Below are 144,179 nucleotides of genomic sequence, written 5' to 3'. Positions count from 1 at the left end.
TGATGCAACCCCCAGCCTGAAGTGGATCTGGTATGATTTGGAAGGTAAGGGAGACTTCCTGGGTCAGAGTACAGGGCTGTAGACCCCGTTATGCAGACCATGCCCCTCCCCCACTCCCCTCCCACCCAGTACAGGGAGCTCTTAAACCAAAGCAATGCTCTTAAACCAAGTCACAATTTTGAAAAACTGTGAGCTCTTAAACCAAGTTACTCTTAAACCAAGGTACCACTATATATATATATATATATATATATATATATATATATATAAAATGGTATCAATAAAAGCTATACATATAGCTGCAAAAAATAAGCCCACACCCAGCTCCATTACAAAAAAAGAAAGCTATGGATCTTGGAATGTGGCTACAGTTTTTTCTGTGTTTTTTTTTTCTCAGAAAAACAATTTCTATTGTGCCAAAGTAGGAAAACTATAAATTTCGTATCACTGTAATCATAATGACCCAGAGAATATATTTATTATGTTCTTTTTACAGTAGTGAAATAGCTTAAATTTAATAAAAACAAATTACATTTTTTTCATTATCCTCCTAAAAGGGTTAATAAAAATGTATCAATAAGTTAAAAGGCATCATTTAAAAATAAATTTGTCCCACAAAAAACAAGCCCTCATTTGACTACGTCAGCAAAAATTTAGTTATAGCTCCTGGAAGGCAACAATGTAATTAGTAAGAAAATTGCTTGGTCACTAAACTAGGCAGGTAACTAAGGTGAATCAGTGGGATTTTACAGAGGCAGTCTGTCCCAGGATGGCAGATGTGAAATGAGGAGTCTAAGTCATCTGCATATTAATACGTGTTTCCCCAAAAATAAGACAGTGTATTATATTAATTTTGGCTCCTAAAGATGTGCTAGGTCTTATTTTCAGTGGTTGTTTAAATTTTCCATGAAGAAGAATTCACATCACATCCACAGCAGAGACAGACGGCACGGTATGGTGACAGAACGGCAGATTGTGAGCAGCTCTACATCTGGTGGTAAGGAACAAATGGGATGGTAGCAGACGATGGTCCTCTGGATACCTTATAGATTATACCTTTATAGATTGTAAGTAGGGATGAGCGAACTTTTGAAAAGTTTGGTTCGGTTCGATCCCCCGAACTTTCCTAAAGTTCGGGTTCTGACGAACCAAATCGAAAACGAACCTTGCAATAACAGCTGAATAATTGCAGCTACAATAGTGGGAGTGTGATAGGGTATAGTTTCGTGTAGTTGCAGTTGCTATTACAATGAAAAAAGTGGAAAAATCATAAGTGCAAAAATAGTAAAAAAAAAAATAGCCGGCAAATCGGCAATAATGCCGAGCCGTCTCCCCTAATGGTTAATATATTTAATTAATAGAACATATTTTCGTTGTAATAAAGTCACTTTCGTTGTTCAATAATTTAATTAAAAGGATTCCATTATTGTGCAATTAAATATACTGTTAAAATAAATATATATGTATAAATAAATGTATATTTATATATATATTTATTTTTTTACAGTATATTTAATTGTAGAAGTATGGATTCGTTTAAATTAAATTATTGAACAATGAAATTAATTTTATTACAACGAAAATGTGTTTTATTAATTAAATATTAATTATTACAGGAAGCTCTATTAAGCCGTTAATTCATATACCCGGTAATAGAGCAAACTTTAATAATTAATACTTTACTTTAATTAAAACATCAAATGTTTTTTCTAATTATGCTATCACAAGGAACATTTTGAATCATATATGTGCTCAGCTGATCGGCTGAGCGCACATATAATTAGCGGGTCCGCAGCATAGTGACTTCATTGTGCTGTGGACCAGCGAAGATGACACATGGGGGTGAGTATACAGCTCTCCCCACCCCCTCCCCAGCACTGCACCCATCCCAGCAAGGAAGGGGGGTCACTTAACCCCTTCCTTGCTGGGATGGGTGCAGTCTGACATCAGTCTGGCCCCCAAGGGGTAAAGGGGGATGCAATGCATCCTCCCTTAACCCCTTGGGGGCCAGAATGTAAGCAGCGATCTGTAAAGATGATGCATACTGTAAGGAGCACAACACCGCTCACAATGATGGGTGTTGTGCTCCTGTTTGTGTGTTTTTTGTGTGTTTCTCCCTTTTTGTTTTTCAGATATCGGTATCCAGTGGCTTACGTCGGATTCGGTGGACTACGACGATGACCAGCGGTTGTTTTGATTTTTTTTCAAAATTAAAATGGTTAATGAGGGGTGTGGGGGTGTTTTTATTTGAATAAAAAAACAAATTTTCACTTGTGTCTTGTCTTTATTTCTTTACTTTATAGACTTAGTAGTGGAAGCCGTCTAATAGACGGAATCCATTACTAAGTCGGGGCCTAGTGTTAGCCGGTATAAAATGGCTAACACTAACCCCCCCATTATTACCCCAGTACCCAATGTCACCAGGGGTACTGGGAAGAGCCGGGTGCCAGTGGTCCCGGAGCATCAAAATTGGCACTCCTAGACTGGGGCGGCAGCAGGCTGGTAATATTTAGGCTGGGGAGGGCCTAAACCAATGGCTCTTCCCACCCTGGTGTTACCAGGCTGCTGTCGCTTGGTTTTTAACCCGGCTGGTTATGAAAATAGGGGAAACCCTACGCGGTTTTTTTTTTTCCATTATTTATTTATTTAAAAAAAAAACGAGTAGGGTTCCCCCTATTTTCATAACCAGCCGGGTTAAAAACTAAGCCACAGCAGCCTGGTTACACCAGGGTGGGAAGAGCCATTGGTTTAGGCCCTCCACAGCCTAAATATTACCAGCCTGCTGCCGCCCCAGTCCAGGAGCGCCAATTTTGACGCTCCGGGACCACTGGCACCCGGCTCTTCCCAGTACCCCTGGTGGCATTGGGTACTGGGGTATTAATGGGGGGGGTTAGTGTTAGCCATTTTATACCGGCTAACACTAGGCCCCGACTTAGTAATGGATTCCGTCTATTACACAGCTTCCACTACTAAGTCTATAAAGTAAAGAAATAAAGACAAGACACAAGTGAAAAAATGTTTTTATTCAAATAAAAACACCCCCACACCCCTCATTGACCATTTTATTTAAAAAAAAAAAAAATCAAAACAACCGCTGGTCATCATCGTAGTCCACCGAATCCGACGTAAGCCACTGGATACCGATATCTGAAAAACAAAAAGGGAGAAACACACAAAAACCACACAAACAGGAGCACAACACCCATCATTGTGAGCGGTGTTGTGCTCCTTACAGTATGCATCATCTTTACAGATCGCTGCTTACATTCTGGCCCCAAGGGGTTAAGGGAGGATGCATTGCATCCCCCTTAACCCCTTGGGGGCCAGACTGATGTCAAACTGCACCCATCCCAGCAAGGAAAGGGTTAAGTGACCCCCCTTCCTTGCTGGGATGGGTGCAGTGCAGGGGAGGGGGTGGGGAGAGCTGTATACACACCCCCATATGTCCTCTTCGCTGGTCTGCAGCACAATGAAGTCACTGTGCTGCGGACCCGCTAATTATATGTGCGCTCAGCCGATCAGCTGATCAGCTGAGCGCACATATGATTCAAAATGTTTCTTCTAATAATGCTATTGTGATAGCATAATTAGAAGAAACATTTGATGTTTTAATTAAAGTAAAGTATTAATTATTACAGTGAGCTCTTTTTACCGGGAATATTAATTAACGGCTTAATAGAGCTTCCTGTAATAATTTATATTTAATTAATAAAACACATTTTCGTTGTAATAAAATTAATTTCGTTGTTCAATAATTTAATTTAAACTAATCCATACTTGTGCAATTAAATATACTGTTAAAAAAATAAATATATATATATAAATATACATTTATTTATATATATATATATATATATATATATATATATTTATTTTAACAGTATATTTAATTGCACAATGATGGAATCGTTTTAATTAAATTATTGAACAACTAAAGTGACTTTATTACAACAAAAATATGTTCTATTAATTAAATATATTAACCATTATAGGAGTCGGCATTACTGCAGAGGATCGCTAACCCCGTAATGCCGATTCCTCTAATACTGTTTCCCTGCTTCCCAAATGCATTCCAGAGGTGTTTGCATCACTTTTTAACCCCTTAACGACCGCGGGCGTAAGTGTACGCCCCCAAAACCTGTGCCTTAACGCAAACGGGCGTACATTTACGCCCGCGGTTTCCATGATCGCTGCGTGTACACACGCAGCGATCGGGGAAGATGGCCTGCTATAACGTATAGCAGGCCATCCCTGCTTGTCGGCACGGGGGGTGATTAACCCCTCCCGTGCTGACGATCGCCGATATTGGCTGATCAATTCAGATCAGCCAATGGCGGCAATCTGCAGCTTTCCGGGTCATCGGTGACCCGATGGCCCGGAAAGCAATGGCGGTCGGTGCTGTCCGAGAACGACACCGACCGCCATTACTGTTAAAAGTAATGGTGGCCACGGTGCCACGTCCCGATCGCGGCGATATAAGTACCCCATGAAAGCGTTAAATACCTGCTTTGGACACCTCAGCTAGGTAGCTGAGAAGTCCAGAGCAGGTATTGACCCATACTCACCGGATCCAGCGTCCCGATCGCGTCTTCCGGGTTCCGATCGCGTCCTCGTCTTCGTCGGCGTCTTCGTCTTTTTCTGGCGCTCCCAATCGGCAATCATCGGCTCCAGCGTCGTCAAACTTCGGCTTTTTCCGGAATTTGCGTTCTACTGCCCCCTAGCGGCTGATAAGTGTATATAATACACATATCAGTAGCTATAGGGTTGAAGAAAGGTTTTCGCCATTATGGAGTTTTTTTTTTTTTTTCGCACCCTATCACCGCTGAGTGCTGATCAGCATCGCACTTAAGTGCGCCGCTGATCAGCAACTCCTCCTTTTTGGAGTAGGGTGTTTTTTTCCTATATCCTACAGCCACGGTCTGCTGATAAGTGCCGCACATAAGTGCGGCATTTATCGGCAACTCCTTTCTTGGCGTAGTTTTTTTTTATACTTAATGTTAAAAAAACATGTAAAAAACACCATTACACTACACGGAATAAAGTTTTAAACTACACCACTACACATTTACATACCCCATATACCAATCCCCGTATAAAGATTTCCCCCAGGGTGTTTTCCGTGTCGGACGCATACGTTATTATTGCCTCCGACACCGAAACAGCCAGTGAGGATGAATGGGGGGATCCTTCTTTCCTCCATTCATCCTCATCATCCAGCGACATGTCTGGGGGTAGCGTAGCATACGCTGCCCCCCAGACACGTCTTTTCCGCCAGTCCGGTCCCAATAAGAGATGACGGTATGGCGTGAAATTCTCCAAACTCTGTGAGAGTACCTCAGGGTACACTTACAGATTTAGGGTAGGTGCACACTGCGGAATGGCGAAGGATAACCCTTTGTGCATTCCGCAGCTGGCACACGCCGGCGGACTGATGCAGGTCATAGACTCCATTCTATGCACGGGCGGATTCCGTCGTCCGTCCAAAGAATGAACACATTGGACGGAGAGCGGAATCCGCTCGTGCATAGAATGGAGTGTGACACGAGAGGAGACGCGCGCCTCCATCAGTCCGCCGGTGGGTGCCAGCTGCGGAATGCACAAAGGGTTATCCTTCGCCATTCCACAGTGTGCACGTACTCTTAGAGTGTATGAAGGAAGGGACACCCGAATCCAGCCCCCAGATGCCCCCCCCCCCATCCTCCGAGTTAGTGGGAAGATCGTTCGGGAACTGATCTTCCCACTGCTGGATAAAGGTCACCACCGGTAGGGGGATAACTTTTATACCAGCACCCCCTCTTCTGGTCCCTCGCTGCCCGAGCTACTGTAGCTTGCGGCACGATCCGAAAATATCAGAAGCAGTAATAGAGCCCTAATATTTAGCAGCCATGGAGCGGACCCAGCGCTTCTGGATATGTGGGACCCCGTATCGCACCAGGGCAACATTTTCCAGGTGACGTCCCCCACACTGGAAAAAAGGAGACCCCAGAAGAAGTGCAGAGTGTGGCATAACAGGGGGATCAGGAAGGACACCATTTTCCAGTGTGACGCCTGTCCTGATCACCCCGTCCTCTGCATACTGGATCGCTTCAAGGCGTACCACACGTCATCGGAGTTGTCTAAATTCTGTCCCTTATTCCTATTTCAGGGGTCACGTTGATCCAGGGATTATTCTGATCGCCATTATGGAGTCGGGAAGGAATTTTTCCCCTGTGATGAAGCTACGGTCGTCTGCCTCACGAGGGTTTTTTGCCTTCCTCTGGATCAACACAGGTTGAATTTGATGGACACCTGTAATTTTCAACCTTATAAACTAATAATTGGCCTAATACCCCCCAAATAAATTAGAATTGTCCCTTTTCCCCAGCTAAATAGGTATGGCCGCCATTCCCATTAGAGGATGCCATGATGCAATTACAAAGCCTCTGTGCAGCCAGGACAGTAGAAACCCCCACAAGTGACCCCATTCTGGAAACTACACCCCATAAGCAATCTAACAAGGGGGGCAGCTGGGATATGGCCCCCTGGTGACGGCCACATTTTGGACGTGAAAATGAAAAAAATTTATTTTTTATTTTCACGGCACATGTTCTACATATGTCCAGGGGCGGGCTGGGCCGGGGGGCAGGGGGGCATGTGCCCCCCGGGCCGGTCTTCCCCACCACATCACAGGGCCGCAATGTGGCCACTGGTTAAATGCATCCGGGCCGCGCAGGGGGAGCTTACCGAGCATCAGACCGGAGGAGGATGATTTCTGCCTCTGCTGCCGACCCCTGCTGTGACTGCTATATTAGCAGCAGGAGCCCAGGGAGCACTAGGACGCCGGGGCAGAACGCACCCTCCCCCACACACACTCCCGGCAGGCTAGATAACCTTGTGACAGAGAAACAGTGAGTGACAATCACTCGTCTCTCTGTAGAAGACTCCAGCTCTGCAAGTGGCAAGATGTCTGGTTATCTTACCACTTGCATCTGGTCTTCTGCAGGCACAGCTCCAGGCAGCCCTGCCTCCTCAGGCCCCTCTCCCCAGCTCAGTGACCGGAGCCCTGTCCCTGTGCACCCTCTAGCTGCAGGGACACTATGGTGGCAGAGCTCTGTCTGGAGGCTGCAGGGGGATAAAACAAGAAGAATTTGTCCCCACGATTCCTAAAGCTGCTCCATGTCTGTGTCGGGGCAGAGAGGAAGAGGGAGGGAGGCCCAGTACAGCAGAGCTATGTGCCAGAGCAGCATGGCAGGAAGCTGTGTGCCCTCCTGTACAGCCTGATCTCCTGTCCCCTCCACTGCTGCCGGCCTGTAACATCTATCAGAGAGACAGACAGGAGGTTAGTGTATATTGTGTAATGTGTGTGTGTCTCTATATACATGTGTTGTGTATATGAAGGTGTGTATATATATATACACGTGTGTGTGTGGTTTATATATGTGTGTGTGTGTGTGTGTGTGTATATATATGTGTGTATTTATATGTGTGTGGTGTGTATATATATATATGTGTGTGGTGTATATATATACGTGTGTGTGTGGTGTGTATATATATACGTGTGTGTGGTGTATATATGTGTGTGTGGTGTGTATATATATATATATATATGTGTGTGTGTGGTATATATGTGTGTGTGTGGTGTGTATATATATGTGTGTGGTGTATATATATACGTGTGTGTGTGGTGTATATATGTGTGTGTGTGTGGTGTGTATATATACGTGTGTGTGGTGTATATATGTGTGTGTGGTGTGTATATATATGTGTGTGGTGTATATATATACGTGTGTGTGTGGTGTATATATATGTGTGTGTGTGGTGTGTATATATACGTGTGTGTGATGTATATATGTGTGTGGTGTACATATATGTGTGTGTGGTGTGTATATATGTGTGTGTGGTGTGTATATATATGTGTGTGGTGTATATATATATACGTGTGTGTGTGGTGTATATATATATATGTGTGTGTGTGTGGTGTGTGTATATATATGTGTGTGGTGTATATATATACGTGTGTGTGGTGTGTATATATATGTGTGTGGTGTGTGTATATATACGTGTGTGGTGTATATATATATATGTGTGTGTATATATATGTGTGTGTGTTTGTGTGTGTGGTGTATATATGTGTGTGTGGTGTATATATATACATGTGTGTGTGTGTGGTGTATATGTGTGTGTGTGTGTGTGTGTGTGTGGTGTGTGTGTATGTATATATATATATATATATATATATATGTGTGTGTGTACATAAATCCGTTTGTGTCTAATTCTCCGGCGTGTGGGAGGAATGTGGTGGCATGGTTTGCTTATAGGGGAGCCCAGGCAACTTTTTTGCAAAGGGGCCCTATGTATTCTGTGTCCGCCCCTGCCTGGCCCAGATGTAAAGGAGCGGGGATACCGGCAGACGGGAATCCAAGGCGCACTGGTAGCAGACAGCCCATTGGCTGCCTTCCTTGTCAATCACCGCACCGCACTGTTCCCGGCCTCCCACTCTAGTGACGTCACAGGCTTGAGGTGGGGAGAAGAGGAGCTGTGCTGATTTCTATTTCAGCAATCATGTTATCATACAACAATCATATAATGGAGGGGGGGCTGCTATTAATGGTGAGGGCTTTCCACTAGTTCCCAGGGGGTTAACATTTATGGGGGAGAGGGGAAATAATATTAATGGTGGGAGCTGTCTCCTGGGGGGGGGGGGGTTATTACCCTGGGGTCGTACCTAATGTATGGATGCTTGGAGGGGGCCTAATTACCATGTTGTTACACAGAGGGTGCTTCTACAATATATGGACTCTATAGCATGCTATATGGGGTAACAGAGGGGGCACTACATACTCAGGCCATGTGCACCCACAGTAAGAGACCGTCCATTCCGTGGCTCGGCCAGGCTCTGAAAAGATCATCCCAGCCGGTACTGACCAGATGATCTTTATGGCTGCAGACTTCAGCGTGCGCCCACATCAGAACTCCCCACTGCACACTATGAAGCGAGCGGCCGCAGCTGCTCGCTTCATAGTGTGCACTGACATGTCAGTTGTTTGCGGCGCCGCAAGGGATCCCTGACAGAGCGTATACTATGTGTATACGATCGGGCCGGGATCCCTTAGACAGATCGCACACATATTTTTTTCGTATTAACTACGGCCGTTCTTGCAATCAGCAACAACGGCCGTAGAAATACGAAAAAATAGGTTGTGTGAACATAGCCTAATACTGTATGGGAGCACAGAAGGGCCTAACAAGTATTGGGCATGCCCAGATAGGGGCTTAACTAGTCTTCTGGGGCACATAGGGGACCCAGCTACTCTGTTGGCGGCATAGAGGGTCCTGATGTCTATATGGATGCACATAGAGGGGCTTTTTAGTTTATTGGGGCACAGAGGTGTCCCAACTAGTATATGGATACTCAGAGGGGGCTAACTACTATATGGGAGCGCAGAGGATGTCTATACTGTATGAGCAAGAACCCTAAAATGTATGTCTCACAGATTCTGTGGTAGCGAGTTGTGTCTGGGAAAAGATGGCCGTGCCATATGGAGAAGAAGGCGAAAAGTGAGTGACTGTAATCAGAGAAGACGACACCTGTGAGTCATTATTAGCTGCACTGTAATCACTTAGATGGTGTGCAAACCCTGTATACCATTCTTGTCTTACTCTAAATGGGTCAGTGTATGGGGATGATACTGGTATTTTTACAGAGGATGTTATTTAGTAATGGTGGTGGTGAAGGGGTTGTGATATTTGTTTCCCTTTTACTGGTATTGTTGGTCTTGGTATACTGGATTTCAGTTATGCTATGGTGGTATTAGTTACTATGTGGTGGTAATAGTTGTGGTCACAGTGATATGTTTCTTATATACTGGTATATTTCTTCTGATAACAGATGGCACGGTAGAGATTTAGTGTTGGGTGCCTTCACACCTACCGACTCGCAGCGTTAATAACGCTGCAAGTCGGCTAGGTCCTGGCAGATCACTGTCATTACATACACGCAGCGGTCTGAATGACCGCTGCCTGTATTAAATCTGCCGGCCGCTTAACCCCTTCTGATGCCGGCCGCCTCCTGCTCCGCTCTGTATACATTACCTCCTCGCTGCACGGGGTCCCGGCATCCTGCTCTGCCCTGCACTGCCCTGCCGCAGCCACTGATTGGCCGGGCGGGAGAGCAGAACGCCGGGACCCCGTGGAGCGAGGACAGGTAATGTATACAGAGCTGGAGCGGGAGGCGGGCGGCATCAGAAGGGGTTAAGCGGCCGGCAGGTTTACATACACGCAGCGGTCGTTCAGACCACTGCGTGTATGTATTGACAGTGATCTGCCAGGACCTAGCCGACTCGCAGCGTTATTAACGCTGCGAGTCGGTAGGTGTGAAGGCACCCTTAGGGCTGATGGTTGTAACAGGATAAGAGAACCAGAAGGGCAATTTAAATGATTACAGCACTGATATCAAGGTCACCAGGTACACAGCATGGTACCTTAAAGAGTCACTGTCGTTAAATATATATATATATATATATATTTTATTTTATTTTTTGCAGAAATCAATAGTCCAGGCGATTTTAAGAAACTTTGTAATTGGGTTTATTAGGCAAATCTGCTATTATCTGCAAGTAAAAAGCCTTTTCCCAGGTCCCCCCCTCCTCTCCTTTCTGCTATCCACTCCTCAGAATCAGGAAATCTCGACTGTTTTCATCTCTTTTTATCAGTAGGATCCTGTCTGGTCTATGAAGAGGGGAGGGGGGAGGGAGAAGGAGTGAGATTAGCTGGCAGCAGAGAACGGATTGCACAGCGGGGGGAGCTATTCAGAGGCTATTCAGAGGTCAGAGAGGTCAGTGGTGACATCAGAGGAGAGATCCCTGATGTGGCAGTACATTTAACTCTTTGTTGCCCTGTTTTGTTGTCTTTTATCTCTCTCTCCATAGGAAAACAATGAAGACAGGGGAAGAGCTTCAAACTGCCTTTTCATTATAAAAATTCATTTTTTGGCTAATAAACCCAATTACAAAGTTTCTTAAAATTGCCTGTACTATTGATTTCTGCCAAAAATTCAAATGGCAGTGACACTTTAAGGCTGCGTTCACACTACATATATTTCAGTCAGTATATTTAAGTCAGTATATTTCAGTCAGTATTGCAACCAAAACCAGGAGTTGATTAAAAACACAGAAAGGATCTGTTCACACAATGTTGAAATTGAGTGGATGGCCGCCATATAACGGTAAATAACTGCCATTATTTCAGTATAACAGCCGTTGTTCTAAAATAACAGCAAATATTTGCCATTAAATGGCGGCCATCCACTCAATTTCAACATTGTGTGAACAGATCCTTTCTGTGTTTTTAATCCACTCCTGGTTTTGGTTGCAATACTGACTGAAATATACTGACTGAAATATACATATACTGACTGAAATATACGTAGTGTGAACGCAGCCCTAGGGTGCATTCACACAGATTATCTGACTCATTTTTGAAGCCAAAGTCAGGAATGGAGTTTATGGTCTGTTCCTGACTTTGGCTTCAAAAATCTGTCAGATAAATCTATCTGTGTAAAGGCAACCCCAAGGTACTATGGTGCACACCTGGAGCTGGGTTCCCTTTAATCCAATAGATGTATATCTTGGTATAGCTCTCATTACATTCTATATAGCACGTGAGAAAGCACTAGGTTTAAAGAAGTACTCAGGGGCTTGAGACATCTCAACCAGAGGTGAGACATGGCTCTGATACGGGGTTGAAGGTGTTCGATGGGACTCACACATCTTGATTAGAGTATTGGGGCTGGCCTTCACAGCCCCAATTCACATCACAAGGGATGTTCGTGGCTGGGAACACTGACCCCAATACTATGATTCTGTGGCGCCTGTGGCATCTACTTTCCCTGCACCGATTTGGGGAGGATAATAGTAGATAAGGGCCAGAGTGGTCCTTGAAAGATGGGCCGCTAGCCTGTCACTCAAGGGCCAGTGCTGTGTGCTTGCCCCCCAGGCTAAAACTTGCCAGCCAGCCCCTGCATATGTGCCTGTTACCAGTGTGGTCCATATGCTCACTGCACCCCTTGTTAGATTCCTTATGGGGTGTAATTTCCAGAATGGGGTCACTTGTGGGGGGTTTCTACTGTCTTGGCAGAACAGGAGCTTTGTAATTGCGACATGGCCTCCATCATCCATTCCAGCCTCTAAATGGCGCTCTGTCCCTTTGGTGGCTTGCCCTGTGCCCATATGGCACATTATGTCCACATGTAGGGTATTTTCGTACTTAGGGGAAATTACCCTACACGCTTTGCGTTTATTTTCTTTTTTAACCCCTTGTGGAAATGGAAAAAATCAAGGCTAGACCAACATTTAGTGTAATTTGTTTTAAATTTTTACTCTAAATCATTGATCTTGTCTTGATTTTTTTATTTTCACAAGGGGCTAAAAAATAAAAAAAACACAAAATGTGTAGAGCAATTTCCCCTGACTACGGAAATACCCCACATGTGGACATAAAGCGCCATGCGGGTGCAGGGTAAGCCTCCAAAGGGAAGGAGCGCCATTTGGTTTTTTGAGGCTGGATTTGGCTGGAATGGATTTCGAGGGGCCATGTTGCATTTAAAAGGCCCCGGTGTTGCCAAGACAGTTGAAACCCCCCACAAGTGACCCCATTATGGAAACTACACCCCTGAAGGAATGTAACAAGGGGTGTAGTGAGCATATGGACCCCACTGGTGATGGGCACAAATGTGAAACAATGTGGCGTGAAAATGAAATATTACATTTTTTACACTATAATGTTGGTCTAGCCTTGAATTTATCATTTTCACAAGGGGTTAAAAGAGAAAAAAAAAAAAAAATGTGTAGAGCAATTTCCCCCGAGTCCTTAAATACCCCACATGTGGACATAAAGCGCCATGTGGGTGCAGGGCAAGCCTCCGAAGGGAAAGAGCGCCATTTGGATTTTGGAGGTTGAATTTGGCTAGAATGAATGATGAACGCCATGTCGCATTTACAGAGCCCTCATGCTGCCAAGACAGTGGAAACCCGCCACAAGTGACCCCATTCTGGAAACTACACCCCTTAAGGAATCTAACAAGGGGTGCAATGAGGAAATGGACCCCTTGATGATGGGCACATTTGTGCCGTGAAAGTGAAAAAATGAAAATTTTCACTTTCACGTCACATTGTTCCACATTTGTGCCTATTACCAGTGGGGTCAATATGCTCACTGCACCCCTTGTTAGATTCCTTAAGGGGTGTAGTTTCCAGAATGGGGTCACTTGTGGGGGGTTTCCAGTGTTTTGGCAGCACGAGGGCTCTGTAAATGCGACGTGGCCCTTGAAATCCATTCCAGTGAAATCCAGCTTCCAAAAGCCAATTGGCGCTCCTTCCCTTTGGAGGCTCGTCCTGCGTCCGCTTGGCACTTTATGTCCACATGTGGGGTATTTCTGTACTCGGGAGAAACTGCGCTACATGTTTTGTGTTTTTTTTTTCCTTTTATACCTTTGTGAAAATGAAAAATTGAAGGCTAGAACAACGTTTTAGTGTAAAAAATACTTTTGTCTTTTTTCACACCATATTGTTGGGAAAATCTGTGAAGCATCTGTGGGGTCCAGATGCTCGCCGCACCCCTTGTTACATTCCTTGAGGGGTGTTGTTTTCTGAATGGTGTCCCTTTAGTGGTGTTTTTTAGGTTTTGGCACCCCAGAGCCTCTGCCAACCTGAAGTGGTACAGTCAGAAATGACCAAATATAACGGAGCTATAACGGCGCTCCTTTATATCTGAGGCTTGTGGTTGCGTCAAATAGCGCAATAGGGCCACATATGGGGTATTTTTATAAACTGCAGAAACGGGGCAATAAATTTACAGAAAATTTGGAAATTTGCTGCTAATGTTTTACGCTTTCTATTGTCTAAAAAAAATGAAATATAGTTTAACAAATGCCGCCAACATAAAGTAGACATGTTGCTAATGCTATTTAATATATAATTTATGTGGCATATCCATTTTCTGTATAAGCAGAAAAGTTTTAAAGTTGGAAAAATGCATTTATTTCGACTCCAATTTACAAGAAATGTGAAGTACAATATGTCACGAGAAAACAATCTCAGAATCAGCCGGATAGGTAAAAGCATCCCGAAGTTATTAATGAATAAAGTGACACAGGTCATATTCATAAAAGGGAGAAAAGAGAAGAGAGCGGGGGCGCCTCCTGGTGCAATAAAAGATGGCAAGAGTATCTAACACAGAGGGGAATGTGTAGCACTCACCTAGAGGAGTTGTGCTAGATTATAGGCACAACTCTATATCAGGCATAGTAGAATGAACACCGCAGCTCCTGCCGGGGTACGTCCAAATGAGTCGTACGATAAGCAGTATAGTATGCCGGCCACAGCAGGCCTTGGGACCATGTGAAATCCCGGCTTGTATAGGGCGCTGTCATATTCATATTCATAAAATTTGCTCCGGTCCTTAAGGCCATTTCAGGCCCGGTCCTTAAGGGGTTAAAGATGTCTTTGATTTTATTTGTTATTGTTATTTTAACCAGATTCGTTACGAACTTTCTCACAGTTTGGTTCGGTGACGAACCGAACTTTTTGCAAAGTTCGTAACGGATCTGGTTCGTTACGGTTTGGTTCGCTCATCCCTAATTGTAAGCCCTCGCGGGCAGGGTCCTCTTCCCCATGTATCAGTCTGCCATCTGCCTTCATGTAATGTGTTTTGATCTTGTAATGTTCTTGTTTGTTACCCTTGTCACCTGTATAGCGCTCTGGAATTAAGTGCGCTTTATAAATAAATAATAATAATACCTTGGCTGCACATTTACAAGTGACGGCCACGGAAGGGAAGATCGGGGTTGGCGACAGGTGGCGGTCTTCATGTCCTGCATGCAGCTGCTTTGTGGTAAAGGTAGGGGACAAAAAGAATCACAGCTGCATGTCCTGGTGTTCTGTTCAGTGGACATGCTTCCAAACCAAAACTTTGCTAGGTCTCACTTTCGTGGGAGGTCTTATATTGAGCAATTCTGAAAAACTTCTACTAGGTCTTATTTTCAGCAGATGTCTTGTTTTTGGGGAAGCAGGGTAATGTCACTGTTAAACTACATTGGTCCTCCTTAATCACATATTCTGTAAAAAATGCCAAGGGAAAAAAATAAAATAGTACAGTGTGAGGAATATGGACAGCCCTGTCCCTATTCATGAGTGTGTAATTATATTATAGGTGGTTATGAAAGTGTTTTACTCATTCAAACACTACAGACTGTTATGTGTATTCCACTCACTATACCTTAGCTTGTCCAAACATTATAAACTCTGGGCAGTTTATTAGGGTCTCTGGTCAGGAAACACCAGGCCTGGTTTATTGAGGGTCTCAGGAAACCTGGAGTTCTTATCTACTTCAAAGAATGGAGACCCACTCAAGCACAACACCCCCCAACAGTAGGGAAATGGTTCAATTACAGGATATATACAATGAGGTGTCCCTGGTCCTTCCCCATTATCACCTAATCAGCCAATCAGGGAAAACTCATTATCCTAATCACCTGATGGGTGGCTCGGAAATCTGAGCTGATTTTTGATGGTATAAAACATGGTGCCAACAGCTAAACCAGGTGGAAGTGTAGGGGGTCAGTCTGACTGAGCTGCGATCCATGATTTCCCCTACCCCCTGGGAAGGCAACAACTACTGTAAGCAGGGGCGTAACTAGAAATGGCTGGGCCCCATAGCAAACCTTTGATTGGGGCCCCCCCTACCCCAAATCCACCCCCACCCCTGACCGACCACTACGCCATCAACACACCCAGATCTACACAGGTTCTGTACTCCATATAAATTACAGTGTAGTTACATCAGGTGACTCACAGGGGATGTCTTCTCTGATCGGAGTTCTTCCCTTTTCATCATCTTCTCCATCTGTCCTGGGCCGTTATGAGAACTTCTCGGAGCCACGAATCCACAGAATCTGCCAGACAGACATATTAGGCTCCTCACACTGACACCATCCTCATCTGTATACAAACTGCACATCTGTAATGGCCCCTTTGTACCCTCTTTCAGAGAGTAGCCCTGACTCCTTGTATAGGAACATATATATATATATATATCCCTTATAGTATATGCCCCCCTCTGTGTAGACAGCTTATAGATTGCCCCTTGTCTAGTGCTCCGTATAGATGGCCCCATGTGCATCACCTATATCAGGGGTAGGGAACCTCGACTCTCCAGCTGTTGCAAAACTACAACTCCCATCATGCCTGGACAGCTAAAGCTGTAGTTTTGCAACAGCTGGAGAGCCGAGATTACTTCTGTGTAGTCCTCTTAGAGATGACCCTGTATGTTGTCCAGCCCCCATAAAGCCCCCTTATGATGTCCAGCCCCCCCCCCCCGTATAGCTTCCAGTGTTGTCCATCCCCATCCCACATAGCCCCCAGTATTATGCATCCCCAGCCCCCACATAGCCCCCAGTATTGTGCATCCCCCCACATAGCCCCCAGTATTGTGCATCCCCTTCCCCACATAGCCCCCAGTATTGTGCATCCCCTCCCCCACATAGCCCCCAGTATTGTGCATCCCCTTCCCCACATAGCCCCCAGTATTGTGCATCCCCCCACATAGCCCCCAGTATTGTGCATCCCCATCCCCCATATAGCCCCCAATATTGTGCATCCCCATCCCCCACATAGCCCCCAGTATTGTGCATCCCCAGCCCCCACATAGCCCCCAGTATTGTGCATCCCCAGCCCCCACATAGCCCCCAGTATTGTGCATCACCAGCCCCCACATAGCCCCCAGTATTGTGCATCCCCAGCCCCCACATAGCCCCCAGTATTGTGCATCCCCAGCCCCCACATAGCCCCCAGTATTGTGCATCCCCAGCCCCCACATAGCCCCCAGTATTGTGCATCCCCAGCCCCCACATAGCCCCCAGTATTATGCATCCCCAGCCCCCACATAGCCCCCAGTATTGTGCATCCCCATCCCCCATATAGCCCCTAGTATTGTGCATCCCCAGCCCCCACATAGCCCCCAGTATTGTGCATCCCCAGCCCCCACATAGCCCCCAGTATTGTGCATCCCCTTCCCCACATAGCCCCCAGTATTGTGCATCCCCAGCCCCCACATAGCCCCCAGTATTGTGCATCTCCTTCCCCACATAGCCCTCAGTATTGTGCATCCCCAGCCCCCATATAGCCCCCAGTATTGTGCATCACCAGCCCCCACATAGCCCCCAGTATTGTGCATCCCCAGCCCCCACATAGCCCCCAGTATTGTGCATCCCCAGCCCCCACATAGCCCCCAGTATTGTGCATCCCCAGCCCCCACATAGCCCCCAGTATTGTGCATCCCCTTCCCCACATAGTCCCCAGTATTGTGCATCCCCAGCCCCCACATAGCCCCCAGTATTGTGCATCCCCTTCCCCACATAGCCCCCAGTATTGTGCATCCCCAGCCCCCACATAGCCCCCAGTATTGTGCATCCCCAGCCCCCACATAGCCCCCAGTATTGTGCATCCCCAGCCCCCACATAGCCCCCAGTATTGTGCATCCCCTTCCCCACATAGCCCCCAGTATTGTGCATCCTCAGCCCCCACATAGCCCCCAGTATTGTGCATCCCCAGCCCCCACATAGCCCCCAGTATTGTGCATCCCCTTCCCCACATAGCCCCCAGTATTGTGCATCCCCAGCCCCCACATAGCCCCCAGTATTGTGCATCCCCAGCCCCCACATAGCCCCCAGTATTGTGCATCCCCAGCCCCCACATAGCCCCCAGTATTGTGCATCCCCTTCCCCACATAGCCCCCAGTATTGTGCATCCCCAGCCCCCACATAGCCCCCAGTATTGTGCATCCCCAGCCCCCACATAGCCCCCAGTATTGTGCATCCCCAGCCCCCACATAGCCCCCAGTATTGTGCATCCCCTTCCCCACATAGCCCCCAGTGTTGTGCATCCTCAGCCCCCACATAGCCCCCAGTATTGTGCATCCCCAGCCCCCACATAGCCCCCAGTGTTGTGCATCCTCAGCCCCCATATAGCCCCCAGTGTTGTGCATCCCCAGCCCCCATATAGCCCCCAGTATTGTGCATCCTCAGCCCCCACATAGCCCCCAGTATTGTGCATCCCCAGCCCCCATATAGCCCCCAGTATTGTGCATCCCCAGCCCCCACATAGCCCCCAGTATTGTGCATCCCCAGCCCCCACATAGCCCCCAGTATTGTGCATCCCCAGCCCCCACATAGCCCCCAGTGTTGTGCATCCTCAGCCCCCATATAGCCCCCAGTATTGTGCATCCTCAGCCCCCACATAGCCCCCAGTATTGTGCATCCTCAGCCCCCATATAGCCCCCAGTGTTGTGCATCCTCAGCCCCCATATAGCCCCCAGTGTTGTGCATCCTCAGCCCCCATATAGCCCCCAGTGTTGTGCATCCTCAGCCCCCATATAGCCCCCAGTATTGTGCATCCCCTTCCCCACATAGCCCCCAGTGTTGTGCATCCTCAGCCCCCATATAGCCCCCAGTATTGTGCATCCCCTTCCCCATATAGCCCCCAGTATTGTGCATCCTCAGCCCCCATATAGCCCCCAGTATTGTGCATCCTCAGCCCCCATATAGCCCCCAGTGTTGTGCATCCTCAGCCTCCATATAGCCCCCAGTGTTGTGCATCCTCAGCCCCCATATAGCCCCCAGTGTTGTGCATCCTCAGCCCCCATATAGCCCCCAGTGTTGTGCATCCTCAGCCCCCATATAGCCCCCAGTGTTCCCCTCTGATAAAAATAAACAAAATACAACTCACCTAACCACACGCTCCCCCATCGGTCGCCGGTCTCCTCTTCTCTCTTCCTCCGACCAATAAGCCGCTCCCTGCTGAAGTCCCAGGCAGCGCCATCACTGAGCTCAGGCTGCGCCCCGGTGGCTGGGACTTCCTGTACAGGGAACGCAAACCGGAAGTCCCAGCCGCCGCGGCGCTCAATGATGGCGCTGCCCGGGACTTCGGCAGTGAGCTGCTCATCGGGCGGAAACTCTTGTGATCGCAAGCAAAACGCTGCTTGCGGTCACAAGAGTGATTGACAGCGCGGGAAGCCTATGGTTTCTCGCGCTGTCAATCACGACACTTAACACCCGGGAGGCCCGCTCGGCCCCCGGGTGCTTCAGACAGTCAGCTCTGGGGGGCCCAGGCCACGGGCCCCCTGGTGCCAGGGGCCCCGTAGCGGCCGCTACGGCTGCTACGGCGGTAGGTCCGCCCCTGATTGTAAGTCTTAGATAGTTTCTGCTTATTTCTCCCTTTTATTTTATGACTTTTATTGCATGTATGTATGTCATCTTATTTTACCTTTATTTTTTAAGCACTGTACCCTTTGTCTATTAAAGCTTAAAACTTTAATAAGTTTGGTCCTTGTATGCTCTAAGAATCCATAGCCTTTGGATGTTGTGTTTTACCCTGTCAGTGCCAGTGAGCCGTGTTGTGGGTTGACAGTGTCCTTTAACACTTAATTTGAAAGGTGGTGGCAGCGTGTGTGTTGAGGTGCTTGGACTGTGTTGGGGTGAGATTTATGCTCAATTTGCCACCTGAAGGGTAGGTGAGTGCAAGATTGAGTTAGTGGAAATAGATTAACCCCTTGCAGTGGCATCCACGTCACATGCTAGTAAGTGTGTTCGTTACAATTTGGTGGCAGAGCGGTGGGATATTTTTACTTCTATTAGAGCATTAGTGCTTGGTTTAAGCAATTATTCTCTGCACTAAAGGAGTGGCAGTATCCTTGCAAGGAGTACACCAGTTCTACAAGCACTAACTCAGTGCTTACTTCTGCCATACGTGCAAACAGTATTCCCCTCCCCTATCTTGTTTTTCTTTTTCTATCTATTATTTTTAAACCACGAGGAGCTTATATCTCTGCCTGTGAAAGTACCTGCAGCATCTAAGTATAGAGGAGCCTCAAAAATGCCTAAAATACATGCAACCTGAGATAGAGGCTACCAGAAAGTTCCAGAGTAGGATGACGCAAATTCTCAGGAGCTGTCATGTGGCACAGCGGTATAGGCCTGATCCTGATGATTTACCCCTCCTGGAGGCAGATGAGGACCTACACACCCTGGTGCCTGGAAATGGGCACACAATTTCATCTGCTGCCTCAGGGGAAACTTTGGTTTGCTTGCCTTGGGAGGCTTACCGGGACTATGACACCATTAAACGGTCGTGCCAAGATGCTAAACCCCAAGGACACTGTTATTACAAGGACTATGCCAGTAGAAGAGGTGGCTACTAGTGTGTGGCTGGGAACCAATGTGAAAGGTGGTAGCAGTGTGTGTGTTGAGGTGCTTGGACTGTGTTGGGGTGAGATTTATGCTCAATTTGCCACCTGAAGGGTAGGTGAATGCAAGATTGAGTGAGCGGAAATAGATTAACCCCTTGCAGTGGCATCCACGTCACGTGCTAGTAAGTGTGTATGTGACATACAGCAAGTTAAAATGATACAATTGACCCTGCCATAATCAGTCAGATAATGTTGGTGTCCATCTTATGAAGAATCTGGCACTAGCACTATTTTCATTTTTCCTGTTCCTATAATGGATCAGAAAAGCAGAAAAAACATATGCAGATGTGAACATAGCCATAGCACATTAAATAAAAGAACAGTGTACCATGGAACTATTAAAACTTGTCTTCATTTTATTAACCCCTTAATGCAAGACCACGTACATGTACAAGATTTGCATGATTAAGGGTGTATAGAGCGTGCTCGAGTACTCAAGCCAACATCTCCAGGCTGCTTTTAGCAGCTGAGGGCAACTGCTAATAACCAGCATGGAGCAATCTCTGTGCCGACTATTTGCAATTTACTAAATGATTTACTTGCCTGTTGTCTATATGACGTTCAGTGCTATAAAATCTGTCACTACTGGAAAACTACAGTCTCTAATGTCACTTAGTAACTGCAAAAAAGAGACCAAAAGCAGGAAGTGATGTCAGGTATCCCTCTGCTCTGCACAGACTGTCCCAGTGAAGATGAATACTAATTGGCAAGCAGCCATAAACGTCCCTGTACACGTCCGTGTGCACATCCCTGTACACGTCCCTGTGAACTGCTGCAGCAGTTATGATCTAAGGCAAATTTAATTTATTTTAAAAAAAAAAAAGCCACTCATCATCTGTACAATTTACAAGGTACACTTTTCATTGCTCACTATCACTATGTATATGACAAGAATAGAATTTGGTTGTAGATTAATTTTAAGTAATGAATGATGTTTGCATTTCGTAACTTGTATAGTCATTTGTGTGACTGAATTATTTTTATTTCATGTAATATTCTAATTTATTTTAAAAGGCATATGAAAAAGGGTAACTTGGTGTGAAGTGTACATTTTATATCCAAATTTTATTTCACGTTAAGAAAAAGAGAAATAGCTTTTATTTATTATACTTTTCTACATTCCACTAAATCCTCCAAAAGGGATGCTTTAAAAATTCTAAAAGGTGGAGCATTAATGCATCTGAAATCACAGGCTTATTTTCTTTAAAATGTTTCTGTTAAGGAAACAGTCTAATAGCTTAAAATGGTAACCATATGGTGATCATATTTAACCTCTATCAAATATAGTTACTGATCGCTGTGAGCAAAAATCAAGTGACCTACAATATTTTAGCAAACATTCCTGTTCTTCTGAAGATACATTATGTGGGTCTATGCTGTGCCATGCAACTATGATTTCCTTTCATGAACTTTCAGCGGCACAACATATGGGTTTTCTAACCTCCCTAAGCTTACAGTACAGGTGGTTAAAATTAAGATAATTAGGAGTCTGTAGAGTACCCCTCATTTCTACTCCCTTGGTACAATATCTCCTGCTTTCAAACAGCCAGCACTGACAAGCCCTGGACTAGCTAAAATTACAGACTGGTTGCTGACTGGCCTGTGCCCATACCACTGAAACTTTCAGAAGCTGATAAAGGTGAGGCATTCTTTATAAAGTGAACTGACAAAAATACATGTTTTAACTTATTGGGCAAAAATTATATTAGATGAACAGAGTTTGTAAGAACTGTCTTTAACCCAGAATACATTAGGAAACTCTGAAATATATGTCAATGATGGCGATTGCCAGTATTCCCTAGGTGTAAATGTATCCCTTTCTGGAATGTATTTTTTTAAGTTTTTCAAAAGTTGATTGGAATAATGAGAATCGTAGAAGTGAACCATGGGGGAGATTTATCAAACATGGTGTAAAGTAGAATTGTCTTAGTTGCCCCTAGGAACCAATCAGATTCCACCTTCTATTTTTTAAAGAATCTGAACAATGAAAAGTGGAATCTGATTGGTTGCTAGGGGGACAATTCTACTTTACACTAGTTTGATAACTCTCCCCCCCCCCCCCCCCCATATCTTTAAGAGACATATAGAATTGTGTGTATTTTTGCTTTTGGGTAGGGTGGGATCAGTAGCCTCCTACGACACAATTGTTAAACACAGGTTCAGCCGGACATGGCTTAAGCTTTAAAAGTTAACTCAGTGTTTATTCCTTTCTTAGGGATAGGGAGCTGTTTCTCTCTACTTAGACTATGATAATAATCCAGTTTCTCTATCTGGGACAGCTAGTAAACAGCTAGGCTAGGCTCACAGCTTTTTTTATTTTTTATTTTTTATGATAGAGCTAAGAGACAGGAGGGGCTTGTCTCCTTGTTCCAAGGAATAGCACAGAGGCAGGAAAACATGTGTGCACAGTATGGCTCAGAGGCATTGACATTCATAGCTTTTCTCATTGGTACTGCAGTTCCAAACAGTGGGGTACAGTTCTGTAAAGTTTGTAAGGTGTTAGCCATGCTGGTTACAATAAGAAACTACAGAATAACAAATCTTAGAATTAGGGTAGCTTCCCACGTACTGGATTAGCATCGGATTTTATGCTGCGAGTTTGCAAAATCCGCTGCAAATCCATGTAGTGTGAAGTTCTATGGGGTTACATATCCGCAAAGGAATTTTCATTCTGCTGATTTGTAATCCAGCCCCTTTAGCCCCCGCTGCCAACCACCTGCAGCCCCCGTCCCGGAGCATACGGCCGGCTGCAGGAGGTTAAAGGGGCCAGGCCACATACTAGCAGTGGAATGAAAATTCCGCTGCAGGTATGTGATCCATTCAACTTAACTGTGCCAGGATTCGCAGCGGATTTCGCTGCAAACTCACTGCAAATACGCTGCGAATCTGGTACGTGTGAAGCTACCCTTAAACAGTACAAAGGAATTTTAAATATAAGAGGCACATTCAGTGGGTGAGAAGCAGTCACACTGCTCTGGTAGAGACTTATCTCTTTGAGGACAAAGCAGTCGGGATCACGGCGATTCAGAGCAGTGTCGTGGTTCAGAGAAGGGTCGCTGAATTCCCCTAATGGCGCAATGACATACGAAGTACGTCAGGAAAATCAATTTAAATACATGGTTATGTTTAACTGCAAAACTTGTCCTCAATGTCTGTCGGAGTTCAGTAGGAGAACACTGTGAATAGGAGATTTCCGTGAAGTATATTTTATTTACAGGCCCTAATCATTGGTTGATTGTTATAATTTAAATTTGCTTAAAAATCATCATGCACCATCTATGCATCATTATCTATAATGATGTGATGAAACTGTGAAGAAAATAGTAAACTTTATACTTCTCTGCGCTCCCCGATGTCATTCTAGTTTGTCACCAGACCTGCTGGTGGCACTTCTCTGAAGTGGCAGGCCTCTCAGCCAATCACTGGCCACGGTACTGTCCTATCTCGCCCAGTGATTGACTGAGTGGTCTGTCACTCCAGAGACCAGCTTAGAAGTGCCAGTGGTGTGGAGCAGGCAAAAGCTAGAAGGACATACCAGGGAGTGTGGACAGGTAAGTATAGAGTTTATTATTTTACACTTTTTAGTCAAGGGTTGTACCGACATCGCTAACAATGTCTGTGCAGCTCCAGCTACACAATCACCAAGCTTTTCAATCACCAAGCTCTTCATTTGATCAGCAAGTGGCTTTCAGCTGCCTGCCTTTCAACTGTTGAGCGATTCACTTAGTTTAAATGATTCACTCATCTCTACCTGTAATACCAGTATACAAGGGGCAACATTTATCGCCACACCACGAACACTAATATTACCACCATACTGTTACCAAATCCAGTATACTAAGATAAGCAGTACAAACTGTACCACTATACAAGGGACAAATAATACTGCCACACTTACTAATGTCACCATTGCTATGGAATAAAATCCATTGTACAAATACAGTCACCATATAGCAGCAGATATCATATCATAGGTGATTATAGTGCAGTTATCATACCATAGGTAATTATAGTGAAGTTACGGCCAATAAATCAAAGGCGGCTTCTTCTCTAATCGGAATTGCTTACTTTTCCTCCATCTGACCTTGGCCATCATGAGGATTTCTCTCAGCCACAAATCGTTCCTGTAGAATCTGCCAGACAAACATTTTAGGCCCCTCACTCAGGTCCCATCATCCTCCTCCACATCTATATTGATCTATATTTCCCATCTATTCCCTCATATAGTAGTTAGTTCCTTTTGTATTCATATAGTGGTTAGACTTCTGTGACCCCCAAATAGTAATTAGGTCTCTCTGCCCCTATATAGAAGTCAGGCCTCCCGCATCTGTATAGTAGTTAGGCCTCCTTGAGCAAGTAACCCCCCCAGTAGGTAGTCCTTTAGCTATTTCCCCCATAGTTAGTGTCCCAGGTAGGTAGACATCCCCCTATGAGTAACCCTGTCAGTAGTATGTCCACCAGTATGTAGTTTACCTCGTACAGGCATTCCCCCTGTACACCCCTTTTCCCCATGTATGCCCCCCCCCTGGTAGTTAGTCCCCTCCATGTAGGCATCCATCTATTAGCCCCATGTAGGCATCCTCCTACAAATTAACCCCCTCCCCTGTGCAGGCATTCCACTGTAAGTTAAACCCCTCTACCACATGTAGGTATCCTCCTGTAAGTCCCCTCCATGTAAGCATTCATTTGTTAGCCCAATCCCCATGTAGGCATCCCCTTATAAATTAACCCCCTGACCCTATATAGGCAATCCTCTGTACGTTTACCCCCCCCCCCCCTCCCCTAAATAGGCAATTCCCCATAAGTTAACCCCTTCACCCTCATGTAGGCAAACCTCTGTATATTAGCCCCTTTACCCCCACGTAGGCAATCCTCTGTACATTAACTCTGTCACCCTCATGTAGGCAATCCTCAGTATGTTAACCCCTTCCCCCTCAGTAAGATAACCACCTGCATTGGAGAACTGGAGGGCAGAACAGTATCTTGTGGCTGGAGGCAGAATGCTGCCTGCAGTCACAAGGGTGATTGCCAGGGTTGGGAGCCAATGGCTCCTGACCCTGTCAATCATAGCCCTGCATTTAATTGCGACTGCTCATCAGGAGGTTAAAGAGCCAGGATCAGCACATTTGCAGTCCCCGAGAGGCTGCAGATGATGTCAGCTCAGGGGGCCCAGACCATTACAGTACTGGGCCCCCTGATTTGGCAGGCCCCATAGCAGTTGCTACAGCGGTAGTTCCGAAACTGTATATGGTCCCACACAGAGCTGTTTTGATATCTGAATATAAAGTAATGGCTTATAGCTGTCACTGGGGTCATACAATACTTCTATATGCCACAAATTACATACAGAGAAGTAAGGAATTTGACAAAAAAAAAAGGAAGAGATACTTTACCTGACAACATACTATGCATGTATGGTCCCTGAAAGCATTGCTTTGCATCATATTTTAGCTCAGTGTCATATGCAGCCCCTGTGCTGCCATACAGGCTCTGGTGGGAGACCTGCTGACTAGACATTAAGAAGAAACAAATTTGACATATAATGTCAGGTCCAAAATAACTGAAATGAAGTCAGTGTGTTACTTAATATAAGTTGCGTGTTTCTAGCTTTAACAGATCATATTGGGCCAAATCTGACCTCAAATGTAGAGTGCAAGGACAATTAGAATGCGTTCCTAGCATGAACTACACATTATGTCTAAGAATCCCCTTATACTTTTATGATAAAAATCATTCATGGTAGATGGTACATTTTATGAGGTTACGGTTTTCAAAGAAATGTTAATTTTTAATATGCCTTAGCAATGCAAGTATTCCACAGCAATATCCTTAAATGATCCATTTGGCATTATATTATCTCTCTGTTTTTAAAATGGTTTTGGAAAGAATCAGACTTACATATTTTAACTGTAGCTGGCAGCAAAGTACATAATATAATCTATTTACCATGTGGCATGTTAAATTATATTCTTGAAAAGTTAACTTTATAGATGATAATATTGTTTAATTGAAAGCCATTGAATGTAAACAGAGCCCTATTCTTGAAACTAAATATTCTAAAAAAAATAAAAAAAATAAAAAGTGGTGCTGGGCATATACCTAGGTTTAATGTATATTGAAAATGAAGGACCAAACATACTCACACAACAACTCTGATTCCCTCAACCAACATTAAAGGGAATCTGACAATAGGTTTATGCCGCCTTAAATGAGGGTAGCCTAAACTAGTGACAGGGAGCATTTCATTTTTCAGATCTTGAGTAGAGATGATCGAAATTCGGAAAATCCTAGGTTTGAACAGTCCCGAACTCGAACATCCTCAAACCTTCCGCATTAGATTGCTGATGCCTTCCCAGTTCGTGGGGAAGGAGGAGCGTGCCCGGGGACCACCTGGAATTCTGGGATTCAGCCTATTACCTGCATCAGCAATCTAATGCGGAAGGTTCAGGAATGTTCGAGTTCGAACCTATATAGTTATATAGTTAATACGGTTGAAAAAAGACACATGTCCATCAAGTTCAACCAAGGAGGGGATGGATACAGGGAAGGGGGAGGGGTGATAGGTTCTATACATATGCATTTATAATATTTTGCTCTAAGAACTTGTCTAGGCCCGTTTTAAAGCATTACGGAGATTGAACCTTTTTTTTTTCCAGGCGGAGGCAGTGCCCTCTTGTCCTTTGAGGGGGTTTTACCTGGAACATCTTTTCCCCATATTTCTTGTAGGGGCCATTTATATATTTAAATAAGTTAATCATATCTCCCCTTAAATGTCTCTTCTCCAGACTAAACAAATTTAATTCTTTTAATCTCTCCTCATAACTAAGATGCTCCATTCCCCTTATTAGTTTAGTGGCCCGTCTTTGTACCCTCTCCAGCTCTAGAACATCCTTTTTATGAATCGGGTTCCAAAACTGGACAGCATACTCCAGTTGAGGCCGCACCAAAGCTTTATAAAGCGGTAATATTATATCCCTGTCCCGTGAGTCCATGCCTGTTTTCATGCATGACAATATCCTGCTGGCCTCAGAAGCAGCTGACTGACATTGTGTGCTGTTCTGTAGTCTATTTTCTACAAGTACACCCAGATCCTTCTCCATCAGCGACTCTCCCAGAGTAACTCCCCCTAGCACATATGATGCATGCGGGTTATTAGTACCCAAGTGCATAACTTTACATTTATCTACATTGAACCTCATTTGCCAAGTGGACGCCCAAACAGTGTGTCTAAGTCATCCTGTAACATCTGCACATCTTCCATAGACCGTACTGTACTACAAAGCTTGGTGTCATCTGCAAAGATAGAAACATTGCTGTTAATTCCATTCTCAATATCATTAATAAACAAGTTAAACAGAAGAGGGCCCAGTACTGACCCTTGGGGTACACCACTTATTACCGGGGACCATTCGGAGTAGGAATCATTGACCACCACTCTCTGGGTACGATTATTAAGCCAGTTTTCAATCCAGTTACACATTAAATTTTCCAAACCGATAGACTTTAACTTACCCATCAGATGTCCATGAGGAACTGTGTCAAATGCTTTTGCAAAATCCAGGTACACAATATCCACAGCCGCGCCGCCATCCAGGCTTCTACTTACCTCTTCATAGAAACATATCAGGTTGGTTTGACAGCTTCTGTCCTTAGTAAAACCATGTTGGTTATCACTTATAATACTATTTGATACTACATATTCCTGGATGTAGTCCCTTATAAGCCCCTCAAATAGTTTCCCCACAATGGACGTTAAGCTTACAGGTCTATAGTTACCTGGGGAAGTTCGAGAGCCCTTTTTGAAGATCGGCACTACATTTGCCTTACGCCAGTCCCTCGGCACAATACCAGTAGGCAAAGAATCACAGAATATTTCATACAAGGGTAGAGAAATTACAGAACTGAGTTCCCTAAGAACTCTGGGGTGTAATCCATCAGGCCCTGTAGCTTTGGTTACATTGATTCGTTTAATTTATCTTGGACCATATCTATAGTAAACCAGTTCAGTACATTACATGTGTTAGCAGCACTGGCCCCACCCACCTCAGTACTGGCCCCACCCACCACAGCTCTATCCTCTTTTGTATATACAGAACTGAAGAAGCCATTAAGTAACTCAGCTTTCTCCTGATCCGCAGTTATTAACTCCCCGTCACCATTATTTAGGGGTCCAACATGCTCTGCCCTTGGTTTTTTTGCATTAATATATTTGAAGAATTTTTGGGGGTTTCTTTTGCTTCTTCTATAGCTACCTGCCTTTCATTGTGAATTTTTGCTGCTTTTATTACATTTTTACAGGTTTTATTGACTTCTTTGTAATGTTTACATGCTACAGCTGACCCCTCTGATTTATATTTTTTGAATGCCCCTTTTTTCTCCTTTATAGCCCTTCTAACCTCGGTTGTAAGCCATGTGGGATTTGATTTTAACCGTTTATATTTGTTACCCATAGGAATATATTTGGCAGTACAGTTATTTAATGTGGATTTGAAGATTTCCCATTTATTAGTTGTATCCGTATGTGACAGCAGCCGCTCCCAGTCTATGCCCTGAAGTTTAGCCCTTAACCCAGGAAAATTGGCCCTTTTAAAATTAAGAGTTTTTGCCCTCCCAACATGTTTATCTTTTCTACACTTTAAGCTAAAAGTCACTATATTGTGGTCACTATTACCCAGGTGTTCATGGACAGTGACATCCCCAACCAGCTCAGCGTTGTTAGAAATAACCAGATCCAGCAAGGCATCACTTCTAGTTGGCTCCTCCACAAACTGGCCCAGAAAATTATCCTGCAGTAGGTTAAGAAATTCCCTCCCCTTTGTGGTTTTAGCTGAACCGTGACCCCAATCTATATCTGGGTAGTTGAGGTCCCCCATTACCACTACTGTTCCCTCCCGGGCAGGCCGCTCTATTTGTCTATTCAACTGACCATCTATCCCCTCAGTAATGTTGGGGGTCTATAGATTACACCAAGAATAATTTTTTTTACTCTTTACCTCCTTTTGTAGTTCTACCCACAATGCTTCCACATCATCACAGTCATCGCCCACTATTGCATCTTTTACACTCACTTTAATATCATTTCTGACATACAGACATACTCCTCCTCCCCTTCTGCCCACCCGGTCCCTTCTGAACAATGCAAATCCCTGAATATTGACAGCCCAGTCATGTGGGGAGTCCAGCCATGTCTCAGTAACACCAACCACATCAATGGACTCCACCAGAACCAAGGCCTCCAGCTCCCCCATCTTGCTGGCTAGACTTCTGGCATTAGTAACCATACACTTTATATTACCATCGAGTTTACCCGCTTCATTATAAGAAATAGGATTTATTACTGTGCTGTGGCTACAATCATCCTCACTGTTCATCCGCAACATATGGATCTCCCTATCCACTGCTCTTATCCTCCCCCCACAGGACCCTTCTCCTCCCACCTTAATGTTCTCTCCCCTCTCTAACCTATCCGCCACTATATTACACACTACATTGTCCTCCCTTCCACATCCCTAGTTTAAAAACCTCTCCACCCCTTCTAGGATTCTCTCCCCCAGCACAGCGGACCCCCTTCCATTAAGGTGCTAATTATCTGAGGAAAACAGTTTGTACCCCAATGAAAATTCAGCCCAGTGCTCTAAAAACCCAAACCCTTCTTCTCTACACCACGACTTGAGCCATGCATTTAACTCCCTAAGCTCCCGCTGTCTTTCCTGCGATGCGCATGGCACAGGCAGTATTCCAGAGAATACAACCTTGGAGGTCCTTCCCTTCAACTTAGCACCTAGTTCTCTAAAATTATTTTTAATAGACCTCCACCTACCTTGTATCCTGTCATTGGTTCCCACATGGACCACGACAGCTGGGTCATCCCCAGCCCCCCAAGTAATTTATCCACCCTTTCAACCACATACCGAACCCTGGCACCAGGGAAAAAGCAAACCATTCGGTTGAGGCGGTCTTGGCGACAAATTATTCTATCCGTCTTCCTTATAGAATCCCCTACAACCACTACTTGGGTTAATGGCCTCCTGATCTATATCACCACCCTCCATCTCTACCCCACTAACTTCCTGCTCAGTGAGCCGAAGTTCCCTCTCAAGGTGGCCAAGTTCCCTCAGTGTTGCAATATGCTTCTCCAGATCTGTAACTCGAGCTTCTAGATGGGCAACATGCTCACATCTGTCACAGCGGTACTCACCCTGGAACACCTGCTCCAGTTGTGCGTACATGCGGCAGACTGCGCACTGAATGAAACCTTCCATCTCGCTAGCCATCATCCTCAGTGCAACAAAAACAGTGAAAAAGAAAGAGATTTAGCACTTACTAGAACTTGTAACTCCTTCTTGTAACTCCTTTTTTCAACTCCACTTATTTTCAACCACTTGTCAGCAACCACAGTGAGTGCTGAGCCTTGATTTAAGCACCTGAGATCAATTAACCCCACCCCCAGGTGCAGAGAAGACCAGAGGAAAAAAAACAGTTTGGACTTGTTTAAACAAGCAACTATGGCACTAGCAATCTATGCACTGCAGCAATACACACCACACAATTGCACAAAAATAACAATATATCAGTCACTCCAATCCCACTGAATCACCAGCAACTCCTTTTTTCAACTCCACTTATTTTCAACCACTTGTCAGCAACCACAGTGAGCAAGAACCTATTTTTGATGTTCGATCATCTCTACTCTTTAGAGGAATATCCCTCAAAAAAAAAAAAGAAAAAGCTGGAGTCACTTACCCTGAGTTTGGTGCCTGGCCATCATTAGTGATGAGCCAACATGTTCGTAAATGTTGGTATAAACATGATGCTAACTGTTACTGTTCGCTGAAAACACAAACAATTTGTTCGATGATCGGAATGGTTATAACAATTATTTACGAACATTCTTTATCTCACGATGTATGTTTTAATGTTTTGCACTTGATAATCTGTACGCATGTGCGTAGACCAAAACTTACACTTCTACTGTAGGTTCATTATTTCTTCGTAATTGTTCAGTGAATACGAATTGATCAATTTTTTTTTATGTTCATTTTCGAGATCCGAACCAAACATCAGGATGTTTGCTCATCACTACTCATCATCACTACTGCTGGTTCCTGTTGACGCTTTGTCTTAATAAGAGAAACAGATCACTGATCTCAGGGAGATCAGCCGATGATTGCGGCTGCTAGTTAAAGCGCTCAATACAGTGAAATCCTAGGTGCATTGTTCCCCGGGAAACACGAATATGCAAAAAAAGAGCCTCATTTAAGAGTCTCAAAACACAGGACACAGGACCAGATATCCCTCCAAGAAGGGCCCAGCCAAGGACCCTACAGGAGCCACCCCTTGGCTGGGTCCTTCCCAGAGGAATATCTGGCAAGTCCTGTGTTTCGAGACTCTTAAATGAAGCTCCACAGGCTCTTTTTTTGCATATACATTGTCTCAATGACAGTGCAACAAATCATTGGCTGAGGCAGGACACTACTGAGACTACACATCAACAGGGACCAGGAAGTAGCAATGCTGAACAGGCACCTGGAGATGTCAAACCAGGAGCTACAGTGAATCAGGTTAGTTGACTATAGATTTTCTTACAATTAATACACCCCCAGCAAATACTTTTTCAGGACAACTCCTTTAAGCACACAGTATATCTTTTTTTAATTTTTATTTAAAAACATACCTACTATGGTTTTAATAACTCAAAATGCTTTCATATCGGAATCTATTATGCTGTTTAACTCTGTCTGTGTATATTATATTGAATGCAAAGTATTTCCATATGAACTATTTGAATGAACGTGGTGGTCCCACAGTAATAGAGGAAATTCAATATACTATGAAAGGCCAGCCTCACTGTGACCTGCGGAAAACTCCCATTGATTTCAATATAAGTGTTCAGACGATCTCATTGAGATCTGTTGATTCACATTATATTAAATTACACTTTTCTCAGCACAATATTCACTTTGGAGATAGAATACTTCTGGTGTTCAGGGAAATCTGAATCTATTCAGTGGGTTGCAGCTTATTGGCAGAAGTTGGATAACATTCTTAAGCATCTAGTACTGTATATCTGATTATTTTATTTAAATGACGTATTCCAGATGCCCAGAATGATTTATTGATATTTACATACCTTATAACAGCATTCAGTTCTTCGAATTCATAGGACAGTAATAGTATTTCTCCATAATAATGAATAAATGTGCATTTCACATTACACTATATACGTAATACTTTATTTTCATTTAGTTTTCTAAAGTGACCTATTTTAAAAGTGTGAAAACATGGCCACTCTATTTAAAAAAAAAAAAAAAAAAAAGTACCAACCTTGTCCTCAGTGTGTGTCTGGATCTGTAGCTCAGTTCTATAAAAAGGGATCAGCAGGTTCATGCAAACAGTGCAGCAATTTGCCTAATGGTGTCAGTGTGGTTATTCTTTTTTCAGTGCGTCCCGGCGTTCTGCAGCATTTTGATCCCAGAAGATATGCAAATCGGCTCCTTAGGAGTACTGGGGGTATTGCCTGGCCAGACAGAACACGCCCCATGACCCGCCCAGTCTGCCTGGCCTGCTATGCAAATTAACATATGCATAGTAATGCCATTTATAACAGTGATGTTCGAGGTCCAGAAAAGGGTGCTTAGGAGAGATCCTTCTCAGCCGGGATGCACTGTGAATCGTGCATGTGCCAAAAGCAGCCTGTCTACACTTGCACTTTTACGAGCGGCTTTACTATGCATCAGGGCTGTTTTAATACACTGGTGGGCCAAGCGCAAAGACCTCAATAGTGCCCCCCCCTCCACACACACAGACCACCCCACCTGAATAGCAATAGGGCTGGGAGTAGTAGTAGTAGTAGGGCTGGGATTAGTAGTAGTAGGAGAGCTAGGAGTTGTAGTAGCAGTACGGCAGGGAGTCAGGGCCGTAGGGAGGGGGGGGCAGCTTCCCCGGGCGCAGAGACCAGGGGGGTACAGGGTAACACCAGTCTGTGATGGGGGGGAGACACACAAGAGAGTGTCCAGTGTCTATTTAGGGGTCTGGTCTGGTTGTACATTATTCTGTACTTAACCCCTTAATAACTGCCCTCTCCAAATATATATAACATTTATTTAAACCTACCTACTATCTACCCCCATCATGTCTGGACAGCCAAAGTTTTATCTTTGACTGTCCATATATGATGGGAGTTGTAGTTTTGCAACAGCTGGGGAGCCAAGGTTCCCTACGCCAATCTATAAGGCACCTGTATCTGGATATACAGCGACCATAATACAAGAGTCGTTTTTCTAAATTATTTCTATTTTGAATTTGGTGATGGAATACCTTACTGGAGGTATTGCTGCTGTTGTCTCCGCTGCTGAGTGGAGTTGATCGAACCTCGGGAAATCCTAGGTTTGATCGAACTCGAACATTCACAAACCTGCCGCATTAGATTGCTGATGCCTGCCTGGTCCATGGGAAAGGAGGAGACTGCCCGAGTACCGCCTGGAATCCTGGGATTCAGCCTAGGTAATAGCCTAGGTAATAGGCTGAATCCCGGAATTCCAGGTGGTACTTGGGCAGCCTCCTCCTTCCCCACGGACTGGTAAGGCATCAGCAATCTAATGTGGCAGGTTCGTAAATGTACGAATTCGATCTAACCTAGGATTTCCCGAGGTTCGATCAACTCTACTGCTGAGCGTACCTGTGCATTAGGAGACAGCACCATAGAATCACATTACACTGGTTGTCACACTGGAGATAGATCAGGAAGCTTCGCCTCCTAATTCACAGGTGCAGACAGCAGGGAGCGGAGACAACGGTGCCTCCTCAGATACAGACAGCAGGGAGCAGAGACAACGGCGCCTCCTCAGATACAGACAGCAGGGAGCAGAGACAATGGTGCCTCCTCAGGTACAGACAGCAGGGAGCGGAGACAATGGCGCCTCCTCAGGTACAGACAGCAGGGAGCTGACACAACGGCGCCTCCTCAGGTACAGACAGCAGGGAGCAGAGACAACGGCGCCTCCTCAGGTACAGACAGCAGGGAGCAGAGACAATGGTGCCTCCTCAGGTACAGACAGCAGGGAGCGGAGACAACAGCGCCTCCTCAGGTACAGACAGCAGGTATGTTATATTCCAGCAGTAAAGGGACAACATGGGCCCAAGGGGGGGGGGCAAATTGAATCTATGCCCCGGGTGCAGGAGGGCCTAGCTGCGGGGAGTAGTAGTATCAGTAGAGCTGGGTGTAAAAGTAGCTGTACAGCTGGGAGTAGTAGTACCAGTAGGCCTGGGAGTAGTAGTACCAGTAGCTGTAGGGCTGGGGGTAGTAGTGGCAGTAGGGCTGGGGGTAGTAGTGGCAGTAGGGCTGGGGTAGTAGTAGCAGTAGTGTTGGCATAGTAGTAGAAGTAGGGCTGGGAATAGTAGTAGCAGTAGGGCTGGGGTAGTAGTAGCTGTAGGGCTAAGGTAGTAGTAGCTGTTAGGCTGGGGAAGTAGTAGCAGGAGGGCAGGGGGTAGTAGTAGTTGTAGCGCAGGGGCGGATTAACTTTACCATAAGCCCCGGGCTGTTCACCAGGCCTTCCCCCCCCCCCCCAACCCACTGTAACTATGGCAGGACTAGAGTAGTATTCATAATACAGGATAGATAATGGCATGATGCCCTGAATTTTGCTAAATGCTGTAAAAAAGCTGTGATTTTTTTTTTTTTTGGGGGGGGGGCAAATCATGGCAGAACTGTCACCAGTAGACATTACACCACTAAAAGCATGTCTATTTGGGTTTCCATGGGCCCCCTAGGAGCTCAGGGCCCAGGCTACCGCCCGAAATGGACCTATTATAATCGGCTACTAGCTGTAGGGCTGAGGGGTAGTAGTAGCTGTAAAGCTGGGGAAATAGTAGCAGTAGGACAGAGTTAGTAGTAGTAGCAGCAATAGGGCTGGGGTAGTAGTAGCTGTAGGGCTGGGAGAAGTAGTAGCAGTAGGGTTGGGGGTAGTAGTAGCAGTAAGAGTGGGGGTAGTTGTAGCTGTAGGGCTGGGGGTAGTATTAGTTGTAAGGCTGGGCGTAGTAAAAGCAGTAGGGCTGGGAGTAATATCAGCAGTAGGGCTGGGGTAGTAGTAGCAGCAGTAGGACTGGGAGTATTAGTAGCAGTAGGGTTGGGGTAGTAGTAGCAGTAAGGCTGGGGGTACTTGTAGCTGTAGGGCTGGGGGTAGTATTAGTTGTAAGGCTGGGGGTAGTAATAGCAGTAGGGCTGGGAGTAATATCAGCAGTAGGGCTGAGGGTAGTAGTAGCTGTAAGGCTGGGAGTAGTAGCAGTAGGGCTGGGAAAAGTAGTTTGTTACAGGCAGGCATGGTTTTATTTCATGTTTACGCCGTTCACCCTATGGTAAAACTTACATGTTATCTATGTTTTTCAAGTCAGTACAAAAACAATGATAAGCAACTTATATAACTTTTATTTGATTTGATTGCTTTTAAAAAATTTAAACCTTTAAAAAAAATGTTTAAAAAATTGGACTATTATGTTTGTGCCATGATCTGTACTTTCCACTGGTAGCTTGCTTTTTGCAGATCTGATTTGAACAAAAATAATTAATTTTGCACTTTGGAATGTGATAATTTAATAGCTGCCCACTTGCTTGCCCGTCTCTGCCACTACGCTGACCACAAGGAATCCGAATGCACCTAACCCCCCGGCATTCACGCACTCATCCACTGAGGGATATTCACCGTGGCACCTTTTTTATATAATGTTACCTCAAATTATGTTTAGTAAAACCAATGTATTGTGGCGAAGGATGAAGACAATGCCTGCAGCAAGCAGGGGTAAAAGGGGCGCATGTGGCATAACTGTGCATTCAGGAGGGGAGCCCATAAGGTGAACCTACGCTACGCTGACACAGGGCACCAAATCCAAGATGACTTAACATCTTGTCAACTTGCCACTTGCTGAGCCCCCAGACACAGGGTGTCTCTAGACACAAGTGGGAGCCTGAATGGAATACAAATGTTGTGCCAATAAGGAGATAGCAAATTATAATTCTTGGTTTGGATACTTTCTAAAGCATAAGTAAATGCAATCCGATTATATTGTTGGCAGAGTATGTGTCATTTCTACTTTTCTGTCTATTCAGGTCTGCTTGTAATATCAGTAACTTTCAGCAGGTCTTGGATACTACAGACTACAGCCAATATAAATGCAAGGGAGCTGTAACCTAACAATTAAGAAAGGAAATGCCACAAAGTCTTCTATTCTGTAGAAAATGCAATCTCCTAATGTCCCAGCATTCTGCAACAAAACCAAAATAATATTGGATGGTTTATCAATATAGTTATCACTTACACTTGTAACTCGCAATCTAAGGTCTACAGTATAAACCCTCTATTGATACAAATTAGAATAGCTTATAAGGACTGCCATAAAGTAAACGTGGTGGGAAAAAAATTGCAGTCGCTTTTCTTGGTAGTGTTCCACAGCAAAAGATAAGTAGATGTAATGGTAAGAACTGTTCTGCACAATATTAAATAACACTCATTGCAGCTGTACCAGACATCAGTGGATCTATCAGTGAATCATATTTTTCTAGATTTGATTATAACTTTTCTTATTTCTCTCATAAGTCAAACTTTAACATTTAGCATTTGTTGTCTTTAGTCAGACGATAATTTAATAAGCAAGAACATTCTGCCTGACATGCAAGGCACAACTGTCTTCTTTCTTTAGTCACATCAACATGATGTATCATTATAGTTAACATTATGTTGGCGATAATAGCAGTATGAAGCCCAGGCGTTAGATGTTTTGTAATTTAAAGCATACTGTACCTGTTGTTTCAAACAATTTTTAGACATGCACAGCCTTATTAGATTAACCCTTCAGAGCGGTGACAATGTATTTGTATTTCGCTTACTGCTGTTTTTGAGCTCCCCTCCATGGTACAGAGCTATTTTCCATGGTTGATTGCTAGTAGTACACAAATAGAGACTTCCTTTCCCTTGTCTGGCCAATCACAGCACAAAAACGACTCCTTTCTGCTACGTTATACAATGCTGCTTTTAACCCTTGATGACCTATGACTTAAGCTTATGTTATTTGTGCAGCTAGGGGGATTCAGAGAGGTGTCACGGCATGACACTGCTCTGAATCATGCATATCAGCAACCAGGAACTGCGGCTAAATGCCATCATAAGTTTTACCCCCCCCCCCCCCCTCTTTTCCCATTTTATAAGAATAAATATATAAATGTATTGATTTTTTTGTCACATCAAATCCGGAAAAATTGTATTAAAAAGTGATCACACTGTTACTGGAGACAGATATACACACAGTGGACAGCAGAGAATTGAGCCCCTTAGGGGCCAAGACTTTAGAGTTTTAAGTTCCATGTTTATGGTACCATGTTATCTAATGTTTATAGACACATGACCTGACATTCCCATGACTAGAAAGCAACGCACTGATTTTTCAGTGTATTTCGATGCTGATAAATCCACTGCAAATCTTTTGTAGATGGACAAGAGCATCAAAGCCACCAAATTGCTTTTATTTATCATATTCTATTATATAAAACAATTTATCAAATTTGTTTTAAGGGTGCATTCACACCTGCAGGATTCGCAGCAGATTTAATGGCGCAGATCCGCAGCAGATTTCAAGCTGCAGATATCAATGTAATAAAATAACTGTACACTGCATCAAATCTGCGCCACCACATCTGATGCGGATCCTGTACGTGTGAACGCATCTTTAGGCCGGGTTAACACAGCATATGACACCGGCCGTTGTCTCAGAACAGCCGGTGTCAGATGAACTTAATTTCTTTTGATTTGGAATGCGGGCACTTTCGGGTGTGCCCGCATTTCAAATCACCATAGCTGAGAATGTAAATTGCGTCTGGAGCTGCTATTTACGTTGTCAGCTCTGTCAGTCTTGTGCGGCCCCTATTTAATGAACAGTGGGTGCACAAAACTAACATGTCAGGGTTTTTTACGGCTACAAGGAATCCCATGTATACACTCTGGCCAGAATACCATAGCAATTAAAGTAAGATGCAATTTCATTAAATAACAGCTGTGGTGGCAAAACTACGGCCGTTGTTTAATGAAATTATACATAGTGTGAACTTAGCCTAAAGGGGTATTCCAGTCAAAATGTACTGATAGGTGGGGTTTCTGTTCACTTGAACAGGAAATGAGTTGCAGTTACACATCACAACCCCTCCACAATGAACGGAGACACACTTTATTCCCTGTGCACTGCAGTGTAGAAAAGCTGATTGGTAGATTAGGTAGTTTACTGTTTTCATATGCCAGTCTTAAAGCCCTATTACACCAAAAGATGTCTGACAGATTATCTTACAGATTTTTTTCAGCCAAAGTCAGAAATGGATTTTAAAAGACGGAAAATCTCAGTCTTATTTTACGACCTGTTCTCTGTTTATAGTCCGTTCCTGACTTTGGCTAAAAAAAAATCTGTCATATAATCTGTCAGACATCTTGTAATAGGGCCCTTATTCACTTTATATTCCTTTTATAGGAATAACGTGGCAGCACTGTTAATGGATTCCAGTCATAAATATCAGATTAATCCACAGTTCAGCTTGGTGTCCCTCACAACAGCTATATAAGCAATTCCTTAAAGCAGTCATCTGTAAGAAAATGTCCCATACTTATTTCATAATTAATTCATATAAAAAAAAGTATAATAAATAAATCAAAAATACTGTATTATAAATTAAAATAAAAAGAAAACTGTTACTGACACTTTCCACAATCCAGTCTTTCAAATTTGGTAGCCATCATAGTGGTAGTTGGAATGTTAGGAAAACGAAAAGTTTTTATATTACACGGAAATCTCTTTGATAAGTACCAGAGCTAGGATGTAGCAACAATATAATCTACTAATCAATATAGAAATTTGAATACAAAATGGATGGTGTTGGATCACAAGCAGACTTGACATACCAATGCATGGAACAGTTCTTTGATCAATACAAATGTCTGGTTATTATATACTGTTCACTAAGAGAAACAGGGAGAGCATTACATTCTCCCAATGCTCACAGCACATTTTCTCTGGGTGTTTGGATTCATGCCACTGTTTAAATATAGGCAGGTTTTTTCCTACCAACATCTGCAGTTTGATTATTTGACTAATCTTGGCATACATACAAGCCACAGAAGAACACACTATTCTGTGATTAACAAGAAAATTACTTTTATTTTAGGTAGGTCTTCCTATAGCCACAAGACCATCACTATTTGTTAAATGTGATGGATCAACCTTCTCCGAATTAGGTAACTTCAAGGTAGAGAGTGGTTTCAAAGATTAAATTGTATACCTTACTAGATTTACAAGGCTGTGAACACCCTTTCCGGAAGAAGGGGAACTCTGACATCAGGTTACTCCGACATCAGGTAAAAAGAAAAAATATGCTGAAGCATTTAGCATTCATGTCTGTCCCATGTGCTAAAACTACCAAGATTCCATTAGTTTTGTTGGTCTACATTCTGTATTTTGAGGTTGTTCTTCCTGGTTGAGCAGTTGCTCAGTACTATAAGTCCCAGCATTCATTGCTTTTCCTCAGCTGTTCATCACAGTCCTGCTACCCTGCCTACTCTACTTTTCCAGAACTCCTCCCAGTTCATGCCTAAAGCTGTTGCAGAACATCTCATGTGATTGCAGACTGTTGCACGGTGAGGTTGCAGCTCTGTGTGTGTGTGTGTGTGTGTGTTTGTGTGTGTGTGTGTGTGTGTGTGTATATATATATATATATATATATATGTATATATATATATATATATATATATACATATATATATCTGAAGATAGTGATGGTAGGCTGAAGGGGCTGGTCAGAGTTGGTGACAATCCTCCTGTGACATCATCTTTTTTACTCCGTAGCAAATACAAAAAAGTCTTTTTACCAGCTGCAATGCACAAAAAAAGCAAGCAAAAGCCAATAAGCGCAGGCCTCATAAGTAAAACATACCTCCCAACTTTTGCAAAGAGCAAAGAGGGACATGTGCGCCGCGGTCCCCATAGCCACGCCCCCATAGCGACCCTCCATAGCCACGCCCCCATAGCAACCCTCCATAGCCACGCCCCCATAGCAACCCTCCATAGCCACTCCCCTACAGTCACCACATTCTGCTGACTGAATAGTGCCCTATACAGTATCCAATCCCCCATTATAGTGCCCTACATAGTATCCAATGCCCCCATATAGTGCCCCCATATAGTGCCCCTCATAGAATCCAATCCCCCACATAGTGCCCCACATAGTATCCAATGCCCCCATATAGTGCCCCCATATAGTGCCCCACATAGAATCCAATCCCCCACATAGTGCCCCACATAGTATCCAATGCCCCCATATAGAGCCCCACATAGTAGCCTATGCCCCCATATAGTGCCCCACATAGTAGCCAATGCCCCCATATAGTGCCCCACATAGTAGCCAATGCCCCCATATAGTGCCCCACATAGTAGCCAATCCCCATATAGTACGCCACATAGTAGCCAATCCCCCCATATAGTGCCCACATAGTAGCCAATCCCCATATAGTGCCCCACATAGTAGCCAATCCCCCATATAATGCCCCACATAGTAGCCTATGCCCCCATATAGTGCCCCACATAGTAGCCAATGCCCCCATATAGTGCCCCACATATTATCCAATCCCCCATATAGTGCCCCACATAGTAGCCAATGCCCCCATATAGTGCCCCACATAGTAGCCAATCCCCCATTTATGCCCACATAGTAGCCAATCCCCCCTTAAAGTGCCCCACATAGTAGCCAATCCCCCCATATATGCCCCACATAGTATCCAATCCCCCATATAGTAGCCAATCCCCATATAGTGCCCCACATAGTAACCAATTCCCATATAGTGCCCCACATAGTAGCCAATCCCTCCATATATGCCCCACATAGTAGCCAAACCCCCATAGAGTGCCCACATAGTAGCCAATCCCTCCATATATGCCCCACATAGTAGCCAAAACCCCATAGAGTGCCCACATAGTAGCCAATGCCCCCATATATGCAGCATATAGTAGCCAATCCCCCACATAGTGTCCACATAGTAGCCAATCCCCCATATATGCCCCACATAGTAGCCAATCCTCCATATATGCCCCACATAGTAGCCAATGCCCTCATATATGCCCCACATAGTAGCCAATCCCCCATATAGTGCCCCACAGAGTAGCCAATACCCCCCATTTGTGTGGCCCCAGCGGAAAAAACAATAAACCAGTAACTCACCTGTCCTCCGGTCCCAGCAGCTCCTCTCCCGGCAGAGCGCAAACTCCCATCATCCTCCGGGGCGGGCAGCGGGGTACAGAGACACTGACTGTACCGGAAGTGATTCATGACAGAGGCTACAGGTCACTTCCGGCACAGTCAGTGTCTCTGTACCCCGCTGCCCGCCCCGGAGGATGATGGGAGTGCGCGCTCTGCCGGGAGTGGAGCTGCTGGGACCGGAGGACAGGTGAGTTACTGATTTATTGTTTTTTTTCGCTGGGGCCACATATAATGCGGGACACTGGGGGCCGTTCCGGGATCGCGGGACAGCACCCCGAAAACGGGACTGTCCCGCGAAATCCGGGATGGTTGGGAGGTATGGTAAAATGATAATATTTTACTTACGAGGCCTGTGCTTATCGGCATATGCTTGCTTTTTGTGCACTGGATCTTGTTGATTGATTTACTGGTGGTATACAGTTGAGCGATACCCTAGCTGCGGCTAATGATCTTCCTTTCTACTGCTTTTATGTATTTGCCTTTGTCTTTTTCTTTAAGGCTGGGTTCACACTACGTATATTTCAGTCAGTATTGTGGTCCTCATATTGCAACCAAAACCAGGAGTGGATTGAAAACAAAGAAAGGCTCTGTTCACACAATATTGAAATTGAGTGGATGGCCGCCATTTAATGGCAAATATTTGCTGTTATTTTAAAACAACGGCTGTTATATTGAAATAATGGCAGTTATTTACTGTTAAATGGCGGCCATCCACTCAACATTGTGCGAACAGATCCTTTCTGTGTTTTTAAAAATAAACATAAACCTGTTGAAATTAAGTGGATGGCCGCCATATAACAGTAAATAACTGTCATTACTTCAATACAACAGCCGTTGTTTTAAAATAACAGCAAATATTTGCCATTTAATGGCGGCCATCCACTCAATTTCAACATTGTGTGAACAGATCCTTTCTGTGTTTTTAATCCACTCCTTGTTTTGGTTGCAATATGAGGACCACAATACTAACTGAAATATACGTAGTGTAAACCCAGCCTAATTACAGTGGTACCTTGGTTTAATAGCAACTTGTATTGAGAGCGTTTTGCAAGAAGAGCTCACAGTTTTTCAAAATTGTAACTTGGTTTGAGAGCATTGCTTTGGTTTAAGAGCTCCCTGTACTGGGTGGGAGGCGGAGTGGGGGAGGGGCATGGCCTGCACAGGGTGGTCTACAGCACTGTACTCCGACCCAGGAAGTCTTCATGACCTTCCAAATCATCCCTGTTGTACTGTGCTACTGCATTATGGGGATCTGCAGCTCCATCCTGTTTCTACAAACAGCAGCTGTGTTTTCAGGTTTATGCAGTTATTATACATTATACTCCACATACTGATTGCTATACTGTACAGTAACTTATAATATGGAACATTCAGCTGTTTCTCATTGTTTGTTTCATTTGTTTTACATGTTATTCAGAATAGAAAATCATTATTTTTGGGATAAGGAACAAATTGTCGGCATTTCAATAATTTCAAAATTTGCTTTGGTTTAAGAGTGGATTTGTATTGCAAGCACCGTCCCGGAACCAATAATGCTCGTAATCCAAGGCACCACTGTATATCCTTTTCAACAGTGGAACACTCTGGCTGTATAAAACATCCTTTAAGTAAATGAAAGAGGATTACTTTTAGGCATGGACTTTACTAATGGTAAACAGTGGTGAATCCGCATTGACAAAGGAGACGATGGAACCGCCATTGACAATGTTCCATAGAGAATGAATGGTGCAATGGCAGCACATGTGCACTACTGCCCATTCTTTTCTTCATTCATTAATGCAGAGGACTGTTGTTCTCTATTTTCATGTTGGCTGCACCCCCACACACCCCCACCTCCACACACACTCACTTAGTTACCCACTATTCACAGGATAAGTTTAAATCTTGGGATAACTACTTTAAAATTTATTTTGGATTACGTTGAAAATAAAATGCAAAATAAAAAAATATGATATACTGTAAATACGATATAAAAAGGCACAGTGCTTTAAATTATTCATGTCATTAACTACAGTAAGCTTAGCTTCTACAGCAAAAGAATTTATCCAGCAATCTACCATATACTGTAGATTTAATGACAATGTGAGCTCAAAAAATGACTTGTAAACCATATGCATTTGGCTTTATAGGCGCCTTTTACACGCTTGTTAAAAAGAACCTTTACAAGGCTCAATTATTGTGAGTGAAGAGCTACATGAATGATAGCCGGATTCGAGCAGCCCTTTACTTCATTGTCGACATCACATCTTTTGTTTACATAGCGAGATGTGCTGCCAAGTAATGATGTTTTTCAGTGCCGCACCATCCCAGTAATCAACCAAATTATGTGCAAACACTGAGATGATCATTGGGTCTTTTACATGGGGCAATAATTGGACTGCTTGGCTACTAATCTATTCATGTATCAGGGTCTTTAGAGAATTTATGAAAAAAAAAAAAAAAATTAACATACTTATATGCCGAGGCAGTAGTGTATGTATGTGTAGGGGGTTGGGGTGGTGTATTGTAAACAATCAAAAACATACAATATCAGACTTTTATAAACCGTCGGTATTGACAGGAACATGGACAAGTGAGCCCTGGCTGTCACCGCACCAGTGTCCCGGCCCGTTTACCTCAGACTGCCCTAGGTAGATGCCGGTAACTGGACGAGAATCCCTACACTGAATAGGTTGTACACAAGACAAAACAAGACAGACAGGTACACAATAAATCAAGTCAAACGGTCCGGGTCATACACTGACAGGTAGCAGAGGTACTGAATTGCAAAACCAAAAGGATAGTCAAAGTCAGGCAGTATAGTCAGGACAGGCAGCAAACAAGGAGTAAACAGCAGAATAGCAAGGATCCCAAAGTAGAAGTCCAACCAGAATATAATCAATAATATCACTTGAAAGAGCAGAGCTCAGTAGCCAGCATCTATTGCAAACACTGGGGTGCTTTATGGGAGATTGGGGTCTGGTTCAGGACTGGATTGGCCCAGTCCCTGATCTCCAGCCACAGCACCTGACCACATCACACACTGAAGGAAAATCTGTTAGTCCTAGGACAACTAACACAAGTTAACTGTGAAGACACCAGGAGAACACAGCAGGTAAAGACAGGTGCAGCTGACAAGCAATGAAACCAATTAGGAGAACAGGATAATGTTAGACAACAGAAAAGAAAACACAAAATGAGCACAATATCACTGCCAAAAGCGCTTCCTCTGTCTTACCTTACAAACTGAGGACCGCATCAAGGTCCCAACAGGTACAGATAACACAGATTCGGCAAGTTATATATCCCTAGTTAGGGTATGTTCACACTGAGCAAAGACAGCGGAATTCTGCGGCGGATCTCTCCGTCTCGGAATCCCGCCATGCTCAGTGTCCCGCTGTGAGTGAATGATCCTCAATAATTCCTCAAAGTAATAAATATGCTGCAGAAGCATATAGCATTCCTTACCTGTATGACACAGTTCTGAAACCAACAACATTGTATTTGTTTTGGTGGTCCTAGTTCTGTACTTCCTGTTGTATTTCCTGGTTGAACAGTACTTCAATAAAATTCCTAGAATGTGTTGCCTTCCTTTAGCTGTTCATCCCAGCGCTTTCACACTGCCTACTCCCATACCAGGTTGCAGCACCTGCTGCTTTCACTCCCTGTCTGCTCTTTCTGTAGCTTTATTCATCCCAATGCAGCGTGCTGTTAAAACTCCCTCCTTTCCATAAATGTTTCAGTAAAGGTATTTATGTGAGAGGATGATGATGATGATGATGTCTTGGCTAAGGAACAGGGAAGCTAGAGACAATGCATTTTTTTTTTTACGTTCCTCTAATTACCATTTCCTGTCAGTGGTGAAACATGCAAAAGTATGCTGAAGTCATTACTATTGGTGATAACACTATATTAATAAGTCAGAAAAATCTTCACAGAATAAACGAGATGGCACTCACCAAATGTTATTAATCCAGTCCATAGATGTTTATTGGTGCAACAAATGCAGATGCAGAGGAGAAGACATGGGCAATGGCCCTTGTTCTTCTTTGTCTAATCCTGCTCTTAGTACCCCTCTCATTTATACAAAACTTTATTAGTCACAATTAAAGTGTACAAACACAACATTAAGAAGAGATATTTATTAAAAGCAATTCACACAGTATATAAATGTGTAAGCACAATAAATTGCATAATTTATTAACTACATTGAAATTACTCCATTTTTTTAACCCTAGCAGACCGAATGCTTGTGGCTTGATAAAGCTCTAATTTTTTTACAACAATAATTAATGTCTATCCCATCCTGTCCTAGGAGAATCGATCTAAAAGAGTGCTGCAGATTTCAGGCAACATTCAGAGCGCTGATCCGCCCCCATCTAATGATCATCAATGAGGCAGGCCGGATTGGTGCCCTGGGGGCGGGACAGTGCTTTTAGTGGACTTCCTAATCCAAGGATTAAACTACTAAGTGCACAGGAACGGAGTAGACAATGAAGGTAAGAGACATGCCATCATCCTTGGCACCCTGTGCACAATAGGAAATTATATGCAGGTTAGATTTGTCTTACTTGCTAATAGTTCCCCTTTAAGTCATGCCTTCTTTGACTAAACCAGGTCCCTTTTCCAATATGCCAGTTGTAGGGTGAGCTGCAAAATCATCAAAGAAATGTTTGAACTATGTATTACCATAGTAAATCAGAATCAGAATCAGTAATGGTCTTCTTTAATGAGATTTTACCGAAAAGCCATTCCTCAGCAGAAGCAAAGCTATGCACAAGACACAAAGAATGAGGATCATGTAAACATTCAGAACTAGAGAATCAAAAATTGACATTTCATTCACATACCTCTCATTCTAGTGATAACTCATACCAGCACTGTGGACTATTAGCAGCCATAAACAAGGCCGAGATGTGTGTTATTCATTAGGAGGCACAGTAACATTTATTAGTATGCACTTCTATATTTTTAAATAAATTGGGTTTCTTTTAAATATATTTTAAAGGTAAGACTGACTAGCGGCCATAACCACAGCTTGATCCATTCCATCTGCACTATGTCAACTTGTCTGCTACCCAAGTGTCTGGAACATATGCGGGTATGTGGCATATGAGTAAGACTTTATTAAGTTGAAATGGGATTTAGTCCCTTTTATAGATCTTATATTATGTCTGGTTTTAAATCAAAACGCTAACTTTCCAGTGAAAATTCGGCTGGCAGAAGTTCATTTTATTAGACTCTAATAAGATCCCCCTGTTTAGATCGACATTTTTGCCACAAGGTTCATAATAATTCTGCTAATCAAAAATATTGGATATTTAACTTACTCTAGATGCAGATTTGGAGTAACTAGTAGAAGAATGTGGTATGATTTCTCACTGAATACAAATGTTGATTACTAAACTAGTACCTATTAAATGTTATTTATTACTAGTTGTTACTTAGTACAATTTGATAAGCTTACAGTAGCAATAAGCACCCAGTGAATAGTGAAAGTCAATGTCGGTACTGAAATAGTACCTATGGCTATGTTCACAATTGGTTTAACAGCGTCCGGGCTGCATTCAGGAAGTTCCTGCAGCTGATACTTCTGCATCGGCTGGAGGAATGTTCCTTTTTAACAATTCACTTGCGGGCACAGTCTACAGTGTGTCATACAGGCAATCACAGGTTCTATTTTTGTGCAGTCTAGCCTCCAGGCAAATGCATGGACCACTGCATCCATAGTCATGTGCATTGGCCCATTGACTATAATGCAGACAGTATGCAGATGGCAAATCATGGCCGAGTAAAGGTGGTTTAGGCAGTGCTCATTTACAGAACCTTTAAAAAGGCTACTTGTATAAGATAGGCGAACCTCAAGAGCAAAATATGTAAGGTTTTACTAAACTACATCTATTTCCTCTAGGGGGCAGTAACATGCCTGTATAACTTTGGCCATTGAAGATATACTGTATATCAGTTGTTTAAACCCAGTGCTGTTGTCAGTGGCTTCAACACAGGCATGTTATATAGCATATTTAAAAACAAACTTACATAACAGGATGAGGTTATTATTACATATTGTTTATGAACACAAAGTAGATACATTTATTTGTGTACACTACATTGAACAGAAGAGAACACGTTGGTCAGTGCTGTTATGTGTGCCATGTGAGTTATTAGCTACACCTAGCTGTAACTGTTGTGTGATGTTTGTTAGAAGGGTTATACAAAGAGTCGGAAGTGGTTTTAAGGTGGACATACATTTTTGTTCGGTTTGTTGTTTCAGATAAATGTTCAGCACTTCCAAATATTCATGTTTTCTCTATGGAAAGGGAAGGGTAAGCTTGACTGCTTTGGTGTCAGCTTATTTCTTCCGGAACATTGGGGTCAGGCAGTAAAATTCAGAAGCATACAACCCTTCTTTTCAACAATATCCTCTTGGTGGAGTTGAAAAGCTGCCATATACCTTAGACAGTAAACCAAACCTGCTGAAAGTGTAGAAGGATACAGGTTTTCCTGTAATAACTACTATGTGACTATACTATAGATCAGTGATTTTTAACCTTTTTTGAGCCACGGCACACTTTTTATACTTAAAAAATCCCGGGTCACACCACCAACCAAAATGGCACAAAATGACACTAAAACAGTACATATTACACATATTGTTTTCTTCTCCCCCCTGTGCTTCTCTCCACAATACTTCTCCCCCCTGCTTCTCTCCTGTGCTTCTCTCCACAATACTTCTCCCCCCTGCTTCTCTCCTGTGCTTCTCTCCACAATACTTCTCCCCCACGCTTCTCTCGTGTGCTTCTCTCCCCCATGCTTCTCTCCTGTGCTTCTCTCCACCATACTTCTCTCCCCCCTGCTTCTCTCCACCAAACTTCTCTCCCCCCTGCTTCTCTCCTGTGCTTCCCTCCCCTGTGCTTCTCTCCACCATACTTCTCTCCCCCCTGCTTCTCTCCACCAAACTTCTCTCCCCCCTTCTTCTCTCCGCTGTTTCTCTCCCCCATCCCCATGTTTCTCTCCCCCATTGTTTTCTCCTGTTTCACAGGGGCGCCATAGTTTGGGGAACTTTCCCCGCGGCACACCCGACCATGTGTCGCGGCACACTAGTGTGCCACGGCACACTGGTTGAAAATCACTGCTATAGATCACTGCTATTGGTGGCCCTGGGATTGCAATTTCCATAAATTGTAAATGTAGGATAGCGCTTTTTCACATCATAAAGCGCCCACTAGTTGTTGATGAGGCACAGCTGGGGAGGCAGTTTTCAAAAAAGTAACTATAGGCTTTGCAATGTTTTCCTAGGCTGCAGCAACCTCTGATTAAGCAACATTATTCATTCATTTTATGCTAATGTTAATGTTATACAGAGTCAAGGAGAGAAGATGATTGCGCAATTTTTTACCTTTTTTGTGTTAAATTTCAACCACAGATGATCAGTCCCAGGCATCCCTTTGGTGTGTCTGGTGAAGTCTAGAAATCACTTTGGTTGGGTTGGAGTAGGAAATGTTTGAGAAGCCCAGATAGGCTATGTTAACACATCGTTTAACAGCGTCTGTTGCATAGCAACGGACGCTGTTAAACAGCCGGCTGCCGGGCTGCACTCAGCACGTTCCTGCAGCTGATACCTCTGTATCAGCTGCAGGCACGTTCATTTTTAACAATTGATTTGCGGGCACCGTTGGGTGTGCTCGCAAATCAATTAGCCATTCACTTCAATGCAAAGTACGGCCGCCGCTGCACATTGCATAGTGTGAACAGCTGATGTTATTCTAAAGAACGGGCGTTAGAATATCGATGTGTGTGTACTAGAATAGTGTACCAACAGCTGTCATTGCACTAAGGGGAGGCAAGGCTGCTAAATAACGTCCGTTATTTTAGACGTCATTTTAAACGGAGTTGAAAAAACATTGTGTGAACATAGCCTCATTCATTGGTTATGGGGCACACCAGTATTTTTTTGTGGCATGGATCACAGTCTAAGCATAGACCCGTGACACCTATGGGCATGTAAATATGGCCATTTAAATGAATGGGTCCGTAGTCTGTCCGCAATTGCAAATTTTATGGATGTGTGAGAGAAGCCTTAAGGTTTTTGTTTTTTTCTTTTTAGAAAACATACGTAAGAAAATGTAAAGAAAAGTGCGAGCATAGCCAATAATTCTGAACAAGGGGCAAATGTGTAGCAAAGACCAGAATGTTACTCAGTCAGTTAAGCATAATGATAAACTGGTTTTACATGGGCTAATATGTGTTCTTTTTTGTAGAATATCTTTTTATCTCCAACCAACATAAAATACTTTGACCAAACACATCAATTATGAAAATACACGGAAAATAAAAAGCAACAGAAGCCAATGATTTAAAAATGTCTAATATCAAAGCATTCCTGCCCGTTCAGACTCATTTAACTCCTCTTCTTTCTGAACAGATTACAACGTTCATTTCTATAACACACAGTTCTTTTTTAACATTCACCGGGAGCATCTGTTTTTAATTTGGAGCTTGACTGCACAGCAGGCAGGTTAACAACGCTCAACCAAATACAAAGAGAAAAAGAAATACTATACAATACTTCCAAACAGAATATATCCACTTACTTAAACATTTTGTATATTTATAGCCTTGACCTGCTTGGAAGGAAAAGCCATTTCAGGACATGACAAAATACAGATTATTTACATAGTAACTATTCTACAGAAATCACACATATAAAAAGCTATTTTAGGAATTTGCTGTATAACTTTTTAATGTATTGAAATGTTTTATATCCTTTTGACCTTTCTAAAACTGGAATGGAATTCCCATTATAGGTTATTTTTTGGTATTTACCCTGCATTTATACCTTTATATGGCGTTATATATTATCCCAGACACTAAGGCTGGATTCACATAAGTATAATATGAAAAATGAGTTCTTATTGCACCCACATGAAACTTTTGGCTGCTGTCATACGCTGCAGTTTTTGAGCCAGAGCCAGAGGTGGATCCAGTAGGAATTAGTAAAGTAACCCTATTACATGGAGTGATTATCTGCCCAATCATGCCGATTCAAGCAGATATTGCCCCGTGTAATGAAGACAGTGATCAGCCAAGGAGCGGATTATCGGCTGATCATTGTCTTTAAGCATATTATACAGTTTTCGGCTGCTGCGCATCGCTCCAAGTCAGTGGCTGATTAAAGCATTTTAAAATAATTAAGTATTATACCTAGCTGTGCATATTCCCCAGTGTCCTTCTAGCCTTACCCCACTCAACGTAGCCATCGCTGAAGCTTCTACATCTGTCTCTGAAGTAACACGCCACAGTCCTGTCTCGGTCAGTGGATGGCTGAGCCGCCTGTCATTTCAGAGATGGTTGTAGTAGCTTCAGTGGTGGCTTCGGTGAGCGGGGAAAAGCTAGAAGGACACTGGGGAGTGTGGACAGGTAGGTATAAAACTTTATTATTTACTTTATAAAGTAAGGGCTGCATGGACATCGGTAACAATGTCCTTACCACATGATAATCAAGCTGTATAATAGGCTCTGTAAGCTAGCCTAGCAGATTGGCACTTGCCTACCCAGTATATCGGATCGTCTAATACAGCTCGAAGTCCTATATTTTTATATTTACATTGCTTTTTAATCCACTTTTTTTTGTTGGCTCAAAAACTGCAATAGCAGTTTTTCAAGAAAACTGCTGCTGTATTTGTATGTCAAAACTAGGAGTGGTTTCATAGCACAGAAGTAGGGCAAATGTTTTTAATTTGTAACGTGTAGCTTCAAATTCTCCATTGTCTCTATATGCTATTATCTAGTCTAGACTTGTCCCCAGTGCTCTGACTGCAGCAGTGTGAGGCATGTGTGTGCACTTACTTTTTTCAAGCCATCCTGTCGGTCTCCATGTGGTGGCTCTCCTCCATAGTGGAACCTGTTACTGTTTGTTTTAACCAATTTTGACTACCATTTCACTGTTTCACACATCAGGAAAATCTGTCCGGATTTCTAATCAGGAAATGCAGACAGATTTCGGAACCCATAAGGGTACATCAGTGATGGGCACCGTTCAGGATTTTCCCTGAAGGGTATACGTTCTGGAAAATGGTTCAGGATTTTATAGACCCTGTCCTTTTTTCGGCAAAGACACCCTCATAGAAGTCTATGGGAGTGCCAGAACTCATTCCGATGACAGACAGGCCTGTGGCTGGGTGACAGGCAAGGCGGGTGACTGCAGGAAGACCCCCCCCGCTCCATACATGTGAGAGAGACAGCACCAGTACAGTGGCAGCGGTCCTCCATCCATCTCCCCCTGGGGCCAGAGAGGGATAGTGGAAGTGTTCCTATGTCTACACCCCACCCCCAGGAGCCATTAGTGCAGCAGCAGCGGTGCTCCATCGACCCCTTACACTCGCCCATGCAGCGGTCCTCCATCCATCTCCCCCCAGGACCAAAGAGAGACAGTGGCAGCCTGGCCTGTCACCCATCCCCCCTAGGGAGCAATCCTCTATGTCCCCCCCCCCCCGGCAAACCCCGTGACCCTTCAGTGCAGTGGCGATGGTCCTCCAGCAACTCGCCCCCCCCCACACACACAAAACCTCGACAGAAATCCTCCATCAGCCCCTGCCATTATTCCTCTCCCCAGACCTCAGCAGTGTGCTGTCCATCAGTGTGATCCCCCACCACAGACCTCGGTAGTAATCTCCCCCCGACAGCCAGGCCTGACCAAAGGAGGACAAAGCAGGAACCAAGAGAGGTGAGATTATCATCCTAGTACTACAACCCCCACCATGTCCTTCTGACAGTTCATGATGGGAGTTGTAGTTTTGCAGTATGTGGCCATCCAGGTTGCATATCTACAACCCCATCATGCCCTGCTGGCAGTTCATATTCGGAGTAGTAGTTAAACAATAGATTAGAGGATGACAGTGTACAAGGGTGAGTCAGTCGCTCAGTAGAACTACATCTCCCGCCATGGTGTATAGGGTGAGCTGTACAGCTACATCTCCCAGCATGGCGTAGTGGGTAAGCTGTAGAACTGCATCTCCCAGCATGGCATAGAGAATAAGCTGTAGAACTACATTTCCCAGCATGGTGTGTGGTAATAAGCAGGACTTTACCTCATAATGGGAGTGGTAGTTCTGCAACAAATTATAGGATCAGGATGATACAGTACACTAGGAGCCATGTGGATACAGATGTACATGTAGGGTACATGTGATGTATATGCAATGTATGTTGGCATGCTAGACCATATTAAAAACACTTTTTATTTTGATCAGGAAATCCTGAAGGCATTTCCTGATGATTTCCTGAAGGTAAAAAATGATTACTATCAGGAAACTATGATGCTTTCCTGAAGCCTTTTGAGGCCTCCTGATTAGGATTTCCTAACAGTAAAAACTGACAGAGGTGTGTAAGGGAGCCTAAGAGCCAATATCTGATTATATAATTTAGATGTACACCTTAGGATTGGTTATCACTTTACCTCATAATCTCAAGACTATTGATCAGCATTACGACAGACTGGTTGACACTTAACCTAGTGACCAGCTGATTGGTTAGAAAGTATGTCAAATACCTGTCACACTATCATTAAACTTGACCATGACCCACATGTTAAAACTTTTGCCATTCACTGTACTTCACTTTGTTGCAATAAAGAAGATTGGTTAATTGAAATGCTGGACATTTTACAGGGGTCGATTATTGGTCAGGAGCTTTGCAAGAAATGCTCCTGCGATCAGCTGAGGACCGGGTAAATGCCTGACCCTCAGCTAATCATGTCTTTACAGCCTGCTTTAAAATTTATTCTTATCGGCCTGTCTAAACAGGGTATGTGAAGCAAATACATATACATACATTTAATACATATAAATACATTTGTGCTATCAGTTTTCAGATCACACAGCAGTTGCATACTTACCTAGTGTGCTGCTGTAATCTGACATCCTCTTCTTTGGCTCTCCAACCAGTCACTGTATCTTCACAACAGCTGAATGGGAGAGCCAGAGAAGAGGAAGCAGGTCACTAGGTAAGTATGAGTTTAAAGTGGGGCTTCGTGAGGTCATAGTGTGGCACTATTTGGCCACAGTGGAGAATTTTAAAGTCACATTTGAACTATAAGGTCATAATGGATCATATTGTGAGTCATTGTGAGGTCACATTTTAGCAATATGATGTAACAGAAATTGTAAAGTCACAGTGGGGCATTATGATGTTATAGTGGGGCATTATGAGGGCACAGTGAGATATTGTGATTGCGTAGATGAGCATTTTGAAGGCAAAGTGGGCATTGTGAACTCACAATGGGACATTGTGATGGTACAGCTGAGCACTGTAAGGTCACTATGAGAAATTGTGAGGTTACAGTGGGTCATCATGATGTCACAGTGGGCTTTGTGAAGTCTCAATGGGCATTTTGAGGTCACTGTGGCATTCTCATGTCGTGGTGGAGCCTCATGTTGTGAAGTAAGAGTTGGACATTCTGATGTCCAAAGTGGGGCACTATGATGGCACATTGATGCATTGCTAGGTCACCGTGAGAAATTGATGTAACAGTGGGTACTGTCCAACCACAGTGAAGCTTTTTGAGAACATAGTGGAGTATTACGATGTCATACTGGGGCTCGTGAAGTCACACTGGGAAATTGTGAGGTCACAGTGAGATATTGTGATGTTAGAATGTGATACTTGCAGCATTGTGAAATCAAATTTAGACATTGTGATGTCAGTGGGGCATTGTGAGATCCCAGTGGGACAGTGTAAGGTTACATAAGGAAACCTTATGTCACAGTGGGGCAATTTGGTAATAGAGGGAAATTTTGAGGTCATATTGGGGTATTGTGATGTCACTGTGGAATTTTAAGTGGTCACAGTGGGGCACTGCCAGGTAACAGTGACTGGCATGAAGTAATTCATTGGGTTGGCCACAATGCTTATGTAAGCACTACAGTCTTAACTTTTATTTATAAGTAGTATCAGACCACTTGCCACAAAAAGAACTTGCCATTCAGTTTCTCATAGAAAGCAATGGCACTGGAACTTCTAAACTTCTATTATAGCCTACCTGTGCCAAGAAATGACAAATTATGCACTCTGACAGTTGTAGTAAATTGGAGCTCCAGGATGTATTTGAATATAATTTTCTTGAGTGTACACGATCTAATGATCAGAATTATTTTTGACATTCTCAACTGGCCCCTATCATTAATGACTTGTTTTCATCCACAAGTTTCCCTATGCTGGATCTTTTTCCCCAATCACACCATTCTTGGTATACTTTTTACACTGTTGCACGAGAAAAAAAAACTGAAGGTTGGCTGTGTATCAAACAATGGTCCAGGCTAGACTAGCACCGATGACCATGCCTCATCTAAGATGCCCCTTCCCTCTCTCAGGACTTCTTAGAAGATAAGAGAAAGAACTCCATGTCCCATTTCTCGCACAGGGTCCATATATACTCCATGAAATATATAATTGTAGTGTGAAACATGAACTAGTATCAGTGGCAAAATGCTTTAACATATATTGTCAATACCTTTTAACACTATTATACCTTTTTTGTACTTCATAGAAAATACCACACAATGAAAGAGCCAAAAACAGTAATCATGGTATTTTATTCAATACAAAAATCAGATAAAAATACCAACATTTATGTGGTTAACACTTCCTAGGCAACATTCTTGAGTACAAACTCAACTTTAATTAATAAACCAAAAATTGGCATAAAATTGCACCAATTAAATTATACCAAATATATTATACTTTTGAAAATGATTTAAGAGCAATAAATAAAAGGCAGAGTCAAATAAAAATCACAATTGCATTACAAATATATTAAATAAAAAAACAAATACTAGTAACAATGTGCAGTCAAGTTTTTTTCGTCTTCTAGGAATGAAAACATGCCAGTAAGTCCCTAAATAACATTTCCAGTTTGGCAATAAGCATTTCATTGCTGCTTATTCACATAATTGATATTTTAAAGTCCACTTACAAATAATAAAAGGCCTGGGCAAACACCGTCTGTACAGAGTACCAGTTCTTTGGTAGCATGCACTTTATAGAATTACATTAAACGAATACATTCATCTGGGAAATATGGCCTCTAGTTACGTCAAGCTGCACATACTATATAGTTTTTCCCCATGTATTCTATAAGTACTGTATATATAAAACCCTAGAGAAAGATAAGAGCATATAGAAATAGTGTCAGAATAATAATAAATACAAGTTATAGCTATCAAGGCAGACAAAACCTTTTATCTATGAATAAAATGTTCCATTGTTTTAAAGTCCATTGACAATAACTACAATAGCTGTCCCAAACTAGTGCAGTTTTCAAAATAGTAGTACTGTACTAATAACTCCAAGATTCTGTCATGTTAAAAAAGGGGGTTCTCTCATGAAGACCTTTTTTTAACTTAAGTTGGCCCAATTTTTTTTTATTCCCAATTAAGACGCAGGGGCATAGTAATATATTTTGGGGCCACCAAAGCAATAACCACTGTTTGTGAGCAGCTCTCTGTTGTGACTCATAAAGAAGGGTTCTGTACAGGGGACCCCCTCTATGATATTCACATGCCCTAAAAGAGGTCTTCATCAGACAACCCTTTAATGTAATGTATGTACTGTGTTAGAATTTCTACTCTTCTATTAAGCTGTCAAACACAAGAGTGACATAAACCATACAAAATAGCAAACATAATAAATACCACAATTATTAAGAATTACAGTGAATGGGCACAACATGCACCAAATACAAAAGTTATATCTCAATAATAAAATACTTAATCATTTGTAAACATGACTATGAAAAAATGTATTACTATATCTTATATTATTGATTAACAATAATGGTTCGTCATCCACCTGTTGTCCCTTGTTGTTGTGTAACACCTAATACCATAGATTTGAAACTAGTCTTTTGGTGAAGATAAAAAGTTACCAATAAAAAGGGGACATTCTCTACATCTAGAGGAAAGAAGGTCTCGACAACAACACAAAAGGAGTTTTTTTTACTGTAAAAGCAGTGAGCATGTTGAACTCTCTGTCAGAGGAAGCCATTATAGAAAATTCACTAAAGAGTTCAAAGGGGGCGACTTTCTTGAGATTACCAAATTTACAAGTTATAATTATTAGATATCTATAAGAGTAATCCATTCCGGTATTTAGAGTTGGCCAGAATTTTTTCAGTGAAAATGAGGGAAATTTACTTTAATGTGTTTTTTTCTTCCTCTGCATTAAAAACTATGTTACCATGTAAGAACAGTGGATACCAGTTGTTAGATTTACCATTTACTATGTTTTGAAAGAAAGAGCCCATATCTAGCATTCGTACTCATTGAGTACTGTAGCATTGAGATTGCTTGTTGTATCACGCTGACCTCTGACATCACAAGGTATGATCCAGCATAAACATTGGTAGTACACGTCACATATGCATCCTTATGGTGGCAGGGGCACCACAGTTTTCTTTTCTAATTTACTATATCATCAGCAGTTAATATACATGGCTTTACTAATATATATATATATATATATATATATATATATATATATATATTCAGCAAGATTTATAGGTATAGTTACACTTTTTAAGAATCCCCCAGTGCAACATATTGTAGTCATTTTTTCCATGGAAATAGTTACAAATGAATCTGTTCACATCTGTGCTAGCCTCCAGTGCTAGTTCCATTGGTTTTCTGTTCCTTTCTGAAGGCAGCAACAGCATTATTTGCAGTACTGTTCTTTGCCGGGGTTTGTTGCAAAATAAATCAGTGAAATCCATCAGGACTCTGATGTGAACAGATCCTTAGACTGACTAGTAAAAACAACCTAAGCTACGATGTACAAACCTCTACTTACTATACTTACGTCTCATCTACATAAACAATCCTCATTGGTATGTGCAATACAAGTTTCCACATATAGTTTGCCCAGGCCAGTCACACACCAAATGTGCATGTTTGGAGGAAATCCAGTCGACCACTGAACACTTTTATATTAGTTTTCCCTCACTTTCTTAAAACTGACACCTTTCATAGATCCATCTTAAATATCTTAAATCTTTAATCTTCCAATGTCTTTCATATACTTTCTACTTACTTATTTACTCCCATTTCTGAAAATACATCCCATTACCTTCCACATATGCAGCTTTTCAACTTACTATGATCCACTTCCATCAACGTTTTCTAAACCAACTGATTCCCGGTCACATATCCTACACTGAAGCCATAAATATTTCACATCTTCTATTTGCTGACAGTGAGAGTAAAGAAATTAGAACTGCATGCTTCACTGAGTATTTGCCAACAAAAATGGTCGTAATGGGTTCTTCATGTAAAATACATCTGGAAGTGTGTCTGAGCTTCAACTCAACCAAGAAGTGTGCCTCTTTCATTTTCAGCTATGCGCTCTTAAATTATATTTGGCATATGTTTGCAAATGTGCTTTAAATCCTAAAGAAAACATAATAGCAGGGAACACCCACATCAAAAGTGCTTGGGCACCTGTCAGTACATTTACACTTTTTTTTTCAAGAATCCCATAAATCCTGAAAAAAGACATGATTAAAAAAGGGAGGATTTGGCCTGTTGCTGATATAGTTTATACATTTACTGAAAATCTATAATAGGTTCTAGAAATCTACATATATAGATTTATGCACTCACTAAAAAGGCAACTACATTGTAAATGCCAGTGCTATCATGCTACACATTTAATTGTCCTAACATACCTAAAGGGGAACTCCGGTTAAGAAAGATTTATCCCTGTTCAATCCCCACATACTGTATAATCGACGGTTGTTTGTAATGGCTTTCTATTACATGAATTGGGCCATTTGTCTGCAGCACATCCTGATTCACAGCCTGGTTGGTGAAAATCCTCACTTCCTGGTCTACTCTGTCTCCACTCCTCTGTCCTTCCCCTCCCTTCTCAGACAGTGGTCACATGATCTCTGTCTCTTTTGTTGCAAGGCAAGCTGGCATCTCATCTGTAACCCCGCCCACCACTGACATCACACAGTGATCACATAGCAAAAATGGGGAAACAACAGCCTCTCCTGAGTAGTACAGGAAAGGAGACCCTATTGTTTCATCTCTTTCTCTAATCTATCTATATAGATTAATAGATAGATAGACAGAAAGATAGATATATACTGTGTTTACTGTGCAAAGCAGAAGCATATGAGCCAGTGGTGGGCGGATATTACAAGACAGGGGCGGGTACTTGGCAGTTGGTTCTGAGGTGCAGTGCATGCTGGGAGATGTAGTTTTCCTGGCCGGGTGCCACAATGCATTTTGAGTAAAACTGAAATCTTCGGGAAGTACTGGCTTAGTCTTCACTGATCATACAAGCAAGAGGGATTGTGGGAAAGTGTGTGTTCTGTTGTAAGGCAAGAGTACAGCCACAGCTCAGAGAGGAAAGCATGCAGAGATCAGATCCATGGGGGAGAAAAACAGTGCAGTGATGGAAATATGCACTCTTGCATATATGTATGGGAAACACATGTTATTTTACCAACTTTACTTAGTGATACAAGCCCTTTAACGTCAATCTTTCTACACAAGTAAGCATATTTATTCCTCCCACAGCTAAGCTGTTTTCCTCAGCCCACTTTTAATGTAAAGAAACAAAAGAACAGTTGTCCTATTGTTTTGTTGTGTTCCAACAGGATGTGACTTTCTAAACTATCACTGTCAGCAAAGTAACTTCCTCGCCATAAACACTTACTCTTTCGGCAACTACTTGAGCTTGTTGCAGATCTCTAAAGCTTTTTTGTAAACCTGAGTAACGTCATCCATATCTGTAAGTAGAGAAAAACTGCTGTCAGCAAAGCGATTGCGATAACGTTTCAGGTTCTGCGGCCGTGGACTTTTGGGAAGTCCTTCAAAATCCTTAATATAAAGAATATTTTCAGCTGAAACACAAGTACGTATTCGTTGTCTGTTTGCCCTCCCAGCTGTTAATTCAAGCAATTCAAAAGAGTCATTAGACAAAGCAATGTCATCGCTAATGACACTAGATGGACGACTGTAGCTTCGAGATAGACCTTCGACGGATGCAAGACCTTGCTCCATTGATTCCAGTGATGTTGTGGCAGGACCAGCCACTGAGGAGTCTGTGTTGCTATTAGAATATTTACTGTTGTGCTTTAAGATTCCTTTACGCCTGTATGATAGGCTGTGAGAAACTGTTCGCTTTGTTTCGTTACTTACTTGAGACGACTCGTTGCTCTCTGTACCATCATTGTCTAATAGTTCTGAAGACTCACTTCTTTCTGGCGATGAATAGTAGCCAGATTCCCTCTGCTGAGTCTTTTTTAAAATGCCTTTCTTTGGCATTGATGTAGACTGCTTTGAGATATATAACAATGGTTTCTCAGGTTCCCTAGTACTGTTAGAACATGTATTTGTGAGCAGTTTATCACTGTCAGGTTTACATGTTGGAGACAATATTGGGCTGATAATCCCTTCTATATGACCAGCACTGTGGCAGCGATGTTCACTGTTACTCCTCTTTTTTAAGATGCTCTTCGGCCTCTTTGATATCGTTGTTTCTTCTTGCAATGCCTGTGCAATGTCATTGTCCTTTTTGGATTTCTTCAAAGATCTCTGACGATCAAGAGATGCTTCAGATGGCTTTGAAAGGCACTTGGTTTTGTTTTCAGATTCGATCTGCCGGTTAGTGGAGCGATTATGCCAGTCAATGAACCTGGCAAGCAATGGAGATTCTGAGTCCCTTAGGACATCACAGTCACACACACTTGTCTTGTAGCTCCAGTTAACCCACCAATGATTTGCAATATCCTCAATGGTTGCTCGACGTTCGGGATTAACCATTAGCATCCATCTGATTAGTCCACGGGCATCTGTAAGGAATAATAATTTTTGCATGTTATTTACAATAATATTTATAATATAATAATATCTAGATCTTTTAGTTGCATCATTGTCATGCAGCACCTAATATCAGTATTTTGACTCCACCATACATTTACCTGATGGCTGGGTGGGTTCTCTATATTCTCCACTGCTTATTTGGCGAATTAAGTTTTTATGGTCAAACCCATCAAATGGCATGGTGCCGTAAACCAGAGTATAGAGGAGTACACCAAGTGCCCAACTGTCAACCTGAAAACAAAACACAAAAAAATTTAGAATACTTTGCTAACGAAAACAAAGCACCATGTTGGGAGACAGGGAGCAGCACGGATAGCCAAGCTTGCCACCTTACTCCACCTTAGCCCCAGCTTGGGCTGTCTTATCTATGACTAGATCATGCCTACAGCTATTCTGACATGCCCATGCTTGTGTCCTACACTCTGTAGAAAGCTTTCCCTGTTTTCTGACCCTTTGTTGTCATCTATTCTGCTTCCCCTTGTAATGAATAATAAATGATGACGTGCCTGACTATTGAGGAATTCAATTCAGTGTTCAATGAATTCTTTAAAAGCTCAATGAGGTCAACCTTCCCAATATCTCAAGCTTCCACCACTACTCAGTGACACTGCAAGCATCCCCATACACAGCCAAATCAGCATGTGTTCTCACTGGGGAGTGAAAAATAAGCCACTGCCAGACACCTCTGGTATGTGTTCACCTCTGGGGAGAATGGAAGGATGAGGCACCACCATTAAATATGTCCGACCTTTCTTTTCCTCAACATCACATCAGATTTTCATCCAGTCATGGTTAAGGTAATTGAATAATGCAAAATATTGCTAAAGCAATGCTAAATAGCAGGCACTCCTTACCTCAGGACCCCGATAGGGCTTTCCATTTACAATTTCTGGAGATGCATAAAGAGGACTGCCACAAAATGTCTGCAAAAATTTATCTTTTTGGTAGAGGTTTGACAGACCAAAATCTGCAATCTGCAAGAAAAGATAATATTAATGTTCACATTTTCCTTTGCCCTTATAGCAAAAGCAATCAAGTTTCTAATAGGTTCCCATAGATTCAAGTGGGATGTACATGTCTATACAGTGAAATGATGCATGTACTAAACAAACGCACACTCTATTACTAATACTAGACTGTCTGCATGGATACCTTAGGGCCACATATGCTCCACTTAGTATTTAACACTGATTAGAAAACTAAGCATACAAGCTGGATATTCAAGAAAAAAATAAGCATAAAAGAGTTCACACATTGTAAAAAAAAAACAGCTTTGAAAAGTATACAAAGCGGCCATTTTTAAAAATCTGAAAACGTGGGGTTATAATGAGTTAGTACAGGCTAATAAATATGTTAAGGTACGGAAGAGGTTAAAAAAAGTATTTAATTATGAGAGCAATTCCTTACTAATCGGCCTTCCTTCCTCTAAACTCTCTTCTCTCCAGTCCATTCTCAATGCAGCGGCCAGGCTCATCTCCCTGTCCAGCCACTATACCGATGCCTCCCCCTGTGCCAGTCATTACACTGGCTCCCTATTAAACACAGGATACAATACAAACTCCTGCTCACCCACAAGGCTCTCCACAGTGCTGCACCTCCCTATATCTCCTCCCTCATCTCTGTCTACCGTTCTACCCGTGCCTTATGCTCCTCTAACAACTTAAGACTAAGGGCCCTATTCCACTGGACGATTATCGTTCAGATTATCGTTAAATCGTTCGAATCTAAACGATAATCGTTCGGTTGAAATGCAGTTAACGATTAACGACCGAACGAGAAATCGTTGATCGCTTTATAAGACCTGGACCTATTTTTATCGTTGCTCGTTCGCAAATCGTTCGCGTTGAATAAGACATCGTTCGGTCGTTCGCAATAGATACGAATGCAATAGCGAATAAATAGCGAAGAAAAAACGATCGCAATTACGATCATAAGTAACGATTATCGTTCAATGGAAATGAGTGAACGTTTTCAGGTCTTTCGCAATAGTGGTCGTTTGCGATCGTTAATCGTTAATGATATGCAAACGATAATCGTCCAGTGGAATAGGGCCCTAACATCCACCTTAATCCGCACCTCTCACTCCCGTCTCCAGGACTTCATCCGAGCTGCACCAGTTCTATGGAATGCATTACCCAAGACTGTCAGGCTCACCTCCAATACACAAAGCTTCAAAAGTGCTTTCAAAACACATCTGTTCAAACAGGCTTAATATTATTATTATTATTATTATTATTATTATTCATGTTTAAGGAATTTCTTAAATTCCAAGACCTACACTTTTGGACTAATAAGGGTCTTACGTCTATTTACCAGTTGTTTAAGGATGGTAGTTTAATTAATTTTGATGAATGTAAATCTAATTTTGGTCTCACAAATATGCAAGTATTATGGTATGCACAGATCAAATGGGCTTTTAAGGACACACAAGATAGGGAGGTATGGCACTATGAATCTCACTTCTCTTTTGAGTATCTGAGTATCTGAGAGACCCTCCACAGGGCAAAAAGATTCTTTCCTGTATCTATAAAAATCTTGTTCAGGCTTGGAGAAATCCTTTTATAGAGAAGGTAAGGCGTAAGTGGGAATTGAGAATTGGATTGGAGATTACCCAAGACAGGTGGGAGCTAGCTTTGCATAATAACAGACAAATGGCGGGAGATTTATCAAACATGGTGTAAAGTGAAACTGGCTCAGTTGCCCCTAGCAACCAATCAGATTCCACCTTTCATTCCTCACTCATTGGAAAATGAAAGGTGGAAGCTGATTGGTTGCTAGGGGCAACTGACCCAGTTTCACTTTGCACCATGTTTGATAAATTTCCCCCTTCATTTTAAAATGTACCTATGAAACTATGCATATATAGTTAAAAAATGATGGACAAAATGTGGAAGTGATTATGTTTGAGGGTACAAACACACTGGGCGGATCCACAGCGAGTTTCTCGCGGCGAATTCACAGCGAGACCCGCTGCGGATCCCTGCCCAGTACACTCATGGCCAGACAAACTCGCAGCGGGATGTCCATCCCGCTGTAAGTATGTCCGCAGCCTGCCCCGTTAACCCCCCAGCCGCCGAAGCATATACATTAGGGATGAGCGAACCGGCCGAGGTTTGGGTTCGTATGAACCTGAACTCTCGGCTTCTGATTCCCGCTGTCTGCCCGCTCCGTGAAGAGGGTGGATACAGCCTGGGGACCGCCTAGAAAACTGGGATACAGCCTGGTCTCCGCTCCGGCTTGCTTCGGGGTTCCCGTTGTCTTCACGTCCCGCTCAGCCAATCAGTGCGCTGCGGCGGGGCAGCGCACTGATTGGCTGAGCGGGATCTGCCAGTAACCCCTGAAGCAAGCCAGAGTGGGAACAGGTGAAGTATAGGCTCTGGCTTCCGGGGGGTTAACGGGGCAGGCTGCAGAAATACTCACAGCGGGAGAAACTTGCTGCGGATCCGCCCAGTGTGTTTGTACCCTTTGCAGACAATTAAACTGTCTACTACTGGTTTTGGATTAGATAATTATTTTTCAAATAATATACATATCCATACAACATAACATTAAAAATAATAACATTTATTTAAGGGTACAAACCCACTTGCCCGATCTGCAGCGAGTCTCCATGCTGCGTTTTTGCAGAGAGACTCGCTGCAGATCCCAGCCCTATACTTTCATTAGCAGAGAAACTCGCAGCAGGGATGTACATCCCTGCTGCGATTTTGTCTGCAGCCCTCCCCATTAACCCCCTAGCCGCCGGACATTATACATTACCGGGTCCCCGTTCCTGCTTGCTTCGGGGCTCCCGGTGTCTTCACGGCCCGCCCAGCCAATCAGTGCGCTGCGGCAGGGCAGCGCACTGATTGGCCGGGCAGAACGTTCCGGGAGCCGCCGAAGCAAGCAGGGACCTGGTAATGTATATCCTGCCTGCCCCCCCTGCAGCCCCGATCGCCCCCGGCCGCATGATCGCCCCCCACACCCCCCGGCCGCACGATCGCTCCCCGCTTCGGGGTTCCCGTTGTCTTCACGTCCCGCTCAGCACGGGCTGCGGGGGGGGCGAACGTGCGGCCGGGGGGTGTGGGGGGCGATCGTGCGGCCGGGGGGTGCGGGGGGCGATCATGCGGCCGGGGGCTGGGGGCGATCGGGGCTGCAGGGGGGGCGGGCGGGATATACATTACCAGGTCCCCGCTCCTGTTTGCTTCGGCGGCTCCCGGCACGTTCTGCCCAGCCAATCAGTGCGCTGCCCTGCCGCAGCGCACTGATTGGCCGGGCGGGCCGTGAAGACACCAGGAGCCCCGAAGCAAGCAGGAATGGGGAACCGGTAATGTATAATGTCCGGCGGCTAGGGGGTTAATGGTGAGGGCTGCAGACAAAATCGCAGCAGGGATGTACATCCCTGCTGCGAGTTTCTCTGCTAATTAAAGTATAGGGCTGGGATCTGCAGCGAATCTCGCTGCAAAAACGCAGCATGGAGACTCGCTGCAGATCCGGCAAGTGGGTTTGAACCCTAAAAAAAATGCAAAACTAAAGGCCTTCTGGTCTGATCTAAAATCTAATTTTTAGTTGCAAACACACAGATGAAGCCTTTTATTTCCCTTTATTTCTCTTATCAGTTCTCACTGGCTGCCTTGCAGGAAGTTACTCTTAAGCCTTTAGACGTGTGTCCTGCCAGTCAAGAAGAAAATAATAAAACATTTACACTACTAATGAATCTATGCAAGTCCCTAACCTTTGTCCTGGCTCTCAATATCCAAGCATTTTCCCTTAAAACTGCACTCTATCCTTTCCTTAAAATAACACATAGCTCCTAATGGCATGGAATGTATGAAACATGAAATGCAAGGCATAATATATTTGTTTTCTCATGAAGGAGCGGTTTCTGCAGCCATGTTTTCATTATGGCTATTCAGGAAAAAAAAGTATTTACATTAAAGTCCACTCCCATCCTCACAGACTGATGCTTATCAGCTTTTCCCATTAAACTTGTCAGCCTCCTTCAAACAAGATTAATAGGATTTCAGATTACTTAAAGGTCTTGGCACTTAAAGCCCAGCAATTTAGTTATTTAAAAGAGGCGAAAATATGAGAAAGATTTAAGAGAAATACTCTGTGTTTAAGTCTATTTTTGGAAATCTGCAGCTGTACATTGGTATTTCGCAACAAGGTGGCAAACTACTGGCAGAGAGCATGACGAATACTTTCTCAACTAATGCATTGTGGCCATCACAATAGGATATGGTTGCAGTTTAAGGCTATGTTCACACAAGGTAAGTTTTGTATTAATCACGCTCCGCACAAGCTCGACAGGTCACACAATGGAGAGTGCGGCTCCGCACAAGGATGTGCCCGCATCCCAATTCAATAGAATTCAAGTTTATCCGGTCGGTGCTGCAGACGTTTTCCCACTCCTTGGCTAATCACTAACACTTTTAGACCGGGTGCAAACATCGTAAGACACTGGACGTTCTGTGACCCAGGCGTGTCAAAAACGTCCGGTGTCACTGAAGTTTATCCCGGCCGGAACTGTAGCACCAGCCGGATAAACTTCATTTTTATTGCATTAGCACACGGATGCGCCTGCATCCCAATTAACTATTGCCCATTGAACACAATGGAAAGTGTGTAGCCTTACACAGGCTGACTATTGGCTGAAGGTACATTTCTAGCAAGGCTACTCGATGAAAATCGGCCCTCATAAGAGAGGCTTATATCAGCCTATAGAATCTTCTAACCTGCTGTTAGTTTCCTTTTGATGACTTACATATGGTATTTTTCACAGTTTTCTCCTCTAGACCTTTGATCTTTAATAATCAGTTTTCCCTGAGCTTATTTCTCAGGCCCCTATTACACGGGGCGACTGTGAGGAGCAAATGAGCGCTGTCAGCGCTCGTTTGCTCCTCATTTCCCGCTTGCTGCTGTGTGGGAGCTGGGGGGGGGGGGGGTTGCAGGGAGCTGCGGGGAGCTGCCCGGGTAATCGCTAGATCGTCCAGGCAGCCCATAGCATTTAACAGCGGTCTGCTGCTGCCGGTCCTATTTCACGGAGTAATGACAGCAGATCGTTGCTATATGAGTCGTTTGTCTTTCAACATGTTGAAAGACAAACGACTGCAACGATTAGACGACATCGTTCATGTCGGCTGATCGTTGCCTTCTATTACACGGAACAATTATCAGCCGAATACAGACAATAGTCGTTCCATGTAATAGGGCCTTCACTCTTCCTCTTCCTCTCTCTCCCCTCTCCATTCTAGCATACAACCTGATCACTCAGAGAGTGATATCTCTATCTATACAGTGGCTTTTATTTTAGCAGTAAACTGACTGAAATAATATATGCATATTAGAAAAAAGCTGTACAATTGATGTATGCAAATTTTATTTAATACTGCAATGCCCTGTGAAGTCTGAAAAAAAAACATTACTTCGGATTTAACACATGCCATTATATTATATGTTTTCCTTAAATTTCGCTAATAACAGCATGGGTAAAGTGGGATGGCTTAGAATATACAGAATATAACAGAAATAAATCATGCAATATTAGGGTCCATTTACACAGAAAGATTATCTGACATTATCTGCCAAAGATTTGAAGCCAAAGCCAGGAACAGACTATAAACAGAGATCAGGTCGTAAAGGAAAGCCTGAGATTTTTTCCTCTTCTCAAATCCATTCCTGGCTTTGGCTTCAAATCTTTGGCAGAAAATCTGTCAGATAATCTTTCTGTGTAAATGGACCCTAAGTCTACTAATTTAAGTGGGCTTCTATTACGGCAGTGTGCATACAAGTTTTCATTCTCTTTTTCTCATGGGCTCCATTAATATTTTAATGACATAAGACTGTAAGGTACATTCCCTTAATTCTGTTAGTATCTTGGCTATATTAGTACAACAATGTTATTTGAAAAATGCAATTAGGATTAATTATTACAAACTGTTCTTGCATGTTCACCATTCACTGACTATACACGGAGCAGTTGTTTTCTTACCCTTTCACAGTGGTTGACTTGACCTTGAGTCACATACATACAACTATGCAGAGTCCAAACTATTATACTACTTTTGTCATTTCTGACATTTACAACAATATGGTATTCTGCGTGCACTAGTCAGAAATGCTCTCATTCTGAGTTTTTGCTAATTGAATTGTAAGTTATGTTTCTTATGTTTATAAGAAAGTCATATGTAAAATTCTTTATGTCTATAAAAAATGAACTAATGTAATGAAATGCCTGTAGAACAGCAATGCGGAAATGACACACTGCCCATCCTTGACCATACTCATAAAATAACTCTCTCTATGTCCCCATAAACATGCTTGCTTGGCACTGCCAAGCGTGCACAAGTATTTAATAGGGATGGGGCGCTACTGCCAGATACCATGCCTGATTCTTCTCTTCCCTGACAAATTCTGCCAGGGTAGAGTTAGGAAGCCCCCATACACATTAGATGGCCACCCCGGCAGGTTTGGACAGTACATTTTTAATGTTGTTCTGTCTGGCAATATATATGTTAAATGAAACAACAACAATAACAACAACTTTCTTGCATAAAGGTTATTTGGTCACAAGCAACCGTCAGGGTAGCTTCACACATACCCAATCTGCAGCGGATTTCACGCCGCGAGTTTGCAGCTGCCTGTAAGTGACCCGGCCCCTTTAACCCCTGCATCCCGCCACACACAGCCCCAGCCCGCAGCATACATTACCTGCTCGACGCCGAGGCTGTGTGTGAGGCTCCCGGCTGCCCTCATTCCCCATCAGCCAATCAGTGCACAATGAAAATTCCGCTGTGGATATGTAACCCATAGACCTTCACACTACATTGATCCCTAGTGTGAAATCTGCTGCGGATCCGGTACGTGTGAAGGCACCCTAAGGGTACAAACCCACACACCGTATACGCAGCAGATACGCAAGAAATACGCAGCAGATTTGATGGTTTAGATTTGATGCTGTGTTCAGTTATTTAGATCTAATCTGCTGCGTATTTGTTGCATATTTGCTGCGTATCACAGCAGTAAATACGCTGCGTATACGGTGTGTGGGTTTATACCCTAAGGCAATAATTTTAAACAAGGTGGACTTCTTTCTAGACAAGGATGTTCAATTATTGTAAACAAACAATGCTATGTTGTTAAATTTCAAAGTAAAAATGATTGTTTGGTTAAAATCATCTGTTTTAAACAATCTTAGACTAAAGGTCTCCATAGACCTTAGACTTATACCACGCGACTGGTTCAGCTGTCAATCTAGGGTGTATGAGACTGTCACAAATGACCACTGGAAGATGATGTTGGTGGTGATAGGCCAGCTTAACAAAGGCTGAAAGAAAGACTCTACCATCCTAAGGGTGCTCCTAGTCGGCCCGATATGCTGGGTAAGCTAGTGCCAATCTGCTAGATTAGCACTCACCTATAGAACCTAACACCCGGTTTAGTTATCATGCAGCAGGGGCTTCACAGGGATATTCCAGCATGGAAAGAAAATAATAAAAGATGTTGCTTACCTGTCCATGCTCCCTTGGTGTGCTCCTGGCTTGTTTCTGCCCTCATCGCTCAGCGCAGCCACCTCCAATACTTGCAAACCTGTTTCTGAAGTGACAGCCTGCTTAACCAATCACTGGCCATGGTGCTGTCCCGCTTTGTTCAGTGATTGGCTGAGTGGCCTATCACTGCAGAGACAGTTTGGAAGCTTTGGAGGCAGCTGCGGTGAGCAGAGAACGCAGAAACAAACCAGGAAGACACCGGGGGGAATGTGAACCAGTAAGCAACCTCTTTATTAGTTTCTATACCCTTACATCAGCTGCCAGCCAGGCATCACCTATTACACAGAGCAATGTTTGACAATATCTTCCAAAATCGGCCTGATTTGGCAGAAAATCGCTCTGTTCTAGACAAGAGTACGAGAGTTCTAGACAATTCTACCCTACCTCTATACGATACGAGAGATAGCAAGTGTAACACATTTTGGGAACAAACTGGAGGTGGAACAAGGAGGAAGTGGCCAGCTGGGTTCTGTACATGCTAGATAATTGTTCTGTACCTCTACACATAACACTATACATTACATAACAGATAACAAATGTACGGTAACTAGATTTGGAAATAAACTGGAGGTGGGATTAGAAGGAAGAGATGATGTGGTACTGTACGTGCTAGTTATCCAAGTAGTGTGGGTGGTACTTTTGTACTTGGCTGCTGGCATGGGAGTGTGAGTTTCATGATAAACACAACATGTTTCTACAGGATTACATTATATATCGTTGCCAGTATTGAACTTTTGCTTTTGACTGATATATAGGTAAAATGTAATACTTGCTATTAAACAGAATGAGCAATAGATTATAAATATAATGTAATCATGTGATCGCTTAATAATAATAGCATATACAAACAAGTACATGTACTGGACATGTTCATGTATTGCACTATACAGCACCTGGCCTCATATGAGTCAGGACCTGTACTGTCTCATAATAACCTTTAATAGGGGAGATTGGTATCAAGTTCTATGCAAAAGCTAGACAAGCCTTATTTTTAAATTTATTAGAATTTTCTAACATATTTTTGCAAGGAGCAACCAATCCAATTAAAGTGGTCACTTTCTTTTGCAGCCTCTAATGTTAAATAGAACTAGTCCACTACTTATAAATATGCTTAGCCGAGCATAAAATACTTACACTGTGCTTGTTATGTGTCACCCATGCAATAACAAATCTTGGATTTTGTAGTATGCACACACTTACAAAATACATACACATATATGTACACCGACACATATATACTTTGCCATAACATAGCCAAATACATACTTTGGCTATGTTCCCACTTCTGTAAAATATTGGGTAAAGGCAGCCATCTTGCTAAACATGTGCACACATACTTGTAGACATAGGTGTTTATTAGAGATGAGCGAACCGGGTTCGGGTTTGAGTCGATCCGAACCCGAACGTTCGGTATTTGATTAGTGGCGGCTGCTGAACTTGGATAAAGCTCAAAGGTTGTCTGGAAAACATGGATACAGCCAATGACTATATCCATGATTTCCACATAGCCTTAGGGCTTTATCCAAGTTCAGCAGCCACCGCTAATCAAATGCCGAAAGTTCGGGTTCGGATCGACTCGAGCATGCTCAAGGTTCGCTCATCTCTAGTGTTTATCTGCATGTTATAATGTTCACAATAAGAAACACAAATCCATACATTTAAAGATAAAAAAATATTGAACATAGCTTACAATTGCACATTGTCTTTTTTTCATATGTAGGTTTATTCCAGTTTTCTTTTTTGTCACATTTGTGCATAAAATTGGTATAGTACATTGCATTTTGTATCAGAAATATTCTTGACTACTACTACTACATGTTGTAAGATGTGGTGCTGCACACAGGTATCAAATGCTGTCAGATTGCGGTGCCAAGGGCCTACCAGTGAGACTGATTTTGGGGACCTACCCCAGAGTGAACCAAAATATTACTTACAGGTTCAAGCACATAAGGGCATGCTCTTACCACATTTGACTGAATGGGCACAGTGGCAATGAGCTTGCGATCACATGACGCAATGTTAAGTCACAATGTGCTAAAAATTGATGTCATACAGACATGCCAAAGGTTTGGACACACACCAATCATATAGCTGAGAGAATGGCATGCTTACTGTGTTCCCTCCAAGCTCTGTTTATGTGACTGAGACAGACTTCTATAGAAAGTGTTTCGTACTGTTTTCTATTACACACTCTCCAGAATAGGGAGAGCCAGTGCTCAGGCACATGCTTGTACCCCTCTTCCAATAAACAAAATGACACGATTAAACAATATTTAGTATTTTCTTGAAGTATGTTACATTTAAAAAAATGCAATTTCAAAAACAACAGGAACAATTTAGACCCAGGAGTGCTAACACATTAGAGGGGCTCTGTCTTCATGTCTGGCATGGACGCTCCTGAAATCCGTATGTCCTGTGCGGCAGAGACCTCTATTGCAGCTGGGAGCCCAGTAGCTGGTGTAGTCACATAGTTAGCACCACTATGTCAGCACAGGACACATGGAATTCAGGAGCGTCCATGCCAGACGTGAAGATTGAGCCCCTCTAATGTGTTGGCACTCGTGGGTGTTGATCATTTGATACAAAGGTCTGAATTGTTCCTGTTTGTGAAATTGCATTTTTTGAGATTTAATACACTTCAAGAAAATACTAAATATTGTTTAATCGTGTCATTTCGTTTATTGGAATTTTGGACATTCAGGAGTAGGCGACTCGGTTTAGTGAAACGAAACACCCCAAGTATACGGTATACTGAACTTTGTTTACATGCTTGTACCACATCTTTCAAGCAATCAGTGAAGGTGTGAACACCCAGATACCCAAGGATCAAAACTTTGGACCTGTCTCTATGACATGTCGAAAGTAGGTTGAAGTAAAAGGTACATTTTATTGTTGCAGTCATTTTTTTTTTCTATTGACAGAGCCATATAGGGTCTTATTTTTTGCTAGTTTGGATGCAATCTTTGATTTTGCCATATAATGTATGAAGTATCACTTAGGTCAAAAACACACCTTCAGCAAGGCTGAAAGAAGAATGTATCACTGTAAGTAAACGAGGGGGCCCAGGGCCTACCACAATGATGACCCGGGACACAAGTGGCAGGATGACTTGTCCTGTTAATCCCACAGTGTGACTGTGTTAAAACTAAAGAGCCCACTGGGGGAATCAGTAGATTCCTTTGCTTCTCTGTGAATAAGTCCGTAAACTGTACATGGTGTGGTTGCTGGTATATAATAGGGCAGTGCAGGGAGTCCTTGTGCCACCATAAAGTATCTGGTCATCAGATTTTACACATGCAAAAGGAAAAAAATCTGAATCTGAATATAAAATCTTCTAATATATTGGTGAAAGGACATATTGGGGGCTATACAAGCATCTCCTCCTCTGACATATCAGTAGATACAAAAAATGTACAACCCTTAGAAGACTCTTTAATTTGTTAAAATTTGTCTTCTGCTCAGGCTTGCAAAATTGAGCCATCGCTAGTTAGAAAAAGCCCTTTAGTAAAGTTTAGTACTTTGGCAATGCATCTACATGTAAAGTGGTTGGAATTACATTTGTCAGTATATTGGTACAGAAATATATACAACCATGGCAGGACTTAGAAGTCTCTAGTAAGAACTAATAAATAACAACATGAACTTTGAATAAAGTTTTACATAACATTTTTGACTGGTGCATATTCTGCTTCAAACTGTCTATTAGTGAATAGATACGAATGGGTACAACTCCATCATTGAGATTGACAATCTTGACACATAAGAATCCACTATTAGTTAAAAATATAAAAATATTCAAAAAAGGAAGAGATAGATTGGTATTTAATTAAGATCATAACATTACACTACAGAAATAATTCACCCTTACCTTAATGTTACCATTTTCATCCAGAAGTATGTTTTCCAGCTTGAGATCCCTGTGCACAACACCATTCTGGATAGATGAAAAAATATATGGAATATTATATAGAAATAATGGTTTTATAATATTCATTGAACAAGACTTTATCGCTATGCCTTTACCAACATAAAGATTAACAGCAGGCTATCTATTAGTCACTTGCTATGCGGTTAAGACAAGAATGAGTGGAATCCATCCTCCTACAAAGTATATGAAACAACAGAAGATTCTTCTGGTACCTTGTTTCAACTCCCCTAGTCTGTTGTGTGCAGGAGTAATATAATCTGCATCTTAGTGCCAAGATCTGGAAGTGCAAGTCTAATTCCATTTGGGTGCCTTTCATATATTCAGTAAACATTTCATAAAGATATGCTTTGATTACAGAGGAAAAATGTGTTATAGCTGTGGGTTAGGCTTATCCAAGCTTCAACATTTTTAGTTGGCACTTAAGAATCTTAGCACTGCAAGGAGAAGTATCTTGTTGTGTTTAGTCTGTGAGCTAGACAGCAGGAAGGATATTCTATTAAAAGAATAGCAGAAATGTAGTCATATAAACTTCATGCAATGAAACAAATACAATTCTGTCACTAGTGCACTGGAAGCACTGGAAATGCAATATATTGAATGATCGTCAGGGACTAATTTCAGCAAAAAGATGCATTTATGATATTTTATTAAACATATTAAATTTCCAGTGCACTGAAAAAATGGTATGCTTTAGCTCTTCCATCATCCCTAACCAAGAATTTTATGGAAAATTTGGACTCTTACTTGTCTTTTATCTAGTAGTTACATAAGATGTATGAACAGTTGTATGCCTTCTCATTTGAAATGTGGAAAGTTAGCACAATTACATGTCACATGATACAGTACGTTAGAATGTTTGGTCAGTGGACCTTTCTCAACATAGTATACATACTGGTAAGTATGGTGCCAAAGTGTTTTGACTTCTGGACCCCGCAATGGTATGTTCCACTTTCCAGTATGTATACCATGTTGAGAAAGGTTCACCGACCAAAACGTCCAGCACAGTTGGTATATAAATACTGTGTGCAAGTCTGTGGATGCAACTACATTGCAAATGATAATTGTATGATCTTATGAAGACAGATTATAGAAATGTACTAACTTTCTATACAAATTTCTCAGCAAATCTCCCCCAAACTGTTGAGGTGTTTTAGATGACAATAACTGATGGCTGAAACACAGTTTGTAACTACTGTGTTCAACAGGTCCCTTACATAAACCTTCCCAGGCACTCAGTGTACCGATGTGCCAAATTTGGGGTCAAGCACTTGATGCTTTTGGATGCCTATAGAGGACAGACAAACATTCAAATTTTTTACATAGATATTGTAATAAGTAGATTTACATTCTGCCCCAAATTATGATATTATTGTACTTACACTTATTTAAAAAGAAAAATACTCGAGGCACCAGATATTCCAGAAATATTGCAGGTGTAGCACTACCCGCAGTGTCTTTTAATAGCTTTACTATGACTGGTAAGAGTGCCAGGTGGAATTGCATGTCTTGCTTCCCCCTTTAGCTAGCTCTCCAACCCAAGGATCCTCTGGATACCCAGTGTAAAAAAAGAGAGCAAAACACAAGACTAAAGGCAATATTACACAGCAGGATGTGAGGAGGAAGTGAGCACCGACCTGTCAGGTCAGCACTCACCTCCTCCTCCTCCCTCTCCACATGCTGGCTGTGCAATTAAATGCATAGACAGCTTATCTGACCTATTACAGTAAATGATTATCTTCCTGAACAGCCAGTAATTGGCCAATAATCATTTGGTGTAATAGGGCCTTAAGGCTATGTTCTCACACAGTAGTTTCGTCAGTATTTGGTTCATATTATAGTCAGTATTTTTAGCCAAAACCAGGAGTTGAACTGAACCTTTTTCCTGTGTTTTGGACCCACTCCTGGTTTGGTCAAAAGTACTGACAAAATGAGAACAAAAAAAGGCCCCAAAGTAAGGGCCCTATTACAGCAAAAGAAGTCCGATAGATTATCTTTTTTCAGCCAAAGTCAGGAACTGACTTTAAACAGAGAACAGGTCATAAACATAAGACTGAGATTTCTCCTCTTTACAAATCCATTCCTGGCACCTGGCTTTCTGTAAGATAATCTGTCAGACATCTTTTGGTGTAATAGGGCCTTAAGGCTCAAAAGACTGTGAGTGCACACAGCCTAAGGCCATGTTCCCACAGCGTGAGACATTGGCCGGGTCACGGAACGGCCAGTGTCATAGAAGGACGTTCTTCACTGCTGCTGAATTCGGATGCGGACGCATCAGTGTGTGCCCACAACCGAATTCCCCACTGCACACAATGGAATAAGCAAAAAGGAAATTTCATGTATTTAAACTTTTGTAAAGAAAAGAAACATCACCTCACCAGTTGGCGGCAATCCTTAGTGCTGCGGATCCACACCTGGCTAGTGTGCGTTGTGTACATCCAACAAAGACTAGTGATCCAGCACGTAACAAAGAAATATGCCTTTATTCCAAAATTGCAAGTGATAACAAATGAACCACCATGTGCAGGGAGCCCACAGAGATTAGATTGTTTCGAGCGCATGCGCACTCTTGCAAGAGTGAGTAAGAGTGCGCATGTGCTCAAAACGTGTCTGATCTCTGTGGGGTCCCTGCACTATGGTGGTTCATTTGTTATCACTTGCAATTTTGGAATAAAGGCATATTTCTTCGTTACGAGCTGGATGACTAGTCTTTGTTGAATTTAAACTTTTGACATGGCATTCCTGCCTGGTTGCAACTCATTCAGTCCATACACTAAAACGGAGCGATTGAGTTGGACCAGGTGGATGGACAGGGAGCGGAGGGTGCTGTCATGTGCTTTACCTGTATCTATCTAGCAATCGCATCGGTTCTCAGGACTTAGACCTGATGCAATCTAAACTTTAATATGTCTGGATGACATGTCAAAAGTTTTAATAAATGACAGTACCACGTTAAGTTATTAAACCATGTCTGTTTGGGCCAATTCACACATCTATAGTCCAGCCTGTAGCCATGGACTCGCAACTATGGACAGGACTATGAATGTGCATCTGTAACCAACCCATTTATTTGGTGGATCCATTATACGGGCCATATAACAGCCTTCCTGCTTTTTTGCGGCCCCAACACAGATCCATAACAGGTAAGGATGTGTGTACGTAGAAAACAATGAACCCTTATACTTTTGTCATTTGCGGGTCTGCAAATAAGGAAGCAATAAACAGATCTGTGCATATGTTTAGGCTTATTCACATTACATGTACCTTCCGTATTAGGAAAAAGGTAAGAGGTCAAATGCTGCACAAAGAGAGGAGCATAGAGCATAGCCCTTCTCAAAATTTCCACCTTTTCACCATAACTTGCATTTTCAGCACCATGAAATGCTTTTCTATGAATGCAGTTATCTTCTGTTTTCATGGTTTCCATACTACAGCTTTGTAATCTCTAGTAATGTTGTGAAAGGTCAGCAGGATCTGAAAGGCTTCTTATCTGCACAGATATTTGCACAGTAAACACATCCATGAATTCTCTGTTTGTGTGATATTCTCAATGTCTGACTGAACAATAAAATACACTCAGCCTACTTATCTGCAGCATCTCCTGTCTTGTTCTATGTGCATTAGAGAACAGGGGATAAGATTATTTACTTCATGTTGCATCGGCCTGTGGTTCTTAGCGGAACACTTTACTGACCACCTTGGCAAAAGAGATGCTTGACTAGAGTGAAAATAATACATAGCACATGGTGAGCAATATGATACATGGAATATAGCAGCATAACCTCATGCTTAAGGACTGAGCCATAAATCATTATTTATGGCAAAGGAGATGTTAATCCAAAGCCACCACATCTAGAGCCAAAGAATAAACTGTGCAAATCCCAACATGTTGCCTCCTTACCTTATGACAGTAGTGCACAGCAGAAACAATCTGACGAAAGAAATGTCTTGTTTCCCTTTCACTCAGTCGTCTCCTCTCGCTGATGTAATCGTATAGTTCTCCTTTGCTTGCATATTCCATGATGATCACTATCTTATCTTTATTCTCAAACACTGCAAGAAGAACAAAATGATGTCACCATGCAAGCTACAACACAATGTGATACATAAGAACACATGCAAATTCATACATTACATATCCATACATACATCAACACAATGTAACACAAATGTTATCACTTACATAACACATTGTATGTTCCAGCATGTTTTTCATGAATTATATACAGTCACTAAGCGCAAACAATCTTCTATAAAACCCATCGATGTTTCCTATGTCATGTCTGCATACTACAGAAAATCACTAAGCACTCACAGAAAGGAAGACATTACTGTAATTCTAGAAATGCTAACATCTGTATGATGCTCTGCAGTTTTATCATTCTATCTATATATGGAAATGTCTGGGGCAGATTACAATTTTATTAAAATGTTAAAAAAAATATATGATAAAATCCTTAGACATATATAAAAAAAATATATATATGGCTGATAAGGGATCTTGAGGTTATAGAGGGGCTTATACGGGTTATGACCCCTTCAGTATTGATTTCATGGATAAGCAGGTTAGACTCTTTAGGCTATGCATGTGCCCATATGAGTTCGTATATCAGTTTTTCTGAAACAGAAAATGATTTGGCCACATAACACCAACAGCACTCAATAAACTGCATTTATAAGTATACTGGGGTATGGCAGATTCCATCACATTTTACTGGAAAAAAAAGAGTAAAGAGTCCTCTGCTAATATTTTTGCCATATTTTAGGAAATCCGCTCCTAATGGAGCCTTAAGCTGGCCATATACTTAGATGTTTCAGGTGAATCCACAAATATTGGCGGAACTGGATGACAGTCTAATTTGTAACAGCCCATCCTCCCTACTGACCCCCCAAAGACAGATCTTAGGGGAGGGTGGACTGGGTATGTTGCAAGGGAGTCTCACAGTGTTCCACTCCATTAAGAACATATGCATGCTAGGTTGAGTGTGTAAGTGCATGAAGGGGAGCGGAGGATATCAGGAGAGTCTGCTGTTGGCACAATGAACATTCCACCAATAGATACTTTACAAGTGAGGCCAGCTTCAGTTACCTTGGCCACAGGTCACTGATCTATTTATGTTCTTATTATTATAGAAAATTGTCAGATTAACCACCAGGAAAAAATATAAATGGCTTTGTTTTCTTCCAGCTTCCTGATGAAGTACGGTTCACTCTGTTACAGCACTGTCCGTGTTTCCGTTCTTCTCCTCTGTCATAAGAGCAATATAATGAAAATGATGGCGTTGCAGGATTCCTCACTTGCCAGAAACCTAAGGTACCTGACAGAACTCCCTAACTTGGGGGCTGGGTTCACACTATGTATATTTCAGGCTGTATTTGGTCCTCATGTCAGGTCCTCATAGCAACCAAAACCAGGAGTGGATTGAAAACACAGAAAGGATCTGTTCACACAATGTTGAAATTGAGTGGATGGCCGCCATATAACAGTAAATAACGGCCATTATTTCAATATAACAGCCGTTGTTTTAAAATAACAGCAAATATTTGCCATTAAATGGCGGCCATCCACTCAATTACAACATTATGTGAACAGAGCCTTTCTGTGTTTTCAATCCACTCCTGGTTTTGGTTGCTATACAGCCTCACAAATACAGCCTCAAATATACATAGTGTGAACCCAGCCTCATAGTGTGTACTAAGTTTCCATGGCGTCTGCATTTTACTAGACTAAATACTACTGCATGCTGTGCTATTTTGTCTGGGATTTTTGACTTAATCTGCTATAGAGGCACATCCTATGCTATTGCTGCTTCTGTCTCTGTGCCTGTAGGGACTGTGCATGGATCACACATGTAAAGCAGTGGAGCTATAGGCTCCAATAAGAGGCCCCCTGCCACATCCATCAGCTCCCCAGGGGTACAAGTCCTTCCCTCACATGGTACTCAGGAGCTCACAGGACAAGCAGAGCAGATAGTTTAGCTGCTGGTAGGGGCAGAGGACTCACACTGCTACCACACACTGAAGCTGCACTTACTGTACATGTTACTGTGACAGTAGAATAGATCCTGGCCTGATCTGCTCTGTCAGGAATCCACACACAGTGCATGCTGGCAGCTCATCCTCTCATCTGACTGCAGCAGGGACCTGTAGTTACCTCAGAAGATTCTCAGTACATGTCCTATCAATGCTGGTGATGTACTACCTGCAAGCTGATCCCCTCCCCACTATTCAGGTACATAAAGCCTATCTATCTATCTATCTATCTATCTATCTATCTATCTATCTATCTATCTATCTATCTATCTATCTATCTCCTATCTATCTATCTCCTATCTATCTATCTCCTATCTATCTATCTATCTCCTATCTATCTATCTATCTATCTATCTATCTATCTATCTATCTATCATCTATCCCATATCAATCTCTTTTTCCTGTTTTATCTATCTTCCTTTTGCCCTAATGTAAGGACCCCCCCCTCAACTCACACATACACAAAACCTGCTGGTGATGATATGACTATACTGTACTGTACACCTGCAGTGCACCTAAAGAGGGAGCCAAGATTTGGAGGACGGCCCAGGGCCTATGGACTACTCCACCAATGGGGTTCATGCTAAAGGGGAGGGCAAATGCTGTATGCGGCTGCACAGACAGAAGGGGTTAATATTGTATGCCGTATAGTATTAATGTCCTCCATCTCTATAGTATTAACCTCCTGTGTGCAGTCCCATATAGTATATGGAGCTACACAGGGCAGTTAATACTATTGAGCAGGCTGCACAAAGGGGGTAATACTAGAGATGAGCGAATCTACATTAGGAAGGAAGCAAAGCACTTCATCCCTATCTGCATTCTGCTCATCAGGCTGCAGGCTTTTAAATCTGCTCCGTTCCCTGCCGCTCCTGCCCAGGTGCTGGGAAAGGATGTATCCAGTCCTGGAAAACTGGGAGAAGCAATGATTCCCGCTGTCCCACGGACCCACGGAGGTTTCAGACAGTGGGAATCATTGCCGAGAGTCCGGGTTCGTATGAACCCCCTGGTAGTGTGTGGAATTAAAACCTGGCTCAATTCACTTCAGTGGAAATTAGATTCAATACCACACTTAGCCTGAGGGCAGGGGTGGTGCTGTTTCTGGAAGAGAACAGCCAAGATTTTTTAAATCCTTGATAACCCCTTTAATTTAAAGTGGTTATATGTAGAGAGCCTTTTACACTGTTCTAAAACCTTCACATTCACTAAGAGTAATGTAGTAGAATATACCCTTCACTATGCAAAAACCATTGCTGTCTGCTGCCGTTCCCTATGTGTAACATAATCGGTTGAGGGACCACTAAGAGTTACTCGCCCCCCTTAGACTGAGCCCCTAGCTACGCCCCTGTCTGACGCAGATGTATAGGAAGCCTTCACCTGTAATTAAACTTTACAATAAATAGGTGTACAGGAAGCAATACGATGTAAACGAGTCTAGACAATGTATGTAAAACTCTGCTAATATGTTAGTGTTACTAACGCACTGGCAGACCAGTGCAAAATATCCCACCTACGTGTGCTGAGAAATGTACACTGTCTAAAGCTGAACAACAAAATGACTTTTCTCAAGTCAACAGTCATGGCTTTTTACGCGATATGTTTTGCAGATAGTCTTGAGTAAAGATTCCCCTCACAAATCTCTTTAAAAAAAAAATCTCACTGAGGAGTTTAAACATTTTGAAAATGCTGGGAAAATGCCCCTGCCTTACGTCAATAAGTAGAGAAGTTTTTGTTTTACACAGACTGATAAATCTAGGCCAAAGTGTTCTAGTCTAGCGATTTTTGCTAAAACTAAAAATTAGTAAAATTCTTTCTATTCAAAGCTCAAATACAACAAAAACTAAATTCATTATTACTAGAATAACAAAAAAAATATCACTTTTTGGATCTAAATGTTCTCCATTGTGACTAAACAAAAGGAGAATCTTCACTAGAATTGGTTGGTTATGGCAACCTGGTAGATCTGGTGTAGGACAATGAGAATGGTGTCCACTAGAGATGGGCAAACCTCAAGCATTTGATAATCGGTGACTGAACAAGTTGGATGCAGCCCTAGGGAGTCCTGGAAAACATGGATGTATCCTATGACTGTATCCATGTTTTCCAGGCAGCCATAGGGCTGAATCCAACTTCTTCGGCCACCGGTAATCAAATGCAGAATGCCCTGGTTCAGACGAACAAAAGCATGCTTTAAGTTCACTCATATCTAATGTCCACCAACAATATACAATGTATTATATAATATCTGATAATTAGGGATGGTCCGAACCTGCCGAGGTTCGGGTTCGTATGAACCCGAACGCTCGGCAGCAGATTCCCGCTGTCTGCCCGCTCCATGGAGCGGGCGGATGCAGCGGGAGTTACGCCTGGAAAACTGGGATACAGCCTATGGCTATGGCTGTATCCCAGTTTTCCAGGCGGTCCTCCCGCTGGATCCGCCCGCTCCACGGAGCGGGCAGACAGCGGGAAACGTTACAGAGGGTTCGGGTTTCGTACGAACCCAAACCGAACTCGGTTCGGACCATCCCTACTGATACTATAATAGAGAAGCTGCATGGAGTTTCTGCTTTCCCTGCATTTGCGTGAATATCCTCCACACAGTCTGGCTTCCTTCCACACCCTTTGTATGAAATTAAACGTGTATGTATGTAAGGAATAGAGACAGGGGCTGGTGTGAGTGATAATCTCTCTACAACACTGTACAATGCAGCTATTTAAACAATGGATAATAATAATAATAATAATAATAATAATAATAATAATAATAATAATAATAATAATGATAAAACAATACACCTGTATATGCATACTGTATATCTAACATCTAGATTTGTTAAAGAAATCAGCAAACCTTGAATCACTGAGAACTCGTAGATATAGAGACGTGATATTTCAAGTTAACATTTCCCCTCCTCTACTCATTATTTGTCTTGGACAGCATGCCAAAATCTGTTTCACGCTCCTACCCTTGTGTTACCAGCCAAGAAGATCTGATAAAGAAAGAAAGGAAGCTGAAGCATGAATGTACCCTGCCCTAAAGGCCCAGCTTGTCCTCTCCTGTCAGAGATTCACAACTGTGTAATCCTCATTAAAGGAAAGACTTCTAAAAGCAGAAGAAGCTAACTCTGGACGGATTACTTGATCCATAATGTTCTCCAAAAATGAGCACATTATTTATTTATTTTTTTATACTACAGGGGTGATGAGTTTCCCAGGCATATGTCTTCTAATTTTGTTTGTAACTGGTGAGGTGCCAGTAAGAAACATGGTTTTCCTCAACAATGGTCATGGAATAAAAGAATGTTAAATTACAACGCTATATTTAGGACATTATTACTGGGTCAGGATACCTTTCCAACTCAATATTAATTGCAGTGTCAAAAAAATTGCAAGGTCAATAGTAGTATTTATAAAATTATGGTCGGAAGAAATGTTAGCCAGTTTTCTTTCATAAGTTTACAATCTAAAGTCAATGGTAAAATGTTTAGAAAGAACTGCACATAATTATTTCCTTTTTGACTCCAAGTGGAAACTTTACTTCTGTAATACAATGCTCATGTTTTTTCCATGTATTTTATTACGGACAACAATGTGGCTCGGTAGATAACGAATTATGCTTCATACTCCACATGTTTTAATCATAAGAATACACATAAGCTAAAGTAGAGCATACAACATATTCTAAGCCAGACATCAGAAATGCAATGCTTTAAATTTCCATGTTTTAGGAGGAAAAGAAATCTGGTTAATAATAATAAAACGTAGAAGAACATTGTATTGGGAAATAAAGCAATCCCAATGAACAAAAAGGACGATTGTCGGATGGGACCAAAATAGAACTTTTTGGTATCAACTCAACTTGCCGTGTTTGGAAGAAGAAGGATTAGTACAACCCTAACAATATAGTTCAAACCAATCCTGTGGGTGGAAGCATCATACTTTGGGATACTTTTTTGTTGGGGAGAAGACAACTACACTGTATTGAAGGGAGGATGAATTGGGCAATGTATCCCAAGATTTTGGCCAACAACCTCCTTCCCTCAGTAAAAGCAATGAAGATGGGTCCTCCTGGCTGGATCTTCCAACATGACAATGACCCAAAATACCCAGTCAGGGCGACTAAGTAGTGGCTCCATGAGAAGCATTTCAAAGTCTTCTACCGGCATAGCCAGTCTCTAGACCTGAACCCAATAAAGTCTTTGGAGGGAGCTAAAGCTCAATGTTGCCCATCGACAGCCCCAAAACCTGAAAGATTTAAAGATGGTCTGTATGAAGGAGTGGGCCAAAATCCCTGCTGCAGTGTGTGAAAACTTGGTCAAAAATGGTTAAGTTCTGTTTTTCTGTTGTATCAAATACTTATTTCATGCAATAAAATGCTAAATAATTATTTAAGACTCAAACATTGTGATTTTATGGAAAACTTGAAGTTCTAATGTATTTGGGCTTGTAATGTACATTGGGCTTGTAATTTGACAGGTGCCTGTAGGTTTATGGAGCAGCTTAAATTATTTATCATAAGAAAAGAATCCTTGGGGGGCAGCTCACAGTGGCTGTAGATAAAGGGGAGAGCAGATCACATACATACAAGTGAAGTCCACAGCACTCCTTCTGTAGGCTTGCCAGCCTTATATCCATTATCAGGTCAAAAAATGTAAAGGGGATGCAAAGTTACCAGTCCCAGTGTCCAACTTGGGCTCACAAATCCATATAAACAAAAAGGTGACAGCATCCTCCAGGTGGTAAAGTAGAAAATCGGCTTTATTGCATCATGGCACCCATTGCCAGCCTTATATCCATTATCAGGTCAAAAAATGAAAAGGGGATGCAAAGTTACCAGTCCCAGTGTCCAACTTGGGCTCACAAATCCATATAAACAAAAAGGTGACAGCATCCTCCAGGTGGTAAAGTAGAAAATCGGCTTTATTGCATCATGGCACCCATGCAAGCACCGTTTCAACCAATAGGTTGAAAAAAACTATTGGTTAAAACGTCCCTTGTATGGATGCCAAGATGGCATAAAGCCAGTTTTCTACATTACCACCTTGTGAATGCCATAACCTTTTTGCTTATATGGATATGTACAAGTGAAGAGAACAGAGCTCACACAAGAAAATGCAAAGGATGTAGATGTGAAACTATGCAAAAGTTTAAATTAGGGCTGGGGTCAGCAGAGGGCTTACTCGGGCAAGTGCCGAGGCCCCAGTGCTTCCAGGGGCCCATAAAGGGAGAGGGGCCAGGTGTTTTGATGTTCTGCCCGCTCACTATGGTGCAGGGTGAATAGACAGAACATCAGAAGACAGAGAAAGAGCAGGACTTGTCAGCTAGACAAAGGGATAAAGGACCTGATCATACAACCAGAAGTCCTCCATACTACAGTGTGGAGAGCAGCCCAACAGAGAGGAAGAGGGAGAAGACTGAGCTGTAAGTGCTATGTGTGTGTTTGTGTGTCAGTCAGTTATATATGTGTGTGTGTGTGCTTGTGTGTGTCAGTCAGTAATGTGTGTGTCAGTCAGTAATGTGTATATGTCAGTCTCAGTCAGTAATGTATGTGTGTCAGTCAAAGTTGGATGCAGCCCTAGGGAGTCCTGGAAAACATGGATGTATCCTATGGCTGTATTCATGTTTTCCAGGCAGCCATAGGGCTGAATCCAACTTCTTCGACCACCGGTAATCAAATGCAGAATGCCCTGGTTCAGACGAACAAAAGCATGCTTTAAGTTCACTCATATCTAATGTGCACCAACAATATACAATGTATTATATAATATCTGATAATTAGGGATGGTCCGAACCTGCCGAGGTTCGGGTTCGTATGAACCCGAACGCTCGGCAGCAGATTCCCGCTGTCTGCCCGCTCCATGGAGCGGGCGGATCCAGCGGGAGTTACGCCTGGAAAACTGGCATACAGCCTATGGTTATGGCTGTATCCCAGTTTTCCAGGCGGTCCTCCCGCTGGATCCGCCCGCTCCACGGAGCGGGCAGACAGCGGGAAACGTTACCGAGGGTTCGGGTTCGTACGAACCCAAACCGAACTCGGTTCGGACCATCCCTGTGGTTACTGTAATAGAGAAGCTGCATGAAGTTTCTGCTTTCCCTGCATTTGCGTGAATATCCTCCACACAGTCTGGCTTCCTTCCACACCCTTTGTATGAAATTAAACGTGTATGTATGTAAGGAACAGAGACAGGGACTGGTGTGAGTGATAATCTCTCTACAACACTGTACAATGCAGCTATTTAAACAATGGATAATAATAATAATAATAATAATAATAGAGGAAGAGGGAGAAGACTGAGCTGTAAGTGCTATGTGTGTGTTTGTGTGTCAGTCAGTTATATATGTGTGTGTGTGTGCGTGTGTGTGTCAGTCAGTAATGTGTGTGTCAGTCAGTAATGTGTATATGTCAGTCTCAGTCAGTAATGTATGTGTGTCAGTCAAAGTCAGTCAGTAAAGTGTGTGTGTATGTGTGTCAGTGCAGTCAGTAATGTATCTGTGTGTGTCAGTCAGTAATGTCTTTGTGTGTCTGTGTCAGTCAGTAATGTGTGTCTCAGTCTGTGTGTAAGTCAGTGTGTGTGTGTGTGTCAGTGTTAGGGTGGGTTCACACTACGGAATTCTCGCGGACAATGTCCGCGGAATTCCGTCAGCTGTCCGCCCGCACATCTGGGCGCCTTTCCGCCGGCCCCATAGACACCATACTATGGGCCGGTGTATTCCGCTATACGCTGAAAGAAGTGTCATGTCACTTCTTTTAGTGGATCGCGGATTACGCCGGCCCATAGAATGGTGTCTATGGAGCCGGCGGAAAAGCGGGTGTCCGTGGGGGCGGACAGCTGATTGAATTCCGCGGACATTGTCCGCGAAAATTCCGGAGTGTGAACCCGCCCTAAGTCAGTAATGTGTGTGTATGTATGTCAGTTAGTAATGTATGTTTGTATGTCAGTCAGAAATGTATGTGTCAGTCAGTAGTGTGTGTGTGTGTGTGTGTGTCAGTCATGAGTCAGTCAGTATGTGTGTCAGTCAGTAAGTGTGTCAATCAGTAACTGTGTGTTTGTGTGTCAGTAATGTGATTGTGCATAGTGGATGGATGGATGACGGGATTGATGACAGTCTGTTGCCCAAGGGCCCACAAAAACCTGGAGCCGGCCCTGGTTTAAATGATGACCGATGATTTTTTTTCACCATCTTTAATACAAAGCAAGAATGAAAAAAAAATGTCAAACGTTCTCAAGTTGACATCTATATTAGTTTTTATTAATAACATACTATTCTGACATAAAATTAACCAGGAAAGTAATAACAATGTACATCTAAAAGTCAGAAACTAAAGAAAGATGCTGTCACTGGTTTAATATTTCTGGTTTAAAAAAAAAAAAAAAAACACCAACTGAGTCTGCAGGACCACCACTAGCTGCAGAAAAAAAACGCTTTGTTTGCTTTGTTACATCTTGGAAAATATGTAGCTAAAGTTATTGTTGGCTTGATGTATGCAGCCCGATAAGGCTACAGCAAATGCCTTCTGTAGTTGACAATAGAATACCTCAGTCTCTGCTTATTCTTTGGCTTGCTTGTGAGCGTAGGGGAAAATTTAAGTTTGCTGGTCAAAGGGACAGCCCATTTCTTGCAAGGAATCTGCGGGAATTCTCCCTATGTGTTCTGTCTAAATGTGAGTAATCTACCTAAATTAGTTCCAGTATGTTGACATTCCTTCCATCTGGTGTCTTTCTATGCATTGGTATTTTTATTACTATTCTAGCAACCGCAGACAGGAGTACCTTTCCACAGTTACAAAGTGGTTCTTTATTAAAGGATCGCCAATCAAAATGTACAGGCCTGCATGCGTTTAATTTTAACTGTGCTCAGCTAAAATAGCTATACAGCCAATAAAACTGCTTAAAGGAGAAGTCCGGCGAATTTTTTTTTCCCCCACTTCTTCCCTACATAAAAAGTTATATAATTTCCTAATGTACACTCCTGTCAGATTATGGTCCCTTACCAGACTTTCCCCTGGGTCTCCAGCTGCAGGAAGTGGCTTACTTCCTCATTCTGTGCTGACGTCACGACGAGTGCAGGGTCCCTGCTGCACCTCGGGTCGTGATGTAGGGCTTGCCACGTCACTGTACAGGCGTCCTCTGAGCTCCTGGCACGCCTCCCAGCCTCATGCATATTCATAGAGATGCCTCCTTCCTGTACAGAGACACTGACTACAACCCGTTCTGTACAGCAATCAGAACGGGATGAGGTGGGGGCTGCTGAGGGGGAGAAAGTACGGCAGACTAGAGCAGCAGCACTGAGAACACCTCAGTGTGTGCTGTAATCAGATCGGGAGGAGGTGGGGGCTGTGGGAGAGAGCATGAGACTGGAGCAGGCAGGCTGGGAGCTCTGTATGAGCTGTGATCAGGACGGGAGGAGGTGGGGGCTGCAGGGGGGGAGGAGAGGGCATGAGATGCTGGAGCAGGCAGGCTGGGAGCTCCGTATGAGCTGTGATACGGACAGAGAAGGTGGGGAAGAGATGCTGGAGCAGGCAGGCTAAGAGCTCAGTGTGTCTGCTCTTACCAGAACGCTGATAAGGTGGAGGCTGCAGGAGGGAAAGAACATGACAGGCAGTGCAGGCTCACTGAGAGCTCCATGTGTGCTGTGATCAGAAGGGATGAGGTGGGGGCTGCAGGGGGGACAAAGCATGACAGGCTGTGCAGGTTCACTGAGAAGACAGTGTGAGCAGTGACCAGAAGGGGAGGAGAGGGGGGCTGTGTATACTATGTGGTGATTTGTCAGTGTAATTTACCATTTTGCAAAGCTGCAGATTAGGTGTGCAGACACTAGCAGTGATGGCACAGAGGATGCAGGTGGCAGGAATACAGGCTAAGCACTGGGAGGGTGGTAACATTCAGGGGGTGGGACAAACAGCAAGGTTTGACTGAGTGGGCTGGACAAGGAGGAGAGGGGCGTATACAGTGGGCGTGGCAGAGTAACAGAGCTTGGACAGGAAGTGAGGAGACACCAGCTTATAGTCAGAACGGGCGATGTGGGGGTCCGAGAGTGGCGATTCTGGGCTCAAACTGTTACTATACAAAAAGGTGTACATGATCTCTTGTTTTTTTGGTGATTGTTTTTTTTTAACAGACCCCGGAATTCTCCTTTAATGCTCTGTTACTTTGTTAAAGTAACAACCGATAAATTGTTTGCTCTCTGCTTTAAATTTCTAATGAGCAAAGTATCAAAAAACGTTCAAACTTATTGTGTTCCGTCCTCTTCTGAGACCATATGACTCCTGGTGACGCTCTCTAGAAGTGACTTCTTCAGTTTATTCCAGTTTATTCAATTTCATGGTGTCTATTTAAATGGCTATTAAATGGCTTCTGAATGGGGGACCTACCTATATGAAGTCAATATCCCCAATGGGTTTTACATAGTAAGTGCTTTGGCAAAAGCTTCAATTTAAATAGTTCATTTTTATTTAAAAAAATAAAAAATTTACTTGCACATTTCTATGGTGCGCTGGAACATACATACTGCTGTACAAAACAGGACTACCCAGCACACCCTAATAAAATTATGGCAATTCTAAATACTGTAAATACAGTACATTAATAACAGTTCCTGTGGGTTATAGTCAGTGGCGTAGCTACTATGGAAACAGACCATGTGACTGCTATGGGGCCCATGGGGCACGAGGGCCTGGGCCCCCGTCGGCAAAACACGTGGTCTGTCTCTATGGTACTAGCAGGGTGGCACTGCTCACTCACCAACAGCACCTTCCTCCCCTAGAGGGACAGTGTCTCAGCACAGCATTGACAGGATTAGGCACTGCCATAGTGGCCGCTGCTTGCACCCCCACCCCCAGACAGTGACAGTTGGAGAAGGCACTGCTCACTGGTGCCATCCGTCGCCTGCACCTCTCGCCCTCCCATTGGAAACCCAACATCCCCCTCACCATCCTGCACCTCACTTCTCCAGCCCTCTCCTCCACTTGACAGAGACACTGCCTGGCACCATCCTACTTCGGGTCATGTGAGTATATGCATGGGTGGGGGGCTGTACTGGATTAATTAGGGCCCTGTACAGTTTCTTGCTATGGGGCCCCATGAATCCTAGCTATGCCCCTGGTTACAGTTTATCTACAAATCCAATTAGGCAGCTCCATGTTTGGGGGTTTCGTACCAAACTGAAAATATAGTCTTAGCAAGTTCAGAAAAATTGGCTTTTTATAATGCAGTGTACAATGCAGTATTATGGCTGCTTAAAGCTGCTACAAAAACATGGCCACTTTCTTCCAGAGACAGCACCACTGTTGTCTCCAGTTTGGGTGGGATTTTGTAACTTAGTTCCATGGAATGGAATGGAGCTTATTAGCAAACCACACCTGAACTGGAGATGAGTGGTGCTGTCTCTGGAAGTTAAACCCCTATTATACAGGGCAATGTGGAGAGCAAGCAAGGGTACATTTTGGCTTAGGCAAATTTATACCCCCTCAGGCCATAGACCTGTACTGTTATTTCCAACAAGAGACAGCAGCTGTGTGTGTGAGTATGATAAAAAAAAAGATCTGCACACTTTTCAATAAATTAGAGAAAGGGTGAGAAAAAAAGTGAAGTGATAACATTATGTTCTGGAGAGATATAGTCTGGCCAAGGCTATTTTACACCGCTGGGTATAGAATAGGTTTCCTGGGGTATACTGTTGCCCCGGGACAAAGGTGAGAAAACTAGTGAAGTGATAACATTATGGCCTACAGGAATATAGTTGGGCTTAGGGTCCTATTACACTAACAGATTATCTGACAGATTTTTTAAAGCCAAAGCTTTTGTAAGAATTTGTAAAGAGGAGAAATCTCAGTCTTTTCTTTATTACCTGTTCTTTGTTCATAATCCATTCCTGGCTTTGGTTCACAAAATCTGTCAGATAATCTGGTGGTGTAATAGGGCCTTTAGGCAGTTTTACATCCCCAGGTATGGAGTTTAACCCAGGTTCAAAATTAATAGTTTATCTTAGACAATTTTACACCCTGGTTTATAGCTTGACCTAGGACAATTCATCCCCGGGTATACGGGCCTGGACAAAACTAAACCCCGGTTTATCTGGGAGAGGGTTAATTTAGTCTGCTACACCAGCGGTCAGAGAGTACATCTTCACCAATGCAATGCAATAATTTTAATATAAATGTCCCCGAAGGTAAAAATAATTTTTTTAAATTTTAAAAGTATAAAAAACCCTCTCCTAATAAAAGTTTCTTTTTAATTAGATTTTTTTTAATATTAGTAAAACTTAAAAAGCATACAAACTGAGTATCATTGTAATTGTACTGGCCTGCAGACAGTGAGCAATGTAAAAACGAAATCTCGCAAAAGTTGCAGTACTCTGTTTTTTACTCCAAGCCACAATTTTTTTGTTTTGCAGCACATTATAGTAAAATGAAGGGTGTATTTAAAAATAATTATTGGTCCGACAAAAAAAAAAGCAAGTCCTCATATGGCTCTGTATATGGGAAAAATAAAAGAGTTATGGCTTTTAGAAGGTGAGGAGTTACAAACATGCCCAAAATTGCCCACTGGGGAAGGGGTTAACGGTTATACCAATATTTTTCTTTTACACCCACCATAGACTCTAATAATAATACATTTTCTACATTTCTACATTATACAACTGGTATACTTTGGAAAGCCTTCACTGATTTTTGGTGAACTAATCACATAGGTGTAGAATTATTATGTAAGGAAATCCAAGATCGTTGGAATGTAACAGAGGGATTAAGATCTTGATTTATTGCCAGTCTCGTCTATGACCAGGTTTAAGTTCAGGGTGCTATCAAGTGCAAACAATGAGCAGTTTGGCACTGTCTGACGTCACGGCTCAGCCAGACAGGAAATTAATTAGAAGCACAGACTAAATGAGAGGTAAAATGATGCCAGATTTATTCTCCTGCTTCTATGTTAGGAGTCTGCTGATCACTTCATTATTTGTTTTTCAGCTCATTTTCTTCTCTACGTAAGGTCACCTCATTCCACTATACTCAGTGGGAATATGCAATGGTTCTCATAATTTGTAAAACCAGCTTGATGCTTTTTTTAACATGAAAGGAGCAAAAGTAAAGAAAAGTGTGACCTAAAAATTTGAGTCTGCACAATTTTGTAGAAAATATATTGAGAACGGATTACCTTTTAGTATTTACTTTCAAAAGAATTGCATCCACTGGAAAATCTATAAAAATGATTGTATTGAACATAAAATTACTTTTACATGCTAATGTAGTTACACTACAATACCACTTGAGGTAACAACCCAAACCATGATTTTCTTTATACCTTGTATTGCAGGTCAGATAGTCCATATGGGAATACTATTCATCACTAGCATTTTGAAATGAACATATCGTAGTTAAGGGAAGTAAACAGATATAGGGGCCCTGGCAAAGACTAATATGGGCTAGCATCACAACATTCTTTAATACTTGGGGCAGTTTGGCCTGTTTGGCCCCTAACTTCTTTTCTGGGTGCAGTTGGTGTTCACTTATTGTTCCTGGAAGCAGTTAAAATGCAAAAACTATGATTCAGAGCAACTTCACAACTTCAGTGTGGTGTTCCTGATACGCAGTGGTTAGTACCAAAAGTAGTCCAATGGAAAAAAGGGGAATTTGGTGATAGATTCATGAGTGCCCAAGGCGCAATAATGGACAAATCCCACAGAGGAGCTACTGTAGGAAAAAAGGCTGAAATACGTAATGTTGGCCATGATAGAAGGATATAAGTGCACAACAGCTTGCTTCAAAGGGGGTCACGTAGCCACAGAATCATATAAGTGCACAACAACTTGCTTCAAATGGGCTCACGTAGCCATAGAATCATATAACTGCACAACAGCTTACTTCAAATGGGCTCACGTAGCCATAGAATCATATAACTGTACAACAGCTTACTTCAAATGGGCTCACGTAGCCACAGATTAGTCCGGGGTCATGTAAACACAGATTAGTCATAGTGTCCATGATTACCCCTATCTACCATGTCAAAAGGCCTATAAACAGTCAAATGAACCCCAGAACTAGACTATAGGGTAATGAAAGAGGATGGCCGAATCTTCTATTCTTTTATATCATATGGATGGCTGAATGTCTGTCATCATGTCCTCTTTCAGAAGGATAATGCTGCCACTCTGCAAAAACTGTTCAGAAAAGGTTTGATGAATGCGACAAAGAGCGCAAGCCAATAGCCCAGATCTTAATCCAATCCAAAGGACACCTTTTGTAGTCATATGAAGTCTATGCTTTGATGGCCTATTGGTGGCATGAGGGAGACCTAGAGTAGGTAGGTTGACATAACTATTAAAATGGACGACAAATTAAAAAAATATATAAAAATGAATCCAAAAATAAAACAGAAATTAGAAGGACAATTTATACACAGTGTCAGTACTTTAAAACTCTGACTTACTAGACTAAGAATAAATCATCTTTGGTATTCTTAGATTTGACATGTAGCGCTTAGGATTTTCATGAAAGAAGCGTGTTCTTCGCAGATTAAATTTATACTCTCAGAAGTAACGATTCTGGCAAAGTCAACTCTAACTGCTCACTACTATTCAAGATGTTTTAAGTCACTTCAACAGTATTTTCCTCCCAGCTGTATAAAGCCAATTGCCAACTTCTGTCTTGCTGAGCGGATGGAATTTCTCCAGACTGAGAATGAGGGTCTACCTTTTCCAGTTACTTCGGGAAATAAATGTGATCTGACTGGGTTACAGAATGCCATCACTAATAAAGTAAGATTCATTGTACATGTGAAATGTAGTGCTAAGGAGTCAGAATTTTTAATAAAGATGTCTGTATGATAACTATAACCAATTCATACCTATTTAATTAACCAGTGCACCATGACAGTTTATTAGAAATCTAAAATATTAGCGTAGGAACGTAGCCTTTTTGTTATGAGTAAAGAGGGATGACACACAAACAAACAACCAGGAGAGATTGTGGGGTTCTCAGTCATCACACACTCTGCAATCACACACTTTTACCCTATTCTATGGCTATTTAAACTCAAACTACTCCTCGTGTGAGACGCTAGTCTTGATAAATTCCCCCATTCATGTCCCATTCATCTTTAAGTTTTAAAGGGATACATTACACCATTATTAAAATTTTAATGGGTATTTTAGAGATCTACAGAGTGAGAACATATCATGTCACCACTTAAAGGAGTATTTGCATCTGAGCTTGTTATTCCCTATCAATAAAATAGGGGATAACAAGGTGACTGGAGCTCTGACCACTGGGAACACCACCAATCCAGAGAATGTACAGACAAATCTCCCTTCAGTGAATAGAGCACTCACCCGTGGGCACTCCAGATTCACTCCATTTACTCTCTGCGCTGCCGCTAAATGTTTCCAAGTTCAGTGCTCAGTGCTCCATTCATTGCTAGGGCAATTGCAACTCCATTCCTGGGAATGGTGAGGTCCCAATAATCAGACGTCTAGCGATCAGCTGACCCCCATCCTATGGAAAGGGGATAACAAGCTGACTTGGGAATACCCCTTTAATGACTGGTGGCAGTTTGACCTCTGGTGTCCCCACTGATCCTCAGAAAGGAGGGGCTATAGCAATAATTCAGCGCTGCAGTTCCTTTTTGGTTTTTCCTGACCACCTGCAGCAGAGAGAACTGCAACTGACTCTATTCACTAGAAAAGAGCTGTATGGTTGCTGGCACACTGATCTAGTGCCATTGTCATCTTTATTCTCAAGATCAGTGAAGATCCTGGAGAGTGGACTGGCATATCCTAGCAATAGAGATCACTGTTAAAAATAGGTTGTCTAATAAATGAACATATAATAGTAAATAAAGTTATTTAATTACATTTATGTCTCTTGTGCTTTGTTACTTTATTATTTATATCTTTTGTGCTTTCTTTGTGTATTTAATGCAAATTGTCTGCTCTGTTGTCATCACTCCACTTCCTGTCTAGTGTATTTCCTGTAATGTACTTCCTGTTCCTGCTGTACACTCTGGCTGGGAATTCATGTAGGGTAAATCATTTTGCCAGTACACTTAGGAATAGCCCTGTTCATATATTAGACAGCTGAATAAAAAGTTTTATTGTAGGTAACCCCTTTAAGAAATGTGCTGCTGTGTCAAAGTCTCATTCACCCACAACTGCCACACTCCTTTCAAATGATCATTTGTGAAAAATACAAAAGCCATGGGTCAAAAAAGGCCCAAATAAATTCCTTACATTTCTCAGAGGTATTGAATATAACCTATAAGATAATATAACACTAAATTACTTAAGTAACACATACTTAAGTGCACATATGTGTAAAATGGATTAATGGGTTAAATTTATCAAAACAGGTGTATGTATATACTGATCTAAACTTAAGTTCTGCCCCTCTGACCCACAATAATTGAGAGGCATACACCTCACAATAGCCCTGGCATATCTGTGGTCCCCTCAAAAATCCACACAAGCTCCAAATTAGTCTTTTTTACACTACAATTTACATCTGAATGCAGGCATGAATTGAAATAAATGTAGGGCAGTGAGAGAGTACATCCTTTGCATCATGCCATGCCCCAACATCCATCTACTTGGCAAGCGCAGCGAAAAAGGTACAAAATCTTTCACAACATTTTACAGGTGTGCACTCCCCCCTTTAGTGTTTATTGCAGATCACTGGCTAGGTACTATGGTCAGTATTTTGGTCAATATTTTTTGCCAAAACCAGTGGTTCCAAAGACCCACTCCTGGTTTTAGCTAAAAACTTTAACCAAATACTGACCAAAATAATATGGAGGGAATCTCTCATGGTTGCTGAAATTTATGCCACTTCCGATCCGGCATAGATGTTGGTAAGGATGCACAGGCAGCTTCAGGTGCACCTATATTTAAATGCCTGTGCAATGCTGGGGTATTAAAACTGCCATGTGAGACACTAGTCTTAATAAATCCCCAGTCCTTTTCTGAGATTAGTTTACTTTGTAATCCATTCTATTAAGCCAACAGTGGGGTAAGGCAGAAAGTAGTGCCAATGTTGGCCGAATACTTTAGACATGTACATAGATTAAAAAAAGATGTCATAAGGAGTGGGGGTCAAAAAAGAGGCATTCCCAACTAAGCTCAAGAACTTCTGTGGGCTTTACCCCTGCTTCATTGACAGTCGGCTGTAAGCTGAGCCCTAAGCAAGGTCAGGCATGGGAGGAGAAGCAAGGAGGTGTTACAGTCCTCAGTAGTTCAGAAGCTTACTTGGGAACGGCTCCTAAACTTTTTGCATTCTGGAAGCACACACTAATATATGAAAGGTACCATGAGTCTTCTTGCCCTAACAGTATTCTAACAGTGTTAGCAAACTGGAATAGCAGCTGAAAGATAGCACCATTAATATAAGAAAGGTGACAGACAACCTTCTATACACATGAACACTCAGCTCGGTCAGGCATTCATGATTTTTAAAATAGAGGACGCCACTGTCAATTGACAATATACATGGAAAATCAACGTTTTCCTTGTTGTAACTTTGACACAAGTATTCTTAGTGTTTTTATTTATGACATCCAACTTGTAAAAAGAGAAGCCGAACTGCCGATGCTCTGACAAAGCTAATCACTGCTAGAATACAACAGCACGAATGTGTAAATGCTAGCAATAATAAATAATCCATCAGAACCAGAGTGTCTTACATGTGCAGATTGCCAGTGACTGGCCCCATTGCTTCTATCCTTTGGCCAATGTGAGGTCAGTGGTTAATTACCTGGCAGCACTTCAGTAATTCTCCCTACAGACCTCTCACACAAACAGAACCTGATTTTCTATAATTCTGTATGAATTTGCCCGACATGTATTTCAACAGTCTATTCAGCTGATTCTGGTTTTCCTCCAGAGTGAAAGGAAATCCCCATTAGGTGTTTCTACTTGGCTTGGTGCACTTGGCAAGTGCTGCCCTTGGACTAGGGTGTGTACTTCAATCATCATTTTTTAACAGACCATTGTACGCACTGCTTGTTTCTATACTTCCCTTTTCTTTCGACTATGACGTTTTTCTGTAATTTCACTCACTGAACTAAACCTTCTGGTCTGGCCTCTGGTGACACAATACACAACACATCACACTGCTGTCGTCTCATCTTGGCTGCTGCTCCCTTTAGCTGGGGGGGTCCTCATATAAACTATATGGAACCCTCCGGATGATTTACTTGTGTGATCATTTCACTTTCATTCTTTCACTTTCCCATCTGGAACAACAATATCATTTTTTTGGCAGTAACATCTTAGGTTACTTTGGGACAATCAGGTCCATTTTGTAGAAATGATGGTAAGCTATATTTCTTACCTCTTTTGTTTCTGCAAAATTTCAATGATATGATTAAAGAAAAGAAGTTTTCCATATAACAATTATCTAAGTTACTTTATTATATAACCATGTACCAATGTTAACCTCCAGTGTGGAGCCACTTTAATATATTAGGAAACTGCACAGCCAGAGATTCTCTAATGTAATTTTGCAGGAATTATGCATTACTAACCATGCAGGGTCACTGCCCAAGAAAAGCAATCCACAATATACTGAGATGCTTATACAAGTCAACTAAATATTCTTCAGCATACTAACACACCCTCTGCAGTCTGTGAGCACTGTCTGTACTTAGGGTGCAGGCCACCAAAAACTTTCCTATATCCTGCTGGTTGCTTCATTAGGAGAGTTGTAAGAGATTTGAAGGAGTTTTCAAACAGCACAAAACTGTTCTTCAATGATTTTATTATGTAAAAACTGAGCACTTACTACTTTAGTTGGGCCGATGCCATTCCACTGCTCATCCACACAGTTCAATAAATTCTGTAGTTCCGTCCTGAGTTGCGATCTATTGACAAAAATTAGGGCTTCCTACCACTCCTGCTCATGTCGGCAAGCCGCTAGAGATGAAGGCTACTTGAGCATGCTCGAGTCCATTCGTTCAGCATTTGAATACCGGTGGCTGAAAAAGTTGGATGCAGCCCAAGGGAACTCGGGAAAACATGGATACAGTCCCTTGTGGTCATGTAATTGCTTACAAAACTGCTACAGAGAGCCAATAGACTGGCTTGAAAGGAATCAGTCAGCCTTTTTCTGAGGATAGCATAAACTAGTAAGTCAATAACGTGAGGAAGAAAAAATCCAGGCACTCACTGATGGTAATGTCATGAGTGGGTTTATTCACATGACATCACAGGGAGGGATAGATGACACGGGTGTGCGAGCGTCTCTGCAAACAAACATTTTTGCGCCGAAGCGATTCGTCAAGTCTAGATGTTACCATCGGTGAGTGCCTGGATTTTTTCTTCCTCACGTTATTGCGTTACCCTCACCTCTATCTCGGCACCCCGAACTTTGTCAGTGTGGTTTCAAACGTTGGACTTTGTACCGGTTGTATGCAGGGGTGTAGCCTCATGTTCGGACAATGTCGGCTTGTGTCTCTACCTAGCCTGTATGAACTAGTAAGTACAACTGCAGATGAAGATGGGATGGAGATGGATGTATGAATGAGTTGGAGATGGATGTATGAATGAATGTATTGCCTACTAGCATTCCTTAAATTCAAATGGTCAGTAAATGCTTTGAGAATAATGGGTCTTATTTACTAGCATGTTTCTGTAACCAAATTAACATTTATTGCTAGTTTTTTCCCTGTTGGTTTCTTGTTTCACCACATTTACTAATGTCTTCCACCAAAAAAATCTCTAGAAACTGTGACACAGTCAGGGGTTTGTTGCTGGATGGGAGGTATTTTCCTCTCAGCTTGTCTTGCTCTTAGTAATGCAGAGAGCTGTATTCAAGGACTGAACTGGAGTAAAAAGGCCATTCCAGGTTTTTAGGTGTCGCCCAGCATACAAAGCTCAGCTGGGAGTGAGGGCAAGGGAAATTTGGTGTGTGCTCTAGTCTGAGAGTGTGAAGTACACATGTGACCTGTCTAGGAGGACTGGTTGGACCATGTCCGGACACATGGACTATGTACAATGCAGCCACTGCTGTGAGGTACAGACACTTTGAATTTTGTGTGAGACTTCCGTTACTGCCTAAAAGGCCAAGCTGGGGCTGTACACTTATGTGCTATGGCAGCATGAAGGTAAAGCTGGATTTTTGTTTCATTTGTTTTTGTGGTGTGAATAAAGACTAGGATTTGAAATGTGAACTGCCTGTTTTCCTCTGTCTGCAACCACTACCTAGCTATACCTGAGCGACTCCCCCCACAAAACCAACACACTTTGTGCTTTAAAACTGAAAAGAGGGTGTGTCGTGGGTACATCCCTTGAAACCAACATATTTATCAAACAAACATTTTTTGATGGGTTTTCCATTATAAAAATCAGGTTTTAGTTTTGTCATGTGAAAAAACAGACAAATTTACTAAGGGCAATCTGACACTTTAAAGGGAAACCAAATCTAACCTGCTAATAGCCCCTATAGCACCGGGGAATCTAAGGAGTAAAGTATGTGTCTTACCTTCCTCCTCGGCACCGGTCCCGCTCTGTTAGTAGGGGTAAGGTCCACTCCGGAGCACCTTTAGGAGCACTGCTGTGTGATCCAGCCCGCCCCCTCCCATGATTATCATTAGAAGGGGTGGGCCAAATGACGCAGCAGTGTTTCTAGGGGTGCTCCGGAGCGGACTTTACCTCAACTAACATACCTTCCTCCTCAGCGTCCCTGGCGCTATAGGGGGCTATAAGCAGGTTACATTTGTGTAACCTGCTGATAGTTCCCCTTTAATAATTGTGGAAGTTTGGGAAAACAAAATGTTGATGTGTAGGGTTTCTGAAAACCTGACAATCTTTGTAAATCAGGGCAAATATCTCCAAGGAGGGTTTCTCAAGCAGGAAACACAATCCATTGGGATGTTTACTCACACCAATATGATGCTTCTTAAGCAAACATCACTTCACTTTGGTTCTGAATGCTGTTTCCTGCTTGAGAATTAGATATACACTGACTTTTGTCCCAGACTGGTGAGGCGTGCATTTACTAAGTGCTTTGCCTGAAGTGCTCCTGACTTTGTATATCACTGAACCCAGAGGTTACCTGCTTGCTGTACCTACTACACATTACATATACTACAAAACTAATGGTGTTATTACACGGGCCGATGGGGGCCCGATAATAACCTATTACACGGCCCGATTATCATTTAACAAGGGCTGCATGGACATTGTAACCGATGTCCTTGCAGCCCTTGCTTAACTTAAAACATTACCTGTCCAGGCTGCAGGGCTCCTCTTGCGGTCTTCTTCTTCCCGGGTCCTGCGCGCTCCAGCTTCAGCTCGGCCAGTCTCAGCTGACAGGTCGCTCAGCCAATCACTGTCTGCGGCGGTCCTGGCAAGTGGTTGGCTGAGCAGCCTGTCAGCTGAGACAAGCCGCTCTAAAGCGGGACCCGGGAGAAGAAGACCGCAAGAGGAGCCCTGCAGCCTGGATAAGTAATGTATATCATCAGCCGCCGGCCACGCACCGCAATTACACATAGCGATGCACGGTCGACGCCCGACAATTATAAGTTCAAACCTATGTCAACGATCAACCGATGATTGTTGTCATCAGCTGATCATATGATTATCGTTCCGTGTTATAGTACCCTAAGCCACTGTCATAATGATGCAGATGATGTGGAGCAGTTTTGCACTTGTGTGTCCTGTGGACTCTATATGAACATGTCCTACAAGACTAAACACCAGTACTTTCACAATTTAATGATGTGCATCCCACACAAGCACAAGAAAGGCTGACAAGGAGTCAGGGGTGAACTGAATCCTGGATCACACACATTTCCCATGATTTAAAATAAAATGTTACCTTCATATATGCTTATGATATGCGGATGGCTGAGTGATGACATTATTTCAATCTCTCGTCTGATGTGAACCATATCTTGCTCATCTCTTATTTTGTCCTTACGGATAGATTTTATGGCAACCTAGAATATTTAAAACACTAAGCGTTACTTTGCGAACAGAAACAGATGTTAGGCAACAATTAGAACTCCTCAAAAATCAACACAGATGTTGTTTGCTGGCAATAAATACACAGTAAATGGATCAGACCAAAACTAAAAGACCTCCTCTAAGAATAATCCTCAAATGTCAATATTACCAAGAAGGATACAACATTTTATACATTGTTCCATATCAAAAAACACAGCTCAACCACATCTAAAGAAATAGAAGGATTCAGATCCTAAGGTTAGAGGTTCCTTGGTAGATGTCCATATCTGAGGTTATCTGACAATGTGGTCTGCCATAGTAATGTGCACAGACATAAACCGTCTGCTCCAACTGGGGATCCAAACTGCTGATACTGTTAGCTGCTAGGGCAAGGAGACACATTGTACATTTGTACTTCCACAACAATAAAATGCTTTGATTCTCTGATGCCAAGTGTCAAGGAGGCGTTCTATACCCCTGGAGAGATATCTAACAGTGTCAGCAGTTTATAATGTGAATTGCAACTGGTAGATTCTATTTAAAGGAGATCTCCTGGCAAATGTAAAAAATCCCAAAGGGCAGGGGGTAGTGGGAACATAAAAATCAGGCAATATTTACCTGTCATCTTGTCCCCGCAGCCCCAGTGCCACCCCTGACTGTCATCCTCCAGTCTCCTGTTCCGGCTTCCTGTGTCATCACAATGCGGCAGGAACTACCTGCTCAGCAGGCATTTCTAAACTGGGTTGTGATGTCACAGGACTGGGAGATCCAGGAGACCGGCGGGGAACCATGAGCGGTAGTGTAATGGCGGGAAGGGGACAGATAAGTATAAGAAATAAGAAAATAAGTGCCCCAATGCTCCAGGTATAGGAGCTGCCATTGTTATTTACCCTCATTCTAAACTTGACCATACATATTAGAGAAAAGTCAGGTAAGTGTAATAAGTTAGACGGATAGGCCAAAAATCTAATGTAGCATTTTACAACTTGGGTTCCTGCTGAACCTGGGTGAAATCTCTGGGGTTATGCAGATCAATTCCTGGTAATGGCATTCAGTTTGCATTGTGCATGCCCTAATTCCATTTGGCAACATTCTCCATGCAACAGCAGCCTGCCCCCCTCCTCCATTAGTCGCTTGTGCAGGGAGGTGCAGCTATGTATTGGGATCTCAATGTCTGAATTCTTTTTAGGGGTTCAAAGTGTCAAACATAAATTCATTTTGAGGTAAAGCGTGTGTGCTTCACATGAGTATTAAAGGAATATTCCAGTTGTGAGTATGGTGGTAACCTGACAGTTCCCTATTGTCATGCTATGTAATATGCATAGCAACCTAAAATGACGTAAAATTTCCATAACTATAAGTTACACTTGAGAAGACAAATGTAAAATTAGGTAAGGGAAGTTAAAATGATAAAATGTTAAGAACTATATAGCCTCTACTCAGCTTCCCTTTTAATACATACTGTACATAGTAATTAACCTTCCATTGACAGAACATACAGCTAAGATATAGCTGAATTCTGATAGCTGCACTTTAAAGTGAACAAGCCTTAAATGCACTTTTTTTACATAAAGGTTTTTGTTTCTAGGCCATAAAACAGGATTAAAATGCCTTGCAGAATCCGTCCAACACTTCTGTATATATGTTTGCTCAAAGTGTTTGCTTTTCTGTGACCTTTATAGCAAGTAAAGAGTGGCCAGACTGCTTTGTCACTTTACAAAAATAACAAACTACTGCTACTTACTAAAGGCTACCAGGTTATTGTGATATAATGTGGATGTTATATGACATTAAATAATATCAGTGGAATAACAAAGAAATTAAAAAAAACCATTCAACTATAAAAGTATATGAGATAAAAATGTTACTTAACAAATCAATGGTGAATATTGTAATTTACCTTCTAAATGACATACTCTAGTTAAAAGAACAAGAGACAGATGGTGCAGGCTGCAATAATCAAAGCCCCCGAGGTAAGAAAGAAGCCAGCGGCGGTGCTTGGTGAAAAGACTTTTTTGACACGTGTAGAAATTAAATGTATAAGATTTCTATAGATTCTGCTGCGACCAGTTCTGTCTTTTGACGAAATATTTTCTTGTGTATTGCTAATATGATTCAAGGATCTGTATATATCTACATGTGCCTACAATTAACTGGAAACCATTAATTACCAATGGAAAAACAAGGCTGTTTAGCATTACATTTATTATACTCCCATATACATGGTCGACCCAAGACTGAAAATTCTAATGTTAAAAAGGGCTTTGCTTATAGTTCTATTGTTATGCATTAGCACTGCTCTTACACAATTAAATCAGTGCTTTACAAAGGTCATTTCCATAGCAATGGACACAGAGAGAGCTTAAATGCAGAAATGTGTAATGAATCAGCTATACAAAGGTGGAATCCATCACCTTAGAAACATTTAATGAGAAAAAAGTGGTAGTTACCTATCCCGCTGGCTGGGGCAATGCCCAGATAAGTCTGAGTTACACTCCTGTAGAAAATGTGTTTGTATCTGTCTATAACGGAATGTTTTTCTAGACAAATGGTAATGTTCCCAAACCTACAGCTGCACCAACACACAGGCCGGGCAAGCAGGTACACGTTACAGAGAGTTAGATGGGCGGCATTTATTTATTCTCTTATCAGCCACCAAAAAAGAAAGTCACATAAAGCTAGTCTAAAGCACACAGTAGAAGTAAAGTATACAGAGACAAGCAAATATTATGAAGAGGACTGGACGTCTCAGTATTGATGGATGACCATATATTACTTCTAATGGACTGGCTGGATTTAAATCCTTCCTGCAGTATGTGACCTTCATTACTTACAATGCTCAATCTTCCTTTCTGGAAATATGCTCTTACATTAAACATCCTGTGTCAGGATTTAAGGACCAACGCAATAAGCCATTTTCTATGCTTAGAGGGGAGTATATCAGGACTGGCAGAGAGAGTAAACTGTCTTACAATGCACCATATTTATTGACATGTAAACCTAGCCTTAGAGTGCGCTCAGGACCTTAGCAACGTGTGTACTTAGTGCTTAGACAACAGTTTCCATGGGTTAGGTGGGCAGGCACCATCCAGCAAGAACCTCCCAAATTTATTTTATTTTGGCCACTATAGAAATCCAGCTCTGCTGAAGAATGGCTGTTCACAGTGTCAAGATGGGCGAGTTGCTATAAACAATTACTACATGTTATATAGGTTAAAGACATGACTATTTTCATGTTTTGCAGCACGGCAGTGCAATATACAGTACTTCACCCAAATTCAAAAAGCATATAGATTTCATTAATGATATCCTATGATTCCACATTGGTAACAGTACTAATCACAGTATCAACTTCAATACTGCATAGCAATGCCATCTACTGTGCCCCAACAGTACCAGTGCCATCCATAAACTCCAATAACCATGCCAATTCTATTAAGATGAAGTCAATCATAAGGCTTCCTTGGTGCAGTTCATTATGTGTAATGGCTCCCATGTAATTTCATACAGAATTGACAGATATCTAAATTATAAAGTCTTTTAAAAAACTGCTGGTTATAGAGAGAATATTGTTTATCTTATGCATGGTATACAACTATTTCCAATGCAGAAACTTTTTTAAATACCTTATAAACCTGTCACATGGCCACAGAATAAAGCCTTTAATGTTCCGCTTTCGACTTGTTACGGAGAGCTGCACTCTTACTTTCAAACATGTTTAATTTCAATATATACAAGCATATGTTTGGCTTGTGGGTGAAACCTAAAGTCTGTGCCAGGTCCAAAGTGGGCTTCAAAGCCATTAGTGTATTTTAATGAGAGATGCTGGGCAGACAAAGGGAGGAGTGGAGGGAGACATTGCAACAAATAACCATCCAAGTTTGTACAGGCTTCTTATGGCAGTACATCACAAGACATATCCTTTAAACACTGTCATATTCCTGACCACATCCCAGCTAAATTGAAGATGAGATTTCCTTTCTATTCATGCATACAAAAAGCAAACGCTTGCCAGATGTGAGCTACACACATTAAGAACAAAAATATATTCTCTTTCCACTCAAAAAAAAATCTGTTCAGCTGAAAGTATTTAAACATTTGACTACAATTTCCTTACATATCCCCCATCTGCTCTGAGATAAAACACCACGTGTAAATGAAAAGGTATTTCTTGATTTATGGCCGTTTATAAAGTATCTGCCCAGGCAGACAATTCCTAAGAGGGTCACATTTTTTTAGATGCAAATACATAATCGGACATGACAGGTTGACAAGGGGAGAGTTATATTATGGCCAGCTCTGACTGCCAGCCATGGTGAAGAAAATATATATGGATCATAATTTCCCTCCCATATCCATGACATAAAAATCCTAAATATTAAAGTTGTTGTCTGAGGCCTAGTAAATAAAGCTTTATAGACAGCAATCATAAAGATAAAAAAAAAAACAATACAGGTACATTGTGTTCTAAAAACTTATCCTGGAGCCGCTTTAAACATGTAAACATATACTGTTTCTGCCTGATATACAAGAGGATGTCCATGTCTGTCTGTGTGTGGAAGGGGAATGCCTTGGTCCCTTTGTTCACCTAAACCATTCATATGCAAAAGCTAGTTAGGCCATCAGCTACCTCTCCTGGTATCCTAATAGGCTCAGTGATGAGATATAAATGGGGAAGCTGCCATCAGACTCCCCTAGCGGCACAATTGCTATATTCCAAGTCACATTTTCTCTGTACCCTCACAGTATACATCTACTGTCTGTCACAAAAAGTTAGCAACATATACTGTTTTATACTGATAAAGAACCTATTGGTTGTAACAGAGAACAAATATTTGGCTAGTAACCACATTTGCTCCTTTTTCTGAATGTATTTTATTTTGTATTGTATTTTTTTTTTTTTTGCGGAGCAGACTATGACTTTCAATCTCTCAAAAAAGACCATATGTGTTCGAAAAATGAACCAATTGTAGCCATTAGTTGATTGGGTCCATTGTAGTCAACAGGCTTGCTGTCAGTATATCAGTATATGGTCAATCTGGACAACCTTTTTTGTCAGGTTAAGCGATTTCTTGTTTGTCAGCTGACTACTGACCTTTTAACCCAAGTCGATTATCGTCAGTGAGCGTTCCTGCCTGCCGATAAGCAACCTGTGTAGGGACTTAAAACATATTCTATTTCTCAATGTTCTTACACACGGAATAATAATAGTAATGGGACTGTATTCTTATCATGCAGTATAAAAAAAACCTTATGTTACAAACCTTTCATCACTTAAAAAAAATAAGAATCGATTGAAAACTATTTAAAGGGGTTATCGAGCGCTACAAAAACATGGCCACTTTTCCCCCTCTCTTGTCTCCAGTTCAGGTGTAGTTTACAATTAAAGGGGTTGTCCAGCGAAAATCTTTTTCTTTCAAATCAACTGGTGTCAGAAAGTTATATAGATTTGTAATTTACTTCTATTAAAAAATCTCAAGTCTTCCCTTACTTATTAGCTGCTGTATGTCATGCAGGAAATGTTGTTTTATTTTTAGTCTGACACAGTGCTCTCTGCTGACATCTCTGTCCGAGACAGGAACTGTCAGGTTTTCTATGGGGATTCATATAAAACCGAGACAAAGTTTCTGTCTCGACCAGAGATGTCAGCAGAGTGCACTGTGTCAGACTGAAAATAAAACAACACTTCCTGCAGGGCATACAGCAGCTAATAAGTATGGGAAGACTTGAGATTTTTTAATAGAAGTAAATTACAAATCTAAACAACTTTCTGATACCACCCCTTTACAACCCCTTTAAGCTCCCTTTACTTCAATGGAACTGAGTTTGAAACCCCACCCAATCTGGAGACAAGAGAGGGGGAAAGTGGCCATGTTTTTGTAGCACTGGATAACCCCTTTAACCACACAGCCAATAAAAAAGGCGCAATTGAGTTCTAGCCCAATAACCTGAGAAGCTCCAATAGACTAACATAGAAAGGAGTACAGATATGTGCCACATCTCTTTGTACAATCTTCATCTACATGCAGGGCTCAGCAACCTGCATCTTCCTAATAATGACGGAGCATTTTGGAGTGGCAGCTATACATGATTAGGTCCATATTGGCAGTTGCAATTATTTAAACTGGATACACTTGATCAATGACACCGGGCAAAGGATAAATGATCTTTATTGGAAAATTCTGGAATTGTTCTAAAAAAATTCTTTCCCAAATGTACGAAAGATCTTTTGTCCCAATATTGGCCAAGAATTTTCAAACATGGCCGACATCATTACAGATAATGAAAGCCTGATATGGAATCCATCAACTTTTAGCTATGTTCCCACAATGTCTTTCTACGTAAAATAACTGCCATAATTATTAAGTTATGATCATTACTAACAGCCATCATCATCATCAAACAGCACATTTTTCGCCTACAAATGACATTGTGTAAACATAGCCTTAAAGAAGTAGTCTGGCACCCCCCCCCCCCCCCCCCCAAAAAAAAAAAATAAAAAAAAAATAGCGCAGTTTGAATCTCCTGCCGGGTGCGTCCCCGTCATGTTTGTCCGCCGTCCTTGGGTCTCCCTCACTTCGGGGTTGCGAAGCATTGAATGAGGAGAAATGCACACCAGCAGCTTTTTCATTGGCTGGAGCGCATCACTTGACTTCCAGCTAGCTCGGGCAATCAGGGCTGAGCAAGCTGGAAGCCATGTCATGAGCTCCAACCAATGAAAAGGCTGCTCCTGCAGCCTTTTCCTCTCCCATTCACTGCTATGGAAGACAGCGAAGAGGAAGAAGACCAGGCCCGCCCCCTGCTTTGACAACATCGACCCAAGATGGTGCCCGGGAGAAGAGGACGGACACACATTACAAAGTTATATAATTGTGTAATGTATGTTAATTAAGCATAAAAAATTAATTGCTGCACTACACACTACTCCTGGGGGCTAGGTTCACACTATGTAACTGTGCGGCTGTATTTTTTATGCGGCTGTAAATGTGCGGATGAAACTACGGCCGTGGGAAAATATAGACATGCGGCTCAAAACACCTCTGGATGCATCTGGGAAAGCAGGGAACACAGTTTACATGAATTGCTATTACCGGGGTTTGCGATCCTCTGCACTAATGCCGATGTCTCTCATGGTTAATCTATTAAAATAATAAAACACATTTTCTTTGTAATAAAGTGCCTTTCGTTGTTCAATAATTAAATTTAAACGAATCCATCATTGTGCAATTAAATATACTGTTAAAATAAATAGATATATAAATAAATGTATATTTATATATATATTTATTTTTTGACAGTATATTTAATTGCAAAATGATGGATTCGTTAGAATTAAATTATTGAACAACGAAACTGAATTTATTTCATCGAAAATGTGTTTTATTAATTAAATATTAATTAGTACAGGAAGCTCCATAAGCCGTTAATTCATATTGCCGGCAAAAGAGCATTCTGTACTAATCATCACTTTACTTTAATGAAAACATCAAATGTTTCTTCTAATTAGGTTATCACAATAGCATTATTAGAAGAAACATTTAGAATTATATGTGCGCTCAGCTGATTGGCTGATCGGCTGAGCGCACATATAATTAGCGGGTCCGCAGCACAGTGACTTCATTGTGCTGGGGACCAGCGAAGAGACAACATCGGGGTGAGTATAGAGCTCTCCCCACCCCCTCCCCAGCACTGCACCCCTCCCAGCAAGGAAGGGGGGTCACTTAACCCCTTCCTTGCTGGGATGGGTGCAGTCTGACATCAGTCTGGCCCCCAAGGGGTTAAGGGGGATGCAATACATCCTCCCTTAACCCCTTGGGGGCCAGACTGTAAGGAGCGATCGGTAAAGATGCTGCATACTGTAAGGAGCACAACACCGCTCACAATGATGGGTGTTGTGCTCCTGTTTGTGTGTTTTTTGTGTGTTTCTCCCTTTTTGTTTTTCAGATATCGGTATCCTGGGGATTACGTCGGATTCCGTGGACTACGTCGATGACCAGCGTTTTTTTTTTGTTTTTTTTTTAATAAAATGGTCAATGAGGGGTGTGGGGGTGTTTTTATTTGAATAAAAAAATTTTTTAACTTGTGTCTTGTCTTTATTTCTTTACTTTATAGACTTAGTAGTGGAAGCCGTCTAATAGACGGAATCCATTACTAAGTTGGGGCCTAGTGTTAGCCGGTATAAAATGGCTAACACTAACCCCCCATTATTACCCCAGTACCCAATGCCACCAGGGGTACTGGGAAGAGCCGGGTGCCAGTGGTCCCGGAGCGTCAAAATTGGCGCTCCTGGACCGGGCGGCAGCAGGCTGGTAAGATTTAGGCTGGGGAGGGCCTAAACCAATGGCTCTTCCCACCCTGGTGTTACCAGGCTGCTGTTGTTTTGGTTTTTAACCCGGCTGGTTATAAAAATAGGGGGGACCCTATGCGGTTTTTTTTTTAAATAAATAAATAATTTAAAAAAAAACGCATAGGGTCCCCCATTTTTATAACCAGCTGGGTTAAAAACCAAACGACAGCAGCCTGGTAACACCAGGGTGGGAAGAGCCATTGGTTTAGGCCCTCCCCAGCCTAAATCTTACCAGCCTGCTGCCGCCCGGTCCAGGAGCGCCAATTTTGACACTCCAGGACCACTGGCACCCGGCTCTTCCCAGTACCCCTGGTGGCATTGGGTACTGGGGTAATAATAGGGGGTTAGTGTTAGCCATTTTATACCGGCTAACACTAGGCCCCAACTTAGTAATGGATTCCGTCTATTAGACGGCTTCCACTACTAAGTCTATAAAGTAAAGAAATAAAGACAAGACACAAGTTAAAAAAAAAAAATATTCAAATAAAAACACCCCCACACCCCTCATTGACCATTTTATTAAAAAAAAAAAAAAACGCTGGTCATTGACGTAGTCCACGGAATCCGACGTAATCCCCAGGATACCGATATCTGAAAAACAAAAAGGGAGAAACACACAAAAAATACACAAACAGGAGCACAACACCCATCATTGTGAGCGGTGTTGTGCACCTTACAGTATGCAGCATCTTTACAGATTGCTGCTTACAGTCTGGCCCCCAAGGGGTTAAGGGAGGATGTATTGCATCCCCCTTAACCCCTTGGGGGCCAGACTGATGTCAGACTGCACCCATCCCAGCAAGGAAGGGGTTAACTGACCCCCCCTTCCTTGCTGGGAGGGGTGCAGTGCTGGGGAGGGGGTGGGGAGAGCTCTATACTCCCCCCGATGTTGTCTCTTCGCTGGTCCGCAGCACAATGAAGTCACTGTACTGCGGACCGGCTCATTATATGTGCGCTAAGCAGATCAGCCAATCAGCTGAGCGCACATATAATTCTAAATGTTTCTTCTAATAATGCTATTGTGATAACATAATTAGAAGAAACATTTGATGTTTTCATTAAAGTAAAGTGATGATTAGTACAGAAAGCTCTTTTGCCGGCAATATGAATTAACGGCTTATGGAGCTTCCTGTACTAATTAATATTTAATTAATAAAACACATTTTTGTTGTAATAAAATCATTTTAGTTGTTCAATAATTTAATTCTAACGAATCCATCATTGTGCAATTAAATATACTGTCAAAAAATAAATATATATATAAATATACATTTATTTCTATATCTATTTATTTTAACAGTATATTTAATTGCAAAATGATGGATTCGTTAGAATTAAATTATTGACCAACGAAAGGGACTTTATTACAAAGAAAATGTGTTTTATTAATTTAATATATTAACTATTAGAGGCATCGGCATTCGGCATCATTGCCGGCTATTTTTGAAGTACTCCGTATGGACCGCCTGTCAATCCACGGCCGCATGTCCAGCCGCAAACAATGGTCTTGTTCATTTTTTACGGGTCCGTTTACGATCGGGCCGTAGATTCATACATAGTGTGCACTGTGCAGCCGTATATCCTATACTTTCCAGCGTACGCATGAACCACCAAAAATACCGCCGCACAATTACAGCCGCAAATACAGCCGCACAGTTACATAGTCTGAACCTGGCCTAAATGTGTAATAAGTACAGAACAACGCTAGTGAATGGGGTGTAATAATACATGGGGTTTTGCAATGCATTTATGCTGCCATTGGCTTGGACATGTCCTACTGTTTTAGAGCGTTCAGTATCTGTAATATGTTTGTTCTAGTCACAGGGACAACTGATCTACTTCACTGGGTAATTTTTAACTCACAAATTGCAAGCATCCAAAGCACAACATGCACAAAGCAGCATACCGCCTCCCCCAAACTATTCAGTATCTGATAGTCTGTCTATGAATATTGCCTTTGGCAATACACCATTAATGAATAAATAATGCATTGTTACGTATGAGCCATAAGGATGAATTAGATTGGAGCAGATTTACTATTGTTGCTCAGTTCACACATACTGATTTTGTGTTATACTAGGTTCGGATTTTCTTTTCTTTTTTTTTTTATTTAGCACTGTCTGATTCTCAGGAGCCACAGTGGGTTGTAGCTGCCAGAATCCATCAATCACACTCGTCATTAGCTTAACCCCCCCTTTAATGTCATACAGAGTCTTTCTAGCTCTTTACAAGTACTCCCTTTTAAACCTCTCTGTGTTTATTCCTGCCTACATAGGCCCCAAGCATTTTACATGTAAGACCTCATACACATGACAAAAAACAATGCAAAAAGCCTGCTTGGTGGCACAGGTAGCCCGCATGATGGCGTACAGAGTTCTACAGTCCTGTACAAGCAGTACTTTTAGGGGTGACTAATTCTATGAATGTGTTTTCACCAGATTCCTTACAAATATGTTAAAAAAAAAAAAACTCTTGCCTCAAAAAAAAATTGAAGACACACAGAAGCACAGTATGCGTACATGAGAAACAAAACTACATTATAAAACCTCACAAACTATACACTGTTGGTAGGACCCTGGCTATGTTCCAGACTAACTTGAAATCCCCTACTGCTAGATGGGGGGAGTGAGAACATACTTTTTTTCCCAAACATCTGCACAATATACCTTCTTTCCACTGGCAGAATTTTGGCCTGGTGTTACCTGCTTGTCAGATTTCTATACCATATAACTATTCAGTGAAAACTGTGACATTGTATGTTCCATAAGTTTTGCAATCTGATACTCACTTTCTAAAAATCATGTTACAGCATATACAAACATTCTATAAGATTCCATTGTCCATACAGGCAAAATAAAAGCATCTTGGCTGCTATAAAGTAGGAAACTTCGACATTGCTCCACTCTAATGTCAAAACACGTCTGGATATCTAGACTCTGGAAAGGGGAGCCAGTATCATGTCTGGCAATGAGCTCTGCAGGATATATATAGAGTGTGAATACTGCTATGTTATGTGCTAGCCCTACAATCATGTTGTTAAAACAACAGCAAAAGTATCTCAGCCTCTTGTAAACAGGAGAACACTCAAAAATTAGAACAAAAGTCATTCAGAGGACTTCCAAAGAGAATGTATGGCCTCCTATAGCACCTTGTTGTCATTTTCCATAGAGTGACTACAGTATGGCAGTCAATTATGTAAAAATAAAAGTCAGGTTGTAAGTCTGATTGACCCCATTATACTGCTGAACAACCGCTGATCCCAGTTACACACACACACACACACATATATATATATATATATATATATATATATACACATACAAAACAAAGATAGGATATGCTTATAACAAAAGGGTGTTTATTCAATATACAACCATCACCAATATATACAATTATGTCCAGAAATTCGATTTCTCCGAAATAATTATTAATTCAGTAGGAAATAATGCACCATGTCATGCTCAACTTTCCCTACAAAAATCAGTTAGTCCTGTCCGGTCCAGTCAGTTCCCTGATCCGTCAGAGGGACCAATCACCAGAAACAAAAACACTATTTGCAGTACACTGTACAAATATTACAGTATTATAAGGCTGGGTTCACACACAGTATATTTGAGGCTGTATTTGTGAGGCTGTATAGCAACCAAATCCAGGAGTGGATTGAAAACACAGAAAGGATCTGTTCACATAATGTTGTAATTGAGTGGATGGACGTCATTTAATGGCAAATTTTTGCTGTTATTTTAAAACAACGGCTGTTATATTGAAATAATGGCAGTTATTTACCGTTATATGACGGCCATCCACTCAATTTCAACATTGTGTGAACAGATCCTTTCTGTGTTTTCAATCCACTCCTGGTTTTGGTTGCTATGAGGACCTGACATGAGGACCAAATACAGCCTCAAATATACATAGTGTGAACCCAGCTTAATGTTCACCAGCATCATAAAGTATATCAGGTGGAGCAATGACTATACCAACAGACCCATCCGTATATTAGTCAACGTGGTCCCTGTGTCGGCAACAGTAGTCGTATTTGCTCTCCAGTCCTTAGACATCAACACCTCGACCAAACGCGTTTCAGCCACCTGTTACGGTGACCTCATCAGGGGTCGTCGAGGCATACAGTAATATTAATTACATTAATTTGTATAGTTAATCAGTTGTGTTATGTCACAAATCGGGACAGCTGCGGGTTATGGCTACTCACTGTCCGGAGTACGGCTAGAGGGTAGGTCACATGTAGAAGTGGCTGATATGGACCAAACTCCCTCCAAGCTCCTATACCAAGGTGAGCGCCCGGAGGTCCGGAAGGTGCCCGCGGAGCTGTGCTTCTGCTTTGTGTCCCGTGGCTCTGCAGTGGCAGAGTGTCGACACTCTGACACTGCAGAGCCACGGGACACATAGCAGAAGCACAGAGAGTTGTAGTTTTGCAGGAATCTGTAATATCTGTAATCTGAATCTGTAATATAATGTGTTTGATAAGAGAGCAGTACACATGGATTAAAGGGGAACCACTGAACATTCACAACACCCATAGGGAATCAGTATAGAAACTTTTGGGACTCAAAGTAGCTGCAAGTTCTGCAATCCACATAGACAACTGTAGCTGGATCATTTATATAGCCCATTAAAGGGGCATTCCAATCTCACTTTGTTATCAGGTAGGACAGGGGATAACAAGCTTGTTATCCCCTGATTGTTGGGGTCCAACAGATGGGACCCCCACCAATCCAGAGAACAGGAACACAATTTCCCTGCATTAAATGGAGTGCTCACCATGCCTGAGCATCCACTATGGCCTGTGCTCCATTGATTCTCTATGGGGCCATTGAATGCTACCAGGTTCAGTGGGATCGGTGGCAGCCAGACCCCCAGCGATCAGCTTGTTACATGAGGCGATAATCAGGAACAAACATTCCTAGGAACGCTTATTGACTAGATATGTGTATTGTATTGTGCACACATATATCCTTTTTATTCCAAAAGATCCAAATCACAAATCTTCCATATCTCTTCACTGTATTTCATATGTATTTTCTGAATATCTGTTGCTGTTGTTGTATGAGCAATCTAGCCTCTATAATACAAACAACTCAAAAGATGTATACACACTATAGCTCTCAGGCACGGTTTTACATTCATGCTGAGAGTTGTAGTTCAACAAAAAGCCACAACACATCTGTGCTGCTTTCAGTCCTCCATAAAAGTACATTTATTTTACGTGTAATATATAGTTTACATTAAAGCCACATGACTTTGGCAGTAAAATATTTTTATGATGGCCGTTAAACCCAAGTTAGGCAATCAATCATTGGTATAAGACGGCAGAGTAACAGCTATAAATGTTTAATGGATGTCACAAGCACTAGAGTAAATGTGTAGCTATCAGCAATATTTGCCATTCAAGACACTTCATGAAACCCCCTGAAAATGTTATGTTGTCCCAGGTCAGGCTGTCCTGTCTACAGCCGCAATCTAGGAGGATCTGATTATGTAACTTCTTTTGTTATCATGTTATTAAAGTCAAGTAGAACACAAATCTCTCATATGCTCGTATACTGTATTTGCTCCACGTGGACCATGGTAGGGTCAACTAAGGCAGAATATCAGTATTCTGTCAAATTTTAATCACTAAATTAAATTTTATTGATATGGCTGTTTTTAAATGGGTGCTCCCATTTCACTAAGCGCTGCTGGTAGTGGTCAGTGTTTTATACAATGTGTGTAATTTGTGCAACTCCCATTGACTTTGGGTTTGTTTAAATGCTTCAGATTCATGCTGTTTTTTTACATGAGGTCTAATAAAGGCACACATGGCAGCAGAATAGTTTCTCAAACAACTAATTATAATATATTCAATGCATACAGTAGATATACATGAAGATTTGTATCATGGCATGACTGATCAGGTCAAAAATAAAACCAATTGGGTAGTTGCATCTTTACATGAAACAGGTACCACAATGTTTCATGACAGTGGCACCCTAAGGACACCTTTATGCCACTATTTAGTGAAAAATCAAATAACATTGTTTTCTATAGAATCCCAGCCGGAGTGTATACACACAGTATACACTCTGGCCGGGATTTCATGCAGCCAAACATAAAACTGAAACGTCAAAATTTACAATGCAGACAATGTAAAGCGCTGCTGCGGCCGCACTTTACATTGTCTGCTATGATTAATTGGAATGCGAGCCCACACGAATGTGCCCGCATTCCAATTCAAAAGAAATTAAGTTAATCCAGGCCGTTACTGCAGTACCAGCCAAGTTGAACAGTTGTGTCACAGAATGGCTGTTGTCTTACAGCATATGAACGTGGCCTTATAGTATGTATGGCATGGTATATTAATTATATGACACATTGCCTCACATAATGGAAAAGGGGTAGTATGTAACTTCATATCAATAAAGTTCTGCAGCAATTAGAGTACTGTACCTTGCCCTAAACATGTAAAATAGGGAATTTACACTACTAGCGAAGCAATTCATTTTGCTAGGCTTGGCCGATGGCTTGCCACACCAGTGCCTTTGAACTCTGTGACGCTTCTCTACAGGTGCCAGGAAAAGATAGATTCAGTCCTGGGAAACTGAAATTTTCCAGGTATGGATCCAGCTTTTCCAGGCACCCAGGGCAGCACAGAGTTCAAAGGCAGCAGGCTGACAAACCAATGACCAAGCCTAGCAAAGCACTTCACTATGCTAGTACTGTAAATTTACTCATCCCTAATGCTAAGTAAAGAAAGACCATGAAGAAGAGTCATAAAGGTTAAAGATGACAGACGACAGACTGGAATTAGATATGTTCAGTGGATCGACTTTACTATTGGCTCACACTGCAGACCAACAACAGTATTGTGTGAATGAAAGGAGATTCAGAAGAGGGTACTACTCATGCATAAGACACATACATTTAAAAGAGTTGTCCAGCTTAGAAAAGCTATTATTCTGACTTACTCTCTCTGCAATATTCTAAAGGGGAGAGTGGTAGAGACATTATCAAGAGACCCTGTTAAAATGTAAGGAGATATCCTACAATCATAAACTCTTCTAAGATGGTTTAAGACAGTATTATGTTAAATAAGACTAAGTTGCAACACGAAGAGCAGTATACCTGTCTTTTCCACTGACCGTTAACTTTAATTATTTTATCATTTATTATTAATGAGGTTTTACAGTGCCAACATCTCCTGAAGCACTGTATTAAGTGTACATTGTCAGCACAATTACATAGTTACTTAGGTAATATTGTTAAAAAAAGATATGAGTATATCAAGTTCAACCTATAACCCCACTCTGTTTATCCAGAAGGCAAAAACTTTCATGAGGCAGATGCCAAGCGCCCCATCACAGGGAGAAAAGTTCCCCCCCAGACTCCAAAATGGCAATTAGAACAATCCCTGGATCAACGTCCTATCACAGGAAATCTAGTGTCTGTAACTTATCGAGAAAAGCATCCCTTGAACTTGTTTAGTGAATCAGTCATGACACCATCATGTGGCAAAGAGTTCCATGGTCTCACTGCTCTTGCAGTAAAGAATACTTATCTGTGCTGATGGTGAAACCTTCTTTATTCTAGACACAGAGGATGCCCCCTTGTCATGGTTACAGATCTAGGAGTAAAAAGATCGCTAGAAAGATCTCTGTACTGTCTATTCATATATATGTACATTGTGTGCAGATTGCCCCTAAGACTTCTTTTTTCTAAACTAAATAGACCCACATCTGATAATCTGTCTTGGTTCTGTAACCCACCCATTACCTTAATAATCTTGATTGCCCTCCCCTGCACCTGCTCCAGTTCATATGTTTCCTTCTTATATACCGGTGCCCAAAACTGTACACAGTATTCCATATGTGGTCTGACCAGTGATTTATAAAGTGAAAAACTATGTTCTTATCTTTAGCATCTATACCTCTTTTGATGCATCCCATTATTTTATTAGCCTTGGCAGCTGCTGCCTGGCACTAATCGCTAAAGCTTAGTTTACTGTCCACCAATACCCCCAGGTTCTTTTTGGAAGCAGTTTTACCCATCGTTTTACACATAACAGTACTTATTGTTTCTATTTCTATGTAAGTGCATTTCCTTACATTTATCCACATTAAACTTTATTTGCCATTTCTCTGCCCAAGCCTCTAGCTTCTCCAAATCCTTCTGTAATATTATATTATCCTCCTCTGTGGTGATTACTTTACCCAGTTTAGTATCATCTGCATCTGCATCATCTGCAGAAATTCTACTCTGTAGTCCCTCTACAAGGTCTGTAATAAACATATTAAAAATCAGTGGACCCAATACTGAGCCCTGGGTACCCCACAAGTTACTGTAACTACTACTGTATGTTCCATCAATAACCACCCTCTGTTTCTTATCACTCAGCCAGTTACTAACCCATTACGTACATAAAACTAACAATGAAGACTTGGAATGTGAACCTCAAAAGAAATGATGAGACAGCAACAGAACAAGTGGAAACATGTACAAATGGACAATATACTGCACAGAGTGGGCAACCTGGGTCCAATTAATTTAGTAATGGATGATTGTGATGATGGACATGTATTTTTAGATAAGATTTCTGAGACAACAAAGAGACGTCAAACTTTTTGTGTCAATGTTTGGATGACTTTTAGAAAATGTGCACATCAAAGATGACAGAAAGAAGAAGACTATGTGGCTTGTGAAAGTACCTGCAAATCGGAAAGATTGCAGAAAAGATTTAAAATTTGAAGAGGACTTCAGAAGTAGATAGCCTAAATCTATTTAACTGTGTTCTATGTAAGAAAGCTGTATGTTGTAACATAAGCGTACATTGCCATGTGTCATGTAATTAGAGCAGAGGTGGTTCTACACATGAAAAATGCTATCAGAATGAGACGTTCAGGACATGTTCTTTTATGGGATCCAAATAACAAAGGTAAGATCGGGACAATGGGCTTATCTGAAAGCTGGTGCCTATTTAAGCTTCTTTGGACCCGTTTTCCTTAATGAAGATGTCAAATAGTATTTTAGCTCTGCCCCACTCTACAAAGGTGACTCTGCTTTCAGAATAAAGTATACACCCCTTTTAACTTTAAAGGACAGATTTTTCCAATGGCATAATCTAAATAACGTGCTTTGTACTACCGTGTTTCCCTGAAAATAAGACAGTGCCTTATATTGTTTTTTTCCCCCAAAGAGGCACCATATCTTATTTTCGGTGGATGTCTTATTTCTGTCCCCCTCTCCCCATTTGCTCTCTCCCCCGGCCTCCCCCCTCGGCTCTTTCCCCCCTAGCTTCCCCCCTCGGCTCTCTCCCCCGGCCTCCCCCCTCGGCTCTCTTCCCCCTGGCAAACTCACAGGACATCAGGACGTGAGGTGGTGCGGCAGGACAGACATCAGGACACGCGGCAGTGCGGCGGGACATCAGGACGTGCGGCAGTGCGGAAGGATGTCGGGATGTAAAGTGGGATGTGCAGTGATGCGGCGGGACGTGCAACAGGACGTTAGGACGTGCAGATGAGGGGATCAGGTGAGATGCATGGGTGGGTGGTTAGCGGTCTTACTTTTGGGGGGGTGCCTTATTTTTGGGGGAGTTGCCTAATTTTAGGCTAGTTAGTAGGATGGTGGGGTGTCTTATTATAGGCCAATGTCTTATTTTCAGGAAAACACGTTACAAATTCATAGACAAGTCCTCAGTAATGCTGAATACTTAAAAACAAATAAAATAACAAGGTCAAACTGAATGCAATGATGACAAACCCAAACTCCTCAGACTCTGTCCTGACTCCCTCAGTTAAGGTGATGTCATAATTGAAAAGATAGAGTTTCATGTTGCATATATCCCGCTGACATTTTCACGTCTACCATTCTGTCCATGAAATATTTACATTTTTGGACGTGAGGCCTAATGATGAGTGGAAAGATTATCAGCGGTGTCCCAGACTGCTGCCTAAGCTGGAAAAACACATTATGGTTAATGCATGAAACTCATAAAACTTTCTGCCGTGCTGTAACATTGAAGCCAACTATATTGAATGACAAGGACGTGTGCCAGGCTAATTTTGGAAGGGTTCTCTGTGCCTTAATTTCTCATCAAGTGAGAAGCAGAACACTGGGGCAGAGATCCACAAGAATGTCGGCCTCATTACACATGTCCAATTCCAGGGAGCCACAATAGCTATACAGTGCAAAGTTTATTTGGTGCTGAAACACATTGACACGTTTCATAAACTGACAATGGATGTTTGGTACTGTTATTAACTATGTCATTGCAGACCTATACAGTATAAAATCACAATGTACTACATGTCATCAGCAAGCAGTAATGATCATTTAAGGCCAACTAAAACTAGGGGCATGGCCAAGGCAGAAGATACAAGGCTTTTTATATCTGTAAATACTTTTACGTTAAACTCAAAAGCACAGAATTTGTAGACAGGTTCGAAAGACAGGGATTGAAAAGGAATCTATCCAAAGGAGTATTCCCATTTTGAGATGTTATCCCCTAGATAACTAGCTTATAGCAGGGCGGCTGACAGCTGGTGCCCCCTCACAATCTCAAGAACAGGGACCCTAGTCTCCTACTGGAATACTGTGGGAGCTGCCAGAAACATCTAAACATTGTACTCGGCTGACAATAGATGGAGAAGTGGGGAGCATGCTGGGGTCTCTATTCTCAAGGTCACAGTTTGCCTCAGTGGTTGAACTTCCTGCCATCAGTTAGTTATACTCTCCTAGGCATAGGGTATACCTTGGCAAGACTGAAATACCCATAAAGAGCTTGCATGGCCTAGCAAAATGATACCGAGTGTTCTCCACGCATAACCCAACAAGTAACAGTCCAAGAAGTGTTACTTTGTTTTACCTATAGATTCCTGACTAGAGATGAGCGAACCTCGAGCATGCTCGAGACGATCCGAACCCGAACTTTCGGCATTTGATTAGCGGTGGCTGCTGAAGTTGGATAAAGCCCTAAGGCTATGTGGAAAACATGGATATAGTCATTGGCTGCATCTATGTTTTCCAGACAACCTTAGAGCTTTATCCAAGTTCAGCAGACCCAGCTAATCAAATACCGAACGTTCGGGTTCGAATCGACTCGAACCCGGTTCACTCATCTCTATTCCTGACAGGTTATTCTTTCCTGAAGCAGCTACGGACAGTTGAGTAACTGCAGTCGGGTAACCTTTGGCAGTCCCACAGACTTTGAATTGGGTGGTATCATGCAAGCTTGACTGCTGCTCTCTTCAAATATGAGGCATTGGGTTATCTGTTGAGTGGGGGTCCCACTGTATGGCTGCTTAGTTATCTATCAGACACACTCATGACACCTATTTTGTGGAGAGGTTTTGATTATGGGACACCCGTTTCAGTAGCCCGGTTCAACACATGCAGGAGTGTTATGTAGATCAGCCTTAACTACTCAATTATTGCCATACTTTACTGTTTGCTGAATGCACAACCAAGGGTCCTTTTGCACTGATCGATCTTCAGCCGTCTGTGGTCGCAAATGAGTCTGCAGTGCCTCTAGAAGTCACAATGAATCGCGCGGCCATTTTAATGTACTGCTATTGGCTGCATGTGCCCTGTTCACATAGGGATATGTGCAGCCAATAGCAATATATTTTGCAGCAGTAAAAATGATGCTATCAGCTGACGATTAGGCTATTGTCTTGGTACCTGACTGATTGCTGTTACTTTTACACGGGCCTTAAAGTGAGGCTTTGTTTGCTGCTATTATTACATTATAATTACAGCCCCCCCAACAGCAGATGCCTGGAATGCATGCTTATTATTATTTATTAATCATTTTTTTATTATTTATTTATTTTGATTCCAGAGCGCTTTTCAAATGATAGGGGTTAACATATAAAATTTACACATGCAGAATGTAACAGTAAATCAAATGACAGGAATAAGTTAAGAGACTGGTACACAGGGAGAGAGGGCTTATAATCTACAATGGGAATTATAAGAACAAAATTCATCCATTGAAGCCTCCACAAGTCATAGTTGTGGGTACTGTACATTTACTATACACTGGTAAGGTCACTCATGTGCGCTGCCTCTCTAATCGGAGACAGCCTGTATTGTACTTGGTTATCGGCAGTCCCAGCAACAATAAATGGAGTAGTGCTGCACATGGCCATCGCTCCATTCCTACAGGGTGCTTAGGGTCACTGGTTATTGTTCGGACCCCTGCTATCATACATCTATGTTTATGTACAGTAAAGTGGTGGGACAGTCTCTACTATTTACTATTGCTGAAGCAATAAATACAGCTTTTCCACCATCCACAATATTAAATACCACACAGAGTGCACCACAAAATGGACTTTTCAGGTCTTCATGACCATTAGTCTTCAGCATGCATTAAACATCTGCTAGGCTATTTCTGGTAAGAGTCCAAGATAATGGATGGATATATGAAGAGACACACCTCTCATCTCTCTGGTGTATCTGTATGTACAATTGGAACACTAAGACATTAGGAGTGGATACTCATATAACAGATGTCACTACAAAGCTATGTCTACTTGCTGGCCGCACATGCAATAGGCAATTAAAGGGCCTTTATAGTAGTATTATATACTGATTATTGTAGCCTACATTTAATGCAGAACGCTATGGAGTTAATACCACATGAGTTATAGATTTCAGAAGAAAGACTAAATATGTCTATGATTATTTCCTGCTGAGTGTGAGGGCTTGTCACTTGGCAATGTCAGCGTGTAGATGAATCAGTTCAGTCCTGCTGACAAGTGAACGCTAGATCTGTGTGGGATGATATTGCAAGGAACAGACCGGCAACACTTATTCCCTTATCTTGTGTCTCACAGAAGGGACAGGAAGAGTTTCCACCACTGGCTGCATTATTGTAATGAAATCCTAAAGTGTAATTCTCTTTGTGGTGAGACCTTGCTAAAATATTTGTATGATAGGGAATCTCTCATATCGTACATGCTGTCCTATCTGTGGTCAGCATGTTATAGGGCGGGGAGAACAGTGTAGACTGATAAATAGGGAAAGCTTCTGTTTAAATTACACATTTTTCAAAATTAAAATTCCCGTTCATTCTGTGCTTAGGAGTCCAGAAGGTGGTCCTACCCAGTGATTGACAACGCACAGAGTCAGTCACTTACTATATGCATCATGGGAGATACTTTATTGCGTTTACCTGCTTTTGTGACATTGCAGGCCTGCCCAACCAATCAGCGACAGAGGCGGGACAGCGATGCAGTCGCTTATTGGCTGAACGGGCCTGTAATGTCAGGACAACAGGTTCTGGCAGTGAACAAACAGTGGGACAAAGCAGCAATATACCTGCAGTGCCGCGGCAGACAGGGAGGTAAGTGTCATTCATTATTTTTTAACAACAAATTTACAGCGGTTTTGCCATGGTCTAAGATGAGTTTTGGGTTTATGAATGTAGAGATGCAGTTCCATCCGAAAGTGATGCAATAACTACAGTATTTTTCTGCATACAGTACAAGACTACTTTTTAACCCAGGAAAATCTTATCAAAAGTCAGGGGTTGTCTTATACGGGACTGGGGAATCTGCAGTCGCCACAAACGTTGGGGAGAGCTAAAAAAAATAGCTGCATCCCCAACGTATGAAGGGCAGAGCAAGCTGCAGGTGTCTGAGGTATGGAAAAAAGAGAGACGGCAGAGTGGCGCTGTGCCGAGAAAACCCCACCTCTTTTACCCGTCTTGCTACCCTTGTATCCTAACTGTATTACTGTATCTCCTTCTCTGCCTCTCAGATCTCGCTGCTGTCTAATGTTTTTTATTAATTTTTATTTGGTGTGCGTTGGAAGAGGGGTAGTCTTATACAGCGAGTATATCCCAAACTCTATATTTTTACTGGAAAATTTGGGGGTCCTCTTATACTCCCAGTCGTCTTATACGCCAGAAAATATGGGTATGTTTCATTTGTAAACAATCCCTTAAAATTGAGCCCATCAACTTTTATTCTCACCAACCCACGGGCAACATGAAATCCCAGATTGCTACTGGTTCGCTCATTACTTAGTGCACTGAACGCAGAGAAAGGAATAAGCAGCATGGCAGCAGTCATGCCATTCCATTCTTCATTTCCACCTGCAGGGCCGGATTAAAGGGAGGGCACCAGGGGCACATGCCCAGGGGCCTCCACCACTAGGGGGCCTCCACCAGCCCAAACCTAGAAGTGGTGTCTGGGAGCCAATCCCACAGGCAAAAAGCATGTGGAAACCGTACCTGGACACAGCACTGGCCACACTGCATGCTGTCCAGGGAGATAGGGAGGTGTAGGGTTAATTCTGTGTAAGCATCTCCCTCCTGGCAGGCTCAGACTCCCCCCTGGTGGGTCTTTGAATGGATTCTTCCTGTAAAGCTTCTGGGTACCTGTCTCCTGCTGAGGTTCTCACTCCCCCCTCGCCCCTCCCCCTCACTGAGGAGAGGACAGCGTGGGACCTCAGCAAGGAAACCTGATCTCTCCAGCAGGGATGTGACATCATGAAGCATGCTGGAGGATCTGTCACAGTGGCTTTCAGGCTGAAGAAACAGAGAATAGCCAGAGGAGAGAAGACTTGTCATCTGCCCAGATCAGGTGAGTATGAGGCTTTGTTTTGTATTGGCACATACGAGCAGGGATATATACTATAGGGGCATATATCAGAGCAGGGGGCATATACTATGGGGGCATATATCAGAGCAGGGGTATATACTATGGGGGCATATATCAGGGCAGGGGGCATATACTATGGGGGCATATATCAGAGCAGGGGGCATATACTATGGGGGCATATATCATAGCAGAGGTATATACTATGGGGGCATATATCAGAACAGGGGGCATATACTATGGGGGCATATATCAGAGCAGGGGTATATACTATGGAGGCATATATCAGAGCAGGGGTATATAGTATGGGGGTATATATATCAAAGCAGGGTATGTATATATATATATATATATATATATATATATATAGCGCCTGTGTGCAGCATATGACATGTAGCCGGTGTGCATTGTATGATATATATAGCCTGTGTGCAGTGTATGATATACAGCCTGTGTGCAGCATATGACATGTAGCCTGTGTGCAGTGTATGATATACAGCCTGTGTGCAGTGTATGATATACAGCCTGTGTGCAGTGTATGATATATAGCCTGTGTGCAGTGTATGATATATAGCCTGTGTGCAGTGTATGGTATATAGCCTGTGTGCAGTGTATGATATACAGCTTGTGTGCAGTGTATGGTATATAGCCTGTGTGCCACCTATGATATATAGCCTGTGTGCAACATATGATATGTACCCTGTGTGCAGCATATATGTAGCCTGTGTGCATCATATGATATATAGCCTGTGTGCAGCCTATGATATACAGCCTGTGTGCAGCATATGACTTGTAGCCTTTGTGCAGCATGTGGTGTGTATATATAGCCTGTGTGCAGCATATGGTGTATATATAGCCTGTGTGCAGCATATGACATGTAGCCTGTCTGCAGTGTATGATATAAAGCCTGTGTGCAGTGTATGGTATATGGCCTGTGTGCAGCATATGGTGTATATATAGCCTGTGTGCAGCATATGACATGTAGCCTGTCTGCAGTGTATGATATAAAGCCTGTGTGCAGCATATGGTATATAGCCGGTTTGCAGTGTATGGTATATAGCCTCTGTGCAGCATATGATATATAGCCTGTGTGCAGTGTATGGTATACAGCCTGTGTGCAGTGTATGATATATAGCTTGTGTGCAGTGTATGATATATAGCCTGTGTGCAGCATATGACATGTAGCCTGTGTGCAGTGTATGATATATATAGCCTGTGTGCAGTGTATGATATACAGCCTATGTGCAGCATATGACATGTAGTCTGTGTGCAGAGTATGATATACAACCTGTTTGCAGTGTATGATATACAGCCTGTGTGCAGTGTATGATATATAGCCTGTGTGCAGTGTATGATATATAGCCTGTGTGCATTGTATGGTATATAGCCTGTGTGCAGTGTATGATATATAGCCTGTGTGCAGTGTATGGTATATAGCCTGTGTGCAGTGTATGATATACAGCTTGTGTGCAGTGTATGGTATATAGCCTGTGTGCCACCTATGATATATAGCCTGTGTGCAGTGCATGGTATATAGCCTGTGTGCAGCATATGATATGTAGCCTGTGTGCAGCATATGATATGTACCCTGTGTTTAGCATATATGTAGCCTGTGTGCATCATATGATATATAGCCTGTGTGCAGCCTATGATATACAGCCTGTGTGCAGCATATGACTTGTATCCTTTGTGCAGCACATGGTGTGTGTATATATAGCCTGTGTGCAGCATATGGTGTATATATAGCCTGTGTGCAGCATATGACATGTAGCCTGTCTGCAGTGTATGATATACAGCCTGTGTGCAGTGTATGGTATATGGCCTGTGTGCAGCATATGGTATATAGCCTGTGTGCAGTGTATGGTATATAGCCTCTGTGCAGCATATGACATATAGCCTGTGTGCAGTGTATGGTATACAGCCTGTGTGCAGTGTATGATATATAGCCTGTGTGCAGTGTATGATATATAGCCTGTGTGCAGTGTATGATATATAGCCTGTGTGCAGTGTATGGTATATAGCCTGTGTGCAGTGTATGATAAATAGCCTGTGTGCAGCATATAACATGTAGACTGTGTGCAGCTATATATGCCATGATCCTTAGGGTATATTCACATGTACCATATCCGCTATAGATTCTACACATCCTTTAAGTACTTTCTGGGTGCTCTTTACTGCTTCAGGTAGTTTATATGGTTGGGAACTGAAGATGGGACCTAGACTTGCAAGTCCAGGTTCTGCCTGCGATTCACAACTGCATATGCTAGCTGTGGTGGCTAACACAGTGGGCAAGAGCGCACAGAAAGTGCTGTGTTCTCGCATTGAATTAAGTGGGAACACACCGCAATGCTCACCCCTCCCCCATCCTGTCTCTAGGGCCTGGCATCTTCCTCTGGACTGCAGCCTCTAGGGACCATCATATGCAGAACATAGGAGGATGCTGATCCATACAGCCAGGAGTCCTACAGTAATCAGCCACCTATATAGATTGCTGTATGGTTTAATTGTGGGGGAAGAAAATGGGGGGGGGGGGCAACAAAATTGTTGCCCAGGGCCTCCACCAACCTTAATCCGGCCCTGTCCACCTGCATCATCGCATATTCCTCATTATACAATTAGAGACCTCTGTGCCTCTACAGTGACAATCAGGCTACAATAGGTAAGGGTACTATTACACCAAGTAACAACTAACGATAAACGATCTCAAACGACCGCTAAGGCAAACGACCCCAAATTGTTTGCCCAATTACAAGGAACGATGATCGTTACTTATGATCGTTCTTGCAGTCGTTTTGTCGTCACTATTGCGTACATTTCAGCTATGACTTCTAATTACACCAAACGATGTGCGAACGATCAAACTCTAAAAATAGGTCAGAATTCTATCAAACGACCAACGATTCCTTATTGGTCGTTTAATCGTTGTCTGCTATTACACAAAACGATTATCGTTTAAATCCGAACGATCTGGCGATTTTTCAAACAATAATCGTCCCATGTAATGCGGCCCCAAGGGTTCTACAAACGATGTCAATGAATCAAAGTAATTATACTTCTGTTTATACCCTTAGGCTATGTTCACACTACGTAAAACTACGGCCGTACTTTTGCGGTGTGTGACATAGCCTTATGTTGAATGGGATCCCGACCGGAGCGTACACACATCGTATGCGCTCCGGCCGGGAGCCCATGCGGCGCCGAAAGAAAACTGACAGGTCAGTTTTCTGCGGCCGGAATTCAGTGAATTCCGGCCGCAGAAAGACCTGTCAGTGCACACAGTGAAGCGAGCGGCTCTGGCCGCTCGCTTCACTGTGTGCTATGGGAAGCTCTGATGCGGGCGCGCCCTCATGTGCCCTGATCAGAGCTCCGCGGCCGGAAAGATCACCCGGTCGGTACTTAAGTACCGGTCGAGATGATCCGGCCAGAGACCGGCCATTCCGTGACCTGGCTGGAGTCGCGGAACGGCCGGTCTCTTACTGTATGTGAACATAGCCTTATACCATTCTTTTCATTGTCATTCTATGCACATATATGTGGAAGGCCCGTCTCTTTGCAGTTTCTGATATTGTTGGAAAACAATAACATTTCTTTAAAAAATATAATAAAAAAAGTAATTATTGCGACTGATGAAACAACACCTGACAAGTCAGCTTAACATCTGCTAAGAAAATCAGCACCCTACTAAAATCACTTCAGGTCAGCACGAAGACCCTTCCAAGACACAGTTACTTTCTGTTCTGAACATACAAATAGTATCAGACGTTAAAATAGGAGTGTGATGTGTACAGAACAAACATGGCTTGGACATGCCGACCACTTGTTTGTGGAAGCACCATATTTTGATGCACTTATTGAATGTTTAGCAAATACTTCCTAGAACTATGCATACATTACATAGCCCATTGTCCAAAGAATTTGATAGGAAACAAAAACACTATTGTACTCTGCATACTTTGTCTTATTATGAACAATGTACGGTATTGCATTGCTTGGATAATGTTACGTGCTAAGTCTATGATTTTCATCTCACCTCACAGTAAGAGAACCATGTAGTTGCTGCAAAAGAGTGGATGGAGAGACTAATGGATGGATAGAAGGATGATGGACAGGGACATGACCCACGGCTCAATTCATTCCTATGGAGTGTTGGAAAGAGACAAGGACGCCGGAATAGCCCTGTACTCCTGTGGATAGGGGAAAATTGAATTTTCCCTGGAATACCCCTTTAAAACTGTCACTCCAACTGCAGGCTGCACCAAAGAAAAGCAAGTGGCAGCCGCAGGCGGTTACCGCCGCTGTGGCCTTATAAAAGCAGGCTGATTGCTTTAAAAGCAGGAAGGTGCTTGATGTTATTGTCCGCTTCTGTTAAAGGAAACCTGTCACCCCCCGTGCCGGGGTGACAGGCTCCTGACCCCCTGCTACAGCCCCCTATACTCACCTGATCCCGCCGGGTCCCGCCTCTGAATCCGGTCGGGTCACGGAGATCCCAGCCACTGCAGCCCGGCGCGTGCGCTGAGAGATGAGTCCAACACTCATAGAGAATGACAGGAGAGTCCATCTCTCCGTCATTCTCTATGAGTGTTGGACTCATCTCTCAGCGCGCGTGCCGGGCTGCAGCGGCTGAGATCTCTGTGACCCGACCGCATCCAGAGGCGGGACCCGGCGGGATCAGGTGAGTATAGGGGGCTGTAGCGGGAGTCGGGAGCCTGTCACCCCGGCACGAGGTGTGACAGGTTCCCTTTAACCATGGTAACTGTTAAAAAAATAAACTAAATTAAAAACAATAGCACAAATATCTGTGCATGACACCTGTCTAACACAGCTTTTGTAAATTTGCTCTATTGTTTTTATGTTATAACTACAGATATAAAATACATACATTCAAACTAAGCAACTGGACAAAAAAGACTGAATAATGATACTGTTAGCTAATCCCACAGGATCTAGGCGTTACTGTAATGGCTTAATCCTAAACAGAGCTATTACAGAATTATTGGCTAAATCTTTTATTTCAAGATCCATCTGGAATTCTGCATCCCTTATTGTTTATATTGTTTTGCTAAAAGAATCAGACTATGTTTTTAAAGGCAAATTCTACCTTAAAGTGCTACTGTCATTTATATTGCTTTATGTCATGTTGTTTAGACATGTTGTTTAGTCAAAAGTTAGGATCACACCAGGTCTCACTTCTGAGACCGGCTGTGATGGTGAGTTATAACCCCGGGAAACCTGTGGCTGCGTGCTTCATTGCCCATCCGGCTGCCCATAGACTTATAATGGAACTTTACTGTTATCATGTCTCAACAACATGTCAAAAGTTCACATAAATGACAGCAATACTTTAAAAAGGCTGCCGATATTCTGTAAAGTAGCAGAGACCTTCATAACTTGGAATCGGAACCACCTTGTCACAAACATCATGATTCAAGAGACCCTATCACTATCAGTGGAAAAAACTGTATACTGTATACTATGAGGACCATTTATGAAGAACAGCGTACTCTTAGTGAAACCGGCCTGACCTGCATCAGCCGTGTGGTGGGTGCAGAAATCTACAGCTGCTCCTGATCAGTAAGCGGTTATATTTATGAGTGAAATTTTCCAGTATTAATTATTATGAAGTGTGTAAACTATGGAATAAATAGGGGTCAAAAATGAAAAAGAGGAGGAATAAATAAATGGATGTAGACATGATAATGTACTCATCTGAAGAACAGGAACCGAGTTCTTGTTTTGGTGACTGTAATGGGAACACATGAATAATTCACAGGTCACTTTTACATTATTTAAAGGCCTCCTACTATTTCTTGGAATCTGTAATAGACTGAAATTTAAGTGTGTTGGCCAGATTTTTTTTTTACTGATTAGAGCCAGATATTGAACCATGTTCTTTTTTCTTATCCACTGTAATTTTTTATTTAATTTTAGTACATTATTTTTTGGGATCCCATCTTGTCTGAACAGTCTTTCAATGGCATTTAGTGATATGCTTCACAGCCAGCCCCATGAACATAGACTAACATGTGGCTAGTATTCCACAACTTCCTAGGGCTGTATTTGACAGGGAGTCAAATGCAGAGTGTTGGGGTTTAGCTGAACCAGACCCCTTGCCAATTTTGCTTATCTCTAACATAGGCACAATGCACTCCAGACCCTATTTTTTATATGGGGCATAATTGTGGGCATGCTCTGTGACCTCTATGACTTGTGCAGAGTTCATTCTATAGGGAGGGGAGGCTAAGCTGCTATTGTATCCTCTATCTACAAGTGTCACCTTTCAATGTAATAATGTATGTATCACTTGGGGTATGCTCAACATGAGAAGTAATGCCCAATCCACAGGATAGGATGTAAGAAAACAAGCTATTGGTGAACTGATTGGACCATCATCAATTATGAGAATGAATGTCTTCGGAATGAATGGGTCTTCCAAACATTGATGGTTTTGGTTGTAAAACCCATATAGATTAATGGGAGGTATGTAAAGAGTGTAGCACCATGTGCTATGCTCTGTCATTAAGGAGTTACACAGAAATTATATTTTTTGAGTGTGATTGGGAGCTACATTAGTAATATGTGTAGTATTGTGAAGAGAATGTAAGGAAATCCTGTAAACTCCTTCTGCCAGAAGATGGAAAATAAAGGCCAACATTGGAAACTGCTATATTACTGCTCAGTCACTAACTCTGGACTCTGGATCTAACTGTATCACTGGCAGTATGCATCTGTTTTATGTCACCTCTGGCTAGAGTAAGCTTAAGAATAAAAGAAAAAAAAATCCGTCTATGAAAAAAGTCACAGACAAGTCTGCTGGAAATGGGCCCCAACCTTTCATCGCACAAAATGTGTTCTAAGTGTTACAAGTATTTAATGCCAGTGAATAAGAAAATGTATTACAATACTTGGAATGGGAATGCTTATATATTAAATCACTTGTAGTTCACCTATACAATAGCTTAGGCCACATACCTACCTAATGACATCATGGAATGTATATAATATGGAAAGCTACTGCCCATCTTATATGCTACAGTATGTTATATGGCAGAAGCATTACTGTAGATCTGTGTAACTTACATTTTATTTATTTAGTTAGTTGTTTAGTTGGGGAAAAAACACACATCCTTTATGTGAAATTTTGCCTTACCCATTACATGTATTAGAATAAGTGAAACTCTATTGTTCTAATTTGCTAACTGACCAACTTTAAACCATAGAGAAATGAGTGTCAATCTAATGTTCTTACAGGAGGCAATGGATCAGGGTCAGTTCTAATTGGTCATTTACATAGCAAATCAGCAACTCTACGAAGCTACTCAGTGACATGGCCTATTTACAAATCAGATGTCAAACTGAAAAAATAAATCAAGCAACCAGGCTGCTGCTGTCAAGGTGCTGCTGTCATTTTCTAAAATAGTTTGCATGTCCCAAAGTTGTGACTGGTGGGGGTCTGGATGTTAAGACCCTAAGAGGTTTGCGTGGAAAAGTGCCAGGCTCAGGACTTCACTCCCTGGCTGTCTCGCTGAAGAAGACAGGGTTCATTTTAAGTTGGAGCCTGTATCCAGCAGCAAGATGAACTTTGAAGTTTACAGTGGGGAGAGAAGCACTCATCCACGACCTTTTCCCAGCTTATTCTAGTGAACAGTGGGGGTCTTACCGATCCAAATTTTTTACATGTCTGAGGCATATTAAAAGTTTTGGCAAATAATAGGGACACTTTAAAAAGGAGCTATCAACATCCAGTCGTCCATTTATTTGTAAGCTTCTAAGGGAAATAATAGATGCAAAACTATGAAAAGATGTCCCATAATTGTTATTTCAAAGGAAACACAGTTACTTACTAAAGCAGACATGTCAGGGGTGATAACTGGTACTGCTATTCTGCTAACATTGCTAGTATGTGCTGCATGTGCTATTTTAGACATGTTTTCCACGGCTTGTGAAAGAGATAGATAATACGGTGTATATTAATTATATTTTATAAGATGCAAGTAAGTTATAAAACATTAAAGGGGAACTATCAGCATGTTAGACAAATCTAACTTCTGATAGCCCCCCTATAGTGCCCGGGACACTGAGGAGGAAGGTATATGTCTTACCTTCCTCCTCGCCAGTCCTGTGCTGTTACTCGGCATAATCTTCGTCCCGCCCCCACAATGTCATCAGAACCACCCGCTATCTATGGAGCGGACGGCCCAGATGACCCCGGAGCACTAGGGGCAGGCCCACTGGCCCCTGGTATGACGATCTCCCCTCTATGATGCGGCAACAGTAGAGTCAATGAAGCCACATCACAAACTAGAGGGGGTTTCGTCACATCAGGGGATGGTGGGCCTGACAACAGTGCTCTGGGGGCGGTGATCCCATAAAGAACGGCGCCACAAATGGGAACCGGGCGGCAGTTAAAAAAAAGGACCATGCCGTTATCCATGCGCTCACGCCGATCGATTAAGATATAATACCTATAGTGATGTATCAGACATTCGCTTTAATATCTGGTAAATATCTTGTATACATAAGGCATTTGGGGTAGCTTTAAAAGGTGCAGTTACTCCCTTTACCCTCATGTTCTTAGGGTCCCACTCAGGGCCGTATTACCTGCTGCTGCTGCCCAAGGCACTAAACCTCTCCACATCTAGAAACATTATCTGAATCACGTTTTTCATGGTTTTTCATGGTAGGTTTTAGCTCCAGGTGTCACATTTAACACCATGACACCAGACCTGACCAATACCACCATAACCCCTCCTCCTAGAAAAGATAGCAGATTTACTGGCAAGTTTGAATGGGAACTTGCTGTCCCCCCTGCAAGTTGCTGCCCTAGGTAACGTACCACGGTTGCCAAGTGGTAGATATAGCCCTGGTCCCACTTAAGATAGACAAAGTACTAAATGAAGGAGACATCTTTGTAGTTGCCAAAACATTGCTAAAAAAATAGACACTCTGAGCTGTTGGAGAGCTAGTATGCTTCATTGTCATCGGAGAGTTGCCCTATATCTTGAGGTTATGTTGCATAGGGTATATATATATATATATATATATATATATATATATATATATATATATATTTGTAGAGTGAAGTGTTCACAATGAAGTCACTCCATTTATGATTACATAGTTGGGCAGAAAGCCTGCTATTACTTCATACTGCAGTAAATGCTATGGATCTCAGTAGTATTTGGGCCTAAGTGTGCTTCCCCATTACTATGCCTTTAATAGACATCCTTAACTATTATTATATTCACATTGCATGATATTGCATAGATTTATGACCATTTTTTGTAACTGAAGTATAGCCATCAAATAGCTTTAGTCAGTAAGTCAATGGGGTCTGCACAGCAAGAACATGATACAGAAGCAAATGACGGAGCTGGCCTGTTGTTATAGCAACGTTACGGAGGTATTGTATTGCCTAATAGTGTGAGACTGTCTGATTAGAATATTAGAAGAGAAGCCAATCATAAATGTCATTCAGCCTCTGATCAAAGTTCAGCGCACGTCCCTTGTAGACCAGAGCCGTGATTTTCGGACTGACCTACTTGGACTGAAATGGTGTATGCTCAGCATCCTTCCACTACTGTTCCACTTATCTTTGTGGTTTTCAGAATATAATGTAAAACACAAAAGCATTTTCCCACAGAAGGTGATCCTAAGATTTTAATGGTGTAGGTCAGAGCTGGGAGGTCTGGCAATGTCCTGATGCTCAGTTTCAGCCAAGTGTAGACTAAAATTTGTTCAAGACTCTCTTGAGGACCCCAGCTGTCAGAGGTCCATCAGTGCTATCCATCCAATGTCTCATCCTGTGTTATAAGGATGGGGACAATCGGAAGTACATGTAAGTGTTTACAGCAAGCACATAACATGAACAATCCCTTACTTACAAGAAAGCTCTAAATACTTTCTTTCTTCCCAAGTCTAAATACTTTGTTATATACCCTTAGCACTGTTCCTGGGAGCGTGCACTGTGTCCTGAAAAATTACTTTGTAAAACTCACCCATCTAGTCATGTGGGAGTTCCAGAGCTCCTAGGTGGTCCTGACTGGCGATCTTTCCGGTAATCATGACTTTCTGGGTTAGCGCTCAGAGACGGTGCCTCTGTGACAATGCCAGCTCCTATGAGCTGATGCTCCAAGGGAGGCATGATTGCCAGCAAGATTTTCCACCAGCCATGACTACTTAGGAGCTCCGGAACGCCTACTAGACTAGATGGGTAAGAAACTTACCTTCATCCTTAACGCCCAGTGTACTATTCCAGAATGTAGAAAAATGCTTTTATTCTCCAGTGCAGTGTCAGAGAGGCTTTCCCATGCTCTCAGCTTACAGCAAATCAGGAGCTCAGGAAAGCCTCTTAGACACTATTCACTGGGGAATAAAATCATTTTTCTACATTCTGGAATCACAGACAGATATATGAAAGGTACCATGTGTCTCTTTGACTAACAGTCAAGGGGGGGGGGGGGTGTTCAACTATCATGCCCACTGCCAGTATCTAGATCGACCCCCGGCTCCTTTGCTTTGAATAAAGCCTTGTATTGGCACGTGACCTATATTCTCAATGGAGCCACCAGAGAGTTGCAAGAACAGCACTTGGCTCTTACCGGCAGCTCCACAGAGAATGAATAGAGACGCAGGTCTATTCCAAACAAAGTAGTTGGGGGCTAATCTGGAGAAGGCCAGGGGTAACAGGGGTCAGACCCCCCCCCCCCCCAATGTCTTACTTGTCCCCTATCCTATCCCCTATCCTGTGTATCCAGTATTTATTGAAAAAATGAAAACATTTAGCAGTTTGAAAAATCTGAAAAATATCTATTATTTCTTCCCCCTTTTTTTTTTTTTTTTTTTTTTAAACACAGACCCATATACCCTTGTAAAGCATATGGGTATGAACACAGAGCCCCTTCTATAAGTAAAAAGACTCCATCCATGCGACATGGTCTGCCATTCACCTGAATGCATGGCATGGCCAATTGCATCTTCCCTGGATAGTCAGCTGTTTGCAGGGGGTGTGAGAAGCCGGACTTTCAGTGATCACTGCCACTTCCATCTGAAAACTGGCCCTTTTGTATAATTATTTGTAAAATACAGTATGTTATTATATATCTGTCACTGGAAAGGAACCTAGCTACTTGTGATAGGCGTATTTCTTACAATGGAGTGAGTGATATATCGCTAATATTTAATAAGTCGTATCGGGCATGCAGGGATGTTTGGCTGCATCACAGGCAACATATTTGGAAGATTATCTGAAAATACACTTAACATGCTCCCGTGCTCCAGTCATCCCTTCAGGCACGCAGGCAGCTAAATGCCGGACGTCACTGCAAATATCTCTCTTGGACAAGATACTTTCACCTGACACCCTCTGGCTTGTCCCTGGTTCACATCCACAGAATGGCTGGCATACAAGCTGCCTGGCTGAGCGCTGCAGCAACACTACTGCACACAGCTCTGCCTGAAACCTATTTGGGTCCAAAGGTTAGATAAATTGCTATGAGACCTCCCAGAGCGCTTCATGTGCTAGAAAAATGCTAGACAGCAAACAGAAGTGTATCCTGAAGAGACAGAATCTGACCTACATGTGACACCTTATTCATTGTGCTCAGGGTCAACACATCTGCTTGCTTACAGTGAACAGTGCCCAGAGGCAGAAACAATAGTAGTCTTCTAAAGCTAAAAGCTTGCTACAAATGTTTCCAAACTAGCAATATGTCTTCTAAATGAAACAGCCTAGACTACAGACTAAACAGGTTTCCTAAACCATCAGGACTTGTGTGACCTTTCTATATATATTGTAAAGAAGTGTTCCCATTCACTGACAGCAAACAGAATCACACAAGCGAATCTATACTAAAACACAAGGATACGGCCCAGAGTAATGTGGCTAGACAGGTCCCAAACCTCTTCTATACAGTAACTAAAATGTATTCAAGCAGAGCTGGGGAAAACAAAGAAACAATTTAATGGGAATTGCCCATAAAAGTGAAAGAATCCAATGAGAAATCCTTATCTCTTTTTCCAAGATGTTGCAGAGCCAATTCAGTCATTTCCAAGTTATGTGAGGTTCTTAGAAAGTTAGGTAAGAAGCAATATGGGGCCATTGCAGCTTCCACTGTGGGTCCTAACTCAGCTTTCCTAAGGTCCTGAACAGCAGTTCCACTTGGAAGAGTGTTGGAATATTGTTTCTTGTTTTGGCTACACTCAGATGAATGTGCAATATATTACTGATCGGCTAGGTTTTCCATATACATCAGTGTTCCCCAACCTGTGTGTCTCTAGCTTTTTCAGAACTACAACTCCCATTATGCAAGTTGGGAATTGTATTTTTGCAACAGCTGGAGAGGCGCAGGTTAGGGAACATTGGTACAGATAGCCATAAGTAAGTGGTGGGATATACTTACCACTCTGCCGGAAAATCTCTCGATGGCCCTCTTGACCTTGCCATAGGTCCCTTTGCCCAGGGTCTCCAGGAGCTCGTACCTGTGCTTCAGGTTATGCTTGTGATGATGCCTCTTAACCCCTTGTTGCCTAAGCAGCATCTCTGGGGCCCCCTCCTCCTCTGAAGGTGGATGGGATGGGGAGGACAGGTTCATCTGCTCAACCATGCCCACAGTCCCCTTGTCTGGCCCCATCTGCTCCTTGCCCTGGTCATCATCCTCAAAGCTGGGCTCCAGCCTGTCCACCTCAGCATCTCCATCCATGTCTCCGGGGATTCTCTATTGACTGCTCACAGTGTGTGGCTACTGCAGCTGCGCATTTGGCACATGTAAGGTAAACTATAGCCCGGCTTGTCAGCAGCCCCCCATAGTGTGCGCCCCAGTGTAGGATGAGTGCAGCCTGCTCAGATCACAGCATGATCAGCACAGATGCCCTGACTGTGCTACAATGGTTCAGAAGCAATGCTCGCAGATGGCTGGGCACCTCTCCCCATTCAGTCAGTGCAGTGTCCAGAGTGCAGGGGCAGGGAGCTGCTGTGCTGAGGTGCGCACTGCCCGCTGCCAGGATGCTGATTCACCTCTCCTGATGCCATGTTGCTCCGGGCTCCGTCCTGTCGTCTATGTGATGCTCACAGGCTGCACTGAGAGGCCCTTTTCATCCCCTGTTCTCTCCTCTTGTGTGAGGGAAAGCCCATGTGGGTGGAGCAGCCCCGGCCTCCTCCTCTCTCCCTCACATTCCAGGCGAAGCTGTATGGAGCAGGGAGCAGGGTCAGCAGGCAGGGCACACGCCGAGGATCCAGCACAATGCTGAGGGCTGCTGCTGCCTGACAACTGATCTCCTCTACAACAGGGAAGAAATCAGGCCATACCTTTTAGAGGCTAACTGAGTATATGTGATTGTAAGCTTTCAGGAGTCTAGCTCCCTTCGTCAGACAAATTCACAGACTCAGGCTGGGTTTACACTACATATATTTCAGTCATAACAGTAAATAACTGCCATTATTTCAATACAACAGCCGTTGTTCTAAAATAACAGCAAATATATGCCATTAAATGGCGGCCATCCACTCAATTTCAACATTGTGTGAACAGAGCCTTTCTGTGTTTTTATTCCACTCCTGGTTTTGGTTGCAATATGAGGACCACAATACTGACTGAAATATACGTAGTGTGAACCCAGCCTCAAATGTACAATAGACAGAGGCCATTAAAGGATTTTAGAAACATTAAAAATAAAATGCAAGAGAAGGATCTGCAGTTTACAACAGGTCAATAAGCTAAAGCTTGTGAGACCATGTTGCAAAGTCTTACATTTTAGCATTAGTTTATGTTCCCATTCCTTTCTTTCTCTTTGTGTCTTGAAATGTCCCATTAAGATCCCCTGTAGGTCTTCAAGTGTTTGGTCCTGTCTGGAGAAATGTGTGGCCACTGGGGATCTTTTAGGGTTTGTATCGTCGTCTCTTTTATTCTTTTGTTGTTATATGAGATTGTTATTATGTTGTTCCGTAGTTTTTCAGATGGCTGACGTATGTATGTGCTGATGTGGATTTGCCAGGTTGGCTTACGTTACATCGCTACATTGATGATATCCTGGTAATTTGAACTGCAGGTAAGTAGGCTCTACTTAATTTCATGATGACTTCCACAATTTTCACCCCAGTGTCAACCTCAAACTGAGCTATTCCCATAGTGAAATTCATTTGTGGACAGCACTATATGCATTAAAGACCACTGGATACTTACTTCAATATACCACAATACGACAGACCGAACTGCTTACCTGAGAAGCGACAGCTTACACCCCAAACATACAAAAGAATCTATTATACACAGCCAGGCTATTCAGTACAATCGTATCTGCTCAGAAAAAGAAGACCTGGATCAGCACCTCCTGAATTTAAAGGGGTTGTCCAGCGAAAATCTTTTTCTTTCAAATCAACTGATATCATATATTATTAAAATATCTCAAGTCTTCCCATAAACTATGGAAAATCGGAAGCACTTAATATTTCGGTTCCCAATGCACAAATTGTCCACCTTAAAAAATTAGCCCCTTTCTCTTGGCCAAATACGGCGATTAAATATTTAGGGACCCAAATTCCTAGAGATTTGAGTAAACTTTATGAACTAAATTTTAAACCCCTATTACCCAAAATTTCAAAGCAGCTTGATTCCTTTAAAATTCCTTATGTTTCCTGGCTGGGGAGAAAAAATATAGTCAAAACGTATATTTTACCACAAGCCTTGTACTTCTTACAATCTTTGCCAATTAAGATCCCTGCTAGTTTTTTCTCAAAATGGAGATCTATTTGCTCCAAATTTATCTGGCAAGGCTCTAAACCAAGAGTAGCGTTCTCTTACATGAAGATACCAAAATACTTTGGCGGTTGTGGCCTACCAGATTTAAAAAATTATTACGTAGCAATCCATTTATCTAGGTGGCTAGCTCTAACTACAGTCAAGTCCTCCCCATTATATATTAAGCTGGAAAAGCATATCCTAGGTAAGGATAACCACCTTTGCTTATGGACTAAATGTAAGTATTCAAATGATTGGGTAGGGCCACTACTACAAGGTACGCTTAATATTTGGCAAAACCACTTTTACAAAACTCTTGCAACTAAAGATCCCCCCCCCGCATATGCCTATAGGGCTCATGCCAGCCTTTTTGAACAATTCTACTACTCACCTAGCCTTACCGTGGCCTAATTTAATGCATCTTACTTCCTATCCACACATAAGGCCAAATAAAACAATCCCTTCCCTCGAAGGTTTACTAGGCCACCCTCCCTGCGGGGGTACACAATCGTCACAATCCGTTACATTCAATAAAGTTTGCCATGACTTTCTGACTATGTTCCCAAATTATAGAGAGGCTTCTTGGTTAGAATGCTACCTTAATATGGATCACCTCCCTAGAGGATTAATTTCCAAAATTTACAAAGGTTTGTTGTTGAGGGAAGCAGATTCCAAGCCTTCTTTCATTTTATCGTGGGAGAAAGAATTGAATATGACATTCCCCCAATCCACAATTGCACAAATTTACAAAAACTCACATGGTTTTTCTCGATGTGTCAAAATTCAAGAGAACTCCTTCAAATTACTAACCAGGTGGTACAGAACCCCTTATCTGTTAAAGAAAATGAACATTCTTAAAGATGACTTGTGCTGGAGATGTAGATCTTCTCCTGGGACTATTTCCCATATCTGGTTATCATGCTCGAAGCTCCAATGCTTTTGGTCGGAAATCGTTAATCATATTCTAATCATCTGTGGTAGCAAACTCCCACTAGATCCAACTCTTATCTTGTTATGGATCCCCTCCCCATTGTTTACTCCAACCAAAAATAATTTACCTACTATCCTGTTATCGGCGGCAAAACTGCTCATCCCAATTCATTGGAGGGATGAATCACCACCCACATTATGTGAATGGGTTGAAAAAGTCCAGCAAATTGCTCGCTTTGAGGAGTTGTGCAGCTGGGAAACAGGAACTTATGACAAGTACCTAAATTTGTGGGAGCCATGGCATAAATTTTACAGAAATTACTTATCTGACTCCCCAACTCCTTGAGACGTTGTATTTGTTCATTGTGGACTTGACACTCTTCTATTGAGGCTTTCCAAACTTTAAGGTCTCTGGCACTCACTTAAATTCCCTTATTCTCTTTTTAATTCATTAATGCACCACTTGCTGACCAATTCTGACAACACAAGGTTCCTCAGTTCTAATTCTATTCTAGTTCTTGATTAAGTTTTTGACTGCTAATCAACTGTTGCCTACTACAAAATGTATGTCCCCCCTTTGTTTGTTTGTTTGTTTGTTTGTAGGATTATGTGATATTTACGATCTCTGTCATTTTTCTTTATTTCTATTATCTTTTTGTTGCTGTTGTTTTTGATGTTTGCCCTATTCTATTGGCTTAGTTTACATCGACACAAAACTATATAAAACAAGTGATCTTGATCAATGCAAGGGACATCGTATCAACTATGTACTTGGTGCTAGGACTTGCGCGTCCTAATTGTAATTATTATTTTTCTGAAAGATGTTCCTTATTTTTTCCTGACCACAATAAAAAATTTGTTTGGGAAAAAAAAAAAAGTCTTCCCATACTAATTAGTTGCTGTATGTCATGCAGAAAATATTGTTTTATTTTCAGACTGACACAGTGCTCTCTGCTGACCTCTCTGGCCGTGACAGGAACTCTGTCTCGGTTTTCTATGAATCCCCATAGAAAACCTCTCCTGCTCTGGACAGTTCCTGTCTCGGCCAGAGAGGTCAGCAGAGAGCACTGTGTCAGGCTATAAATAAAACAACATTTCCTGCAGGACATACAACAGCTAATAAGTATAGGGAGATTTTTAAATAGAAGTAAATTACAGATCTATATACATTTCTGACACCAGTTGATATAAATAGAAAACATTTTCTCTGGACAACCCCTTTAAGGACTAAATTCCTTTAACTGGACTACAAACCAAACATGATAGATAAACAAATCAGCATAGCAGCAGCCATCAGCAGGGACACTCTACTAACATGATGAAACCTGAGTGCCCCTAGTTGTCACCTACAATCCAATGCTGGAGATCCTACAAAAGATAACTAGGAAACTCCCGTCTGTGCTACACAAGGATAACAGACTTAAAGAAATAATCCCAGTCCCCCCTCTTCTTTCTTTCCGGCAACCAGCAAACCTGCGACAAAATTTTTAGATCATCTGGGGAGGCCATAGGAGATAGCGGTGGTCTGCTGTCGACGCTCCTATTGCACAGAGTGACGCTGCCAGATTGTTGCTATGCAGATCATTAGTCTTTCAACATGCTAAGAGACATTGAACGACAACGATCAGCCGACATCGTACATGATTGTTGCCTTTTACTACATGAAGCAATTATTGGCCATAACGGACAATAATCAGCCAAATACGGCCAATAATCGCTTTGTGTAATAAGGCCTTAAAGGGGTAGTGCGGCGGTAAAGAATTATTCACAGAATAACACACATTACAAAGTTATACAACTTTGTAATGTATGTTATGTCTGTGAATGGCCCCCTTCCCGTGTCCCACCACCCCCACCCGTGTACCCGGAAGTGTGGTGCGCTATACATACCTGTCACGTGACGACTCGTCGAAGGGCGAAGGGGGCCATTCATAGACATAACATACATTACAAAGTTGTATAACTTTGTAATGTGTGTTATTCTGTGAATAATTCTTTACCGCCGCACTACCCCTTTAAGTCTGTGAATTTTTCAGTTTTGTATAACATCATGTCTGATGATGGGAGCTAGACTCCTGGAAGCTTACAATCAAATATACTGAGTTAGCCTCTAAAAGGTATCGCCTGATTTCTTCACTTTTCTACTGTTTTCTATAGCTTACATGGTGCAACATATTTTTTACCACTTGTGCGAAGAGGTAGAGGTAGAGATGTACTTCTGGTCTGATATGGCAGGGAATTATTCAGGTTTAGTATAAGGTTGCTATCCAGTCACAGTATGGTGGTGTTGTTCAGCTCTGATATGGAGATGTTAAAGCTGCCTACCAATCCTGTGGTGGGTTCAGAAAATATGCAAACTATTGTAATCATTGATTCAATGCGCATATTGGTTTATATTTTAAGCGGTTAAAAACCTTGCCGAAAACCAAGCTCCCAATTTTTCTCCAATAGTTGTGACTATATAGCTATTGGTTACTGCAAGCGAGTTTGGTTTTGACTGCATGTAGTGACGCAAGAGAACGTGGCCTAATGCTGCGTTTACACAGAACGATAATTTGCCCGATCGTTCGATTAACGATGTCGGAGTAACGATTTTTTTTCATAACGATCAGCGTTTAGACGGTACGATATATCGTACGGAAAAATCGCTTTGCGGCCCTCCCGCAGCCCGGCCCCCAGCTCATCCGCAGCCCAGCCCCACGGTCACCCGCAGCCCCCTGCGCCGGCTCGATCGCCACCCACGGCGCCGTGATCGCCACCCCCGCCGCCGCGATCGCCACCCCCGCCGCCGCGATCGCCGCAGGTTTTCGAAATTCCCGGCTCCCCTCTTCAGTGCATTGATTGGCTGAAGAGGAGAGCCGGGAATTTCAAACAGCTCCTCTTCAGCCAATCAGTGCTGAAGAGGAGCACTGATTGGCTGAAGAGGATCCGTTTGAAATTCCCGGATCCCCTCCTCAGCCAATCAATGCACGGCAGCACTGATTGGCTTAAGAGGAGAGCCGGGAATTTCAAACAGCTCCTCTTCAGCCAATCAGTGCTGCCGTGCATTGATTGGCTGACGAGAGGAGTCGGGAAATTCAAACGCTTCCTCTTCAGCCAATCAGTGCTGAAGAGGAGCACTGATTGGCTGAAGAGGTGCTGTTTGAAATTCCCAGGTCCCCTCTTCAGCCAACCAATGCACTGATGAGGGGAGCCGGGAATTTCGAACACCCGCTACGACGAGCAGGTAAGGTATGCTCGCGGCGGGAGCGATCGGAGCGGCAACGATGGTGCGATCAGAGCGGGGGTGGCGATCAGAGCAGCGGCGGCGGGGGTGACGATCGGAGCGGCGGCAGCGGAGATGGCGATCGGAGCGGCGGCGGCGAGGGGGAGATCGGAGCGGCGGGGGTGGCGATCGGGGCGGCGGGGGTGGCGATCGAGCCGGCGCAGGGGGCTGCGGATGAGCGGGGGGCCGGGCTGCAGATGAGCGGGGGGCCGGGCTGCGGGCAGCCGGACTTTCGCAACGACTGTTTACACTGAACGATCTGCGAATTTTTTACGAACGACGATTTTAGAACATGTTGTAAGATCAAAATGAATGATTTCTCGTTCGTCGTTTGATCGTTCGCTGCGTTTACACAGAACAATTATCGTTCGAATTTGATCGTTATCGTGCAAATTCGCAAGATAATTGTTCCGTGTAAACGCAGCATTAGACTGACCAATTATCAGTATGTGGCTATGTTCACACAACGTAAGAGACCGGCCGTTCCATGACCCGGCTGGGTCACTGAAAAGATCATCCAAGCCTGTACTGCAGTATCGGCCACATGATCTTTAGGCCCGCAGAGTTCTAATGCAGGCGCATCAGCGTGCCCGCATCAGAACTCCCCACTGCACACTATGGAGCGAGCAGCCAGAGCCGCTCGCTCCACAGTGTGCACTGACAGGGTTTTCTGCAGCCGCTATTCACTGAATAATGACACTGAACTGACATGTCAATTTTCTACGGCACTGTTAAAGAGCCCACATAGTATGCGCTCCGACCGGGATGCCATAGAAGACAAGGCAAAGTATATATTCGTACAAAGTACGGCCGTTGTTGCCGATTGCAATGACGGACGTACTTTTACGAAAATATGCGTTGTGTGAGCATAGCCTGATTGTTCATAAACTAGTAAATCATGACAATAACTGTAGAGTGAAAAGGGGATTTCTTCAGGTGCAATGCCTAGGACAGCAGAGGCTGTAAATAAAGCCCAGCATTTAAGTGATTACAGTGCAGTTACATCCAGGTACTCACAGATGTCTTCTTCTGGATTGTTTACTTTATTTTCTTCTACACCTTGCCCAGACCTCCATGATGACTATGCCCAGTCCTGACTTGCAAAATCTGTCCGCCACACAGTATGGATCCACTGTAAGTGTGTGCCAAAATAATGTGTGTGTGTGTGTGTGTGGGGGGGGAATTAAGCACCACAGTATGTATTAACTATTAAGGATGTCATATTTTGTATATTTAGTGAAGCCATTACAACATAGTGCTGACCTAAACACGTAGGCATGTTTACAATTTTTAAAGCAAACAATAGTGATAGGGCAGTAAATCTTTTCGTACCTCAGCCAATGAAGTACTGACACATGCCTTAGTAGAAGAACACGCCCCCCAGGAAATGTAAACTGGCTGCCATCTTTGAATAAATGTGATCCACCTTAACCATTAGTGTGGTTAGTGTGTGCACTGTAAACTTTATAATTTGTAATCCGGAACAGACAGTCAATATAACAGCACTCTTGAGGTGCAACCACATCATAACAACGTCATACATTGGTTCCAACATGATTTCCTTGTAGAATAGTGTGCAGGTACTCCGAAAATTATATGGAACTTTTAGGCCATTTTTAGATATGGTAGCATTACCATGGAGTTTTGGTACAGATTTGCAGCAAACACAACAATATATGTAAATGGGGTTTTCACAGTCTAATGAACACATGGTGATAAAAATCACATGGAAATGTATTAACACGACAGATTTGTTGTAAATGTTCGATACATGTGAATAGTTGTTTTTTTTTACAGCATGTGCTTGGATTTCTACAGACCGCATTCAGATGTATTCCACAGAACTTTCAACAATAAATTGGCTATATTTGACTATACTCTTAGGAAACTAGAATCCATTAGGATAATACATTACATTTATGGGCATTGGTGAAGGCCACAGTAATTCAATAGCTGTGTGGTGCATACAGGGTGAGTTCATACAGGAACATGCAAATTTCTTATGTCAAGCCAAGAATACAAGCTACTGCAAAGGAAATGGCACATGTCTGCATCCTGTACTATGTAGACCTTCTATAGTCCCTCCAATGCACCACCCAGTGTTTCCTTATCATTAATGCTGAATAGACCTGGCAGCCAACCACAAACTTGGGTACTGAGGAGTGTGATGAATTTTGTTAAAGCAATTCAGATGTGGGCAAAAGGCATTGCTGGGCACTTGCAATACATAGGAAGGATTATTATTAAAGGGTGTTATCCCATGAATCATTTTCATACTAAGTGTCAATGTAAATGATTACAGGTGTGGTCTGATTGGATTCTGGGTCTTGCCACAAGAGGGCATAAAAGTGTTTCCTCTTCTGCCCTATTAAAAAAAGGACTCTCAGAGACTACTTTGGGGTACTGTACTTCTGAGCGGAAGATCACTGATTGCTAGCCAAGCCTCTACGACTTCAAGACATTTT

General features: G+C 42.4%; 1 protein-coding gene and 1 long non-coding RNA gene across 3 annotated transcripts; one reads left to right on the top strand and one right to left on the bottom strand.

Moving 5' to 3' along the window:
* Positions 1–55,182: 55,182 nt before the first annotated feature.
* On the bottom strand, positions 55,183–135,881 carry NUAK1 (NUAK family kinase 1). 2 transcript variants are annotated; one of them, XM_069973930.1, is made up of 7 exons: positions 135,186–135,881; positions 99,713–99,833; positions 76,778–76,929; positions 72,820–72,885; positions 61,275–61,394; positions 60,519–60,651; positions 55,183–60,389 (listed from the first exon to the last, which is right to left on the bottom strand). In XM_069973930.1, exons 1-7 carry the CDS (start codon positions 135,483–135,485, stop codon positions 59,263–59,265), a joined length of 2,019 nt encoding a protein of 672 aa, XP_069830031.1. In that variant the 5' UTR covers positions 135,486–135,881; the 3' UTR covers positions 55,183–59,262. The 2 variants fall into 2 exon arrangements, with proteins under 2 accessions (XP_069830031.1, XP_069830038.1); XM_069973937.1 differs by lacking the exon at positions 135,186–135,881 and adding an exon at positions 102,291–102,323.
* Positions 135,882–136,746: 865 nt separating this feature from the next.
* On the top strand, positions 136,747–143,679 carry LOC138774649 (uncharacterized). The gene is made up of 3 exons (XR_011360354.1): positions 136,747–136,830; positions 142,783–142,848; positions 143,512–143,679. It is a non-coding gene; the product is annotated as an uncharacterized lncRNA (long non-coding RNA).
* The last annotated feature ends 500 nt before the right edge of the window (positions 143,680–144,179 follow it).

Source organism: Dendropsophus ebraccatus, chromosome 1, assembly GCF_027789765.1.
Source record: "Dendropsophus ebraccatus isolate aDenEbr1 chromosome 1, aDenEbr1.pat, whole genome shotgun sequence".
In the NCBI taxonomy this organism is placed as follows: Eukaryota; Metazoa; Chordata; class Amphibia; order Anura; family Hylidae; genus Dendropsophus; species Dendropsophus ebraccatus.
The sequence above is the reverse complement of the archived record's forward strand: the minus strand, read 5'-3'. Positions and strand labels throughout refer to the sequence as shown.

What these genes read in the sequence shown, in the direction of transcription:
- NUAK1 (XM_069973930.1), bottom strand. Translation starts at nt 135,485, where the DNA reads ATGGATGGAGATGCTGAGGTGGACAGGCTGGAGCCCAGCTTTGAGGAT. An exon ending in ATGAAAATGGTAACATTAAG is followed by an intron (nt 61,395 to 72,819) that starts GTAAGGGTGAAT and finishes CTTTTCTTGCAG; the next exon opens with ATTGCAGATTTTGGTCTGTC. An exon ending in AGAACCCACCCAGCCATCAG is followed by an intron (nt 60,390 to 60,518) that starts GTAAATGTATGG and finishes TATTCCTTACAG; the next exon opens with ATGCCCGTGGACTAATCAGA.